Source organism: Cydia amplana, chromosome 20 (assembly GCF_948474715.1).
Source record: "Cydia amplana chromosome 20, ilCydAmpl1.1, whole genome shotgun sequence".
In the NCBI taxonomy this organism is placed as follows: domain Eukaryota; kingdom Metazoa; phylum Arthropoda; class Insecta; order Lepidoptera; family Tortricidae; genus Cydia; species Cydia amplana.
In genome coordinates, this window is record NC_086088.1 from 10,562,730 (window position 1) to 10,678,654 (window position 115,925).

General features: G+C 36.9%; 4 protein-coding genes and 1 long non-coding RNA gene across 5 annotated transcripts; 3 read left to right on the plus strand and 2 right to left on the minus strand.

The window, feature by feature from the left end:
- Positions 1–13,279: 13,279 nt before the first annotated feature.
- On the plus strand, positions 13,280–25,209 carry LOC134657648 (facilitated trehalose transporter Tret1-like). The gene is made up of 6 exons (XM_063513209.1): positions 13,280–13,410; positions 17,320–17,559; positions 21,612–21,809; positions 23,218–23,413; positions 23,871–23,997; positions 24,468–25,209. Exons 1-6 carry the CDS (start codon positions 13,323–13,325, stop codon positions 25,152–25,154), a joined length of 1,536 nt encoding a protein of 511 aa, XP_063369279.1. The 5' UTR covers positions 13,280–13,322; the 3' UTR covers positions 25,155–25,209.
- Positions 25,210–25,857: 648 nt separating this feature from the next.
- Positions 25,858–28,340, minus strand: LOC134657750 (uncharacterized). Its single transcript, XM_063513315.1, has 3 exons — positions 26,951–28,340; positions 26,603–26,899; positions 25,858–25,979 (listed from the first exon to the last, which is right to left on the minus strand). The coding sequence occupies exons 1-3, from the start codon at positions 28,338–28,340 to the stop codon at positions 25,858–25,860; spliced, it is 1,809 nt and encodes a 602-aa protein (XP_063369385.1).
- Positions 28,341–38,749: 10,409 nt separating this feature from the next.
- On the plus strand, positions 38,750–111,518 carry LOC134657558 (facilitated trehalose transporter Tret1). The gene is made up of 10 exons (XM_063513135.1): positions 38,750–38,797; positions 78,207–78,356; positions 98,227–98,388; positions 101,292–101,494; positions 104,110–104,296; positions 105,178–105,299; positions 106,227–106,403; positions 106,937–107,029; positions 108,720–108,946; positions 111,362–111,518. Exons 2-10 carry the CDS (start codon positions 78,248–78,250, stop codon positions 111,516–111,518), a joined length of 1,437 nt encoding a protein of 478 aa, XP_063369205.1. The 5' UTR covers positions 38,750–38,797; positions 78,207–78,247.
- LOC134657418 (uncharacterized) lies at positions 72,946–74,027 on the minus strand. The gene is made up of 4 exons (XM_063512964.1): positions 73,968–74,027; positions 73,727–73,831; positions 73,558–73,635; positions 72,946–73,400 (listed from the first exon to the last, which is right to left on the minus strand). Coding segments are annotated over exons 1-4 (558 nt in total). The 5' UTR covers positions 73,970–74,027; the 3' UTR covers positions 72,946–73,027.
- A 3,227-nt stretch (positions 111,519–114,745) lies between the features above and the next one.
- Positions 114,746–115,342, plus strand: LOC134657592 (uncharacterized). Its single transcript, XR_010097623.1, has 2 exons — positions 114,746–114,961; positions 115,191–115,342. It is a non-coding gene; the product is annotated as an uncharacterized LOC134657592 (long non-coding RNA).
- The last annotated feature ends 583 nt before the right edge of the window (positions 115,343–115,925 follow it).

Consider the following 115,925-nt stretch of genomic DNA (forward strand, 5'->3'; position numbering starts at 1 on the left):
ATTTATGACATATAGGGGTCAAGTTCAATTTAAAAATAAACATTGTCGTTGACACTATTCAGCCTGCCCCACTATTTTTGAAAGGAAGTCCGTCTATAGACGAACTTTTTGCAATTTTTAAAACATTTAAGAGTCTGTGTGGAAAGAGAAGAGTCGTGGAATATATTAGGCCCCATACATTCCACGACTCTTTCCGCACAGACTCTATTTGCGTTATTGCCTAGGTATCTATTGTGGAGCACTGTGTTTTTTTCGATAGATTCGCAAACTTTTAGTTACGTGTGTCCACCCACACATAATATATTTGAAATTGTTGCCAAATTTCGTCGTAAATACCTATACCTACTGAAATTTATTTTTGATTTAATGTGCCTATACATAATTTATGACCCTACCTATAAAACTTTGATTTATTACTTATTACAATTGTAATACGTGTTAATGTTTGTTTCGTTTTAACATGTGTTTTGATCATAATTCGTGTATTTGACGCAATTGAACCATTCTAATTTCCATTAATTCCATTCTGTCATAATTACATTTTGCAAAACTACCCACATACACAAAACACTCATCAAAACAAATCATTATGAGCCCAATATCAAGAGGTGTAGGTACATACTAGCTAGGTTACAGAATAAATAATAGTGCTAGGTAGGTACATATACTCTGATAAGCCAGCTTTGTCAATAGAAAAGTAGGCAAAATAATATTATTGAATTTTGTCAGTAAATAGGAACAAAAAACTATACTCATCCTTTTCTCTTGGGTGCTGCTAGTACTAGTGTAAGAAAAAGATAGTATGATTCTCTCTGTCTATGTTTGAAATGAGACAGTTCTCTGACACACTATATAAAAATACAGGCGCGAATTATCTAGCTGCCATACAAATTATGAAATTTCGCGCCTTTTTATACTGACCAAGTTGGCTTGCCAGAGTATAGTGCACTATATGGCCACAAGATTTCCACTAGGTATTCATCTTGGGCTCCAGCATCAGATCAGTTGTTCCAGTCAAGTGTAAAAATATGGGTGCACAGCACACATCATAGGTACTCAAAAATATGTCCTATAGCTCTTATGTCAACTAATTAAAAACTATTATGGGACATATTTTCGAGTAAATTTTAAGCACCCATATTTTTACACTTGACTGTACCAAATTTATTTTTTATTGTCATCTCGGTCTCTGACTCAGTTCGTATGGTCTATGTTTGACAATTTGACATGAAATCATTTTGAGCACCTACTTAAGCCATTTCTGTCGCTGACTGTACCTAGGACGATGTTGTTTGGAGTCCTTGGAGGAATGTGAAACTATGTTTTGCAAGCAAAAAAAAGTTCCCTGCGTGATTTGCAAACCTAACTTCGGACTTTTTTCAGTTTTTGCACTTTTATTATAAAACTATGGGTTTTTGATCAAAACTTGCTATGTAATGTTGAAAGAACATTAAATTTGGAACAATTTACAGCGCTGTATGTCAAATAGTTCATGAGATATGGAACTATAAAAAAAGGGTATTTTACCTTAGAATGAAATTTTTAGTTTTTCCTATATTTCAGGACAAATATCGGCACAACCGCTCATGCTATGAGATATATTGCGATGAATAAAGTTGTAGCAAATTTAATTACCTTTCATTTAAGTGCAAGAAAGGGTCAGTAAGTTCTACAGTTCTCTAGTTATCGTAAAAAAATTAAATTGCTATAATGAGGAAGGCAACTAATGTATTGTTTAAGGCATTGTCAAAATCCCTACAAAAGGCAGTACCATCGTCGACAGTGCCATCTACGATTAGCTTTTACCGGCCTTCTCCGATAGCAGTAGAGCGATGTTAGAGATCAACCATTTTTAAAATGCACTCCCCTCTTAAGCACTTCATTCATTCAGTAATGAAATCAATCAATTTGTTATGGTTAGGATATTATCGTGATCTTGTATTAACACGACTCACAGTACACTCAAGAGCACCAAGAAGTTTTGATACGACTTCCAGTGATTCCGGTGCGTTTCGCCAACACCACGCCAATCACCGTCAACTATCGTCAAGGTCGTATCAAAAACAAGATCAAAACCAGAACTAATTCTTAAATAAGAATCGGTATTGTGGACTACAATCAATGGCTATGAGCAAAAAGTGGAGCCGAAAAAGAAGCCAAACTACAGTTTGTATCTTGACTTCATCACTGAATGAATGAAGTGCTTAAGAGGGGTGCAGTTTAAAAATGGTTGATCTCTAAGATAGCTCTGCTTTTATTGGAGAAGGCCGCTAAAAGCTAATCGTAGATGGCACTCTCGACGATGGTACTGCCTTTTGTACGGATTTTGACAATGTGTTATATAATATGATCTAAATACCAAATTTTAGTTATTAAGTAGTTACTCGCATGTTTATTTACCTTTCCCAATAGCTTTGTACTTTGAAATCATAATTAGTTCGTTAATTACTTTATTTACACTTCTTGCACTTAAATGAAAGGTTATTTTTGCTACAACTTTATTCATCGCAATATATCTCATAGCATGAGCGGTTGTGCCGATATTTGTCCTGAAATATAGGAAAAACTAAAAATTTCATTCTAAGGAAACAATACCCTTTTTTTAAAGTTATATATCTCATGAACTATTTGACATACGGCGCTGTAAATGGGCTTAAGTTGTTCCAAATTTATTGTTATTTCAACATTACATAGCAAGTTTTGACCAAAAACCCATAGTTTTATAATAAAAGTGCAAAAACTGAAAAAAGTCCGAATTTTTTGCAGTTTTTTGTAAATCACGCAGGGAGCACAACTTTTTTTTGCTTGCAAAACATAGTGTCACATTCCTCCAAGGACTCCAAACAACATCCAAAAAAATATAGAAAGATCTACATCACGCATTGTTTTTTTAGGAGATTTTTTGTAAGCTTTGACTGATGTACAAATAGAAATACTTATATCTTACGTAGATACCATACCTATTTATATTTCTCCCACAAAATACCTGTTACTTTTACCATCGGCGACTTTCATTGTATGATTATGAATTATAATAATTCGATTTTAGGTGTCACGATCGTACTGAAGTATCCACATTAACATTTCTAACAACGATTTATCTACTAATTCAAGATAATATATCGATAATGAAACATAGATAATACTTTAATTAAGTGCTCAGATAATGAATACCTGAAATACTTGATTCAAATGAAGGAAAACTTAACTCAAGGAGCCCACTGATTACCAGTCCGCCGGACGATATCGGCCTGTCAGTTGTTCGGAACTGTCAACTTTTTGTTCTAACTGACAGGCCAATATCGTCCGGCGGACTGTTAATCAGTGGGCCCCTTTAGGTACTAGTAGGTATACTCGTAAGTATTTCTTGCAAGAATCCGGGGAAAAAAATAATATATGAAAACCAAAATTCGGCTTTCCAGATCGACATCTGAAGCTAAAATGTTTATTTTGGATTATTCCCAATAATTACCACCAAGTTGTCACCAGTGAACAACTGGGGAAAACATCCCACTACCTAATTAACATTACCACCAAACCGAGTGAAGTATTTTGCGCCGAAAACACGTGATTAAATCGTAAAATGGCCGCGCGATATTTGGTGCTTAGCACACTAGATACGACTTGCACATCGTATCCAGTGTGCTAAGCGCCTTAATCTTAATTTGACAAACCTATTTACATACTTATATTTTATACTACAAATCATAGAATTCCAAATCTAATATGGTCCATGAATAGGGTTTACACGATGGATCCGAAATGTATGGGTATATCCGCGGATCCGGATCCAGATCCGGATAATTTCATACATTTCGGATCCGGATTGCAAACCCTATCCATGAATGATATCCATTTTGGAATACAAAATAGCGACGTTTTTACCGGAATTTTATTGCTGGTAGTCGATTTTGAGGTTTTCGTTTTCACGCGCTATCACTCTACTGAAACTACTCGATTAGGTACCTATGTGTTTCTTTTTGTAACCCTGCATCTGCAGGCTTAGCAAAGGCTGCAAAGGAGCATTGCGATAGCACAGGTAGACTACCCGTCCCTCTCTAAAGATACTATGCTAAGCTGCGATGCCATCATTATCACTACATGGTACGAAACAAAGTCGCTTCCCGCTGTCTGTCCCTATGTATCTTTAAAACTGCGCAACGGATTTTGATGCTGATTTAGTACATAGAGTGATTCAAGAGGAAGGTTTATGTATAATTTGTTAACCCGTGCGAAGCCGGGGCGGGTCGCTACTGAGTATTAAACGTTGGTCATGAGTCATGATATTCAATGACTGTCGAATTTATGATTGAAATCGACAGCTGCAAGTTTATTGAAACGCGACAGCAAATTGACACAAGACCTTGCCGTGTTCATGAGTTCCGACAATTTCTTTCAGGCATTCTGGCATTGACACAATGAATACCGAAATATTACTTTGCTAATCCGCGAAAAGATGACTTTCTAGCCAAGCAGTGCTATACTTACTTGCGTATTTTTACATGCAATTAATATACTTAGCGCCCCGGCTTCGCACGGGTTAACAAATTATACATAAACCTTCCTCTTGAATCACTCTATACTCTATCTATTAAAAAAACCGCATCAAAATCCGTTGCGTAGTTTTAAAGATTTAAGCAGACAGACAGCTGGAAGCGACTTTGTTTTATATAGGTCCATAGTACAGTACAGTTGGTCCATGATACTATGTAGTCATAGTGATGATGTGACTGGCGATGGCGTTTTCTATCAAAGATTGTCATTTTGGCTAAATAGGCCGGTACGGTAGGCCCCCTGGTGTGTTTCTGCCTTCAGAGGAAAAAGCAACATGGAAACAATATTGCAACCTTAGATACTTAGCCCAACTACTCTATCACGACATTTGCGGAAGAAAGAATAACTAAGTAGAAGTGCAAACAGGATAAGTGGCTACGTTGCCAACATTCTCATTTTAAGAGCCCATCAACGTGCACACTAGCGCCACTGCTAAATAATCGTGATTATTTAAATTTGACGAAATATATTTAAAAAAGGGGGCCGCTACGGACTGTATCTTGTATTAAAGTACCTTTTGAACACATCAAACTAGTTTCTATGTTGCTGGATTCGTGAATCTATGCGTCCAAAGTTAAAACGGCCGTTATTGTTTTGAGTTTATAGATTGACGAATTCAGCAGCACACAACTAGTTTGATGTATTCATAGATAAGATAAGATAAGATAAAAGATAGTTTATTCAAGTAGGCATAATTACAATGCGCTTATGAACGTCAAATAAAGCTAGGTAGACCGGCTCCAACCCTACACCTCTGCCCCGAGAAGATTTAAATCCCCCCTCAATTGGAGGAGGGTATCCCAATATGGGACCGGCAACAAACTCGGCGGGACACATCTTTAAAAAAAAATTACATCTTATAATTAACATGCATTACGAGAAAATAAGGAAAAAGAAATACAATTTAAATTACTATAGAATTCATGCAATTATACACATAAGGTGTAATAGAAATTAGATTTAAAAATATATACATAATTATGTACATAGAATCATACAAATACGTAGCTCTTTCAGAAAACATATCAAATACTTACAAAAGGAAAAGAAAATATAGTTATTAAAATAAATGGGAAAACATAATATATAAATCTGATTGATTCTTATGAATTAAGTACCAACATAAAATATTTGATTGAAATATTAACTGAGCTGTGTCACCTATAGGCTATAACTCTATACATAATACAATGTTTTTAATTGCTACTAGTTTTTATTAGTTTCTGGTTTGGACCATGCATGTTTGTCTGTCAAGTAGTCCTCGAGTAGTCCATAAGGTACTTTAATACAAGTTACAGTCCGTAGCGGCCACCCTTTTTTAGATATCTTCGTTAAATTGAAATAATCACGATTATTTAGCAGTGGCGCTAGTGTGCACGTTGAAGGGCTCTTAACCATATCTGAAGGCTGTACGAGTATATTTCAACACCAGCATGTGTATAACGGATATGCAGAACGGATCTATAAAAGGACATACATAGATAAAGGTTAGGGACAAACACCAAAACTTTGTTCACGGAACACTTATATAAAAGGACATACATAGATAAAGGTTAGGGACAAACACCAAAACTTTGTTCACGGAACACTTATGGGATCAGATATTTTCGGTGCGTTGTATTCATCCACTACTAATAATGCTGACTGTACTATTTTGTTTTGTTTGTTTAAGAGTGCCTAAGAGGATAATTCCACGTCCACGCCATTGCATTATGCACATTTTAACCAGTTCCGAAGGCTGTATGCATTATTTCAACACCAGTTTACATTTACAAAGGTCGCGGGAAGGAAACTCCTGCAAGTGAGGAAAGTTAGGTACTAATGTTGCAGGAAAAAAACAAAAGAATTTAAATATTGTCCATTAATTGATCTGACATTGTATTTATCTATTTATAAGGTGACAAACACACTGACACCGCAATCTGTAACTTATCAATCAATCAATCAATAATTTTTATTTCGTCATCATGTGTAGGTAAATACATTAGTACAGGTGTTAGGGTGTTTTTTCAATGCAGCAGCTATGATGTACCTTTCCGGCTTACGATATTTAAAACATATATAGCTAAGTAATACAATTATTTACTTATATCCACCTAGTATACATTTCATTCGATAGCGTGACGTGACGTACGCGATTTTGTATGGGATTTAGCATTTTAAGTAAGTAAGTATATTAAATTTAGTCAAAATTAAATAGTCTCCTTCATATTTCATTAGAAAAATTGTTCTTTGACCTCATTTAATAAGTTTTGACTGTAATTAACTTTTGAAATAAGATAATTAGTTAATTAAGGTAAGTCAATAAGATTTATTGACTTTAAAGTGACTTGTTGTTGTTGATAGTATTTCATCCTACTGATGGGCCAAAGGTGGGAAAGTTAAGTAGTTCTGTTAAAATTTTGCTCGTCAGATCCCTTAGCTATACCTACCTACATATCAGTAGCTATTTTAAACTAAAACTATGCCTACTGCAATGGTATTATGCTATGCAGGGTAACGTTATACACCTGAAATTAAATGAAAATTCGACATGGGTTCGTGATTTTTTTCTATCGAGACAACTTTAATAATCTTTTAAGGGTTTGGCCTTCCCTTGCTAGTATAGTTTCGGTATACATTTTCATGATCATGACATGTGCTTTTATGATTAAACCGTGTAAAATCTCAATATAAAAACTACTATTTTGCGTTAGCCGGGTCAAAATTATTTTCGTTGTCTTATTTTTTGTCCCCAAAAAATGCGACGGAGTGTAGCTTTTTGTATGTGAAATGAAATTTAGTTTTTAATTTTTCTCATGTAAAATATAATCTACCTACAGCTAAAAAGACATCTGATTAGCACTCGACTTTCTGAAGTGAAAACTTCTTTAGCGGCGCTGCAATGGGCACTTTTTGAGGTGGGGAAAAAATGATAAACTCGAGACAGCGTAAGGCGATCACGTGGCCGTAAGGGGCGTAAGGCGATCACGTGACCGTAAGGGGCGTAAGGTTTAGATGGCTACTCATAATTTAGATGGCATTTAAATCAATAAAGAAAAACTCTATGTTATTTGACATTTATGTTGCGGACTCCTTTTCAAGACTCTTTACCTATGTTCAAATAATTTGACGTTGTCATGGCAGTATGTAAATAAACATGTCAATGAAAAAGTGTGATCTTATTTGAGAATGATAATAATATATAATATAGTAGTTTAGGCAACAGTGATATAATAAGGGTTCTTAAAATTCAAGGGTCGAAGTTACAAAACGAGACGTAGTCGAGTTTTGTAAAAAAAGACCCGAGAATTTTAAGAACCAATTATGAGCTGTTGCATACATTACTTTTTCTATGACAGCTGCAGCAAAAAAAAAAAAAAAAAGTTATTATTAAAAAAAAAGAGTTATTATTAAAAACAAAGAGTTATTATTTAAAAAAATTGAGTTATTATTTAAAAAAAAAAGAGTTATTATTGTAAATGAAAACATACCTCTTTCAATCAAGATGATCGGAACTTGTATCTTTAAAAAAAATAAAGCAGTTGTATTATACTCATAAGATGACTGCTCAGTCATCTTATGAGCCTATAGACAAAGCATTCAAATGACATTGCTTTAGATATCACTGTCAGTCATTTAATTGACACATTTAAGTGCTGGAGTAGAAAAAATAAATAGAATACCTCCGCTAAACGTATGTATCGTGTCACCGGGCGTCGGTAACATAGTGAGGTGAGTTTTCACTTCTATCGGCAATCCCGGAGTGCAACCGTTGTTGCTTGTTTTTATTTATTTGATAGAAGAAGGAAATACGTCAAGCGCTGGTGGCCTAGCGGTAAGAGCGTGCGACTTGCAATCCGGAGGTCGCGGGTTCGAACCCCGGCTCGTACCAATGAGTTTTTCGGAACTTATGTACGAAATATCATTTGATATTTACCAGTCGCTTTTCGGTGAAGGAAAACATCGTGAGGAAACCGGACTAATCCCAATACGGGCCTAGTTTACCCTCTGGGTTGGAAGGTCAGATGGCAGTCGCTTTCGTAAAAACTAGTGCCCACGCCAATTACTGGGATTAGTTGCCAAGCGGACCCCAGGCTCCTATGAGCCGTGGCAAAATGCCGGGACAACGCGAGGAAGATGATGATAGAAGAAGGAAATACAAGCGTGACAGAGTGGTCAGAAACAAGACAACGAAAATAATTTTGACCCAGCCCCCTCCTAAGAGTTCCGCCGTTTGGTCATATTCCGTCATATGCGTGTAGACATGTATTCATGTATCGATGAATAAGATCTCCGTATGAGACGGCCTTCGGATCAATTATCGACGTTTAGTTCTCATTAGTGGCTGTGCTGTGTGAGCCTCAGCATCTGATAATCTGCGAGGATAAAGTGAGAGACTTTACGACATATATAAGTGCTACCAAAAGGATAGAGAGTTTACAAAAGTGCAACAAAAAGAACAAGATAGATCGAGTGGCGTAAGTGTTACCGAAATGGTTAACGAATTGGGCTTGTGATTTAGAAGATGGTGGGGAGTACTTTTCTATTAGGTTAATAAAATAAAATACATAGTACCTAGCTATGCTAAGGCCCTCTTGCACCATCCCACTAACCCGGGGTTAAGCGGTTAAACCGTTAACCTAGTGTCAAATTGTACTGGTAACCATGGTAACTCCAGGTTTAACCGGTTAACCCCGGGTTAGTGGAATGGTGCAGGTGGGCCTAAGAAACGTAAACGCATATTATAGTCTTAATGTATTGACGTGCGGTGACGTGACGGTCTTATACAGTTTATAAAACTTCCTAAAAATATATTATTTAGTTATAAGAATAGAATAGCGAGACTCCACAGTCCAACAAATGTAGTTTTGTGGAGTTTTGTCCTTAACAAAAAGTTGTAACTTTTGCGTACCTAATAAAATAAATAACTAAAATAAAAACTACCTTAAAGTAAAAAATACCTCCAAATATTAATCTAAAATATATAAAAATCTACACTTCCTAAGTACTGACATAACAGCTTTAGAAAAAACTTAAACGAAACAGAACCGAAATTCCTAGCCACAGCAGCCCGCTATCTAGAGTCAATATCTACGCCCACAACTATTCATATTAATTAATTTAAGTGATAAGCATATTATAATTAGTTTTAAGTACATACGTTTGTAACCCATAACTTGCATGTTTGGTTTAACTGTCAATGTAAAGTTGGTTAAATAAAATATATATATATATCTATTACCTATATACTTACTCTAAAAGCTAATATTTGATCCTTTATAATTGCAGTCATATAACTCTTATATCTCAACCACGTATAATGCCATAAACTCGGATTTTACGCAATCATAGATAATGAAATACGGTAGCGGTGAATTGTTATCTAAATCCTTCCTTCTTCAGCAATGACAGGTTGATCTTCATTGTAAAGTTTTTTAGGAAGGTTGGTGTTTAGGCTTAGAATGCCAGATGTCTTGATAAGGAGTCTAGACAAAATGTGTTTATCTTAAGGTTTCTAGGGTTCCATTTAATGTTCACCGAAGTTTCGGCTTCGATATAAAAATAATGTTTCGGCAAAAGATTCCGTTTCCAATGCATGCAACCAAGCCTTCAATTAGTATATACTGCCCCATTGGTTTAGTGGTTAGTATTTTAATTAGTGATCTGATGGGTTTATCTTGTACCCGTTCTGTCTGTCGCTGTGCTTAAAATGTCCCCAAACTTATTTGCCTGAATCTCGTAGGTACTCCGCTAACTTCAGCAATATTGTCGATTTTACAGTACCTTAATAGGTACAGTCGACGTCAAAAATATGTTTACACTTTTGCACCTTATTCCTTTGTTATAAGGCGAAAATCGTAAACATATCTTTAACGATGAAAAAAGTAACCTGCCAAAAACGTAACCTAGTAACAATAGGTAATAGGTCCTTTTTTTTGGGCAATCGTGTAAAAAATAGGTACTTAATAGGTATACCTAAACTACTTATTAAATTTCTATGCCTAAATTCTTTAATGTAGGCCTATTACAATGCACTTATGAGTGTCATAAATTAATAGTTTTAAAGAATAGAGACACAAGGGTCCGATAGACCGGCGCAAGAAACTCGCCGTGGCTTATTTTTCCAAAACAGTACCAAATCTAATCCCCAATATCGAAGGCAATTTTAGCTTCCTGATAACAAACACTCGTCGGTTATCAGTAGGTAGGTTAGGTCAGCTATCACGAGCTTCAAACGTTAGATACGTGATTCAGGCCAATTCGGGTTTTAGTTATTCGATCTGTTTGCAATATGATAAGTACTGATCTGTCAGTGTAAAGAACTTTCGTGCCATTTCTTCAACCTAAAACGAAAATTTTGATATATCAGTAGGCATTATTCTCAGAATAAACTTTAAAGATGTTTTAAGGTCGCTAAACAAATGTTGTTCAGTTTGAGGAGTGCAACCTTCAGTTTAATTTTTTACTGCTACACCCGGTATATACCGGCTACACCATATGGTGTATGCGATTACTATAGTTGGTCAAACCAATATGTCAGTAAATAGGAACAAACAAAACTATACTCATCCTTTTCTTTTGGGTGCTAGTACTAGTGTGACAAAGATAGTATGATACTCTCTGTCTATGTTTGAAATGAGACAGTCCTTTGACATACTATAGCTTACTACATAATACATATTTGTACCCAGTAAAGGTCTGTAATAGTCCATTGTGAACCGTCATGCAATTTATCGCATCCTGGCAAACAATGACTCAGACGCGTCCCGATCAGTGCAGTTCACAATTAGAAATGTTAAATATACAAGTGTCATCCTATTTACCACGTACCTTCGCAAAATTGTAACCATTAATTCGTGATTGTAATTAAATTCTACCTTCTACTGAACTGACCTAAAGTGTCATTCTATAGAACTTGCTAACTATGTACCTAAACAAACCCCCATCGCCTGATGAATTTACTAGTGGCTTTATTGTTTACATAGTTAGCAAGTTGCATAGAATGACACTTTATATACCTATCAAATCAAATCAAAAATCACTTCTTGCCAGGCACTTAAAGACCCACAGACGCTTACTTTACATACTAAAACACATCACACATACAATAATTATAATGTTAATAATTAAATAAGTTGCTGTTAGTTGGCTAGTATATAGGTACTAAAGGCAACTAAACGTACGTACCTATGTATAATATAATGTATTTCACGCTCATGATATAAAATAAAGGATGCTGAACGGATTTGAATCAATTCTGCTGTGTAGTATATTTGCATACTTATTGTTGCATTGTTTTGTATATAGGACGTTTTTTTTTGTTGTCCCCTACACTTTTTTTTCAAATTTGGGATTTTTTATGTTATTTCTACTCAGAATCACGAGCTCTTTCGATCCTAATAGGAGAAAAAAAGTGTCCCAAAATTTCCATACATTTTTCGATCTTTCCATTCCGCGACCGCCATACAAAGTCTATGAAAAATGGTGACGTAATGGAAATAAAAACCTTAGGACACTTTTTTTCTCCTATTAGGATAGAAAGAGCTCGTGATTCTGAGTAGAAATAACATAAAAAATCCCAAATTCGAAAAAAGGTGTAGGGGACAACAAAAAAAAACGCCCATATAATGTACTCGGGTGACTTGGGTGTAATGACACCGTTCGGAGGTCAGTGCTGTGACATAATATTAGTAAACATAGATGATAGCATTGAGTTATTATTACTATAGAGAAGCTATACTAAACAATGAAATTGACGCAATCGCAACCTGTGCTGCGCGACCAAAACTTCGTAAGCGCCGTAAAATTCATGGCACTTACGCGTTTATGTCGCGAGGCTCGCGCTCCGCTTCTATGGTTTGTTGTCAAAACGACAGCAACTCACTGACAGTATTTTGCATACTGATTCTCTGTGCCGGTTCTATACGTTAGTAATAATAGTTCAATGGATGATAGAGACGTGACGTAGGTAGAGTTACACCAAGATAAGTCTGCAATCTACATCGATTTTGATAGCACGCGCAGTGCAACGTGTAAATAACACTTGCACTGCGTATGCTATCAAAATCGATGCAGACTTTTTTTTGGTCTAACTATAAGCGTTTTCGTTAAGTCTCATTAAATTAAATCCGATGTTTAAAATCCCATACAAAATAGACTTTTTTAAAGCAAACGCGTACGTCACGTCACGCTAGCGAATGAAATGTACACTAGGGGTTCTGTAAGATGGTTTGGCAATAAAAGTGCACAAAAAATTACGAGAACATATTTGCAATTTTCTTTGGTACCGTATATTAAAATGGGGTGAGTATGAGTAGGATCCGCGGGGACAGTTGGGTTATGAATGGCGAGAGAAGGGATGAAAGGGGGGTGAGATGGAATTTTAAGGCTACTGCTACAAAAATAATGTATTCTTATTTAAAATGGAGCTATAGTTATACTCATAAAAAAAATCGAGATAACAATCTTCCAAAATCACCTTTGTATAAAATCCCATCTCACCCCATTTACAAGCGACTACGGGGTGAGGTGGGATTTCCTGTTTATTTTATCGTCAAAGTTATGAAATGGAACTACCCAAAATAAAATACAAACGTCCGGAACACTTATTATATACACCATTCAGTTTGAATATGTAAAAATAAAATGTTATCGAGGTTTGAATGTCAGTTTTGCGCCTACTCACCCCATTTTATACATTGCTAGGCAGGCGTTAGGTACAATGTTTGAGGCGTGATACACTAACCTTGTTTCCATTTGTTCCAGAATGCCATCGTGAGTGAGCCATGGACAAGCCGACGTTGCACATGCTGTCCGTCCAAGAGAAGGGCGGACAGACGAAGAAAGCTCCGCAGTACATTGCCGCTGTTGCAGGTGCCTATTGTATATTATGTAGTTTAAAACTTAGCTACACTAAAATAAAAGATGAACTCGTGAAGTAGCTTTTACTAAACTTAAATAACGAAATTATTTATTCTATTTTACTTTAAATAGGTAATTAAACTTTAGTAATAAATAGATTCATTATGATCAATCCGATCATAATGAATTATGACCGATCATCCGATTATGATCCTAAAACCGATTTTGTTATTAAAAATATCTTTTGACTGTTATCCTAACATTTTCTTTAAGTGTAAAGATCCTTTTGTACTTATATAAGATGCATTGGGGTTCTATTTAGATACGTTTTCATTGTTAACGAAATTCAATTTACTGTCTTGGGCGAGACTTGAACTAACGGCCTCTGGATGAGGATGAGGTCTTGGTGGCAGAGCGCTGGAGTATCCAGAGGACGTGTGTTCAAGTCGCACCCAAGACAGTAATTTTTCCACTTTTAAATTCATTTTTGTATTGTACACAAGCACACGCAAGATTATCTTTAGTTATAAGTTCTATCATCTATCTATCTACTTACCTATCCGGTTATCCGGTAGATGCATGGTAGATGGATATATTAACGTAAGACGCGCTAATATTAAACGTAAACAAGTTCTGATATCCACGTTCAATCTCCGATCGGTTTACGAATTCGACGCTAAGATTAGACGCGTAAATGTCACGCGCGTGAGTTGTGGATTCGAAGTGTTAGCTTTAGAATTTGCAGTTAGCTTCCTTAATTTCCTTATTGCATATAAGCCAATTAATTTCATGTAAATAGCTATTGAGCATAAATCGTTAAAAAAAATGGTACGTTTTAGAAAAGCCGCAAGATTTCTTTATATATTTTTTTGCAACCGAGGATGAATCACGTTAGACCGGACCGGAGCTTCCGGCGCTTACTTTTCTATGACAGATGGGGCATTTCATATGAAGCGGACAGGAAAAAAAAAGTGAGGTTCCCGAATTTGTTTATATTTGGTTTAGTTCTTCTTCTAGTAGGTATAAAACCGGACGCCAAATATTTTTTATATATGACGTTTATTTTAAAAATTATGAGCTTTTCAAAAATTACCGTAATTGAAATTCCGATTTTTTTAAACTCGAATATCGAATAATTAAAACATATAACTTATTATTAAACCAAGCGTTTTGTATAGAATTTTTAAAGATCTTTTCAGCGAAGAAATCAATTTTGAAAAATAAATAAAAAATAATGGTTAAAACCGGAAGTAAACTTTTCGTAACCATTTTTCGAAAACTTTGACCAGTTTTTTTTTATTTATTTTTATCTCAAAATATAACCCTAAGTATGTACAAAATACACTAGAAGTTGCAGAATGGGATCTCCATTGGTTAAGACAATAGGTCAATAAATGTACATACATGTCGCCCTGAGTGCGACGTACCGTACTGGTATACAAACATATAGCAGCTGTTTAGCTTATTAGAACATGTATTCAGTAAGACTGCTGGTAAATTCTAATCATAACATAATGAAATAAGAAAGTCAACAATTCTAACCAGTTTTTTTATAATTTTTATTACTTAAGAGCTGAAAGAGACTATCGATGAAGGGAAATCATCGTACAGTGTGATTTTGCAGAAAATTACAGTTTCGTAGTCCAAGATTCTGCCCAATCGTTTCATTGGAATAACGACCAAGCTACACTCCTAACTTCGGTTTATTACTATAGAGATGGCACTGAAATAAAACACGGCAGCATTGTCATGATTTCCGATGACTTAAAACATGACACAGCTACCTATTATGCTTACCAAATATTACTGCACAAGCACCTTTCAGAAAAAGAAATATTTGCATCTAAAATCACATACATAACCGATGGTACCTCACAACATTTTAAAAATAGGTTTAACTTTGTTAATCTTATTCATTACAAGGATGATTTTAATACGAATGCAGAGGCACATATTCACGCAACATCTCGGAGGGAACCTGAAACGTTTGGCGAGGCGTGCAAGTTTGCAGTTACCTCCAAGTAGATCAATAATTTCACCAATGCGATTGTATGACTGGGCAAAATCATCTTTGAAGCAAACGGCAATCTACTATTGCTCTAAAGACGATATTCAACGTCAGAGGATATTTTTGCAGGCCAGGTTTGATTCCGCAGTCACGATTCCAGGAACAAAAAAGTTTTATGCGTTTATTCCAAAAACTGACTGTCTTCTTGTAAAAAGAACGAGCTCTAGCATAGATTCTTATTGTAAAATAATAAAAATTATGAAATAAACTGGTTAGAATTGTTGACTTTCTTATTTCTTATTTCATTATGTTATGATTAGAATTTACCAGCAGTCTTACTGAATACATGTTCTTATAAGCTAAACAGCTGCTATATGTATGTATACCAGTACGGTACGTCGCACTCAGGGCGACATGTATGTACATTTATTGACCTATTGTCTTAACCAATGGAGATCCCATTCTGCAACTTCTAGTGTATTTTGTACATACTTAGGGCTATATTTTGAGATAAAAAAAAATTAAAAAAAACTGGTCAAAGTTTTCGAAAAATGGTTTCGAAAAGTTTACTTCCGGTTTTAACCATTATTTTTTATTTATTTTTCAAAATTGATTTCTTCGCTGAAAAGATCTTTAAAAATTCTATACAAAACGCTTGGTTTAATAATAAGTTATATGTTTTAATTATTCGATATTCGAGTTTAAAAAAATCGGAATTTCAATTACGGTAATTTTTGAAAAGCTCATAATTTTTAAAATAAACGTCATATATAAAAAATATTTGGCGTCCGGTTTTATACCTACCAGAAGAAGAACTAAACCAAATATAAACAAATTCGGGAACCTCACTTTTTTTTTCCTGTCCGCTTCATATGAAATGCCCCAGATGACAGGTGATGACGTGATATGCTTTCCATAGAAAACGAAGCTCCGGAAGCTCCGGCCCGGACACGGCCCGGGCTAACCGGGCTTTATGATCTAAAAAGCGCATTCCGTGATATAACTAATTATTTTGTAATGTAGAAATGGTTTGTAAGAATTTTAGTTCAACTACGCTGCACTGAAATTTCTACAAAATGTACGATGTATTATATTCCTACGATGTGCATGTGATTATTAGTACCCACGTACCTATATTCCTCGATAGATAGTGTAAACAAGCCAATATGAATGATCGCGTAACTATCGTGGGTGAACGTATTCCGATATATTTATAGATTGCCGAACGTCACTGGCGATGTTCGGTCGATTTAACATGTGTGATATATGTTTACGTAAGGTATAGGTACTATCTCGTTACTGTCAATTGCAAAGTAATAATGAATAAGCTCAGTAAATTGTTTGTATCTTTCGTTTTAATCTTTCGCAAAACGTCCCTATTTGTAATAGCCTTAACACATTCACTGCCAGCGCGAGCTACGCGCTACGAGTGTGGTCGGTAGCACGCTTTTTCCCGTTTGTAGCGAAAATCGCCTACAATACAAACAGAAAGTGACCGTGTTAGTCATTATTTTGTAGATCTTACATTAATCTAGGTATGTAGGTAGGTACATAATATAAATCTTTAAAAAACTAGTTTCATCTTCTCCACCTAACAGAGCGGATATTTTGTTACAAAAATGACGTTTTACGAATGGGACTAAAAGAAATCTGGACGATTCTGAGCGGGGCTTGGTTTTACAAGGGGACTCTCCATGATATTTTCTACACCCATTTTTTAATTTTTAACAAGCAAAAACGTCTGCGAACTATGCTATTAAATTAAGCTTAGAATAAACTTAAAAGTGAAAAAATTACTGTCTTGGGTGAGACTTGAACTCACGGCCTCTGGATAATTTTTTCTGGACTAATTTTTCCACTTTTAAATTTATTCTAAGTTTTCTATACCCTTCAACGCCAACTTTCTATTACAGCGGCCATCGGCGCGGTGATCGCCGGCACCATCCTCGCCTGGACCTCCCCAGCGCTACCACAGCTCCAACCCCCCAACCCCAACAGCACCAAGCTCCCCAACACCACCATCATCAATGGCGTCATCTACCCCGTGGTCGTATCAGAGCTGCCGTTCATCTACATCAACAGAACCACCAATCAGACTGTGATGGTCAACTCCTTATTCCAGCCTGCGGATTTGCTGTTGGAAACGGCTCAAAGTAAGTTTACATTTTAGATAAAACTTTTGTTTACGTTTTGTTTCGCCTCACGCTAGTCCGGGCCGGAGGTTCCGGCGCTTCGTTTTCTATGCCATGCACCAAGTGCATCACCGATCAGCCGTCATAGAAAATGACATGACGGACGCATCGGCCTGCGCACGTCCCGGTATAGCGTGAGTCATCCTTTATACTTTCCCGGACATCTCTACCGCTACCCCAACGGTACCAATAAATCTCCACCCAACATGAGTTCATGTGCGTTTGTCATTCTACATAATATTTACGATTAACGATTTTATTTATTATATATTTAATGTTAAATTAATGAAACGAAATGAAATGAAACGATCTTTTACTTTTACTTGAGATGTTTTTGATACTAATGGACTATCCAATCCTAATTTAAGTCCTATCAAAACTTAATACGTCGTTACGGTCGCTTTTCGCAAGCTGCACCAAACAGGCGTGGGGCGCAGGGGACAAGCGAGGCTCCCCTGCGATTCCTTGACTATCTTGCATAGTCTAATAAAACATGGTCTTCTCTTCCCAGAGTGACACAAGCCTACGTCACAATAACATTGCCACTTTATATAGCGCTATTGCATATTATTATATAGCGCTGTCGCATGATGACGTAGTAGGCTTGTGTCAGTCACGTGGTCGGAAGAGAGTACCAGGCGGAGTATATTATTATACCATGGTATCTTGCATGGACTGTAATTGTTGTTCCATAAAATTTACTTGCATGGGAAGTTTTAATAGGACAACAGCTTCCGGCGCTGTTTCTCGATAAGTGAATGTCGCGCGATGGCCTCCTAAGGGCCAGTTGCACCAACCACATTTGACAGACTGATCAACATCACTCGGCCGAGAATTATAAAAAATCCCACACACTAAAATTTAGCGAACGCTTTAAAGGTGATAGGCGTTTAGGTGCAACCGACCCTAAGTATTCAGATGGAAAAGGAAAGCAATTCTGTGTTGCCACTAACACAACAGAATATAGCGTATTCACTGTTGCTTATTCTTACAGTCTCCTGTCACCATCCGAACCAGAATAGAACTAACTACACCAAGACACGCCTCATCTAGTTTCATCCACGCGCCATTCATAACGTCAACTACGCCTATATTTGTTTATACCAACTCTATCTGCAGAACGTGACAAGTCCCTTTGTAGATCGTAGCCACTTGAGTCTATGTTCTTCTAAGATTGTTTTGATTCTTAAGGATAAGAACGTATTAAGTCTGCAAGAAGCTTATACTGACTTCAGTCGTTCCAGGTCTAAGAATGTTTTGGTGTCGTTTGGCGAGCCTCCAGCTTGGTGGGTGTGTCACACCACTCGGTTCATGTTCCTGCTTTTCGACCTCAATAGAATAACGACGCAAATGTGTGATGCTTTTAGAATAACATGTGCTGTTGTGTCATTATAGATTTGGTGATAATGACGCGTTTTACGTCCACTTGTTTTTCTAATGAACTATTTTGTTTTTCGTTTCGTTGACACGATGAACAGGTTCTTGGCAAAACCTTGAATATAGGATTATGTAAAACTGATGTTTAACATTTAGTTAACTGTCACTTACCTATTTGGGGTTGCAGCCATGTTGCAGCAGTGCATAGACACGGTTGACCAATTTGCATCATAGGGATTGTGTGCTCGTTTGCAACCAGCTAAAAAATATTTCCTTTTATGTACGAACCCCTTTATTTTCTGGCGCAGTGTCACACATGCATGTATTAAATGATGCGTACCTATCTCATCAATCAATCATTATCAATGAGTAGATACTCATTGTAAGATTTCGTCGTCCACAATAAGAATTTCTATCTATATCTCTCCAGCTTTTAAGAGATCAACGTCTGTTCAGATACTTGGCATAAACATTCGAAATGTCATTTGGGAACTTGCATACTCGTAGTTGCTCTAATTTAGGGCTTGCAATTCGAATATTCGAATATTCGAATTTGTCGAATATTCGACCTGTTTTGATATTCGAATATTCGGCCGCTCAGGTTTCGAATATTCGAATATTTTTTATTACTATAAAAAAATCTATGTCATCCGCTGTAGTTACAGTTTCTGTGTGTTTTACGGGTATTTACAGTGAATGAGGAAGGGTAGGTACCCAAATACGAAGGAAATAATATTTTTACTGTATTCCTCTCGATAGACTTCGTGAATACAGTGAAACCTAACTCAATTTAAAAGAAAACGAAATCAAAAAGTATGTTATTTTTACGGTGCGTAAGTTTTAAGTTAAAGGGTCATTCTGTTTATTCAGTATAAGCGTACGTTAAGCGAATTTTTGAAGTCTAAACCTTGCCACTTATCGCAATTCTCAAATTTAATCATACCAAACCTGCCGAACTTGGTAATCTAACCATGCATCATCTTGCCTTTAGCTGACGAATAATCCACCCAGTACTCAACTAACTTTTTCCCTTAAATATTCCAATATTATATAATTAGCCGACCATTAGGAATAATAACTTGCCAAAACAAATAAAGTCAATAAAGATTCAAAATACAATGAAATTAAAGGCCTTTTTACAGGCCTCTGAGTGATTACAAGTTAATTTAAATCGGAAAATAATTAGGTACCTACTAAAAAAAAAATATCTTACATTCCAGGTGTGTCCATTCATTCTAAGTGTTTGGATGGTTAAAGTTATATTATTTCACGCAAAGACGCATTTATAATAAGTTTTATCTAGAAATATTAAATATGTACGTCTAATTTTGGCGTTTTACTTGTTTTTAGAAATGTGGGCATCTTATAAATAGTAGGGTGATAAAATCTAGTCAATTAAGTGGATTTCTGCCAAATATCCTTAGTTTTAGCAATATGTAAAAAAAGCTTTTGAATAAAACGATAATAAACCGATTTCTCGTTCCTTTTCTTATTTTTTATAATATTCGAATATTTATTCGAATATTCGAATACGTCGTCAGAAAAAGTCGAATATTCGAATATCTGAAAGTTTCGAATATTTGCAAGCCCTACTCTAATTATAGCAATGGGTGGGTCTGTTTTGAGCGGTGGCGCTTGGCATGTCACGAGGAAGCAGACACGTGCTTTAGTTGCTAATAATCAGCTGATGATTATATTTGATAATGTGGTCATTCACTTGAAGTAGAAGTAGCATGTGGTTTTATTCATACCACACTGATGCTGATCACAAATCAAAATAAATCTGTCACAAGATTTTAAAACAACATTTGAATGACTAATAGCGAATTTTATGACTACACACATCATTTGCTAAAGCCTGACCAAAGTACGTTTAATATTTTCCTGTCGCTTCTCAGAACGATTGTAGAAAGTGTCCGGGCACCGGATGAATCTAAAAACACTTTACAACATTATGCTGTTGTGACCGCGACCCTGACGGTTCCTGTTATCTAATCAGCGCAATGAGAGAGCGTCCGCCCGCATAGGATCGTATGTCAATCACCTGACTTAAAATGTGACCGACAAACTTTAATATAGTCGAATCTAAAAATATATCTAGGTAGGTACCTACTACCGACCGAGTATCTAAGTACCGATATTTCGGGTGCTCCAAAACAATAGAAAAGGTTAATAATCACGGTTCATATCCCGCTCGATATAAGTCTAGTGAAACTAACCGTGAATCATTCATAACTGTTACCTACTACTTTATTTTCTCAATAAAGCAGTTTTTTTAACATCTATGTAATTATGACGTATGAATAACACTTGCACTGCGTGTGCTATCAATTTAAAATCGTTGCAGACTTACCTATAAATCAGTGGGTATAGGTATAAAAACTTGTCAAGTGATAACCCCGTGCCGACACTCACAGCTCGGTCATAAAACTGCGGCGCGCAAAGGAGATTCACGGTTCGTGCGCGGTTATAAGTTTCAATTTTGCTTGCAGGCGGCGATATAGGTGTAATTTTATACCTAAACCTGACTTTTGTGAAGGAGTGAATTTTCTGTACGGTAGTACTATTAGTTATTCTGTGCCATGGTCTAACTCTATCAATGTCTTCACTACATTCTTCAACATTTCTCATTCCAGGTTCCCTAGTATCCTCGATCCTGGCCATCGGCGCAGCCATCTCCGCGTTGCCAGTAGGCGTGCTAGCCGAGAAGGTTGGAAGACGACCCACCATCCTGATACTATCTGTACCGTTCCTGCTCAACTGGCTGCTGACTATCTTCGCTAATGGTGCTGGTATGCTGATCGCTGCTAGGTTCTTCGCTGGTTTGGCCACTGGTAAGAGCTTGTATCTTTTAGGTCTTCCTACCATCCTCGTCCTCTTTGTCCCTAGTACCCCCCATCGTCGCTCTAACGGTGTTAGCCGTTCTTACTGGACTGGCTGTTATTGGCCAATGGCGCTGGTAGGTACGCACTGATCGCTGATCGTGCTGGGTTCTTCGCTGGACTTGAAGAGCAACTGGTTCTTCATATTAGACACTCATCAAGTCATCGTCATAAACATCTTTCAAATCTTATACCAGCCTTTTGCCACGGCTCGGTTTGATATGTCAGGAAAAGTGTGAATATGATTTTCCTAACAGTCTGCAACAATGTATTGTTTAAAGCCTTACACACTTGTCTTCTATAGATATAAGATTACGCTAAAATAACATAGCATACACAAGTTCTGGCTGACGAGTACCGCCATCGAAGCTGTGGTCTGATGGATCATATCCTGCTCCTCATTCTAAAAACAGTAGCAGTAACAGTTTATTAATGACATCAAAGTAATAAACTGCTTCGTTCTGTCTTAAATATGACTAGATAATATAGAATCTGAGATATCCCAGTCTCTTACGCAGATTTATACTTTAGTTAAATCGAGTTAGCTACTTAGCTCAGTTAGCAAGTGGTAGTATATATACAATACTCTTCAAACGTCAGATATAAATTAATATAACTGCGGATTTGCACTTTGTTATTAGAGCCGTTGCTTTGAAGTAGGTACAGCAAGTATTCATAGGTAGTAAAATCATTATTATGAATATGAACTATGCGTTGGCCTCCATTCGTTGGATAAATTTTCATAAATTACTTACTTAGGCATTCTAACGCAAATGTTGATTGTGTTACCTGGTTGGCCGTTTTACTACATTTTCTATCTTATTTTGAGCCTAAAGGTTCCACCTTAAATAAATATGTTACGCCGATTCTTTAGAACTATTAGAATAGTCACCATATAGAGTCATAGTAGTAGAATACCGACATTTTGTTCAATGTTTTGGTAGGAATTAATATTTCTTACCTCAGAAAAATATCCAGAGGTTTGTAATATAATTAATAGTAGTAGGTAGGTGTTTAGAATTCGCGATCAAGTGCTAATCCTATTATACTTTGTTAAGAATGTCATTACCGTCGATGACTCAATTAACTGACCATTCGTGAACCTTCCCCCAAAGAAATACCTAATCCTTCCGATAGTTAGGAGGTATGGTGTTGCCGTTAGTAAATTGCAAATAGGTAGATTAATTTAATCAGTTAGATCGAGTGTAATCGGTTTAAATTTCAATATACGCGGTTCAATATTTAATAGTTTTATTTCATGAGTAACTACCGCGGTAACCGAAGACGATATTAGTTTAATTTAAATTCCCTTCTGCTTTAGCATTTATTAATTTAATAGTAATTATTTCAAACTTTCCAGGTGGCATTTGCGTAGCCGCGCCCATGTACATCGGTGAGATCGCCGAGACGTCCATCAGAGGCGCTCTTGGGGCCTTCTTCCAACTCTTCTTGACCGTTGGAATACTGTTCACCTTCGTCGTCGGCGGCTGGACGCATTGGAGAACTCTCTCCATAATTTCTGCTGTGCTGCCTCCTCTACTCGTGGCTGTGTTTTGGTAAGATTCACTTCTACAACGACCATCGTTCGGTGAGGTTAGACCGCCATCCGAGGCGATCAGGGGCTTTCTTCCAACTGTTATTGACTGTTGGCATCTTGTTTCACCTTCATCTTCGTTGGACGCAATGGAAACCTCTCTCCATTATATCCACTTCGCTGCCTTCTGTATTATTAGTGGTTGTATTTCGGTAAGACTTTTTTTAAGTAGGTATCTTAAGATAGCTGAAGGGATTCTTCTGTTATTCTGAATGATCCTTTGCTGTGTTTTTGTAAGATCTTTTTCTAAAGCTAGCTTTATCCTCATCAACGTCATTACTTTGTGATTAGGTACGTTTTTTCAACTCAAACTGAGTCAGTACGTATTATCCATTCATACAGGAGTAAGGATGATTCACTCATATTCTGATTTGATCTTTGAAAGACACCTAAATCATGAAATCTTTTCCGGTTTCCAGGTGGATGCCAGAAACTCCTCAATACCTGCTGAAGAAGAACAGGCGACGGGATGCAGAGCGCGCGCTGCAGTGGCTGCGAGGACCCAACGCCGATCTGACTGCCGAGCTTGAGGATATGCAGAAAGACGTAAGTTCTATGGCGCGCTATATGGGTTCTTAAAATTTGTGGTAACTTATTTGTCAAACGTCAACTGTTGACTAGAGTCTGTGCGGAAAGAGAAGAGTCGTGGAATGTACGGGAACCCATACATTTCTACGACTCTTCTCTTTCCACACAGACTCTATAAGCCTCATACGAGGCTGTGACCAACAATATCTACTTCAGCTGTCAAATTTGAGACACGATTTTTTCTTTGCCTCTGTATTTCATCTACTATGGATAACTCTTTGGTAGAAATAACATAGAAGCTGCTGGTAGCATAAATAAAAATAACTTTCCTAATAATCAGCGCTATGTTATACTTCGTAGTTCTGAGACGTCACAAAGTTCACCCTGATCAATTTCTCATTCAAATAGCGCAAATCTAACTCGCCATTACCACTCCAGTTTGCTTTTGCTTTGCGTGTTTTCAGAAACTGACCATTTTTTCCTTCCAGGTGGACCAAGCCTCCCGTCAGCGCGCCGGCATGCTCACCATGGTCACCAACCGCACCTCCCGCATGGCGCTCATCTGCTCTCTCGGCCTCATGTTCTTCCAGCAGTTCAGCGGCATCAACGCCGTCATCTTCTACACTAACCAGATCTTCACCGCCGCCGGCTCCAACATCGACCCCGTCATCGCGACCATCATCGTTGGCGTCGTCCAAACTATAGCCACTTACGTCAGCTCATTGCTTATCGAGAAGGCTGGCAGAAGGATCTTGCTCCTCCAAAGCTGCGTTATCATGGGACTTTGCTTGATCATTTTAGGTATCTTCTTCAAGTTACAGCAGGATAAATATGATGTTACTGCTTTTGGATGGATCCCGCTGCTCTGTCTTGTTTTATTCATTGTCTCTTTCTCATTAGGCTTCGGTCCAATTCCTTGGATGATGATGGCCGAATTGTTTGCTGTTGAATTCAGAGGCACCGCTTCTGGTATTGCCGTCATTTTCAACTGGTGTTTGGTGTTTATTGTGACTCTCTGCTTCCCGATTATGATGGAGATCATTGGCATCTACAGTTGTTTCTGGTTCTTCGCAGCTTTCATGGTGATTTGCGTGTTTTTCGTTTTCTTTTTAATTCCGGAGACTAAAGGGAAGACTGTGTCGCAGATTCAAGCTATTTTGGGCGGTAGGAAATAATTTTTAAATATTGCTGGCAGTATTTATAGAGATTTCGTGGTTTAAGAATAAAACGTCGCAATTGAACATTTTATTCTTAAGTCTCGGAGTTTGTTTATAATATAAAAAAGATGTGTTCTTTACAAAACATTTAGAGTATGTAGTGGTCCTGCTGATGAGAATTATAGATTGGTATTAATTTATTTGAATTAGATTTTAGATACCAGACTTGTAGGATGTCGGGCCGCCGATGACGAAAAATACGCGTAAAAGTGTGTATGTACAGTTTATTTTACACAGTATTTACACAGCACATAAAGTTACACAGAATATATACAAACTAGAAGCAATTTACACTTATTAATACAAATAATGTGCAAACACAAAACATAGACGCTATTCCATTCGCAAAGAAAACTCAGAGAAGAAATACTTTTTTAAAAACAAAAGACGCGCGCGCTGGCCGCGGCATCCTTACCGGCCAGCACGCGCGCAGCACGGAGGTTGGTAGGTCCCGTCGCCTACATTCCCCACCCCAGTGCTGGCTCAGCACTCATTTACTGTTGGAATTCGTGCAACGCGTGTTGCCGAACGCCTCAACGTTCCCGACTTAGTTTTCAGCTCAACCATGCGCACCCGACCATCTGTTCCAGGGAATACTTGACTTACCACACCTTTTAACCACACGTTTCGGCGAGCCCCAGGATCCACTATCAGCACCAGGTCACCTACCTGCAGAGGCCTCTGTTCTTGGTTCCATTTTTGACGTGGAATCAAAACCGGCAAGTACTCTCTGACCCATCGCTGCCAAAACATATCTGCTAGAAGCTGTGACTTGCGCCATTGCTTCCGGAGATGTAAGTCGTTATCATTAAAACAACCTAATACAGGTAAGCTGGACGACGTACCGAGGAGGAAATGATTTGGCGTCAAAGCCTCATCACTTCCAGGTTCAACAGATACGTGAGTTAAGGGTCTACAGTTCACTATATTTTCTACCTCGGCTATAAGAGTGCTCAAAGTTTCATCTTTGGGCGCTCTTTCTTTTAAAATTACCTTTAGAGAAGTCTTTACACTGCGCACCAGTCGTTCCCATGCCCCACCCCAATGGGGACTAGCGGGTGGAATAAACGACCACTGGATTCCTTCGTTCGCAGCTTCTCTTATCAAGACTTCATCATCTAGTTCCTGAACGGCTTTCTTCAATTCCGAATGAGCGCCCCGCAGGTTAGTACCGTTATCTGAATACAAATATCGCGGCCAACCTCTTCGTGCCGCCATCCGCCGAAGTGCCATTATCATAGAATCCGTTGTCAGAGTATAAACTATTTCTATATGGACGGCTCTTACCGTCAGACAAGTAAAAAGTACACCATACCTGTTTTCGCGGTGTCTTCCCACTGTCACCTCAATTGGGCCAAACAGATCACATCCGCTATATGTAAACGGCCTCTGATGGTGAGCCATACGCGCTGCTGGTAAGTCTCCCATCCTGGGAACTTCAGGTTTGGCTTTCCTCAGTCTGCATATCATGCAGCGTGAAGCTACAAACTTGACAGTAGACCTTAGTTTCACTATCCAGTATCTCTGCTTGAGATCATTTACTACAGTCTCCTGTTGATCGTGAGCAGCCTTTTCATGGTAATGTTTGGCTAATAGTCGCGCTACTTGATGCTTACCGTCAAGGATGATTGGCCTTTTAACATCATGTGCCACATCTAGTGCGGCGTCAATTCGGCCACCACATCGTAGCACGTCGAACTCGTCTAAAAATGGTGATAAGGTACGTATTCTGCTATTGCAGTCTATACACTTACCTGCTTTTATTGCTGCAATCTCTTGGCCGAAAGACTCTCGCTGGGCTTGTTTCAATATAAGACGCTCCGCTCTTTCCATTGTTTCGCAGTCCTCTTCGCTTGTAAGTTTTTTACATTTGTTTACAAACTTAAGAACCGCTGCAGTAGCTCTCTTAAGCCGCAACCAAGACGAAAAACGATGAGGATCCGGAAGAGGTGAGTTTTGAGCAGTTACTTGGACCAATGTTACGCGTTCTAGATTTGAAACATTGACATCTCGTTCCACTAAGTCTCGCGGCCATGTAGATTCTTCACCGTATAAAAATGTAGGACCGTTGAACCATTCGTTTTGAAAAATGGTTTCGTCGTAGACCTCACGTGTGGCTGTGTCAGCAATATTTAACTTAGTAGGTACGTACCTCCACTCTGATGCACGCGTAAGCTCGTCGATTTCACCCAATCTGTTCGCAACAAAAGTCTTATAATTGCGTGTGTCATTTTTTATCCAGTGCAACACGGTAGTGGCATCACTCCAAAAGTATCTTCGCGTTGCTTTGAGTTTGTGCTCTTTCAACAGTGTATCTGCTAATCTGGCAGCTAAAAGAGCACTTTGTAACTCATATCTGGGCACTGTCAATGCCTTGACTGGACAAACTCTACATTTACTAGCCACTAACGCTACACAGATGTTTCCAAACTTGTCATTCCATCGCCAGTATGACACGGCAGCCATTGCTTTTGTTGACGCATCACAAAACGTATGCAATTGCAGATTATTATACTCACAACTTGTTGCAACAGCACTTGCGCTGACGCCCTTCAGTGGAGATGGTGCAGCGTTTGTAGCGACCGGCTCTCGTAGCATTGCTACGCTTCCTGTTGTCGCTGCCTGGTGATAACATCTGGGTACTCGAATTTTGTTTATTACCTGCAGCAGCTCGAGCCACTTTCGCCACTTATCAAATGTGGCGTCAGGAATGGTGTCATCCCAGCCGACATGCGATTTCCACGTGTCTTGAAGCATTATCTTACCTTGTATAGTAAAAGGAGCCAAAAAGCCAAACACGTCGAATATTGACATAATAACTTTCAACATTAGCCTTTTAGTTGGTCTTTGCTCACCTTTTAATATATCAAGTGGCACACGCTTCAACGACACGTCGAAACCTAGTTCGTCCGTCCCTGGGTACCAAATGAGCCCGAGCGTTCGTTCGCCTTCGTACTGCTGACCTATTTTGAATTTCACAGCGGCGTTGCCTAGAGCATCGGTAGGCACACTTTTCAACACATCCAAATTATTGCTCGTGAAATTCCGAATTTCGAACCCACCCTCTTTGTGAATATTAATTATATCCCTTACCATATCAATCGCGGTAGATTCGTCCGGTAGACTTTGTATGTAGTCATCCATATAGTGCTGCTCACAAATAGCAGCGACGGCTGAAGGATGTGTTGATTCAAACCGTAGCGCATTTTTATTTTTTATAAATTGCGCAATGAAAGGTGCGCAATTGGCGCCAAAAATGAGCGAAGTCATAGAATATGTTTTCACGGGCTCATTAGGCGTACCTCTCCATAGAAAACGCAAAGCATCTTGGTCTTCAGGTCTAATCTTTACCCTTAAAAACATATCCTTTATGTCTCCAGTCACTCCCACTCTGTTCTCACGAAACCGAACCATTATTCCGAACAGAGACGAAAGTAAATCTGGCCCTGTAAGTAGGTGATCATTAAGTGACATACCTTCACATTTAGCGGCCGCGTCAAACACGAGCCTGAGTTTCTTTTTGTTTGGGTTATCCACACCAAAATGAGGAAGGTACCAGGTCTTTGGCGTCGGCTGCGGCTCCTCCATCTCCCTAGCAAAGTCATTATCAAGTAAATGGCTAACGCGCTCGCGATACCTTTGAGCAAACTCTTCGTTTGCAGCCATTTTTCGTTCTACACCTTGTAGCCTTTTGAAAGCCATAGGAAAGCTTTCGGGTAATTTGCAGTTGTCGTCCTTCCAAGGTAATCCTACTTGCCACCTACCGTTAATGAGAGTCGCAGTTTGCTCAAGCTTTGCTTGGGCGGACACGTCGTCGCTGTTCTGCCTTGGCTTACCTGTAACACCCATGGCCTCTATACTAAAAGAGCGCCTCACCACCTCGTGCAACTCGCGGAGGCCGAGTTCAGATTCAACCACAGGTGCGCCGGACAAGAGCAGCGTCGTGTGTGCTTGCATGGCTGAGCTTTCTACGTGCGGAACCCGCACTGGGCCATGCACGGACCAACCCAGGGGTGTTCGGGTAGCTAACGGCTCATAACGTTTACCTACACATACCTCTAAAGGAATAAACAAATGACAGTTATCTTGCCCTATTAACACTTCGGGCTTCATATCAACATTTTGTGACAACTTATTTTTTAGTGCTCTAAGGTGAGAATACTTTTCTAGGTTAATATGGGAAACATTTTGTTCTGGCAAATCCAAATCTATTACACCACGAGCCTTAATACTAAACACTTCATCATTTTCACTAGATATATCGACATTATACACTGTAGTGTCATGCACTGAGTCGTCACCTTTCCACGCACCACGTACGAGCATAGATTGAGGGCGCCCGCGCAACCCAGCGCGGGCGGCGAGCTCGCGGCTAACCATCGTTACCGAAGATCCGTCGTCGATAAATGCGTTAACACTGAAAACGCCATTAGGACCGTGAACTTTAATTGGCACTACCTTCAAAAACACTTTAGTGTCCGTCTCCTTCACGTGGTTTACGGTCTCTGCGATAGGTGTAGTAGCCGGCGCCGACGTCGAAGTTTCGATCGAGTCCGTGCTCGGTGAATCAGCGCTGTTGCGGCCAACAAAATGAAGCAACCGATGATGGTCGCCGCCGCAGTTATCTACATCACACACGGGAGCGGAGCAGGATTCGGCCCCGTGACGAGCTTGCAAACACTTAAAGCAAACATTAGAGCGTTTAACATATCGCCAGCGATCCTTACGCAACGCCTTCTTAAACTTCTTACACTCGGTCAGTTTATGTGCAGACATTTTACAATACTGACAGTTTACGTTAGTAGTACTGCGGTTCATCTGGCTGTCCGCTTGCACTAGTACAGCTTGCGCCCGAGTGACATGTTTGTTGCTATTGTGTTGCGTATTCATAGTGCACATTAAACTTGCGTTCGCTGTGGCCGATATCTTTTCCGCTTCTAGGCTAAGAAATTCAGATAATATCTCCAATCGCGGTTTTATGCCTGCCTTTATCTGTACAAAACTATAATCCGACCACTTAGAAATCAGCACTGGTGGAAGTTTGGACAGTACGATTGATGAAACAGTCACATCATGCATATATACTTCGCGGCCAACTGCGCGTATCGCTTCAGTAAAGTTTTGTATTTTCACAGAAAATGCAACGATTTCACTGTGATACTCGGGCGATACTGGGCGAAGTTTCTTTATATCGTTCATCAATTTGAATAAAATAGTGTCAGCATTACCAAATTGAAGTTCCAATGTCGCGATGACCTTGTCAGGCGAGGAAGCACTAATTAAAAGAGCTGACACAGCATATTTTGCAGCACCACGTAGACACTTCCTTAGCCTCCACATGTTCTCAGCCGGGCTGAAACCGCACACCTCTGTTGACTGCATGTACGCCTGTTTAAACTGTAGCCACTCCATCGGGTCTCCGGAGAACACAGGTAGGTCTCGCGAAGTGCTAATTCTGCTAAGTAGGCTTGCATTCAGTTTATTATTAGCAGAGGCAACGGCTAAGTCTTTGATAGCGCTCGCTAGTATCGCGACACTATCAGCAGTGACTACCGCCGACTGGCGGTCATTTTGTTTCTCTATGTTACTTACAGAGGCGGCGGCTACGTTGTCATGTTCATGTGTGCTCGCGGACGACTTATTACCGGCAGGAGTATGGGCGACAAACGCCGGTTGGCGCAGCTCGACCGAGTTATTACCATTAGTGTGGTCTTGCTGCTCCTCATGTAGTTCCTGCTGCGGTGGTTCGTGTGTGTCGAGCCAGTCTTTGACATCGCTAATAGAGCCCGCATATGACTGTTGCCTACTATTGTTCTCTTCATCTAACTCGGCTAAGTCCGCCTGTAATTGTTTCTCGATGAGCTGCAACTGAATAGCGGCTTTTTGTTTCTCTGCCTCTAGTTCAAGCCGCTTACGTCTGGTCTCAATAGAGGATGACATAGAAAGAGACTTACTTTTGCTACGCAGCGACGGTTGTTTGTTACCTTCCATGTTAAATGTACTGTGTAATATTGGTACTTGCAACTCTTTTCGCGCAGCACTACGTGTTTTCATCATTGCGGCTGGTGGTGTCGTAAACATATTGATCCGGTTCGAAGTTGACCACTTTTGTAGGATGTCGGGCCGCCGATGACGAAAAATACGCGTAAAAGTGTGTATGTACAGTTTATTTTACACAGTATTTACACAGCACATAAAGTTACACAGAATATATACAAACTAGAAGCAATTTACACTTATTAATACAAATAATGTGCAAACACAAAACATAGACGCTATTCCATTCGCAAAGAAAACTCAGAGAAGAAATACTTTTTTAAAAACAAAAGACGCGCGCGCTGGCCGCGGCATCCTTACCGGCCAGCACGCGCGCAGCACGGAGGTTGGTAGGTCCCGTCGCCTACAAGACTGTTTGTGAAGAATTAGTGCAGATCGTAGTTATTGTTTGTATTTATTTACTTGTAAAGCCACTAGCATTTCTACCAGAACCCTATTCACATTCAAGTTTATCATCTGACGCTGGCAATTCAGCATTAATTTCTGAATCGACATGCAACTCTAATTGTCATGTAGATATTACCTAACACTCAGTGGAAACATATTTAATAAAATTTTGCCTACATTAAAAAAAGGGTTGTGTCGAGAGAGATGTGTCCTTTACCTGCTTGTTTAAGCAAGTGAGCTGCCGCTCCGTTGGACGTTTCAAAAATAGTAGCCACTGAAACTCGTACCTATTTCTATTTACACTTTGGTTGTCACTATCTATTTGATGCTGATGATTTGATAAGATAGTCATTATTTTTTCAGATTTGTGGAAAAATACTGAAATTTTCAGTGGCAAATGATAATTACCTGTGAAATAGGGGATAAACCACCTTTTAGTATAATATACGAGTATTTTGACGTGTTGTGATACTCATTGTCAGTTTACGGATGAATGAGGGTAGTTTAGAAGACTGGAAGATTTTATATTGTTGAGCAGTTGCATGTAGTTATAGCCTTAGGTTAGGTTACAGCACAATGAACAACGCCTAAAGGTTATATTCGGATACAGACTGCACCAGCATTACTGCAGGATATGTCAAAATCAATGTGATGCTTGGAATATTAACACTTCCTGTAGCAATGCTGTACACCAAAACGGCAGCAGTGTAAAACCGGCACAGTCGAAATTCGAATAGAACCTTTACATTTTACGTAGAAACAAGATCAATTATATTATATGACCCAATGTGTACTTATTTTAGTTATCTATGATGTGCCAAATGTGTTGAGCTTTAGGTAGTCATTTAAGTAATGTGTTAAATAATAATGTAATTAACTTGATGTTAATTTTGTTGATAATACGTAATAAATTGCAATTTTATATTAAAACATGTTTTATTTTAACACACTTTAACGAATACACAAAAAAACAGGTAATAAGTTATTTAAAAACCGTTTCTCTGACCCTGTCAAATAAATAATAGGTATCCATGTTTAATCCAACAGTAAATAGTTTATATAATTTTTCATCAAAATTCATTTGATGAACAGTCCCCTAGTTACGCCATTTAGGGTCCTAGCTAAAATGGTTGTTCCATACGTACGCTATGGAATGTCCAATTTAGCTAGAACCCTGCGTAACAATCACGGAGCCTGACCTGACGCATAACAAAATAAGACACTGATGCTTAGTGTAAGGCCTGAGTGGACGCTCTTGTTGGGCGTGCAGCGGGGCGGGGCGTGCGGCGTGCATGTTAAACAAATGCAAGCGTATAGGAGCGGCCTTAGTGCACGCTGCTCACATCACGCGTGAGCCCACAGCCACGCTGCACGCGTCGCCGAACGCTCCGCTTCGAGCGTCCACTTAGACTTGCAGCAGAAAAGAAGACACCGGACTTTCCCTACGACTGGCCCTCATCTCAATATCTTCAACCCTCGTCGTCAGCTCCGAGATCTGCTTTTCAATCGTCTTGACGTCAGTTCTGAAACCCGTGACAGTCGCATCTAGATCTGTCAAAAAGGAAATCTTATTACACAGTTCTTCGTATTTCTGCGTTATGTAGCTCCTCGCGTTTTGAGAATCGGTGAGTTCCTTTTGTATTTTCTGTAGCATCTCAGCTTTTAACTCGTCTAGTTTAGTTTCTATGTTCGACCCTAATATTTGAGAGCCTTTGAAAGTGAGGTCGTCTTCTTTGGGTTTTAGCGAGTAGATTTCTACGTTGGAGGACATACTAGTTAGTTTTTGTTGTGGCACACCCGGAATAATTTTAGGCTGTCGAAACTTATATGCATTGTTTGTTAAAAATAATTAAAATTTGGAAAGTTTATCATGACGTATAAAAAAAGTAAAATCATGTCAGTTATGACGTGACGTTGGAAATAGTTTTTTGAAGTGTTAAGAGAACAAAAAGTTTGTATAATAAATACTACTATAGTTTGTTAAATGACTGTCTCATTTCAAACATAGACAGAGAGAATCATACTATATTTGTCTTACACTAGTACTCTAGCACCCAAAAGAAAAGGATGAGTATAGTTTTTTTGTTCTTATTTACTGACAATAAATTGGTCTGACCAACTAAAGCTGTCAAGCAAATCTTGTCAGTAAAAAAAGGCGCGAAATTCAAATTTTCTATGGGACGATATCCCTTCGCGCCTACATTTTTCAAATTTGCCGCCTTTTTCTACTGACAAGATCTGCTTGGCCAAGTATATATTTTAATTTTTTTAGACATCGTCTCTATAAAATTAAAGTTCAGGTAGACCAAGTTTGTCAAGCAAACGGCCAAGCCACATATTTTGACTAAGTTGTAGACATATATATAGCTGATCAAGCAGATCTTGTCAGTAGAAAAAGGCGGCAAATTTGAAAAATGTAGGCGCGAAGGGATATCGTCCCATAGAAAATTTGAAATTCGCGCCTTTTTCTACTGACAAGATCTGCTTGACCAACAATACTGACTTTACTCTTTGGCTTGTAGAGTTAGAAGCTTGGCTTTATAGAGTCAGACCAAGAAAAGTCTGCAGCGGATTTGATAGCCCACGCAGTGCATGTGTTATTTAGGTACACGCAGGGCCGGATTAAGCATGCCGGGGCCCCTAGGCAGTGCAATGCTCGGGGCCCCCTTAGGCCCTTACAGTCAATTCTGCATACATAATGTTCAGTTTTTCAGTACAGGGAAGTAAGTTTGTGGTTTTAAGCTGTCTGTTGAGCCGATCCGAACATGCTGAGCGATGTCTTTTTCGCTCTTATTGCGTGGACATGAAGCTTTTTTCTATCAGTTTTGGCCGATTCCTTTTTGCGTCAAGTGTGGGGAGAGCCCTTTTTTTCTAAATAGGTAGTTAAATATTGTGCGAGGCTGAACAGCGATTGTCCGACCATAAGACCGTACGCCAAGCCACGTGATTAAAATTAACGTAATAAGAAAGATATTCCATAGGTTTAAATGACTATTCATTCACTAGTCAAGATAGCATGTAGGTACAGGGTCAACCAGAAAAGCAACAAAAAGACGCGAGCGCAGCGAGCGCGAAATTTTTTGTGAAAAAATTGTGAAAGCGTGTTAAAAAGGCCGGTCCGGGCCTAAAAATCCGAAGTTCGCCAGTGAGCCGAGCTTTCATGCGAGGTCAAAGTCGTGCTTCAGGATAAGCTCAGCTAGAGCACAGGCGCCAACCAATGTCCATTGTATTAAAAAGCGAGACCGCAGGCAGAGCTTGGCGCAGCGAGGGCAAAGGCTAAGCTGAAGAAGAGGAGATTTGGAGGTAAAAAGTGAGGCTGAAGGACGAGCTCAGCATTCTCCACATTACTTAACAAGCCCGAAGCGTACTTATAACCAGCGAGGTGAGCTTTATATTTGTTAAAAAGCGACGCCGAAGGTCGAACTGTAAGAAAGTAGCGCTCTGACACGAACCAATCGTCAAATATTACTCGACAATAATATGTGTTAAGCAAGAGTTACTCGGAGGGCCGAAGCTCCATTGATGAGGTATTAGGCCCTCGGGAGCCTGCAAATCGAGCTTGATATTACAGACTTTAAATCTATAAAATAACATAATTTATATAATCATCTAATGATTGTGTATCTGAGAAACTGATATTGGACATTAGGTATAAATATTTAGGTACCATAAAAACAATATTTATGAATTTTGGCCATATGAAGCAAATATTGTTTTTGGCGCGCGCGGGGCCGCCGGGGCCCCCTAGCCGAGGCGGGGCCCCCTGTCCGAGGCGGGGCCCATAGGCAGTTGCCTACTCTGACTTAGGGTTAATCCGGCCCTGGGTACACGTCATAATTTCATAGAAGTTTGACATTTAAAATAACACTGGCACTGGGAGGGCTGTCAAATCCGCTGCAGACTTTTCTTGGTCCGGCTCTAGTTCGTGTTTTTTAGCATTAGAAAGAACTTGAAAGAAGGTAAGCGGTTTTGATATGTCCTTTAATTGAAAAACACTTTTTAAAAATCAATAACTATTACTTATGAAAGGAGAAGACTATAAAAGATCGTATTAGATTCATAATTGTTACATATTTACCGTAATTTATTTATTAAAAGACACATCAAGATTGTTTACCTTATTTCTAATGCTAAAAAAACGAACTATACATGAGACCAGATAACTTTTTGACAGTGCGAGCTGTATGGTCTCGTGTTGGCAACATTTTACTTTTTTTTGTGGGATTTTTTACTGAATACATTTTATTGGAGGGGTTGAAGAGCTATATATAATCGAACAAACAATTTTATTAGACAATGTTGGCACAGTACAGTGTCTTTGCTATTAATAAAACACGCGTCAACGAAAACAGTAAATAATGCTGTTTATAGTGCTTATTTGTAGAAAGTTGGTGTATCGCTTTAGTTTAGCAGCAAGTTTACTGGTAAGATTAAAATAATAAGTTCCGAAAAACCAGCTAACTATGGCTCAAAAGCTCCCAACTATGTTCGAAAACTAACTCAAATGTCTTTGGGTGTAATTTATTATTGGGATGTAAAATATTATTGTTTACGTAGTGATTATCTGATTATATACTCTTTGTGTGTCATAAAGTGACATACACAGAAACTACATAGGTACTTAGAGCATGTATGCAGGAGTAGCCTCATATGTGGCATTTTCGTTATTGCGTACAAGAATGTCTGCCGAATTTTGCGGGAGGTGAAGAAATAGCACATCTAAGATGGAATAGATCTGTGTCGCAATATGAATGCATGTGTGTCCCACGCACATTGACATAAAAATTAACACATTCTCATTTTGACGCACACAAACATAATTAATTCACATGGATATGTCTGTATAGTTAGCAAGTTCTATTGAATGACACTTTACTGAACGGGTCCAGTTATTGCATACTCTAAGCATATATATGACACCGTAAGATTGTGAACCCGTTAGTTTATAATCTAACGTAGGTTAGGTTAGGTTAGATTATAATCTCCCTACCGTCAGTTTATAATGTAACTAACGAGATCATAATATGACGAGTGTTTACAATTTTACGGTGACATATACAATACATACATACTTCGGGACCTTCGGGTCGACAAAACACAGTGGCTTGCTAAATTTTATGAATAAGTTGGTAAATATTCACGAATGAGTAATTGGCGCCTCATATTATTAAAGTCGAGTAGGTGTAGGCTAGATAAGGAACCCCAGTAGTGTAAGTCAAGTTTACAATTTTATCTAGACATACACGTACTCTATTAACTTTCTCAAGTATTCTCCAAAAGCGTAAGTAGTGTGTTTACGCACAGTTATAAGGAAATTGACAGATACGTAGGTAGGTAAATCATTATTCATGAATAGGTACCTATTATATAGTTAGTTCTCGTCAAAATGCAGTTATACTACTGAACTACTAAAATGTATAAGACCCAAGTATTAATGGCGGAACGTCCAATAGAACTCTTTTCCACCGTTTTAACAATTTGAAAGAATAGAAAGAAAATAGATTTATTTAGGACGCTTACAGTATTGCTAATACTAGTAGTTCGCCCCGAACTGAGAACTCGCGGTTCGCCAAAAATATCATTTGAATGCAGTCGTCAAAGGATCGAAAACCGCGTATGATTTATTGCAAGGTCTGTGGAGCCCTTAACTGATACTGTATCTGTGGTAAGCCGAAATATTTCCTGTCAAATGTCAAATACCTATATTATGTTTATTTTATTTTATTTTTATCTTGCTAATTATTTCAAAATGGTAAATTTAAAAACGATATTATACAAGTGTAAGCCGAGCACTTTCATATGATACCAAACTCGACCATACTTTCTTGCAAATAAAATGACCAGAATAGCAAGACACCTCACAAACAGCTTTTTGGCCTTCTAAGCTCTTCTAGCTCAATAACCCCTTGATCGAGCCTGCTCATAATTTAATGACTAAAATATAATGCCCTCGACTACACGTTTACCCAATTTTATTTAAATTAGAACAAATTTACTTAAGTTATTGTGTATCAAACTATCTTCTGGCAGTTCAGCTTAAAAACATCGAAATGCCGGGACGTGCCGCTAGCCAGCCGCGTGTTCAAAGTTGAATGTAAGAACTTCGCTTCGCTTCGCTCGCTCGTTTGATAATATCTAATACAGCACTTTTATTAATATAAAAAAATAAACGTCACTGAAAAGGTCTCCCCTCAGCTTGATGTCAAGTTACCTTTCAGGTATCTTGACGCTGGTCTTCCGTGGAGATCTGTCCAAGCGATCGCGTCAGCACGTAAACTTAACTAACATATTCAGTTCGAGCACTTTAATATACCCGTAGGAGACGCTAGTATGGGGTTTCTCTTATTTAATGGCGTATACGCGTAAAGCCTATTCTCAACACACACATGTTGAATTTTATAACTAAATCTAGTTAAATAGATAGAAAATGAGCAATTTATCACAATACATCAAAAAATACAAGACCTTAAAGTAAAAAAAATATATCCTATAGCAACAATATACATAAACGTAATATTTCACCGACAATATCGCAATTTCCTTGTTTTCCATACATCGAAACGGCTTCTAACGTTACATGGTGACGTCACGATGTATTGCCATTTTGTTAGAAGCCTTTCGTCAGTAAAGTGCGGGTGCCAGACTTTGACCATCATTTGTGACTATTGTATTGCTTTAAGACAATGGGTCCCATACAGACATTTGATCCTCAAAACAAACCTGATCGACTGATACCATTCATAAAAAAATTTAAAAATTGTCAAATACCCTATAGTGAAAGAACTGTGGAACAGTGGTGGAATGTGAAATGGAGTATGGCTTGTGAAAGAAAATGATGATGATGATTTTACTTTTATTATAATATCACATTACGAATCAGTTTTAACTGGAAAATGTGTAACCACTCAAACGTTTCCACTCACATAAGTTAACAAGAAACTTCAACTATCTGTACAGGTAGGTACATCCATGCTGCTTTTAGACCTTCAATGGACTTTATTATCATAGCTATAAGGCCTATGACTAGTCGGTGAACAATGGTAGGTATACCACTCAAGGGTGCACAGGGGAGATAAGGAGCTGGTTGAAATAATGTTAATTCTATGTTGAACGGTAGTCGAACTATCGAGCTGTAAGAAGGTACATGGCTGACTAAGGTAGGACACTTTAGTTTCTTAACCTCCTAAGACCCTGCGTACAATTTTTTGTACATATTCCAAAAAAATATTTTGAACGTTCATTGAGTAACTAAGGGTTCCAAATTCAAAAACAACGAATGTGCTTAATTGTGTAAGACTGAAGAGGAGGATTTTTGCGCAATAGGTAGGCGTTTGTTTTTGTTGTCCCAAACACTTTTTTTCAAATTTGGGTTTTTTTATGTTATTTCTACTCAGAATCACGAGCTCTTTCTATCCTAATAGGAGAAAAAAAGTGTCCTAAGGTTTTTATTTCCATGCCGTCACCATTTTTCATAGACTTTGTATGGTGGTCGCGTAATGGAAAGATCGAAAAATGTATGGAAATTTTGGGACACTTTTTTTCTCCTATTAGGATAGAAAGAGCTCGTGATTCTGAGTAGAAATAACATAAAAAATCCCAAATTTGAAAAAAAAAAGTGTTTGGGACAACAACAAAAAAAAACGCCCAGGTAACATAGGCCCGAAATTCTTAAATAAGTGTTTATGACAATTAAGTATTGTATTGTACAATACAGTGTTTTTTACTACTTAACTACAAAAAAAAGTATAAATTAAAAAAATAACCCTCGACACAATAAAAGGATCGAACCGGTTTTTGATAAAATATATCTAAGAACCAGCGCTAGAAAACTTACTTTCAAATAAAAAAACGCATAGGTACAAATCGGTTTACCAGTTTAAAAGCTACGGTGTCACAGACATATACCTACACATAGAGGTCAAACTTATAAAACTCCTCTTTTTACTTCGGGCCTTATAAGGTAATACCTACACAGGAATCCCTGAAAATTAAAAATATACTTTCAAAACATTGTATGCTTAAATAGTTAGGGTGAAGTGAACCGAAAAGTGAAATTCTCGTTTCGATTTCTATCGATGTTTATTTATTTTATTTATTTAAACTTTATTGCATAAAGATACCTATACAATTATGTACAAATAGCGGACTTAATGCCAAAAGATGTTTCAAATTTTTTTAAGCAGTTAGCTAAGTATAAGTTTCTTGCAATACAATACAAAATGTAGGTACCTATTAGTTTTTGAGAGACATTTTTCAGGGTTATTTAATCTTAAAAAAATAGATCACAAATCTGACTAATAGAGCTTTAAATAATATCATCTGGGGGCCGGGGGCCTAGCCAAAATAACAAATTCTAGACTAAGCACTTTAAACAAAAAAAAATCCTGACAACAGTCATTACAAAATCTATTGCAGTAATAAAAATCACATGTATTATATTAAATAACCAATTAATCTATAGGTAACTGCCGATTAGATTCTGAAAGAAGATATAATGCAGTGGAACCTCGCTAACTCGAACCTCGATGAGGCGAAATACACGTTAACACGAAATAAAATGCTATTCCCTTCCCTTCAAACCCCAAAACTTCCATAACTTGAAATATTTAACCTCATTAAGATGAAACGAACGATTTTCTTCATAGCTATTCAGTACAAATTTAACCTCCATAACTCGAAAACCGAAATGTGACCTCTATTACTCAAAAAAATAGACGACAACGACGTATTAAGTATTATATCACCTCTATATCTAGAAATTATTTATCAACAAACTTCTATAACTTGAAGAAAATAATAAGGCCATACATTATGCACACGTATAATTACTTCCCAAATACGAATTTTTCATCCATTTTACCTCTGTAACTTGAAACCTCTTTAAAAACCTATAAGTACCTCTGAGTCCACAGCCTTTTGTAAGACGAAAACTCGTTAAGTCGTTAGCACAAACTTTGTGGAATTGTGACGCTTCCCTTCATGCGGCCTAGCCAAGGTGACGATCGCTTGCGCTTCGCCATCGAATCGCTTTGTGTCTCTCTATCACTCTTCCATATTAGTGCGACAGTGATAGTTGCGTTTCGATCGCTACGGAGCGTAAGCGATTAGCACGTTGGCTACGCGGCCAGGTTCGTGTTATCGCGGTTCCACTGTAGTATATATGTATAGATAAAAACGTAGTGTGCGTTTGTCCACTATTCTGATTACATATCAGACCCGCCACCCACGCGTTTGTGCACGCGTTGTTTATTTCTGTGAGTATTTTACTGTTTTTTTTATTTTATTTTTTATTAGCCTGTAAGTGTCCTATCCTATTATGTTTATTTTATAAAATTACTAGCGACCCGCCCCGGCTTCGCACGGGCTAACAAATTATACATAAACCTTCCCCTTGAATCACTCAATCTATTAAAAAAAAAACCGCTTCAAAATTCGTTGCGTAGTTTTAAAGATCTAAGCATACATAGGGACAGACAGACAGCGGGAAGCGACTTTGTTTTATACTATGTAGTGATGATGTGTTATAATTTTGGTTTCGATTTATTTAATTTTATTTCATAATATTCAATATATGTAGAATAAATTAAGCTTATCTATTTATATGAATTTATATTATGATCTTCACCTTTTTATTATTTACAATGGTAATACAGAGAAACTCATAATCGAAAATCAATTAGAAAAAATTTTTTTACAGAGTCAAATAATAACATAATTACGGAAAAATAACGATATCGCTACTTATATTTGCCTAGGCATCTCGTAGTAGTTTATTAGTTGAATACTTAAACTATCTTTTCACACCACCTATTCGGAAAAGAGCTTTTTCTTCCCTGCTAGGAGGGATCAAAATGGCACTTTTCCTCCCTGCTAGGAGGGATCAAAGTAACACTTTTCTGTTCTAGCACACTATTTTTACATTTTATTGCACATTATTTTATTAGCTTAAATATTCTGTTTAAGCCCGAGGTTTAAGCATCAGATTGTGACAACACTAAGATTTTTTTATTTTCCTCATAGTTGACGTGAAAAGCAGTATGTGTCACAAGGTATCAAAATTATTTCGTCTTGGGCGTTAACACTTAAATCCCTTATTACGCTCAGGATTCTACTTTAGAATCCCTCACCACGTTCGGGATTCTATTGTAGGATCCATCGCTTCATTCAGGGTTCAATGTACGCCCTTGACGGAAATATAATCATTTTGTTGTAACACAAACTACTATTATCTGTAACACAAACTACTAATATCTATCTTTTTATTTATCGTAATTTATAACGTAGCGTAATTTATTTATTATTATATTTATAATAACATGTCTACCCCATATATATTGAATCAAACAACAAATCGGGCAACAATAAGACCCCATATTACAAATACCTTACAGACTAGCATACACAGTGCCGGCTAGATCCGGGCCTGAGCATACATATAATTCTTAGAAACTGATATTATATGAACTTTATTGGTATATTATTTCCTGTAAGTAGGTACTTATTGTTCGTCGATTGCAGCAATATATCGCGTAGGTAGTTCCATGAATAATCACCTAAAAATTTCCTCAAAAAAAGGCATAGTACTTAGTACAGTAATACCTTTGTTTTTAATTTGAAGAACGTTTCATTCACCACATTCCGTCATTTGTATCGTATTTGTTTTCGTACTTAATGCTCTTAATAATGCATCCCATTTTACCTATTTAATTTAGAGGATAAATGACAGGATAAGAAGCATCCTATGGCCTATTCCATGTCCTAACTAAACCATCAATACAATTGTATTTATTTCAAACAATTAAAAACTATAATAAACATGAATTAAATCTAGAAATAAAATAAAAATAAACACAAACTAAAATATAAAATATACTTACCTAAAAAAAACCTAACCAATTATAGAAAGAACACCCCTTGTGTTCTAAACTATCTATGTGCCCTTTTTGAAATTCAACGGGAAACTCCACCTAATATTTGAAATTTAATAGCAAAAAACTGATACCTATGCCGATTCTCAATGCCAAACAAAAACACAAATCTGTTATTCGATTATTCATTTTGATAATCAGATTGAGTTTTAAGACCTTGCTTAATGATAACATTGATAATTACAATCGCTGCGTTTTTTTCGTAATCATAGCAAATTTTTGACACTGTCTTTTATAATCACTGTCTTTTTTACGCGACGCTCTCATTTTAAAACTTCATTCTGAAATAACATAATATTTGTCATGAACATTCAAGTATACTATCTAAGAGGCCCACTGATTACCAGTCCGCCGGACGGTATCGGCCTGTCAGTTGTTCGGAACTGTCAACTTTTTGTTCTAACTGACAGGCCGATATCGTCCGGCGGACTGGTAATAAGTGGGCCCCTTTGTTTTCACTGCTACAAATTGTGATAAATAGAAATTAGAATAAGTAGAAGTTTTAAGTACGAAATTTCTACTCGTCCAATTTTTTTTGTAGGTACTACTTATAACAATTTTTACCAACAAAAAAATAGTAGGTACCAGACATCTACTACTATATATCTTAGGTAAATATTCCTGCTACTTTCATGTACTTAATTAAAGCATGACGTTTTAAAATGAGAGAGTAACTTCTTAAATTGTATGAGAGCGGCTTATTGTCGGCGGGTTCATTGACTTAATCATAGAGTCGGACCAAGATAACTCTGCAGCGATTTATGCACAACTGAATCAATTAAATTAGTAGACGAATTGAAATCCTCAACTAAAAATATGTTTTTACAGTACATATGGGGCTACTTTTCCGCACTAGTGCGTAAAATAGCACTTTTCGTGCGATGTCAAAAGTTTAAAGGACCATATGTACTGTAAAACGTTGTACGATACACGTGCGAATAGGTAATTCGCAACTCGTGTCGATTTAAAACATTCCCTTCGGTCGTGTTTTAATTTATCGCCACTCGTTTCGAATTTCCTCTTTTCCGCACTTGTATCGTAAATAAATATTTTATGTACTTACATCCTACATACATAGTTATAAAAAAAGTCATTAACTAGGCACGTGTTATGCAGACACTATTCTTATGTTAATTATTTCGCAATTATGATTAACTGCTTTTGTATAAAATAAGGTACTGAAAAAACAACAAAAGATCGTAAGTTATTATAGGAAGTGTCTATAACTAATAGCTATAGAAATGCGATATTATGCGTTTTGAATAGCTAATATTATTTAATATGGACGGTTAGGTACTTAGTATTTAACTGGCATATTCTTTGTTTATGTACGCAATGGGAAGTATTAATAAAATTGTCATCAACTAATTTCTTTTGTTAAACAGGGAGAACGATTCAGCTTTAACTATTTATCATGGTTTTGATACGATTTTGACGATCGTCTTGGTGATTGGCGCGCATCTCACGCACGAGTTTGACTTCATTTCGTATGCACCGATCAGCGTGAGCGATCTTCAAGGTCGTATCGAAACCAGTTCAACAAATAACAATTTGTTAAAATTGAATCGGGCTCAGGGTTATATGGATGCCAAATTAATGTAGTTATATTATTTTATTATTTAAAAATATGAAACATGAACATGTCTAATTTTCATTTATGTTCTAGTAATACTAGTATAATTTTTAGTATAAATAGCTAGTTCTGTAGCCGATATTGGAAAGGGCTTTTAATAACTAGGTACACAAAATGCATGTTTTGTTACTTTGGCATAAAACCAGGAGGGGGCTGTACCCAGGCCACTGTAACCATGGCAACCAGTGACAAGAAAAAGTTGAAAAAGTTTGTAAACAAGAGGAGTTTTAGCTAAGTTTTTACCTATCCTCGTAAGGCCCACCATACAAAGTTTCCCAAGTTTTAATTTGAACCTTGTTAAGTAGAACTTAAAATTCAAACTACCTTGTTGTGCGAAGTAGATTAGGGTGACTTTCGTTTTTTTTAAATAACAATGAAACAAAATAAATGCTGCCTTATGTAGTTTTTGAAAGGTTCGAATTAGATTGAAACAGTGTACATTATAATGCACATTGGGCCTTACGAGGCTATAACCAAGCTGATATTGACAGCCAGATGACTCATGCCAGTAACTGTTAGTTTTCCATATCGAGTTCCATGTCGCAATATCCATTATTTATCACAAACAAACAGACGGCAAAGTGCATTCCTATTTGTTAGCAAATGCGTTTTTAATCTGTAATGAGTGTACACACTGACTTTAATAGGGTAGGTATTATACTGTATTTAATAGTTATTTACGATACAAATGCGGAAAAGAGGAAATTCGAAACAAGTGGCGTTAAGTATATTAAAACGACCGAAGGGAGTGTTTTAAATCGACGCGAGTTGCGAATTACCTATTCGCACGTGTATCGTACAACGTTTTACAGTGCATATGGCACTTTAAACTTTCGACATACGCACGGAAAGTGCTCTTTCCCGCACTAGTTCGGGAAAGTAGCACCATATGTACCTACTGTAAAATAATAGTTATTTTCGATACAAGTGCGAAAAAGAGGAAATTAGAAACGAGTGACGATAAATTAAAACACGACCGAAGGGAGTGTTTTAAATCGACACGAGTTGCGAATTACCTATTCGCACGTGTATCGAACAACGTTTTACAGTACATATGGTACTTTAAAGTTTCGACATACGCACGAAAAGTGCTATTTTACGCACTAGTGCGGAAAAGTAGCCCCATATGTACTGTAAATTATTTTACACCATGCATGAAATAAAGCACCAGATAATTATTAGAAAAACACAGATAGGAGTTATTTTTAAAAACTAATTCTATTTAATAAGCCGGATAGAAATATAAAAAGTACATAGATGAGTTGGTTGACCGTGACGTCACGATGTAATGTTTCATATAAATGCCTAGCAAATCGGTTTGACAGTTCTAAAAAAGTAACTGATTTGACTATAGTAGGAAAATACCCTATTGTTGAGTCATTTAGGGTTCACTTTACATTGGATATTTCATACCTTTAGTATTGACAACCAACTTAGCTTGAACCCTAAATGGATTAACTATTAAAGTCTGTGTACGTACGTACTTATATGTTATTATGTAAAGTAACACTTATGCCTTGTGCAAAAAGTTTCATTATTTTCTTGAAGTACTTAATGGTGTTTATTTAATGGTAAAGGCATGTATGTACCTATATCAGGCGTGTCTCACTCCGCGATTTCGTCGCTTTGCTACAGGTAGCTAAAAGTACATCCGTTCCGACCCCAATTTTGGGGAAAGCCATAAGCCGCGAGTGGCGCGGTCGCCACCCAGCGGCCATATCTGTGCTGATCGTAACAGACGCGTTTTGTTAGAGAGTGAGTCATCTGTACTTAGTACTATTATTTATTCTGTGCCTATATACTTGCTATATGTCACGTTATTTGCTTCATACATATTGTTTTGAATGCATAAATATCTATGCGACTGACATATCTAATGACACCTACATTTAAATGTGGTATAAAGAACTACGAGCTGCTTAAAAAACTACAATAAAAACTATTTTAAAGTTGACGATTTTTTAAATGATTCCGATGTTTGTAACTTTGTACCTACCAACCAACAATGTAAATAATTATAATCTTTATTAATATAATATCATATTTAACAGCACTAGTCCTAGTTTTAAGTTTTAACTGCCATACCCGTTCCGGGTCCATGAGATACGTTTTATACCTACCATGTTATTACCATGGTGATACATGGTAATTACAAGATGTTAAAACATAAAACGTATCTCATGGAGATAAAGAAATAAATATCTGGGAGACCGAGCTTTGATAGGAATACATTTAAAAACTCAAAAATGCCGTTTTCCCAGAGATAAGACCTAGCTAGATCGATTTTTGGCCTCCGAAAACCCCCATATAGCAAATTTCATCGAAATCATTAGAGCCGTTTCCGAGATCCCCGAATTATATAAATATACATAGATAAGGTGTTAATTTATTAGTTGCAGATATTTTAACACATGATACTTTACTGTTAATTTTTTTTTGTTTTTATTTACCGAACAAAAATTATAATTTCGTCTAAAAATAATCATCATGTGCATTTTGATTTAACTGACAAGACATTTAACACTATCTATAATATTTCATACTTAAATATAGTACTCCACAAATTATAATAACTACTATATACAAGAAGCTAAGTATAAATATTTAGCTGTAAGATTAGTTTTAGTATTAATATTGTACTCCGCATCGCGGTTGATTGTGATGATTCTACCTTAACATAATTTTAAGATCATTGTAACTCACAATATGACAATAAATATTTCAATTTCAATTTCAAAAAAAAAAGAATTACTTGCTTAAAGGTATAAATAAGATTAAGAGAGTAACATATTAAACAAATAGTTTGTAATAGGTAAACTGCAGGCAAACCGCTGCTAATAATGATATTCATTTTATTTCATAGCTCTATTGATTACACATGCAAATTCCATCATAACAATTAAGCTTTATGTGACAATAATACAACTTGGCTTCCTAACAAAGTATACTCATACTCATACTCGTATTTTATTAATAATATAAATTACAGGGCAGGTCAGGTATAATGGAATAACATAAGAATCACTAGTTATGTATTAATCATGCAACCATCCAGTTCCTTATGTAAACACCACCGTATCTATTTATCATAGGAAGAATCATATTTAACCTTATGGACGCCAATGACCGATGTATCCGCGCCGTAGGTTCAACGCCAAAGACCGATTAATCGGTCACAGACCACAGAGCAACATAGACCTACGTGCATATGCATTAAGTTCAATTTCAGTTTTGACACTTCGGTGACGTGGCGTCAGCGTGACTTATTCAGATATACAAAGTGAAATTCAGATACACTCTCCATTAGAATGGTTATGATAAGTAATATTTTAACAAATGTTGTGTTAATATGGGGTGTTATATACTATACGCCAATGTATATCTGTGTTTGTCTGTGGCATAGTAGCTCTCAAACGGATGGACCGATTTCGATGCGGTTTTTTACGTGAAAGCGAGTTTCCTTGCGGTTCTTAGCTAAGTTTAATAAAAATCGATCCAGCAGTATAAAGAGTATCTATCAGCTCTTTTCCAAAATGATGTAAATTGAAAGGTATTTTTGGTATTCAAATAGTTTTTCTTTGTCAGGTTTATAATTATTATAATATTTTTTATTGTTAATATTTTACAAAGAAAGTAAGTTTTTTACAACTTTACCACAACAAAAACAACGATTAATAATAATATAATTATAGTGTTTTGGATTCATTTATTAAATAAAATGTTTAATTAATAATAAGTATAATAACATTAATAACTAAACCAACTAGGTACCTATATGTGTGTAGTACCTATTAACACCGATACTCCTGATAAAATTAAATAGCAAAAGTTTTTCACTCCATCATCTCATGCCATTGCCTACAGGAAAAGCGAAGGCGATACCATTTATCTATCTATAATATAATTCTATACAATCAATCAATAAAACTATTTCCTGCTTATGTTTTACTAGCTTATCTATTACAAAATTCCAAAAATATATGTCATTATTGTCATTTAATGAGATACAAAATTCATGAAAAATCTTGTAACCTTGACACATTGACGACTAGTAATCTAGTGATAGCTGCCTGTTGATTGGTTTGACCACTCTCCACTTGCGTTATCAGATATATGTCAAATGAAGGTTGTTAATAAGGGTCCCTACAGTATGTTTAATTATTAATGTAAGTATGTAAATCATACACTACAAAGATAATGACTCTTGACCACCATACGGAGTAGGTAAGGTTGTTGCGAGACAAATAAAATACGTATGTAAACACAATCTTATTAACATATAAATGCGTATAAATACTGAAAATTGCCTGAGCATTAATTACCGTGTGCGATTGCCAAGTGCTTCTATTTATTTAATATTTCTTTTAATTTATTTGCGGCCACTACAAATCAGGTAATTAATCAACCAAAAATTATTTGATACCTAACTATTTAAGACAGTTGAATTCTAGATAGAATATATTAACCAACAGTAAAATGTGCGATACGAGACTTGTTTTTTTTTTAATGTGATATGTAAGTATAGTAAGCTGCAGAGATAACTGATCTCCCGGCATAGAAACTGTTTGTAGTGGGGGGCAAAATTTGCGTTATTTCTACTTTCCTATCATTACTAAAAATCATAAAGAAATAAGAATGAACCTAAATTCTTATTTATCGACTTCTGAGTGTTTAACAGTTCTATCATTTTCCTTCCTCATGCAGGAAGAATATGATTAAGTACCTATTTATTTTAAGGAAAACTGCAACGGGTTAACGTCCGTACTAAATTTGCATGCCATAACTGCCAGGGTTGTGAATTGACACCATACTATCCCTACTAATATTTTAGATTGAATATTTTAGTGTAGATTGTAGATTGGACATTTTAAACAGAAAATGCTGCACGCTGGCGCTTGTGGCCTACCGGTAAATGCGTGTGACGTGCAATCCCGAGCTCGCGGGTTCAAACCTCGGCTCGTACCAATGAGTTTTTCGAAATTTATTACGAAATATATCATTTGATATTTACCAGTCGCTTTTCGGTGAAGAAAAACATCGTGAGGAAACCGGACTAATCCCAATAAGGCCTAGTTTAATACCCTCTGAGTTGGAAGGTCAGATGGCAGTCGCTTTCGTAAAAGCTAGTGCGCACGCCATTTCATGGGATTAGTTGCCAAGCGGACCCCAGGCTCCCATGAGCCGTGGCAAAATGTCGGGGTAGAAGTATATTTTCAGAGTAATTGAGATAAAAGGTAAAACCCTCACGATAGTCACGATGACCATTTCTTCCGTCACAATTTAAGTTTCGCGCGGCTCGCCGTATCTTTTGTCCTCTTCTAATTTTCTGGCTTTAAGCCTCCTCCTAAGAGGTGTGAATAGAGGAAAACTGGGTAAGTAGGTAGGTACCTATAGGAAAACAGGAAAACGTCCGCACTAATTTCGCATGTCAAGTCCGTAAATCAACACAATAGTTCTGGCGGAGCGCCATAGCGCCTTCCTTGCCGGAAGTATAGTTATGTTAATCCGGGCAAGAGTGTTAATTAATATTACTTTACAGTACATAATGGTGCTACTTTCCCGAACTAGTGCGGGAAATAGCACTTTCAGTTCCGGAAAGTAGCACTTTCCGTGCGTATATCAAAAGTTGTGCCATATGTACTGTAAAACGTTGTACGATACTCGTGCGAATAGGTAATTCGCAACTCGTGTCGATTTAAAACACTCCCTTAGGTCGTGTTTTACTTAATTTATCGCCATTCGTTTCGAATATCCTCTTTTCCGCACTTGTATCGAAAATAACTATTATTTTACCCTGTTAACTTTAACGGTTTAATATTACAGCAATGTCACTGGAAAAATACCTAACTGCGGCTAAAAACTCTCTATATTTATCCCTAAGATTGCTAGATACCTAGGTAATGGGGCAGATTAGAATCAGATAATTTTCGTATGCTAATGGAGGCTTCCGTGAAGGAAAACATTAGGAACGTGAGTACAATGCGAAGATGCTCGTTCTCAGTTTAGAATTTTAGATACATTTATATGCTCAGCGATTTTGACAGCACAGACTGTGCAAGTGTTATTAGTAGTAGTAATCACTTTATTGTACACAACACAGGTTTACATAATACGCATACGCATATTATTTACACACATTGACATATATCTCAGGACTGGCCTTACGGGCACCAAAAATGGTACTAGTTTAGCGGTATCACTCACGAATTTGAGCCAATCGTGCAGTCTAACGCAACTAGTTGCGCGTGCGACCAATCACGCGGCGACCAATGATGCGAACTCATGAGCCAATCGTGTCGTAGCGGTGTCACACCGCTGTACTGGCCCCATTCATGCCCCATGCTTATTGCCCGTAAGGCCAGTCCTAGATATATGTACGTCAATGTTTATACGTCAATGTTTATACGTCATAATTTTAAAGAAGTTTGACGTTTAAAATAACACTGCATAGGCTGCACTATCAAAACCGCTGCAGACTTATCTTGGTCTAACTCTACACATTTTCTTGCTTTTCGAGTTGGTTAGTTTTATCGAGCTCTCTACGAATCGGTTGTTTCTGAAAAGGATATTATGGTATTCTTGTGAAAAATCAACCTTAAGAGGATACACTACGGCCGCGCGAAATCGCCTTTTCAAGTTTTCATACAAACATAGTCCTCATTTTCCTCCCTGGATAATGGATATTAACATTATTAAAAATATTTTTACACAGTTTGTTGTCATTTACTTTATTAAAATAGTTATTTGTACAACAAGAGATCAAAGTTTGATATTTCTTCGAGTGCTTATTTTGAGTCCCGTGCAAGCGAAAGATTCTATAATAGATTCACGAGCGTAGCGAGTGAATCTAATTTAGAATCTTGAGCGTAGTAAGGGACTCAAAAGCGCACGAGATGTAAATAACTTTGATCTCGTGTAGTACACAACATTTTTCACCTCAGCAGTGAGAACATATTAGAGAACTCGAAAAATGTATTCCTTCTTCATCACTTACCTCTATTCACTCATGTTTTCTTAAGATATACCAACAATTAAATTTTCACCTCAGCAGCTCGAACAAGGGTACTTTGCTACTTAAAAACAGTGAGCAAAATCGCATTTTGCTCACTGAGTGAGCAAAATCGCATTTTGCTCATTTTGCCTCACTCAGTGAGCAAAATGCGATTTTGCTCACTGTTTTTAAGTAGCAAAGTACCCTTGTTCGAACTGCTGAGGTGAAAACATTATTAACATTCTTAAAAATATTTTGACACACTTTGTTGTCATTTACTTATATCAACCAGAATTATGCTCCTATGTTTGATATTTTTCGAATCTTTAATGATTATAAGAGTTAGGAGCATTTAAAAATTAGTATGAAATCTGTTTTTCGTTCCTAATTTTTACATAAATAAAAAATCTAAATAAGTCAAACATAGGAGCATAGGGGAGCAGGGGGCTTGTTGTAACAGTTTTAGGAAAAAGGCCTGTATTGTCTAAAATATGTATAATTTTATGATTCTGAGTATGAGGGTTTGTAATTTAAGCACTAGTTCCGATTACAAAATAATTTTAAATGTTTAAGCATTTTTTACACCAGACACTTTTTGAAAAACTGGGAGTTGTTACAACTTACCCCGTAATTTTTTTTCAATACCTGGTCGAAACAGAGCTCGTATGCACATCCACTCGCTTCGATGTCTGGCGGAGCAATGGCGGTGTTTACGTTATTCCTCGAGTTATAAGAAAGAATAAAGTCATTCAGCAAAAAAATCATTTAAATGTTTTTAATTCCCCGTCACAATTGAGCGTTACTACTTACCCCTGTTACATTAAGCCCCCGACTCTCCTAGCTATGGTTAATACACATCAAAACATGTTAAAACATTTTCCATAATGTCAATATCCAGAGAGGAAAATGGGGACTATGGAGAAACGGCCGAAGTGTATCCTCTTAAGTGCGCAAAAGAATCATGTGATTTGTATCTCCTCTTAAATGCGCAACAGAATCATTTGCGTCTTGTTTCGCATGACTGATGTTCAAGTAATGTCATTTATATATCAAACAATGGGCCCCAGTTACAATCATATAATTATGCAATGTATTAACATGATAATAAAGAATGTCTGTATAGTTTTAACGTAAATAGATATTTACTTCGACTCGTTTTAGCTTCGGTCCGGTTTAGTTAGTTAAGAGTGTTAATCAGATCAGGTAGCTACTTCGGTCCGGTTTAGTTAGTTAAGAGTGTTAATTAGATAAGATAGCTATAGAATAGACAAATAGAATTGTATCTTGCAATGAACAAGAAACACAAACTTAAAAACTATGTTGTGCTACAAGAGGCTTAATATTTTAAGGTGCGTAAAATTTTAATTAATTTACTTTTTAATAACATTTCGAATAAATGTATAAGTAATATTATTTCCAGGCTAAGCTAATAAAAAATTAAACGTCATGAAAATCAAAATTACGCATAGTGGATATAGCTACACTTTTTGATAGATTTGTGTTTTATTTACTTATTTAAACTTTGACTGGCACGTATGTCTTAATGTTTTACCTGATTGCAACGTATGTCTTAGTAAATAAAAAATTATATTGCAATGACGTTTTTATTATCTTTTGTTTTTTTTTTGAGCGTAAATAAGTTAATGCAAACATAGCAAATGTAAGCACAAAAATATTTAACTTCTATTATCTGTTTATTACCTTAATGGGTTTTAAACTTGATTTTCTCTTCTGTATGTTTGTATAGAGGAACTACTTGTATCTATTCGCCAAATTTTATCGAAAACTGACGAAAAAAATGACAACAAAATAAAAATCGAACCCAGTTTAAATTTTTCTATCTGGATAGTTACATTATAGAAAATATTGTGTAAGTATTTAAACACAGCTATGCATAGCCATAGCACGCGGCATAGCCACGATTAATACCTATACAATAAATTATATAAAAAAAATTCCATAATGTCAATATCCAGGGAGGAAAATGGGAACTTAGTTTGTATGGAGAAGCGAGATATCGCACCGAAAGGAGAGGCGTAGGCGCGTACGTCAACACGTTTTTACTGTGTTTTTATCATACAAGATATATTAAATTAAGAATTCTTACATTTATATTTATTAAAGGTACAGTTTTAAGGGGCCCACTGATTAACAGTCCGCCGGACGATATCAGCCTGTCAGAACAAAAAGTTGACAGTTCCGAACAACTGACAGGCCGATACCGTCCGGCGGACTGGTAATCAGTGGGCCCCTTTAGATGTGTGTGAAATTCTCTTCATTCATCATTCGTTCCATTCGGCTCTCCTTAAAATGCGAGACCTTTTAACCTCTAGTAAAATAACAATGAACTGAATGAACCTAAATAGGCGATAATGAGTGTTGTGGAGGAGCAGAGACCATTAAAACTTCTGTAGAAGATGGGACATTGTATTGTAATTTTTATGACATCAAGTGTTTTTAATTATGACATGTGACTGTGGAATTCCATGTCAGTATGTTTCGTAGTATTTTTAGGGTTCCGTACCTGAAAAAACGAGACCCTTATAGGATCACTCGTGCGTCTCTCTGTCTATCTGTATCTCCGAAACTACTAAGTCTAAAGTTTTGAAAAAAATATACAAATTAGTTCTTTAAGTACCTATAGATGACAGGAAAACCTATCAGAAATGTGCAGTCAAGCGTGAGTCGCACTTAATGTACCTACGGAACCCTTGGAATGCTAGTCCGACTCGCACTTGGCCGGTTTTTAGGGTTACGTACCCAAAGGGTAAAAAACGGGACCCTATTACTAAGACTTCGCTGTCCGTCTGTCACCAGGCAGTATCTCATGAACCGCGATAGCTAGACAGTTGAAATTTTCACAAATGATATCTCTGTTGCCGCTATAACAACAAATACTAAAAATAAAATAAAATAAATATTTAAGGGGGGCTCCCATACAACAAACACGATTTTTTTGCTCTATTTTTTGTTGATGGTGCGGAACCCTCCGTGCGCGAGTCCGACTTGCACTTGGCCGGATTTTTAGTATGTTTCCCGGTTTCTCAAAGTCTGTTGGATCGATTTTTTCCTGAAGGGAATGAAGGTTGTATTTTGTATCCATGTTGTTCTTTCCAACAGCGCTAATCACGACACGTTGTCATTTTGCCTCTACGAAGCATTTCCGCTACATGCCAGGAAACCCGTGTTATCGGCTACGACCGTAGCTCAGCGGTGAATGATAATACTCGTATTTATTTATTTATTTCGTATTGTAACTCAGGCATTTCCTTTCGTCATGCATCATTTATTTTGGTAAAGTCGAAATAATGATAAAAAGTCCGTAAAATATTGGCACACTGTTTTATGAAGTTGATTATTCTTTCGTTAAAAGCTTAAACATATACTTACTTTACTTACAAGTCACACGAGCCTTATTGGGCTTAGGTACGCTCGAAAGTATTAATTTCCGACCCATCTTATACCTCGTCACAGTGACAATCAATATGAAAGTGGCCAGAGACCTCATACTATTGTCACTGTGACAAGGTAATTTTGTAAAACCCATTTTGTAATGGGTTATAAATTAAAACTTTCGACTGTACCGTGGGACTAGGTTCATTTGTGTAAAATTTCCGAAATATTTTACAATTTTGGTATCGTTTTTTTCCTGAATTAAGTAGTTAATCCCCTGCTTATCATAATGTTTATTATTTACACAAAGGAACGTCTTATCACGGACAAATATTCCATAAGATTATAAGATATCAGATACTTATATCTGATTATAAATATTATCTGTTTTGAGAAATTCGTATCTGCATAACAAGAGACGATTATAACACGATATTAGTATCTTTGGTAAATGTGATCGATTGTGATAAAAATAAGATTATGCATATAAATGCACTAGCTGTTGCCCGCGACTTCGTACGCGTGGATTTGTATATTGGTGGTTATAAATTCTACATTAGCTTAGAACATTATGCAGCAAAAGATAGCAGTAGGGACGGTTAATCATTTGTTAATTATTATACAACGCATGAGATTTGTCTTTCACAACCTGGCTAATACGAAGTTTCAAGCCCCTAACTGAATAAAATTGTTCTCGATATAATCTCTCTCAACCCCCAGAAGATTTTCAAGTCCACTATTTAATAAAACCTACTACCTAACTACCTATTTACGAAGTTTTAAGTTCCTGGCTTTAAATAAAATTTGAACCCTCTACCAACTGTCAACCCGTTTAAACCTTAAGGGGATGCATTTTTAAAAACGCTAAAATTACTTTTCTTGTATTTTAATATTATGCCTTTATACAACGATTCAAGTCCCGCACTCAAACAAATATTTGGGTTCCATACAAATTGTCAACCCCCTTTTCACCACCTTGGGGGATGAATTATCAAAGACTCTGAAATTAGTTTTCTTTTCTCTTAATAAAATACCTTTTTACGAAGCTTCAAGTTCCTAGCTTTAAATAAAATTAAAACCTATACAAACTTTCAACCCCTTTTTAACCCTTTTAAGGGATGAATTTTTAAAAACGCTGAAATTACTTTTCTTGTGCTCTAATAATATGGATTTATACAAAGATTTAAGTCCCGCACTCTCAAAAATATTTGATCTCCATACAAACTTTCAACCCCTTTTTCACCTCCTCGGGGGATGAATTTTTAAAAACGCTGAATAGGTTTTCTTGTTTTATAATAAAATACCTTTTCACGAAGTTTCAAGTTCCTACCTTTAAATAAAATTTGAACCCTATACAAACTTTCAACTCGTTATGGAACCTTATAGGGGATGAATTTTTAAAAACGCTAAAATTACTTTTCTTGTGTTCTAATAATGTGGCTTTATACAAAGATTTAAGTCCCGCACTCTCAAAAATATTTGATCTCCATACAAATTTTCAACCCATTTTTCACCTCCTCCAGGGATTAATTTTTAAAAACGCTGAAATTAGTTTTCTTGTTTTTTAATTTAATACCTTTTTGCGAAGTTTCAAGGTCCTAGCTTAAAATAAAATTTGCACCCCAAGACAAAGTTTCATCCCCTTTTTAACCCCCTTACGGGTTGAATTTCCTAAAACGTCGCAATTACTTTTTTTTGTAATCGGCTATTATGCCTTTCTAAGAAGTTTCAAAGCATTTGTAATGGATTCAAACTTTCAACCCCTTTTTAACCCTGTTAGGGGATGAATTTTCAAAAACGCTGAAATTACTTTTCCTGTCTTATAATAATATCCTCAATTACAAAGTTTCAAGTCCCACACTCACAAAAATATTTGATCTCCATACAAACTTTCAACCCCTTTTTCACCACCTTGGGGGATGAATTTTCGAAAACGCTGAAATTAGTTTCCTTGTTTTTTAATATAATACATTTTTACAAAGTTTCAAATTCCTAGCTTAAAATAAAACTTGTACCCCATACAACCTTCCATCCCCTTTTTAACCCCGTTAGGGATTGAATTTTTAAAAACGCTGAAATTACTTTTCTTGATTTCTAATAATATGGCTTTATACAAAGATTCAAATCTCACTCTCAAAAATATTTGATCTCCGTACAAACTTTCAACCCCTTTTTCACCACCTCGGGGGATGAATTTTTAAAAACGCTGAAATTAGTTTTCTTATTTTTTAATTTAATACCTTTTTGCGAAGTTTCAAGGTCCTAGCTTAAAATAAAATTTGCACCCCAAGACTAAGTTTCATCCCCTTTTTAACCCCCTTACGGGTTGAATTTCCGAAAACGTCGCAATTACTTTTTTTGTAATCGGCTATTATGCCTTTCTAAGAAGTTTCAAAGCATTTGTAATGGATTCAAACTTTCAACCCCTTTTTAACCCTGTTAGGGGATGAATTTTCAAAAACGATGAAATTACTTTTCCTGTCTTATAATAATATCCTCAATTACAAAGTTTCAAGTCCCACACTCACAAAAATATTTGATCTCCATACAAATTTTCAACCCCTTTTTCACCACCTTGGGGGATGAATTTTCGAAAACGCTGAAATTAGTTTCCTTGTTTTTTAATATAATACATTTTTACAAAGTTTCAAATTCCTAGCTTAAAATAAAACTTGTACCCCATACAACCTTTCATCCCCTTTTTAACCCCCTTAGGGGTTGAATTTTTCAAAATCGCTTCTTATCTCGTGTACACTTTATAAATGCAACCTAGTGTGCAAATTTCAACTTTCTAGCTTTTGTAGTTTCGGCTCTGCGTTGATGAATCAGTCAGTCAGTCAGTCAGTCAGTCAGTCAGTCAGGACACTTGCATTTATATATATAGATAAATGATAATAATAATGATTGATGATGATGACAATAATGCAGATAACTGATTTTTACACATTTTTTTGTCTATTTTACTAATCGATACATCAGTCATCAGTCAACAGAAGGCGCTAGTGTGCCGTTGTGTTTCTACTCATTTGAATAAAATGATTAAAGCAAAATGTTTTCCACACCACCTATTCGAAAAAGAGATTTTTCTTCCCTGCTAGGAGGGATCAAAGTGGCACTTTACCTCCCTGCTGGGAGGGATCAAAGTAACACTTTTCTGTTCTAGCGCACTATTTTTAAATTTTTTGCACATAATTTTTTTAGCTTAAATAATCTGTTTAAGCATCAGATTGTGTCAACACTAAGATTTTTTTATTTTCCTCATAGTTGATGTGAAAAGCAGTAAGTACCTATGTGTCAAAATTATTTCGTCTTGGGCGTTAACACTTGAATCCCACATTACGCTCAGGTACTCAGTACGCCCTTGACGAAAATATATCATTTTGATCCCTTGTAACACAAACTACTATTAATTATTCATACAGAAAAACCAAAAATGTATGTATATTTTTAGCCTTTCCTAGTAGCTTAATTTCTCGTTGTAACTATTGTTGCCCAAAAACTGGCAGCAAAAGTTGCTAATCGGGCGAGGTGTTCAAAATGACCTTGACGCGACTTTATTGTTAAGAGAATAAGAGCGTGTCAAGGTAATTTTGAACACCTCGCCCGCTTAGCAACTTCTGCTGCTGACTGTACGGACTTTGTTACGGATATATCAAATGTAGGTGCAGCCCTACCTAACCCGTCTACCTTCACCTGTAACTTTTCATGTAGGTACACTGTACACACCATTCACACTTTACATTCACACTACACAAACACTATATCCCGGATCACACAGTAACACACCCGAAAACAACGTGTATACCGATAGCGCCGCGTTTTCGGAAACATAACACTGGACAGGGTGGAGGGTTTTAGTCCGTAGGCAGCTGGAGCAATCCCAGCTGAGTCGGACATGTTGCCAAAACCGGGCTAGCAGTATCCAATGAGGATTACCTCTACCTTTGACAAAAAAAAACCTCCACCCTGCACTAGCGCCACACGTTTTTGTTGTTGCTCATTCTGTTTTTTTATAATTTTACATTTTTGATAAATAAATACATTAACTATGGGCATTTTTTACCGAACGATCAGTTATAAAAAAAACCGGACAAGTGCGAGTCGGACTCGCCCACCGGGGGTTCCGTACTTATTTTTATTTTTAGTATTTTTTGTTATAGCGGCAACAGAAATCTGTGAACATTTCAACGTCTAGCTATCACGGTTCATGAGATACAGCCTGGGTCCCGTTTTTACCCTTTGGGTACGGAACCCTAAAAACAAAAACAAACTAGTATGGACATTTGCATCTGGGGTGTCACCTGCCCGTTGCTGATTCTTAAAATTGATATTATATTATCAGATATTTGTGATTAATTAACACGCCTATAATCACGCTATTAGTTTCTTTGTGTCTTACAGAATCAGATAATATGTGATCGATTATCGTAATTGTGATAAAAATTACATTATTTTATCTTTGTATTTTATCTGATTTTGGCACTATCACTTCACTGTCTATTTCCTAAGTCAACATGCCACTCGTCAGATGGCGCTAGTGTACCGGTTCTTTTCTAACAGCTGCATATTGTATGAAGTTTTGTTATAGTTCGTTTTTTTACATTAGAAAAAAGGTAAACAATCTCGATGTGTCTTGAAAAACATGTTTTAAAAATAAATCACGGCAAATATGTAACAATTATGAATCTAATACGATCATTTATATTCTTCTGCTTTCATAAGTATAAGTTACTGATTTTTAAAAAGCGTTTTTCAATTAAAAGACGTGTCAAGATCGCTTACCTTCTTTCTAATGCTAAAAAAAACGAACTATAGTTGATATTTGATGATGGCTTTTAGGTTGTTTTGACATTTATTTGTATAAAATAAATAATTGACGATCATAATACAAATTCATATAGAAAAACCATAAAAATAATAATAATAACGGGCGGTTATTTTGGACACGGCGCGTATAGTACGTCGGTTCCTCACTCTGCGGCCCTGACCACCGGCAGCTTGGGCCCTGCCCCGCTGCCGGCGGCACCCTAGGTTAGGTTTTTTATAATGTGTTTATATATTTTTTTTTTTGTAATGTTTTGTAAGTGTTTTTATATTTTACTTTTATACTCACATTGTAAAACCCTAACCTAAGACCCTAATTAAATAAAAGAATAATAATAATAATATAATAATATGATTCATAAAATAATAATATATATTGTAATTTATATTATTTATTTATGAAATAAATAAATCTTAATCGATACCCATGTGGGTCAAACGCAAAGTCTCAAAGTAGTTTTCAAGCATATCAAAATTGTGGTGATCGGATACCATAACCTACGGAGTGTTATAGTTAGTATTATACTCTCATTGTTATGGTGAAAAAAATCTTGTTTCACTCAGAAGCAAAGTTTGTTTAAGGCCTTGGCACAAGGCCTTGAAAACCTCGCAACGCTCAAGATTCCATTTATCAAACCATTCGCTACGCTCGTGGTTTAATTTTGGGATCGTTCGCTTGCTCGCGTATCAACAGGGATTAAACAACAACTTTGCCCCTTATAAAACAAATCACTACTTATAAAACAAAGTCCCCTACCGCGTCTGTCTGTTTGTGTGTATGTAAGTTCGCGGTAAACTCGAAAACTACTGAACGGATTTTCATACGGTTTTCAGGGATTCTTCAGGAAGGTTTAGGTGTATAATTTCTTAAGGTTTTGTGTAACCGTGCGAAGCCGGGGCGGGTCGCTAGTAACTGTTGAAACGAACTTCCAGGGCGCGTAGCCAACATGCCAATCGCTTACGCTCCGTAGCGATCGATACGCAACTATCACTGTCGCACTAATATGAAAGAGTGATAGTGAGACACAAATCGTTTCGTTGTCGTAGCGATAGCGATTGTCACCTTAGAGAGTAGATACCTATTTTTTTTTTTTTATATAGCGTATATTGTGTCCCACTGCTGGGCAAAGGCCTCCCCTGTCTTTCGCCACTCGTCACGGCTTTGTGCATGTAGATTAGCTTAAAATTATATTATTATTTATTTATTTTATTCATATAACAATACAAGATTGTATTCGAATATTAACATTAATGTACAATAAAATAACTAGAATTAAATAGCAATAAAAATACATATCTATGATTTATATAATTTTACAAACACCTTAGACGGAAATGAAGAAAGCGATTGATTAATTATAATTGCGATAGGAGATATGTACAATTTACATTATTTCTTAGTAGTATAATATTGGGCATTTTAAACCAGTTTTACTCGCTTCGCTCGTTCACTGGTTTAAAACGCCCAATAGGGGTTTGGTAAACCAATCCTATGGCCTAAAATGTCTAATTCTCACTTTGCTCTAGACTTCACAATCGGGTTTGTTGAACCATCACTCACTCACTGGTTTAAACTTCCCAATAGGGGTTTGGTAAACCAATCCTACGACCTAGAATGTCTCATAACATGTATGGATCGGAGCGGTTAATTCACATTTTGGTCTAGACTTCCCAATCGGGTTTGTTGAACCATCATGATTAACAGACCATCGAACGGGGCGCATTTTATTACTTAATTTTCGAACGAGACTCCGTTCCAAGTTCCTTTGGTGGATTGGGACTGCGTTTAGACTGTTCCAGTCTTCCATTTAGATATTATTGTAGTTCAAAACGTAATACCCCATTATAAAAAAAACATTCATAAACAAAGGACGCGTTTGTCTTTAATCCAAATATGAAATTCATTAAGCAACCCCAAACCTTACAGCTCGATAAAGTAGCTTCGAACAGTCAGAAACAAAATTCCTACCATGGAAAACTTTTACCAAACACAATCAGAGCCATAATTTGTGGACCTTCTAATTGTGGTAAAACTAATTTAATGATTGGTCTTCTTTTACATGAAGAAGGTTTGCGTTTTCAAAACGTTTATGTATATTCGAAAACTCTGTTTCAGTCCATGTACGTTTATTTAGACCAAGTGTTGTCATTAGTTCCTACAGTAAACTATTTCAAGTATCGTGAAAGTGATGAAGTGCTTAGCCCTCAGGACGCTGCTAATAACTCTATTATCATATTTGACGATGTTGCTTGTGAAAAACAAAACAATATTAGGGATTATTTTTCAATGGGGCGACACAATAATATTAATAGTTTTTATCTGAATCAAACTTATAGCAAAATACCTAAGCAGTTAATAAGAGATAATGCAAATCTTATTATTTTGTTTAAACAAGACGAAATTAATTTAAAACATGTTTATGATGAACACGTTGGAACCGATATGCAATGGAATCAGTTTCGTGAGATGTGCGCCACTGTATGGGACAAACCTTACAATTACTTAGTAATAAATAAGGACTGTACGAAAGATTCAGGTTGTTATAGGATGGGATTTGATACGTTTATTACTCTAGATTAGTGTATTTAGTGTGTATGATTTTTCATTAACAGTCATTGTTTAATACAATTCCAACGAGGTTGCATTGAAATGAATCAAGAGAAAAAATTAAAGGAAAAGTTACTTCAGTCAGCTGAAGTTGTGAAGAAAAAGGTAAAGTTAATTCGTGATATGAAGACTACTAACGATATGGCATTGGAATCAGTTCTAAAACCAATAACAGAACCTCTCAATGAAATGGCTAAAAATAATAAAACATCTACCAAGAATCATTTTGATAAAGATTATAATGGTTATTTTAAGAATGATTACAAAATGGATGACCGTGGATGGAAAAATTCTGCAAAGCGGTTAAAATTTAGTCCTGATAGCAAAATAAGTGACAGTGATAGTAACAACCAAACCGTTATGGATAATTCTGAGGACTTAAAACGTGAAGATATATATGACGAAAGTGATAGCACTTCGAATTGTAGTATTAATAGTGATGAGTCAGATAAATCAAATGAGACCTCTTTTAAGACTTCTGATTCTTTTTCTTCTCCTGCGGACAATGTCGAGGGACATAACTTTTCCGATAATTTTGAAAACATTCCTTTTGGCGTGCGAAAAGAACGTGGTAAAATTATGCTTGGATCTCATGTGGTAAATATGAATAACAAAAGACTAGAAATTAACGGACGTAGTTATAATTTAACCCCTGGCTTGAGTGAATTGTTATTTAAAAAATTACCTGATTTAGAAAATATAACTGATGAAGATAAACGTAATTACAAGTTTCTTCTCTTAGAAACAAACGCTCATAGACGTGATTTTAATCCTAATAAACCCATAAAGAGTAACAAAGGTAGAAAATATCTGCAAATCATAAGGCCCATGTTTAAATTTTCAAAAGAGCGCTTAACTAGTAATGAGAGCTATACTCAGGGGCAAGGACTCCCGATTATGAAAAAAGTAAGCAATGATGTTTCGTATGTTTATTGGGATGATCCAAATGAACTAGTTGATAGGTTAAAATTACTGATCGCATCCCGTGATGCTGGTAATACCGGCTTGGATAACGAAATAATTTCGATAATTGAAGAATTACATGAATCAGGTATACTGAATAATATATAACACGAATTTTATTACATTGTTCAACAGTAGATTTGTAGCTCTCCATAAGGAATTAACAAAATGAATATTGATAAATTCGGTCACCATGTTCACAAACGCTTACGTGTGTCTGAATTTAATGATAAGGCTTTACTTCGCACTGAGAATGGTGATTTTGATTTACAATCCTCACGACTTAAAGGTGTGGCGTCTCCTATATCATCGAGCGATGCAGTAAATAAACAATATGTTGATTTGCTCCTTGATAACCTTTATGACAAGAAAAAACTAGATTCTTTATTAGAAATTATAAATTCACAAATCATACAACTTTCGCGTCAGTTGAAACTAAACTTTTATACAAAAAAGGAGATAGATGATATTGTAACCAGGGTCAGTAATGTCGAAAAAACAAATAGTAAATGAAATTCATAGGTCAGCACGCAAAAATTTCCCTCGTCGTTCTGTCGTTTTGAAGGGTATTGATGATTTATGGCAAGCCGATTTACTTGATTTACAGAACTTTCAAAATGTCAACAAGGGGTATAAATACATTTTGGTTGTTATCGATGCATTTTCAAAGTATGCTTGGTGTGTTCCAGTAAAGTCAAAGACGAAATTAGAAATAAGAAGTGCCTTCGAGCAAATAATTAAAACCACCAAACGAAAGCCTCATCATTTACAGACAGATATGGGGAAAGAGTTTTATAACAACGAATTTAAGCATTATGTAAATTCATTACATATAAACCACTATTCTTCCTTTTCGATTAAAAAAGCGTCCATTGTTGAAAGGCTTATAAAAACGCTGAAGAATAAACTTTATAAATATTTCAGCTTTGTAGGAAATTATAAATGGGTTGGAAAACCTCTAAATGATATAGTAAATACTTATAACCATACATTGCATAGTACAATTAGGTTTAGACCCGTTGATGTTAATTTTGACAACGAATTAGAAGTAAAAGAAATATTTAAAAAATCGCGACCTAGCCTACAATTTAAACCGAAAAAATTCAATGTAACTGTTCGTATAAGTAAGTACAAAGGAGATTTTCATAAGGGTTATACACCTAATTGGTCAACGGAATTATTCACTATAAAACAAGTTAATAAGACTCTACCAGTTACGTATCACCTCGAAGACCAACGGAAAAATGCTATTTTAGGTACATTTTATGAACAGGAACTTCAAAAAACTAAATATCCTGATGTTTATCTTATAGAGAAAATCATTAAAAAAAAGGGCAACAAATTATATGTCAAGTGGTTAGGTCTCAGTCATAATGAAAATAGTTGGATTGGGAGGAATGATATTGTCTAGTTGTATTTAAATTATTTTTGGGTTATCGTGTTATCACTATTATATTGGCTATGAAAGGAAGAGGTCTTCTAAATAGCCTCATCAACAACCTACCGTTTGAACTACACTTGCCTGGATACAATTATTGTGGTCCTGGCACTAAATTGCAAGAACGCTTGAGAAGAGGTGACAAAGGAATCAACGGTTTGGATTCTGCATGTATGCAGCACGATATCGCATACGACAAATATTCTAATTTAGCAGATCGTCATATAGCTGACTTGGAACTTTATAAAATGGCCAAACAAAGAATGAAGGACAAAAGTGCAGGGAAAGGAGAAAAACTAGCATCGTGGTTAGTTAGCAAGGTTATGAAATCAAAAATTAAGTCTGGAGCAGGAATAAAATCATTTAAACAATTAGTGTCAAAAATAAGGATCGAAATGAAAAAGTCTAAAAAAGGGAATATTATCAACCGCGCGTATGTCGCTGCCAAAAAAATATTTCCTAATACCGGCCGCATGCGAGTCCCTCGTTTGATACCAATTCCGAAAACTGGTGGCATATTACCGCTGATACCCATATTTGCGGGGTTATCAGCATTGGGTTCATTAGCAGGAGGGGCAGCCGGAATAGCTAAAGCGGTTGGAGACTACAAGGCAGCAAGAAAAGGATTGGCAGAATCAGAACGTCATAACAAAATGATGGAATCCATAGCGCTCGGCAAGGGATTACATATAAAGCCATATAAAAACGGCAAAGGATTATGTTTGAAATCTTCAAAAAACTAAATAATAGGTTACCCAGACGAGCTCTTACTAATATAGATATTATGAACCATTCGTCGCACATACCATTCTTTAGAGGTGTTTTTATGAGAGATTCTTTGCCAAAATATCCTAAAGTTAAAGAATGTGCTATAGTTAATTTAGACGAGTCTAAAAATCAAGGAACTCACTGGGTAGCCTATGCAAAAGATGGAAATTATTGTGAATATTTTAATAGCTTTGGCGATATCAAACCCCCATTAGAATTGATAACATATTTGAAAAGGTTTGATATTTCATATAATTATAGGCAGTTCCAACAATTTAATACTGAAAACTGTGGTCATTTATGCATAAAATATTTAAGAAATTTTTGGCAGAGACGTTTAAATTGATGATCTTAATAAAAAAAATATCATTTACACGATGTCTTTCACTTTATCCATAACGGGAACCTCTTCTAGCCTAACAACAAATCACTCACCTGCTCTTCAATTGGAAAGTGAATACGAGTGTGGCCTATTATATTTATCTACATTTAATTCGATACCTAACATAGACAGTAGAAATTGCAAATTTTACTATGGTGACGGCGAAGTAATTGAGATACCCGAAGGCTCCTATGAACTCCAGGATTTAAATGACTATATAAAAAATCATGTTCAAGGATGTACTTTTAAACTGATGTGTAACAATAACACACTGAAAACATCTATATTATGTTCTAAGGACATACAATTTGGTGGCGTTAACTCTGTAGGTAAAGTATTAGGTTTCGGCAATGAAACTGTTCCAGCAAATATATTAAAAGAGTCACCATTTCCTGTATCCATTCTATCTACGACTATAGTTCGAGTCGAATGTGACATCATAAGTGGGTCATTTATCAATGGAAAACCTAGCCATATAATTCATGAGTTTGTACCTAATGTGCCTCCTGGGTATAGAATAATAGAAACACCTAAAAACGTTATTTATTTCCCTGTCACACAAAATAGTTTAAGCTCCCTTAAAATCAGATTACTCGATACAAACAATCATTTGGTTAATTTACGCGGAGAGGAGATCCAAATATATTTACATCTTAAGAAAAAATGATTGTCTTCAATAAAACAGCAGTGAACTGTGATAAGTCTATCAGTACTCTTGGTGCTATCAAGAAAAGAAGACCTAAAAGCAGACTCACTAGTGAAAATATATTGTTTCTCAAATCAATCGGCTTACTAAAATGAACATTTTGGATTTAGCAAACTCATTTAGTTATGATAACTCAATCGAAAGTTATGAATATCACTCATACAAACCTTATGTCACGAGTTTTAATTTGAACGATGAAATTCGCATACCAATCAACCAGCAAGACATGTACGTGTTGCCCTCAGCTAGCACACTATACATAGAGGGTACCATTAGCGTGATGAACCGAGAAACAAAAACTGCTGTGTCGAGCGTTTTGTTTACAAATAACCCTATTCTTCATTTCTTTCAAGACATTCGATACGAACTGAATGGAATTGAAATAGATAAAATAAAAAATGCAGGAATCACTACAACAATTAAATCTCTTTTATCTATGAATGAACATGAAGCGAGAATGGCTAAGTCATGGGGGTGGGACATAAAAGGTACTAAAGTTACGCAAGGATCATTTTCTGCCTCTATACCATTAAACAAAATTATGGGCTTTGCTGAGGACTACAACAAAATTATTATTAATTGCAAACACGAACTTATACTTTTACGCTCTAATACTAACCTAAATAGTGTTCAATTGAACCCAAATGAATATATAGATAATGTTACTTTAACGAAAATAGTATGGCGTATGCCTCATATTAAGGTTTCCGATCGGGAAAGATTAAATCTGCTGAAATATGTGGAAAAGGATCGCGCAATACAGATTGCGTTCAGAAACTGGGACCTCTATGAGTACCCGCTACTGCCCAAAACTTCCAAACATTCTTGGGCTATCAAAACATCCTCTCAAATCGAAAAACCGCGCTACGTAATTGTCGGTTTGAAAACTAACAGAAAAAATTCATCAGAGAATGATATAACACGTTTCGATCATTGTAACTTGAGAGAGGTTAAAGTTTTCTTGAACTCAACATACTTTCCTTATGAAAATTTAAATGTTAGTTTTTCTGATGAGAAATATGCCATATTATACGAGCAATATTCTAAATTCCAACAGTCATATTATAACCGTAGTCAAGCGCCTTTGTTAAGTCCACACGATTTTAAAGAAATAGCCCCATTGTTTTTCTTGGATTGTTCAAGGCAAAGTGACACTTTAAAATCGGGTGTTGTTGACGTTAGAGTTGAATTAGAGTCTAGTGTGGATATACCTGATCTCACCTCCGTATATTGCCTTATTTTGAATGATTCGGTCATAGAGTATAAACCGCTCAGTAATATAACGAAAAAAATATCATGAGCACCGAATGTCTTATCGTAGATATACAAGGCTTCAAAACACTAAGTAATGAATTTATAATTAAGGAATTTGCTCTCAGCACAAATGAATATACGCAGGTATTTTTAATAAAACCTCCTTATTCGTTTTCTTACTTAACAAGTAGTGAAAAAAGAGAAGTAATTTGGCTAGAGAAAAACTATGGTATTTTATGGAGCCAAGGCTATATCGACTACAGAGAGTTCCGAAGAATTATTGTAAATTATCTAAATGAGAAGAAAATTTTCGTTAAAGGCTTAGAAAAAATTAAGTGGGTAAATGAGTTGTGTTCCAATTGTACGGTTGTTGATCTAAACGAGCAAGGAAGTCCAAATTTAAATGTTTTATCAGCAAAATATTGTAATGATATTCAAACTTATAATTGTGTTTACCATAATAAACATTGTGCATTAAGAAATGTTATATGTTTAAAAAAGTTTTGTTTAGAAAATGATATATTAAAATGATAACTACCTATGTTGTAATTAACTCAAATAAATGTATAAATAATAATACAGGCATTTTTATCAATAAACCTTTATTTATAAATCCCTAGTAGAAAATACAATTAAAAATTATCCTTTAACAACGACTTTGATATTTGATTTATTAAACTTAATGCAGAATCCATAATGTTGTCCACTTGGTCACGCACTATGTACTGAGCACTATATATCATATTCTGATCTTCTCCGTCGCTGTCGGGTGAGATTTCATATTCGCTGTTTAAATCCACAACTCTAATTTGAATAAGACGATTAGAATTTGAATTAGATGGTCTACTCTTAACAAACGAAGACGAAGGTTTTAATTTCCGTTTAGATATTGTACGTTGTTTCCGTTTGATTTTCTTTGGATCAGCATCAGCAGATGATGTTGATGCTAATGGTGGAGGACTATGCTGTGGTTTGTTAGCCAATTCAGGATACGCTTGCTCGAACGTTTGAGTTGTCTCCCAGGGGTTCTGAGCATGGTCAAATGGGTCCTCGGGATCGCAATGCTCACACATGATGTTATCTAATTTAAATACAAAAATTATCAATTAGAAATTTTACTAACAAAACTTCTAATAAATGAAAAATAAAATATTTACTTACTTAAATATTGTAGCTATACTTACCAGTAAATATGTGTTTTCGGTCGAGTTAAAATTTTTTGAATGAATAAACGTAAAGCAAACTACAATAACATTTTGCCAGCTTCGCATTTTGCAATTAGGTTAGCATTGCTCACGTTTTATAAAACATGTCTTATGTTGTTTACCTAACATCAAGCTAAGTATTACGTTGCAAATTGCGCTTAGAACGTTGACCTATTTGTGTTACTGAACACAATAATGTAAAATCAACCTTATTATACTTACATATAAGCTGTATCTAGTCTGGTAAAATGATTACTTGATGTATATCTTTACATGTTTATTTTAATCGTTTATACTATATTGTAATTAATTAGTAAAATAAAATAAAGGATTAGTCGCTCTAGGAAGTAAGGTAAAAGTAGAAAAACTCAGATTTTTTGTTGTTTACAATTTATTGGATTAAAATAGCAAAGAATATTTCATATTGGAAACGTCTTAACTAAAATATACAAAGTCGTCATAATCGTAACATTACAATATATAAAGTTCAAATAAGGTAATGATTTCATTAGCTCTAGATAAATCTGTAATACTCGTCACAAAAAACAACTGTTTCCCCAAGCCATGGTTGAAACTTTGTCCGGTAATATGATCCTTTTGTCATCTGAATTCGATAAAGCAACTTTGTTAACCACCTGAGTAAAAACCTCATGTTTAATAGACTTAAACAGGACATTTTTTTTCCTAATTATCTTATTGTGTAAGAGCAGTACATTTTGGTAGTCGTCAAGGGTCAACTCTTTAATAGCAGCCGATTTTGTACCTTTTGCTTTTTTAATGAAATTTTTTTTTTCGTGTGTACTGGTCAGGCAGTACAGCTTAGAACGTAATCCTACATATTCAGTTATAAGTTCTCCTTCTAATTCATCTTTAAATAGACCAGGAATCTTTTTGTTAAGCAACGGAATCTGGAAACCATTCGAACCATAATTACTAGTGTCAAAAAAATCTAAGAAATTATTTTTTAAATCGCTGTAAAAGTCTTGAACTTTAATTTCATAAAGAAAACTGTCAGTGTCAGTGTAGCAAAGACGAACACGTTCGCCATAGTAAGGTTTTATTACAGAGTAGTGGAAATCATACATATGTTTTTTGGAAAGTTCTAATACTGTAAATCCTACGTAAATAGGTTTATCTAAAACGACTCTTTCTGGTTTCATTTGCACGGCAACTAAGTTCTCGCTAAATACTGTGGCGCTGTGAAAATTCGGTCTAGCTATCAATTTATCTGCTGTAACAAACTTTTTCGTGGTGTTTCGCTCATCACACCACTGATTTACTAATTTAACGTCTATCCGTCGTTCACTGTCCTCGAGAGTTTTCCCGAACACCGAGTTGTTCATTAATTTAAAAAGGTCCTGTTGAAATTGTGTATGTGCATTTTTTCTTAACTCAGTATTTAAGTCGATATATTCTTTTAAAAAGGGGCTTTGCCTGAAGGTGAGCACACGGTGTATTTTTGAAATAACTAAACCATGCTGCACGCACGTTTTTAAGTGTACGTAATGAATAACGTACTCATATTTATCATACAAATTAGGAATTAATTTAGTAGTTTTTCCTCCTGGAGGAACAAACTTTTCTGCGCAAAAAGGATAATCGTTGTGGGCATGATGCAAATATTGAGGATATAATAAATCAACCTCAAGTATATAGCCAAATTCTGAATTGTCTGAAACTGACATAATATCTAATTGTGAAATTTCAGAGTTATCTAGAAAGCGAAAATTTGACACGGGCAGTGGTTGAGACATTGCATATCCATACAAATTATTACAATCAATGTATATGATAAACGAATCCGGCGTTTTTGGATCATAATTTTTTAGGTATCTATTATTTGCAACAGCATGCCTATGTGAGCACATACAAATTCCTCCACGAATGCCTTTTTGAATGAAACGAATAATTTCTAATTCCGATATTAACTCTAATTTGATACCTGTCTTTAACAACATTGCGTCAAACGAAAGACTGGGAGAGGTTAAATAGAATGCAGGATCTAAGCGATAATTAATCTTGCAAGTTTTGCGAAAATTTTCAAAGATGTCTGATAGGAGCAATACGTCCGTTTTAAGATAGAGGTCGGTGTATTCACCAAGATTTTGAATATCAAATGTATTCCACACTGTTTGTGCATGATTATAATCTTCATCGCTAATTTTCTCTGCGGTTACCGAGTTAAAAAATAAATTTTGTGAAGGTAGCTTAGTCTCCGTAAACGTATCCCAGCATGTCATATAATCATAAGGATAGACCCCTTTCCGAGTTAGTAAGTTAAATTTGACTATATCATCCGGAAAAAAAGTGTTTAAGTGAAAGAAATCTGGTTTAGTTAGTCCCTTGGCTAATTTTTCTAAACCAGTGTGCAGAAATTTAAATGAATCTACAAAACGTATTCGCACATACTGGTCATCAGACATCTTTAAAAACTTAGTAAAGGATATATAGTTTTCTTTATTTTTCGGTATTATTTTCACAGGGCCTGAACATTTGCCTAACTCTTTTATAAATAAATGAGAATCATAACCTGATAAGTTATGAAAGAATACAGGAATAAATTTTGGGACGCTGTAACGTAAGTTACAATATTGATGGGCGGCCCCGCGATATAAACCCGTCAAATGACAGTGATCTCTTACTTTGTCAGCAAATAAAAGTTTGTGGCAAATGTGACAAAACTTAGCGTTCCTGTGTGCCAAAGCATTGGCTTCGGTAAAAATCAATGGTATTTCGTTATTTAAGATTTCATATATTTCCTCAACATGTCTAAACAAATACTTTAAGAATTTAGAAGTACAGTCAGATCCTCTATACTGGACAAAACGGTTTAGGCTTTTGTCATAAGAACAAACTATATGGTAAGCAAACGCTGCTGGTATATGCTTTTGCTTATTTAAAGTAAAACTCTCCGCTGATTTCTGTTCAAGCTCACATGGTGGGAAAGGTTTTAAAATTGATTCAAAATCGCTGTAAATTACGAAAGGCACATCTTGATGGCGTTCAAAATTTTTAAATTGAAGATATGTACCATTTTCGGGTAGCACTGTTGCAATTCCACTACAGGTATGACTCTCAATCGTGCCTTCAGATGGAAAAAACAAGAGACATTCTTCACAAAAATAAAGCTTACCATGATGCTTAGTTACTTGTGCACGAACAAGTCGTGACAAATTGCTTATTAAAACGTAGTGTGATTTATCACCCTTTTCAATTAAGAGTAAGTTAATTCTCTTATTTCTATTATACTCAGATCTATAAAGAGGTCCAACAACTGTGCGATTATTTTTTAAGGAATATACATTGATGCTTATATCAACATTATTACGCTCAAAAGTACGAATACCTGAGAAAGTAATTGGAAAATTTATTTTATCAATATTCAACACATCCTTGAAGTGAGGGTATGAGGTTGTACGCTCTTTGTGATTTTTAGAAGGATAGAGAGCAGCCACAACACACCACAGAAAACAAAAATCATCCTTATTCTGTATGTTAATGCAAGATCTTTTGTTCTTAATACACTTGGGTAAATCTATGTACGAAGATCCTTTTAATGGCTGATATTTATTAATATTTATTTCCAAATATTCATTGCTTAGGAAAGTCCATCCGCTGTCACGTTGTTGGAACTCTTCAATTTTTTTATTTAAGTCACATATTACTATTTGATACATATCATCAAAATCATAATTTTGATGGATTGCGAAATTTTTCGTAGTAAAAGATTTAACTTCCTCTTTATTATCTTTGAATAATAAAAAGTTGCAGAAGTACTCAAAGTTAATTTTCAGGCAAATGTGTCTTAGCAGACGTGATTTTATAATACTCTCTAATTTTGATTTTAGTGATTCTAAAAATACTTCAGGTTTAGCAAATCTCAATTCCTCGGACCCATGTACTCTATAAGACGATATACGCCCCCTAAATGCCGACGCAATTTCAACCACGCCATCAGTTAGTGATGTTTGAGAATTATTCTTATGATTAGTACTTCTCAAGTGTCCAACCCATTTATTTTTTGCGACTTTAAGTGAACAATTGTAGCAGAAAGGCATACCTAATTTAATTTATCTAGAGCTGATTAGTTAATGAATAGATCAAAAACCATATGAATTAAGTAAATGTAAGATAAATATCCCGTCAAGTAACATACTTCATATTATTGAGTTTGTGGAATTTTAAATTTAATTGACGTAATTGTCCGGTTCCTGCCACTTGAAGGGATATTTAAATACAAAACAAAATACTACATTTAAAGTAAACCCAACCCAACTCAGAAAGAAACCACGATTTAATCTTTATTGAGATAAAATTTTGCTTCGGTGTCTTTAAAAAGTGATTTTATATGTTTAGTGAACTTAATCAAACTTTCCCATGGAGGAGTATCTGAGTCAAGTTGAGTTTTAATTGACAAAAGAGCTTTTTTCCATCTATTCTCGGGTAACTCACGGCGCACGTCGTCAGTTTTGTATACGCGTAACTCCACGAAAAACGCACCGTCAAGCTCGAGGGTCCGTTTCGTCAGGCCGTTGGCCACCCGCTGAACGATAGAGGAGTCTAGCAGCGATGCCGAGGACGCTTCTAAACCTTCATCTTCCGGAAATAGCTCGAACGGGTTATCGTTCTTCGAAGCCTTTTTCTTTGGTACGGCGGTGGAGGGCGTTCTGCAACCAATAGTTAGTTGTTATGAATATGATCATACTAAATAACGAATAATTATTATCACATATTGGACATCACAATAGTTTAAGTTTCATTATTATATTCTTATTATTAGTATTGAGTTGAAAAAAGTCAAGAATAAAGTTGTGACATTAGTACCTGGTTGATTTTGGTTTTGAGGTCTTTTTCCCTTTTTTCTGTTTCGTCGTTTCCTCGAACTCCCCATCCGACTCGATCCTGAAAAGTATTTATACAGTGTTATTTTATTTTACGGAGTATAATTACATTAAAAATACCTAATTAACAAGTGAACAATTTCAATATTTACCATGAAGCATCAGGTTTCCTTTTTTGGCTTTTTTCTTTATTCGATTTTGAGCCCGTTGCTGTGTTGCTAATGGAGGCAATGCTTTCGAATTCTGAATCGGAGGACCTAGAACAAATTAAAATGTTAATATTTTAATAGAAACAATTTAGAAATCACTTACTAACAAACCTACGTATATTTTAGTAACACAATTTAAATACACCGAAAAAATTATATGAAATATTAGATAATACTTACGTACATTGTATAAAAAATGTTACAACACTGTAAAAACAACTTCGGATTGGCCCAGTGCACTGCTGTGTTCGAATCGCAAAGAAAGAAACAATTAAGTAAGCGAGTAAATTAATAGACATTTTTTGATGATTTAGCTAAAACAACTAGGGCTGTCAAGTTCCATATTTTTGCCTACTTGCAGTAAATGCTTGAGTAAAGTATTATTTTGTCTACAATTATAATTTGAAAGGTATAAAGCAGGGATCGGAACCGGTTTTTTTTTTGCAAAAACTTAGAAGTAACCATATTTTTCGAATTATTTTATACTCGAAATGTAGGACTCTGTTGTTTTTTTAGGTTACGACTTCGTATTACTAGATTGCCCAATTAGAAATGAAGTAATTAGCAAAGAACGAAAAAATACCGTTTCCGTTCCCATACAAAAAATACCGGTATCCGATCCCTGGTATAAAGTTCTTCCTGTCTTAAGTTATATAAATCGCCAACCCTACATTTATGTTGATGTTAGGTTAGTGCACGTATCATATAACTAATTATATCCGTTTTAACATTGTGAAATCAGTAAACATGTTTTTAACGATTTGCGCAACCGGTAGCAAATAAGTATTACAAAGCATATTTAAATTATAGCACTAACCCTTGCCCGTGGCTTCGGTTGAGTATTCTGAGGATAAAACTTTATTGGTAAAATCTTATATTACATTAGTGACTGTCTACTTGCTTACCAGTAATTTTACAGCTGATAGTACTCAATTGCTGAAGTATATTTAAGTATGATAGATTATAGGTTTAACATTATAATGTTCACTTCTAACTGAAAGATGCGAGTCACAGATCTGAACAAATATACAGGCTTAGTTCGTGATAGACTTAAAATAAAATAATGACTACCCTATTATATAAAATATAAAAATTACAAGTTTCACTAAACAATAAAATACTATCACAAAACATAACGCACCTATTTAGACAGTCGGGTAATAAATATTCCTTAACTTGTATCGTGGTACCTACATATCGCATTGGTAAACAAATTGAATAAAGACGCTGACTTAACAATGCTCGAATACTTCGAATTGAAATGTGATCCGATAGCGTATGATTAACTACTCAGAAGCGTCATCTCTACCAATAGTTCTTGTATCGATGAAAAATATTTTTAAACTATTGTTCATATATGGAAAATAATGAACTAATTCAATACGAGTTTTATTCACAAATGTTTATCGAGGTAATTTCCTAGTTAGGTAAATTAGTATTATATTTTGCTAAAGGTTTTCAGACATTAAAATTATAGCATAATCAAATGCCAATGTAATTAGAGTTAATTGGAAATCATACTTTAAAAGTGTAGAAACGTTCTGAGGTTTACCTTACAAAGGTTGAAACAGTAACCAGTCTGTTTATTTTGTTCTTTGATCTGTTTAATTAAATATCAACACACTCTTGACTCTATCGTATCCCATGCTTTGTCTCTTGTTTATTGCTTGCCAAGCTTGAAGTAAAAGAAGGACGGAAGCTTCGACTATTTACGATTGACGAACACGGTTTCGAGTGTTAATTCACCCGTACTGTATTTCACCGTGTGTTTACATCTACCTATGAAACTTTATACTAAAATAAAATTGATCTTTATTTTTCAATGAGTAAGACTGATTTTGCAATAACATGACTTACAGATGTACCTGTTTTACACCATACTACCGATTTTGCATTAGTCTCATCGTAATAATATATTTTAAACTTTAATACGATTAAACTAAGATTCAAACAGATTCGCACATAAACAAAATTCAATTCAATCGTCATACCCACGTCACAAGTATCAACCAATGACAAGCTCAGGTCTACATCGCGCTTATGAAGTTTTTTGTTATGTTTCATATAAATAAAAATAGTGATGCCTAGGTTGCTGGATGTTGACGACCGGACATCTCAACACGTAAATCATGCTTTGGCCTGGCCAACCGAAGAATGTAGTGTTGACCACGAATCTAGAGGGGACTCTGTACCTACGCGGTCGATAGGTATGGATAACCACACCCGGAGGGGTTTCACTCATGCACGTAAAACGCGACCTTACGCCGGGGTTCAGCACCTTGGAGGTTCGTTCATGTTCTGTGACGCTGACGAGCTGATCAGTCATGTTGTGTCAAACGCCATAGTCAACCGAGCAGCAGCTTGGGGCGCTATGAGGGCTTAGGCCTGGGTTGAGCACCTGGGAGTCCTTGCATACATCTAAGACTGGCCACCTTGGGATGTGTGTTGCGTTAAGCTTTTACTATTTTTGAACAACTAAATAAAATTAGTTTGTTTCTAATCCTAAGGAAACAATCCTGTCGTAAAATGCATTTCAAACCACTTGAATATTTATAACAGAATCAAAACAGGATGAGTGTTTAAAATCAAACCAAGCACGATACAAAAACATATCGCTGAGAAAACGCTAATTCTGAACAATCGGAACGCAATCCCAATCGAGCATTCGTTAAACGCGATTGGGAACGGAACGGAGTCTCGTTCGAAAATTAAGTTATAAAACGCACCCCGTTTGATGATCTGTTAATCATGATGGTTCAACAAACCCGATTGGGAAGTCTAGACCAAAATGTGAATTAACCGCTCCGATCCATACATGTTATGAGACATTCTAGGTCGTAGGATTGGTTTACCAAACCCTATTGGGAAGTTTAAACCAGTGAGTGAGTGATGGTTCAACAAACCCGATTGGGAAGTCTAGAGCAAAGTGAGAATTAGACATTTTAGGCCATAGGATTGGTTTACCAAACCCCTATTGGGCGTTTTAAACCAGTGAACGAGCGAAGCGAGTAAAACTGGGTTAAAATGCCCAATATTATACTACTTTTCTTGTAATGAATAATTTAATCCGGCAATAAATATTTATATCTACAAATGCATGTTTATTATAGTAAGCATTCGCCATAAATCGTAATGCTATTCAAGACCTGTTTAATGCTTTACGGAGTAAACTTTGGCTATTTCCAATGTTTTGACACAAATCCGTAAATTCAGAGGACTTTTATTGAGGAGATTTATTGATTTCATAATTGCATTACCTACATTATAAATTGTTATGTCAATTAAATGAATACATAAATGATGATCGTCCAAAAGTAATAAATAATACACGACAAATAACAAACATAAAAAGATTGCATAAAAAAACGTCAAAAATATACATGAAAAATAAGTAAATATAGTGTGTAAAAAGTCTGTTTAATTTCAAACATAGACAGAGAGAATCATACTATCTTTGTCTAACACTAGTACTAGAACCCAAAAGAAAAGGATGAGTATAGTTTTTTTGTTCCTATTTACTGACAAGATTTGGTTAACCCAGTATACATATTAACTCACAATATCTGGGAGACCGAGCTTTGCTCGGAAAACATATAAAAACTCGAAAATGCGCGTTTTCCCAGAGATAAAACCTAGCTAGATCGATTTTTCTCCCCCAAAAACCCCCATATAGCAAATTTCATCGAAATCGTTAGAGCCGTTCCAGAGATCCCCGAAATATATATACATATAAATAAATAAATATACAAGAATTGCTCGTTTAAAGGTATTCGATTTATAGACGGGTCTATCGCGAAATTTATTTTAGTATAAAATAAATTTCGCGTTATACAGGGTTATATTTGGACCGTTAGCCATATTGTGCGAGGCGATTAGGTAGGTCATACTGAACAATTTTTTCTATGGGACCAACCCCCAAATCCCAAAAAAAAAATTTGGCCTACCCATAGAAAACGTCGATATTCACTCGACCAAAATGTATGATACGGCCAAAAAACTTTTGTGATTTCGGAGTTGGTCTCATAGAAAAAGTTGTTCAGTATGGCCTACCTAATCACCTCGCACAATATGACTAACGGTCCAAATATAACCCTGTATATTCAAAACACAAAAGTTTTAAATATTATATAACAAAGTAAATTACTGATGGGTCTGTGTTTAGTACAGTCAGCAAAGTTATTGCTGCCTGCTTGGCACCCCTGCATACAAATTTCATCTAAATCGGTTCAGTGGTTTAAGTATGAAGGACAGACTTTCCCATTTATAATATTAGCAAGATAACGTCTTAGAAGATTAATTGCCTAAAACTCTTATTTGTGACAGGAAGTTTCAGTGCCAAGTTCCCGACTAGTATCTTAGCTACAAATACAGCTAGTATTTTACATTATTTAATTTGCATTTTATAATATAAACATTGTTACAGCTACAAACGGGGTCTGCACGTATCGTGACGTGCCGTGACGTATGGACGAACGAACTTACTCATACGACCCGGTGCCCGGCGCGCCAGTGTGCAACCGACCAACCATGGAGAAAGGACAACTGTGGCGGCAATACGTCATCGCCGGCGTCGGTACGTAGAACAAACTATTCGAAATTTGAATGTGAAGTGTTTTTTTTTTTTGAGGTTTTGACCAGTGAAGTGTTGTGCTGGCTGGATGGAAAAGTGAATGGCTTTCGTAAACAAATAAGGTTTTTTAAAAATGTTTGGGATCTTTTAGTAAGTATAGAGTTAGTGACAGGAAATCCTTATTTTTTATAATGTAGATAGTTCATAAAACAAGTATAAATTAATAAGAAAAATTTAAAGGGAAGTTTACGAAATAATGCGGGTTTTTTATAAGTGGAATACTGGCCGGTAGTTTTTGAGATTTAAAAGTAAACAAGTTATTTTATTTTTTTAGTGGGATTAGTGCATACTTTTTAAAAGTCAGTGTTAGTTTTATGAAAAAATAAACGTTGCAAAGTAGGAAGGTAATTAAAATTAATAACAACACATAGTAATAAGTGACTGCTGCATACTCGTATAACGTTTGAAACTGAAATTAATTAAATATGTGTAGAAGGAAATGGTGATAGATAAAAAAGTGATTTTTAAGAGCCAAGTAAAGATTCAAAAAGTAAACATGGTAGGTTCATCAACTGAAGAAATTTACATTTCGCGCCTTTTTCTAGTGACAATAATAATTAATCCGTCTGTAATTTCTAAAACTGCATTTACCATGAAAATAATACTCTTTATTTAATACCACGTCAGTAGCAAACAAGCATACCAACAGCCCGCCTGGTGGTAAGCGGTTACCGTAACCTATAGACGCTTGCAACTCCAGGGGGCCTAGCCAAGGTGCCACTCGTTTGCGCTACCACAACGAAACACTTTCGGTCTCTCTATCACTCTTAAATAATAAATTTAGTGTGATAGACCGCCAGATAGCGTAGTAGTAGCACCCAGGGGTGTCACATGCGCGTTGCTGACCCTACTCATACCACATACAGTAAAGACTCAAATATTATGTTTTCCAAATACATATCTTCTTTAAAATTATTATAGGTAATGAAAACGTGATTTTGCGTGAATAATTACAGAGTTCAAATACTTATCAGTGCAAGTTATCAGTACGTTACAGCGGTATCAAGGGTTATATAATGCGATTAAATTCGCACTTATTTAATGCTCTAAATCGGCGGTTCAATGAAAATGTTAATTGAGTTTTCTTTTAAACTGGATTGATTAACTTATTTGAACTTTGTTATTATTATTTATATAATGTACCATGAATCATATACAAAGGAATATACGGGGTGGGGCCTGTAACAGGAGCAATAAATAAAATTATAGGCTGTACTCAAACTGACCAACATTTGTTCAGTGACTTTTAACTTTTAAAATAACTTGTTTTTTGATTTTTATTACCTACCCTTTAAAGTTTATTCTAAGACGCAATGTATCAAACACAACAAACACAAAAGCTGTCACTCAGACGCCACATCATCAAAACTGAAGTTGAACTTTATGTATATGCACGTAGGTCGATGTTGGTCTGTGGTCTGTGACCGATTAATCGGTCTTTGGCGTTGAACCTACGGTGCGGATATATCGGTCGTTGGCGTCCAAAAGGTTAAAGCGCGACATGCAAATTGGACAAGCAACGTCAATTACAATGATAATAGCGTACATTGAAGATAATAAATAATTTGTATGAAAAATTATCAAATCTATACTTCGTTTTTTTTAGGATTAGAAATTTGTTAAACAATCTTGATGTGTCTTTTAATTGAAAAACACATTTTAAAAATAAGTTACGGTAAATATGTAATAATTATGAATCTAATACGATCTTTTATAGTCTTCTGCTTTCATAAGTAATAGTTATTGATTTTTAAAAAGTGTTTTTCAATTAAAAGACACATCAAGATTGTTTACCAAATTTCTAATCCTAAAAAAAACGAAGTATAAGGACTTCATAATTTTTAAAAGTTGTTAAACTAAAGTTTTATCGTTTGAGGAATACAATATTATACATTTAGATAATTTTCTCACGTTTGCTATACCTAAGTATATATGTATTGATTTTATGCGAGATAGATGCGCTGCAATCAAGAGTATGTAATAAAATAAAAAATAGATAACAGATTTTCAAAGTTCGAATGCCACTTCAGTTGTCAAGCAACGTTTTTTTACAACATTTTTTTTACTTAGTGCGACTCTAATCGCCTGAAAGTTTATTGGTATAGATAGTTTTACAGTTGGTTACAGTAAACAATGAGTAATTTATTTTTTGTAGCCTAATGAGCATGCGGGGTCAGTGATGTGAACTGTCAATGTACTTATAGTGCACTGTGTTAACTAATTAATTACGAGTACCTAAACTACCTAATGAGGATAAAAAAAATCACATATTACAGATGATTTAACTGTCAGGAATCCAAATTTTTTTTTAAAGAGCGGTTTCCATCAAATGTATGATTTCGCAAAAGTCAAAACCTGCCTAAAACACAGCCCTATTACATATACTTTGGGACCAGAGGGCCTAGCTGACCAGGGGGATTAGCAAAGATGACAATCGTACATCGACAAACGCAAAGTAAAAATGTATTGGGATGACAAGTCACGTGACTATTTCCATACGTTTTTTATTTTGGCGTTTTCTATCAATGATTGTCATCTCGGCCGCCCCAAGCCGGCCTAGCCAAGGTGACAATCGCTATCGCTTCGCCATCGAATCGCTTTGTGTCCCTCTATCACTCTTCCATATTAGTGCGACAATGACAGTTGCGTTTCGATCGCTACGGAGCGTAAGCGCTTGGCACGTTGGCTACGCGGCCAGGTAATTTAAGCCTTTTGTGTAATGTAAGATTGTGCTGATAATTTATGCAATCTGCTCAATAACAATGATTTATAACTCAAAATAGGTTATAGGTGTTCCAAAATTGAAGCGCTTACCTTGTGACAAATTGGACAAGTTGCGTTTAGTCGTGGCTGGACAAGCGAGAAATGTGCACGTGCTAATGAGCTCTCGAACATCGAAAGAGACGACCTTATGTTAAACAACGAGTGTGACAAAGATGAGAAAATTAATCAAAAATAACAGATTTCTTCGTAGGCACAGAAATAAATATGGAAGTATTTTTTGTGCTTCTCAAGTACGAGTATAACCTATCTATGTTTATATAATGTAATTTGCTCAATAAACGATATATTTATTATTTATGCGTTTATTGAGTTTCAATGCTTCATAAAAAGTGCAGAAAACTCTGCATTCCAGAATTGCAGAACTCAACAATTATTTGTTTTTTAACACGTTATTTTGCATTAAAAAATATCACGCGATCAGAACGTTTTATAATAGTAGTTTATGCAACAGTGATATAATAAGGGTTCTTAAAATTCAAGGGTCGAAGTTACAAAACGAGACGTAGTCGAGTTTTGTAAAAAAAGACCCGAGAATTTTAAAAACCAATTATGAGCTGTTGCATACATTAGTTTTTCTATGACAGCTGCAAAAAAAGAAAAAAAAAAAAAAAAAAAAAAAAAAGTTATTATTTAAAAAAAATTGAGTTATTATTTAAAAAAAAGAGTTATTATTGTAAATGAAAACATACCTGTATCTTTAAAAAAAATAAAGCAGTTGTATTATACTCATAAGATGACTGCTAGCAGTCATCTTATGAGCCTATAGACAAAGCATTCAAATGACATTGCTTTAGATATCACTGTCAGTCATTTAATTGACACATTTAAGTGCTGGAGTAGAAAAAGATATATATTTTCCTTTTACATGTTATTGCGTAGGTTTTTTTTTTAATCGAATAAAGAATATTCAATTGATAAACTGAAGGGCAAAAGTAATCAACATTTTTAATTGACTTTGGAACAACATTGTAATTGAATTATTTGATAAGACGATTTTTTTCAACGATCTAAGGGAATCTTTGTATGCGATAAATCGATAATATACCTAATCAGTGATGTCCGAATGAAACCGGATTTTTTGCCTAAAACAGTTTAAAATGCCATTAATTTTTTGTACGATCATAATTTAATGAGTTTAATGAAAATTAGAGGCTACATAATGTTGGCTTCAGAAAGAGGCCTAGGCAAGGTGACAATCATACACGCGAAACGAAAAGCAAAAATGTACAGGACTATAACGGCGAAAATCGAAGTGCGCAAATTGGGCATCTGTCTCTGTCACTTAACTTAAAAACTATTTATTCAATTCAAAATTCTCAAAACATTTGCAGAGGTGCCTTGGAGGATACAACTAAACGGAGTAGCCATTAACAGGCTTTCCCCTCTGTCGAAAATAGGCGGCCAACGGTCATACACAATGTATGGACTGACGTTTATCTGACATGGCTATTTTTACGTTACGCATACATTTGACGTTCCCCTCCCCCGCAAAAATCGGCAGACTGTTTTGTACAGAAAATTACAGACATGGCGTCTCCGTTTGATTATATCCTCCAAGAGAGGTGCACTTGAAATAAAAATATTTTCGAGCATTTTCGTACAATGTTTTTTTATAACTAGAGTACGATTTTACATATTTTTAAATGGAAGCAAAAATGTGTTGTTTCGCAGTAAATCAGTCGGAAACGTAACACTCGTATTATCTGTGGCGTGACGTCATTAGATGATTACTCGATGATGATACTTGATTGTGATTTCAGTAAAAAAACACTAATTACACAGTCAGATTACGAGTAGTAATTGTCGTAAATATGTATACATTAGTTTACTTTAATCCACAGAAATAATAGTGAAAACGTGCACTTTTTTAAACTGTACGGTTACCATCAGTTTGTCACTGACATAAACGCCGTCGAGAACGTAATTTACTTTCTATACATCCCGTTTGCACTAATATGCGAGTGCAAGCGAGATGTATAGAAAGTAAATTACGTTCTCGACGGCGTTTATGTCAGTGACAAACTGATGGTAACCGTACTGTACGAAATACCAATATAGAATCTGGAGGCCAGTTCAAATGTAAAGCCTGACCAGTAATACGAGGGGCGTTCAAAATATTCTCGGTATTGATATCTTACGACCTCTTCTAAAATTTCTTTCGTTACTGGCCGCTAAGGTTTATTCATTGACATTAAAAAAAAGTATAATTCGAACCGAGATGGTCTTTTGTTTTTCTGCAATTGCTGAACAAACATGAAGATCATGTGCGAATTGACAATGTTAACTAAATTAGAACATCGATGCGTGATAAAATTCTTGACAAAACAGGGTAAAAATCAAAAAACCATAAAAGAGGAAATGGATTGTGTTTACCGTGAGTCTGCTCCTTCTTTATCTACCATTCAAAAGTGGTCAAGCGAGTTTAAACGCGGAAGGGAGAGTATTGAAGATGACCCTAGACCTGGCCGGCCTGTAGTAGCTACTTCACAAGAAAATATTGATAAAGTGGAAAAACTTATATTGGAAGATGGTCGAGTGAAGGTAAAATCTATATCACAAGTAACCAATCTCTCTATTGGTACCGTACATGATATTATACATGACCATCTTAATATGTCAAAAGTAAGTGCAAGATGGGTTCCGCGAATGCTGACTCGGCTTCAAAAAGACATGCGTGTAGCTTGTTGTTCCGATTTTATTGACCTGTGCGGTGAAAATCCTGATGAGGTGCTGCAAAGAATAGTTACTGGAGATGAAACCTGGGTTCATCATTATGACCCAGAGAGTAAACAAGAGTCCATGCAGTGGCACATTAAGGGTTCAGCTCATCCCAAGAAGTTCAAGGTCATCCCTTCAGCTGGCAAGGTCATGGCCACGATATTTTGGGATTGTGAAGGAGTATTACTAATCGATTATAAAGAAAAAGGTGTAAATATCACAGGACAGTACTACGCTAACATTCTACGTCAATTAAAGGATGTAATTAAAGAAAAGAGGCGAGGAAAGTTAACCAAAGGTATTCTGCTTCTGCATGACAACGCCCCCGTCCATACTGCTCATATTGCCAAGGCAGCTATTGTTGAATGTGGGTTTAAAACTGTTACTCACCCACCGTATAGTCCGGACTTAGCCCTCAGCGACTTCTTTTTGCTCCCCAATCTTAAAAAGGATCTGCGTGGAAATAAATTTTCTGACGATGAAGCATTGAAGGCGGCAGTGGAGGAGCATTTTTACACGAAAGATAAAAAATATTTTTACGAGGGATTAAAAAAAATAATTGATCGATCTTTTAAGTGTATGAACATAGGGGGGGAGTATATTGAAAAATAAAAATATCAAACTTTTCGTACTTGTTTGTTTTCATTCTCATACCGAGAATATTTTGAATACCCCTCGTATATGATCATCGTCAAGAGGGCGCTGTTATTCTCATGTATAGGGTGACAGTTCAGTATAGTATGAAAAAATTAGTTCCAGTGAAATTCCACAACATGGCGCGTGATCATAATTATATTCCTGGTCAGGAATTACATTGTGATGGGGATAAAACTTGTGATGTGAATATAGTACCTTTCTTCAACAAAAACGTCATTTTTGACACTCACAGGTCCGATCCATATCGTATCGAGATCTACTTTTTGACTGCTTTTTGACGTTTATAAAAATTAGAATCAAGCCGTGTCTCTTTACTTACCTACTTGCTTTGCGGTCACATTTCCTATACATCAATAGGCCAGGCGCTTTTCCTCCCCTGTAATGTAAACATATATTATATCTGATAATAACAAAGTAGCACCTAATAAATTATGCAAATGGTCAGTATAATTACATTACGAGCCTAATCATAATATAGCAGGAAACAAGACATTTCCGAATTGGTTTTCCTGTACGGATAGTTTCCTTATAGGTAACTGACGCCGCACCGTCTGTGAGATGTTATGTGGGTTCGTTGCACTCTTCATATGACGTTACATAATGCTAAATAAAACATATAGTTGGTCAAACCAATTTGTCAGTAAAAAGGCACAAAAAAAACTATACTCATCCTTTTCTTTTGGCTGCTAGTACTAGTGTAAGATAAAGATAGTATAATTCTCTCTGTTTGAAATGAGACAGTCCTTTGACATACTATATTTTTGAATTACGAATCAGAATCCCTATGTGGCTACCGCCAGTTTGGCACTGACATAAACGCTATCGAGAACGTAACTTACTTTCTATGAATCTCGCTTGTACTCGCAATTAGTACTAAATGAAAATTAGACATGTTTTCGTGATTTTTTTCTATAGAGCAAACTTTAACTTTGAAAGGTGTTGGTTAAATTCAGCCCTTACAAATATAGTCTAGTTTCCGTATAATTTTTTTCATGGTATTTGCTGTTGATTTAACGTGTAAGAATTAAATATAAAAATTACAATTTTGCGTTAGAATAATGCGTTAAGATATCCAATTAAAGTTAAGAATCTCTTCCAGCATATTTGTAATCAAAGCTTGCTCTTCCTATTAAAGCGGAATTAAAAGGACAGACTTAGACCTTTAGACACAACAAGACTAAAGGAAACCAAACTACTAATCACTTATACCAAGTAACTACGTGTTTCGACTACGCATCATCTGATTTGGAATGCCATATATGCCTAGTAATGTCATAGTATGTTCTAGAGCAGGAAGGGTATGTTTTCCTGATGGTACTTTTCCTGGCTGGTAATAATCCTAGACTACTGTTTAGTGATTATTGTGCGTACTTACATTTGTTTAGCATATAAATTATGTGTCTACTGTCGTTAAAAATAACGGGTTGCAGTTAAGTAGGTGTTATGATGAAATAAATTGTATATAAATGTTACTCGCTTTGAGGAATATTTTTAAGGAAGTGAGTAAATATTCTGTTACAGTACATATGGTACTATTTTACCGCACTAGTGCGATAATTAGCACATTACGTAACTATGTCGATAATTTAAAGGGCCATATGTAGGTATTATAAAACGTACGATACGTGTGCGAATAAGCAATTTCATTTCTTCAATGAACAATCGGCCATTCGCGCGTGATTTAAAAAAAATTGGTTACTAAATTATTTTGCCGCTAAAAGTATGTGATTTAATAACATTTTAAATGTTAGGTAGTTACCTAATTATTTATTTTAATAAGCAAGAAAGCTTATGTACCTTATATATGATTTCTATAATGTTGTGTAGCCGCCGTCAATAACACTTTTAATTGTTATCTCAACTGACTTAAAAATTACGAATTTATATACCGTCAGTTCTAAAGTAAACCATATTTAATAAAAAATACGATTGAAAGTAGAAGCAAATATAAATGATGTCTGTTCTTGCAAACTTCTAGAAACAATTGTCAATAGTACAGTCGCCATCACATATATCGGAGCCGCCAAGGTGTTCACAATATCTGAACAAGCACTCTAACGCCTTGACAATAGAGGCGTGCTCAGATATTTGTGAGCACCGTGGCCGCCCCGATATATCTGATGGCGACTACATATGTTTACTCAAGTGTAAAGTATATGAGTAACCTCGACGTACCTACTATGCATTTAGTGAATCATAGTATTTTTAATTTACATGAAAACAACATAATTATCTCAATACTTAGTACCTACTTAAATACGTAAATCAAATACGTATCATTTTGGCTTCCGATGTTTAGGTCTGTCTAGGGCTAGGACAAAATCTGTGTTCTAAATATTTTTACACAAACGTAATATTAAAATCACGTCTATAGATATGTTAAATTATGTAAAGTTTTGCCTACCCCACACTACGCAAGTTACAACATTCAAAACAATCCATTAACATATCGACTAAGCCGATTACCTATCACTCATATGACGTATTTAATAATCGCAATAAAAATATCACGTAATAAATATTTGACCCGCAATAAAATATGTACAACTAAGTACGTGTACTTACAGTATAAATACTGATAACCTAATGTATTATTTTTTGTTGTTATCAATAGAAAATCGTAGGTATGTGGTCTGTCTATAATCACCATCGGAAAATATTTAACAAATTCTTTAAAAAAAAATGTGAGACTGTGACAAGGACAAACAATAATAGCGCTTTCACTGCTACTCCTACTAAAAGATACATAAGACTATCCCGTGCGGTCATTTCCCCCCACCCATCATGCCTGATCTAGTTAAAATACTAGATTCATGCCCTAATATAGTAGTTAAAGTTTGTGTTGATATAAAGTCACGCAAATTGCTAATTTAAGTAAACAAACATTACTTTGAATATCTTATCAGTGTAAACATCGGTATTTATGTTGTTTTTCGGCATTAGCTAATATCACATTTGTTATATCTAATCGATTTCCCGTATCGTGTTTATGGTCGCGATATTGACGGTAAAGCCGAATGTTGTACAGATAATGTACCCCCTATAGGGATAGACAAATCTAGCTGAGGGTATTCACCTTTCCATCGTAATCCGCAATGTAGGATTAAGTAATAAAGTTGTTTCTTATACAGGTGCCCTGTACGGATATGATGGTCGTTCTTGTCTACGTGACAGCGTGATAAAACGGTGTCCGTCACTTTCTTTCCCACGGTGTTAAACAGTGACAGTTATTTTATCACGTGGATAAAGATGGATAAAGCTATCCATAATAGGCTGGCTGCTTATCAAAAGCTTGTTGTAATACAAGTGGAAGTCCCTTTCTAACAAAAGCTGTCAAAAAGGGACTTCCACTTGTATTACAAGTCACAAGCTTTTGATAAACAGGGCAGGGGTGTGGCCTGTAACACGAGAATAAAATTAAACCGTAGGGGGCTGTCCATAAATTACGCCTAAAAATATTCCAAGTCATGCTTCGAATGACCCCGTTTCCTCCTACGTCTTGCTACCATCATCCGATGCCCCCTAATTTGAAATGACGTAATTTATGAATACCCCCAGGCTGTACTCCTGAAAACGACCAACATTTGTTCAGTAACTTTAAAAAATTATGAATGCTTAGATTTGCTATTTTTCATACAAATTAAATACCTATTACCTTCAATGTACGCTGTCATCAGTGTAATTGACATTGCTTGTCAGTTGTCACGCTAAAATTAACAAAATTCGTAATACATTGCGTCTTAGGGCTGATTTAGACGGCGCGCGGACATTGCGGACTGTTGGTTGCGTCCAAATCAACCGACCGATCAAAACCCGCAATATAATTAAACTCGCATGCGAGTTCTCGCATCGTCTAAATGTGCCCTTAGAATAAACTTTAAAGTGTGCTAAAAATCTAAATAAGTACAACGTCTTTCTCAATCATGAAATCATAAAAATACTTGGTCCTGTAAAAAGAAAAATGACCATTAGGCACTAAAAATAGATAATTAGTTGAAGCAGAATCTAAAACGAATAAACTATATCTATTTTCCTAAAAAACTAAGTACGTACGTCATCACATTATAATATTTTAGATAAAACGTACGTTTGTTTAATTTTGTTACGTCGGTAAACAAAAAGTGATAAGGTAAATATTTGAATTAAAACTGTATTAAGCAGTGCCAACAGTATAATATTTGAGTAAATTTGGCAGCCATGACTATGTCGCATGTATTTGATGACCGTCTAGTTTTACTAGTATACGTCTTGTATTATCGTCACGTGTATGTAAATAATTGAATTTAGAAACACGTGTTTATAATCAAAGAAAAGTTACAGAATTTCCCATTACGTACTTAGCTAAAAGTCAAGTATAGGTTCAAGTATGTTAAAATTGTTTAGAAATGAATGCATGGTATGTGCAGTCACCTGCAATAATATGTTACTCTTCGAAGGCCGCAAATATATGTGACACGCTTTATGGCTCTTGTAGAGCCATAAAGCGTAAGATCTGCCATAAGATCGCGTCAGATATTTTTGCGGCCTTCGTTGTGTAACATATTATTGCAGGTGACTGTACTCTCACAACGTAATATATACTCTGTCAAACAAAATTGTCAGTAGAAAAAGGTGCGAAATTCAAATGTTCTTAGGGATGATAACCCTGCGCGCCTACAAACCATTTGCCGCTTTTTTCTACTGAAATGGCTGGAATGGAAATGGCTTAACTGACTATTACTACTAAGAACAAACTTCTAAATAATATAAAAGTAGGTACTTATATGAGACTTCGTTTTTAATGTGTCGGAAAAATGAGAATATTAAAAACTCAAGAAATGCTTTAGGGCTGATTTAGACGGCGCGCGAACTCGTATACGATTTTAGTTACATATCGGACCATTTGAGGTTTTCATCAATTCAGCAGACGGATCAAATGACACAATGTTATGAAACTCGCATGCGAGTTCTCGCACCGTCTAAATGAGCCCTTACAATAGTATCAATTTCTTAAAATAAATTGTAGACGCTCTACGAAATCCGATGAAAGTGCTACACCGTAGACCGTAGCAAGCACAGGCCCAAACCATCACATAAACCAGCGGTTGACCCTAGACTCACTCTAGGCAAAGAGGCTAATTCAAGGATGACTCACGCTAGAACGGTCCGGGCATGGGCCGGGGCGTCCGATGATTTTAAGACGTGCTTCAGTATGGAACTATCGTTTGGGGTAATGCTCTTACTTGGATTGACGCCAGTAAACTTTCGTTCGTATTTCACTAATTAATTTAATTGTAGGTAAAGTGTAATTCAATGGAACTTGCTAACTATGTAAACAAAATTCACTAGTAAATTGACTTTCGGAGACAATTTTAATATGGCGATTTGTTTACATAGTTAGCAAGTTCCATAGAATGACACTTTATTGAAGTGGATTATTTATATTTACATATATCGAATTCTATTGAATGAAGCTCATATTTTCCACTGATTCTTTATTAAATATTAATTATCGTGCTTTTAGTACAAGATTCAATAAAAATATAATTAATATTCAATCAATTATTTATTGATTGATCAAACAAATGTGTATGAATTTAATTCTTAGTCAATAATTGCCGCTGCAAATTATAATTCATGCAGTCAGTAGGTACGCATACTGAATGGATACAATATTTACTCTTTATTCTATGAGTGCTCACTATCGCATATTCTGTTTTACAACAGCAGATTAACATAATATGTTATTATCTCCGCGGGTGGTTGTTATCTGGCTCTAGATTAGGTCTGTTAAGCGTGTTATCGTCTTTATGTAGCTGTCAGCGAATTTGAGCTACTGACATACTGTACCTACAATAAGTAAATCTTGCATTAATTCGGTGCCTTGGTACAAATGTCATTTGTTTAGACTAAACAAAAGTTTGTAGTCTTTCTTTGTACCAAAGTTTGTAGTCTTTCTTTGTACCTATGCCATATTATGGTAAAAATATCTGGGAGACCGAGCTTTGCTTGGAAAACATATAAAAACTCAAAAATGCGCGTTTTCCCAGAGATAAAACCTAATAGCTAGATAGATTTTTCGCCCCCGAAAACCCCCATATAGCAAATTTCATCCCCCGAAAAATATATACATATAAATAAATAAATATACAAGAATTGCTCGTTTAAGGGTATAAGAATATCATAAGAAAAGCATGAATCTAGTATAACTGGACCAGGCATGAGGGGTGGGAGGAAATGACTTAACCCTTAACACGGCAAGACATGAAATAATGTATCCACCTATCTCATGGAATGTTTTTAGGGATAGTAATGAGTTAAAAAGTACTATAATTTACGAAAAAAAATTAGAAAAATCTGTAAGTAGGGTTTTTAGGATGTCCGTTAAAACGGACATTGCCATGAACCTTATAGATTGATTGCTCCCGAGGTTGTCCTAAAAAACGGACAACGCTGTCATACAGTTTCAGAAAATTAAAATGAATAAAGTATTACAGGGCAAGAAAATTGAAAATTCTTTAAATAACACACTAGTAAATGTTTTGAAAAAACGTTTTTTACAATATCAAATAGAAAAAACTTATGTTAAACATAATAATTCTATATTTACTTCCAGTGTTAATGTATAAAATGACCCACATACCGAAATATTAAACCAAAACTATAAATTTTTAAGGCTACTTATACATGCAAAATAGGCTCATAAAGCTAGTTACACATTACAATTATTTTAAGTAACATTGCTATACTAAAATGACTACACCATTTAACACTATGATCTCACAGTTCTACGTCTTGCTTGTTTCTTTATCACACGGACTATCTGGAACCTAAGCTGGTGGTAGAAAAAAGCTGTCATTCCTGTTAAAGTTTAGATTTTTTTCAGTCTCAATGGCAGCTCGAAACATTCTGGGATTATATCGCTCCTCCTTGGCAAGAATCAGAGGCCTATGCATATCATTCTCCCAGACTGTAGACTTTGGTTGGCGGTCCTTGACAACAACTATATATATGTTCCTGTACCCGAGTAGAAATGCTTTCGTCTCCTTCCCATCCTTTACTACGTCTGCTCCACATACAACTCTATTCAAATTTAGGTATTTACTCTCCTGAATTTTGTAGGGATTACATTTTACAGGCCTCAGGAAATGTAACATCTTCTTCATCGACTTGAAATAGGTTTTAACCGTAGCACATTTCAAGACGTGCCAATCATTTGGATACTGAACCGAATTATGCGTTTGCTGACGTGGAATTAAGTTTTGTAGATGGAGTACTAGGGGACAGGTTGTGTTTAGGTCGAGTTATTATATTATTAACAACGTTTTTCACACAAGGACGTTTCACTTCGAAATCATCTATAAGTACAGATTCACGACGTGGTGCACTAAACTTTAATAGCATGGTAATAAGAATAATAGTACGCGTCTTCGTAAATGAACCGATCTATATTTGTCCATCATATCTGACATCTCCGGAGAAAGTGACTTGGCTGAAAGAGAGTCGGATTGGGGCAAGGTACGTACAAGCTGTCTCTAGTAGTAAAATTTCGTCATCGTCGTTTTTTTATTATCTCACTCCTCTGAGTCAGATGGTGGAACCACCTGAAACTAAAATACAATAAAATGTATACATATACTTATGTATCACACAATCCCAACGCAAAGCCAGCCTATAAAATGACAATAAATAAATAAAAGTATATAACCTAAGTATGGCAATGTCCGTTTTCTGTCACAAACCTTTCTACGCACAAGGTGGCACGGTCCGTTTTTTAGGACGTGCATGCATGGTACTTGGTTACCAGTACTATCGACAATGTCACAAAAATGGGACAAGATTTATTTCACAATTTTTGACTTATAATTAATCTATGATTTAATGAACATTATATATAATAACAATGTTTAACTCACCTAGTAATAATATCAACACAAAGAAAGCACTTTAGCTTGTTACTTTATATTCTATGACGTCAGGAACACACTCCGTCGCAAATTCAGCAAATTTCATATTTCAATTGCCGCTTGCGCATAAACCGAATGTTGCCTGATATTGCCATAAGCTAGAAAAAAAGTACAATTCTTGCACTTTATTCAACGTACTTCCTTTTCTAGCCTGCACATAGTGTTTAAACTTGGCGCCGGATTTAGTACCTGTACTAAAAAAGGGACCTAAACGTTTTAAGGGTTAACGGGATAGTCTTATGTATCTTTCAGTAGGAGTAGCAGCGAAAGCGCTATTATTGTTTGTCCTTGTCACAGTCTCACATTTTTTATCCCCCACCGTAAATCTATATGGATTATGATGGGCTACAAATAAACTCGACCAATCATAGTCTCGCATTGCGTGTGTTTTGGCCCTCGCGGAGGCACGCGTATAGCACATCTATAAGATCCTACCATCTATGAAGCAAAGAGAATTTTAAACACTATTCTCTTTGATATAAGTAAATCTTGCTTCAATTCGTTGCCTTGGTACATCTGTCATTTGTTTTAGACTAAACAAAAGTTTGTAGTATTTCTTATGTAGATTATTAGAGGTTAATTAAAAGCCTGTAATAATAAAAATATTGAACACTTAACATACATGCTTAATGAAAAATGTTTTAAAATCGTCACACATACCTATGTATTGTATTGTGTTATATTATATGCGATAGTTTCCGCGCTGTCACGTTGCGTGCCCACAAACAGATCGCGAGTGTAATCGCTAACTTCCGGCGCACGCGCCGATCGCCATTGGACTTCACCTACACTGAATCAACATCACTACATAGTATAAAACAAAGTCGCTTCCCGTTGTCTGTCCCTATGTATGCTTAGATCTTTAAAACTACGGCTACGGATATTGATGCGGTTTTTTAATAGATAGATAGATTTTAATAGATTTGCAAACTTCGGTCACCTTCGGTGTTCGCAGTATAGGCTCTCAGAGCGCGAGTGTAATCGTTGGCATCCGGCGCACGCGCCGCGTGACATTGAACTTCACCTGCGCTGGCGGTTCAAAGTCAGAGTACTTTCGTACTGCAAGCTGCAGTAGTAGCTTAAGCGAATCGCGCTACGGAATCCTTCGTGCGCGAGTCCGACTCGCACTTGGCCGGTTTTTGCACATAACTTTACTTTACTTAAATCACCTTTTCTCACCACATAGTACCCTTGCAGTGATGTAAAAGAAACACGTGTAGGAACGTGATCTATCTAATAGTAATTACTAATTTCGTAGACAAAACGTAACTTTATCTAAAACTAATATAAGTATTTTAAATAAAGAAAACAGTTATAATGCTTTATTTGCTCAATGTCTGCTAATAAAACTAAATTTAATTACATTATGAGTATAATACTTAATAAGGTTATAAATGTTATAATCCTTGTAAAAATATTCGTGAAGTCTGCAAATATTTAACTGTATAGGTATGTACATATTGCGGGCAATGAGATTTAACTTTTACTTTATTTGAGTACTTAAATGATAATTTTACTTATCAATGACATAGAAGCACGTGGCCTAGCGGTAATAAGAGCGTGCGACTTTCAATCCGGAGGTCGCGGGTTCAAAACCCGGCTCGTACCAATGAGTTTTTCGGAACTTATGTACGAAATATCATTTGATAGTTGCTTTTCGGTGAAGGAAAACATCGTGAGGAAACCGGACTAATCCCAATAAGGCTTAGTTTTCGCTCTGGGTTGGAAGGTCAGATGGCAGTCGCTTTCGCACTAGGTCAAATCATGGGATTAGTTGTCAAGCGGACCTCGGGCTCCCATGGGCCGTGGCAAAAATGCCGGGATAACACGAGGAATAAGAATGACATAGTTTCAACTACCTGTTTTAGCCGACTGTGACTGCTCTAAAAAGTAGTATAGGTACCTATTTGTTTCGCATTTGGTCGGCTGGTAGGTACCTATGAGTACTTACTTATGTTTGTTAATTGTTTTAGTTGCCCTGCATAACTTATGATTTATAAGTTACTCGTACTATGTTATGTGGTGGGGATTGACTGATTTTATTTTTAAAGCGAAGCATCCTTGGGTATATAGGTTTGTAAATTGTAGCATTTCGGCACAATCGGACTAACAAATACCTATGTTTACGTCCAACGTTCACGGGTTCTCGTTTAAATTATCCGCTTCCAAACATAATTGATAAACGGTCGTACGTTCTGAATCGCAGTCGCGTTTACAACAACCGCAATCGCCATTGTGGTTATTTTTAGACGTACCATTTTGCTTGGTATGACATGACGAGACGAAACTGCGAGATACCTATGGCTTTTAAAATAAAATAGTAAATTACAAAGAATTCTTAAATGCCTGTTATCCTAAATCACTACACCTTATAATTAAAACCCCCGCCGCGTCTGTCTGTCTGTTTGTGTGTTTGTATGTTCGCGATAAACTCAAAAAATACTGAACGGGGTTTCATGCGGTTTTCACCTATCGATAGAATAATTTTTGAGGAAGGTTTGTGTATAATTTGCTAACCCGTGCGAAGCCGGGGCGGGTCGCTAGTAAATATTACAACTTAAAACTTAAAATACGTAGGTACCTAGTACAGTCAGCATCGTAACGTATGAAACAAATCGCCAAAAGTATCTGCTACTCTTGAAAACTTTTCTAAATACTGATATTTTGACAGTTCATGTTCAAAAGTATTTGCAACAGTTTTTTTTAGTTATAATATTAGACTTTTTTTTTGGTGTAGGTATTTATAAGCAAATGGTACATACTTTTGACGCTGACTATAGGTACCTATTTTTAAACACAGTTACTTATGGACAAAAATGAACTTAACGACACCAAATAATCTTTAAATATAACTGGTCAAGCAAATCTTGTCAGTAAAAAAAGGCGCGAAATTCAAATTTTCTATGGCACGATATCCCTTCGCGCCTACATTTTTTAAATTTGCCGCCTTTTTCTACAGACAAGATCTGCTTGACCAAGTATATTAACGTTCTTTTACGGGGTAGGAAAACATCGCGAGGAATCTGTACCTACGCGAGTCCCCAATTCGTAAACAGATGCTACTAAATTTGCGAAATTGCGTTCTTTCCTCTTAAGTTATGCAAGTTAGTATTCGATTTAGACTGTTTATACCTATCTATTGACAGTGTCAATTGGGAAAGGTCAAATAAAAAAACAAATAACTACATGGATAAAAAGTCGTTTTTTAACACGTTATGATTATGATACTGACTAAAATACGTTGGTTTTGGTATAGTCGACGAAATATATTATTTATTTTAATCCTTATTGCACAATACATGAAGGTACAAATGGCGGACTGAATGCCTTAGGGCATTCTCTACCAGTCAACCTAAATAGTTTACACTGATTCGCTTTAAAAATATATGAGACGTTAGAGAGATCAGTACAAATTAAATGAGAACTACTTTGTTAACTGTTATTGCTCTCAAGTTTTTGCAAGCTATGAAGCAGTACCGTCTTTACCATAAGGGCGCACGGGGCCCGTGCCCAGGGCCCCCATCCTCAGGGGGCCCCCAAGGACAGACAGTAACAGTATATTTGATTACCCATAATAAATAGAAGATCATAGTATTTAGTAAATTAGCTTTCTTTACTTTCCAAAAGGGCCCCTATTTCTCATGTGCCCAGGGGCCCCAGCATAGTTTAAGACGGCCCTGCTATTAAGTAGTAGGTAGTTAAGGTAGTACCTACGCATTTGTTGGAATTGCTAACTGTATCGAACACTTACGACAGACAGGACGATCCAACTAAACTAGAATAGCGACAGGGCAATCATGCAACCACGCGTCGTCTCGACCAATGGTACCTATATTCGAAGTTTAAAAATAACAACTTGATGATCATATGTACCTCGGGGTTATGGGTTCAGAGGGGCTACCGCGAAAACCGATATTCGCAAATTGCGGGCATTTTTCTCTGTCACTCTAATTACGCCTTCATTGGAGTAAAAGAGAAAGATACTCGCAATTGGCGAAATACGCTACGCTACGTTGTTTTGTACGTGTTATTTACCGTAGTTTTCGTAAACACGAGGGCTGGGTCTCGTTAGAAATGGCAAATCAAACGGCGACTGGAAATGTCAACACATTTACTGTAGCTGTGGGCCTGTAGAATGACTATTCATTTATCATCACTTTTTTAGTTTTGAGTTAAACAGGTATAGTGGGTTGTAAGCGATCTTGACGTGTCTTTTTAGTTAAAAACAATTTTATAAAATAAATTACAGTGAGCTAATATGTAACAATTATAATTAATAATTAAGCCTTTATTTTCATCCTTAATCTACCTTAACTATTACATAATGAATGAATATTAATTGTAAATTATATTAGTGGTAATTAAGGCCCCTGACGGGTAAAACCCTCCTCCAATTATATAGCATATAATATGATCAATTGATCATTTACCTAAGTACCTTCTTTTACTTTCATAAGTTATACGTACTATACATATATACTGGCAAATACTTACTGATAATTTCACTACTTGATGCTAGATGTCGACTACGAAAATAACCCGCGTTTTGGTAAGAAAACTGATGTATGGAGCTAGCACTCTATCCTTACTTATTTCTCTATGGTAAAGCTACTACCTAAAATATATAAATGTTTATTTTATTAATACTACACTCATTATGAAGAGCCGTAATTGAATTATTCAATCTTCTTCTTCCTCGCCTTATCCCGGCATTTTGCCACGGCTCATGGGAGCCTTTTTTTTTTGGTAATGCTGTTATGAGCCTGGGGTCCGCTTGACAACTAATCCCAAGATTTGACGTAGGCTCAAGTTTTTACGAAAGCGCCTGCCATCTGACCTTCCAACGCAGAGGGGAAACTAGGCCTTATTGGGATTAGTCCGGTTTCCTCACGATGTTTTCCTTCACCGAAAAGCAACTGGTAAATATCAAATGATATTTCGTAAGTACATAAGTTCCGAAAAACTCATTGGTACGAGCCGGGGTTTGAATAAGATAAAGAAAGATGTTTTTGTACTTCACATCACACCCGTTTTTATTCTTAAACTTGACCCTATAGTTCACATTGATAACGATAAACTCTTCCTAAAATATTTATTTCATGTTCATTCTTATTTAAAAACAATGTGAGGTAGCTTTATAGAGCAATCTACGCGATTATAAACGCGGAATGTTCTTAATTTAAATAATATCTTCCTTGTATTCAATTATTTTGGTTAATACAGTGTGACACCGAATGACATTTAAATATCGATTAAAAATACCGGTATTTTAAATCGATGCATTTAAAGCATTGTCTGTGTATAATCACAAAAACCTAAGGTGCCCTTGAAAATGTTTTTTTTTGTCATGGACAGAATATTTAGCATTTTACTTGGGTACTATGTAGCACGATGTACAGTAATGCAGAGATAACTGACCCCCTGCAAACAAATTTCAATGCGGGGGATCAGTCTCTCTGCAGCTTACTGTATACTACTACACTACAGCATCCAGGAAATGATACCTAAGAAATAGAAATAGAAATTTCGTTTATTTGCCAGAAATGTGGTACATAACTTAGATGGTAACATTAATTTTAAATCGAACATCACCGAATCGATCATCTATGTTATGATGTTACGCAGTTATTCGAACAGCAAACTTAATTAATTATCTTTAGCAAACTTTCAGCAAGCATTCAGCTAACTTAATTATTTATCTGTTACAGCAAACATAGCGATCGCCTCAACGGGTTACTCCATGGGATGGACGTCTCCCGTCAACATCAAGCTAAAAGATGCCAATCTGACGGACTCCCCGCTGCCCGCCCCCATCACCTCTAACGAAGAAGCATGGATCGGTTCCATCCTCACACTTGGAGCTATATTAGGTGAGTAACTCAGAATCTGACCAACATCCTGTGACGAATCTGACGGAATCCTGTATATCACGTCTAACGAAGAAACAAGGATCGGTTCCATCCTCACACTTGGGGCTATATTAGGTGAGTAACTCAGAATCTGACCGACATCCTGTGAATCTGACGGACTCCCCGCTGCCCGCCCCCATCACATCTAACGAAGAAGCATGGATCGGTTCCATCCTCACACTTGGGGCTATATTAGGTGAGTAACTCAGAATCTGACCGACATCCTGTGACGAATCTGACGGAATCCTGTCTATCACCTCTAAAGAAGAAGCATGGATTGGTTCCATCCTCACACTTGGGGCTATATTAGGTGAGTAGCTCAGAATCTGACCGATATCCTGTGAATCTGACGGACTCTCCCCTGCCCGCCCCCATCACCTCTAACAAAGAAGCATAGATCGGTACCATCCTCACCCTTGGTGCTATAATTATTAAGTGATAACTCAGAATCTGACCGACATCTTGTGAATCTGACGAACTCTCCCCTGCCTTTCCCTATCACCTCTCCTGAGGAAGCATGGATCGATTCCATCCTCACCCTTGGGGCTATACTGGGTGAGTAACTCAGAATCTGACCGATATCCTGTGAATCTGACGGACTCTCCCCTGTCCCTATCACTGCTGCGGAAGCATGGATCGTTTCCATCCTCACCCTTAGTCATATACTTGGTACGTAATAATTCAGAATCTGACCGACATCCAGTGATTCTTTTTGTTACTTGTCAAAAAGTGAAGTCCCGATTGCCATCTACACCACCTGTGCCTACACTTCCATCGCTATTAAGATAATTTTTTAACATTATCATACGAGGGGCGTTCAAAATATTCTCGGTATTGATATCTTACAACCTCTTCTAAAATTTCTTTCGTTACTGGCCGCTAAGGTTTATTCATTGACATTAAAAAAAAGTATAATTCGAACCGAGATGTTCTTTTGTTTTTCTGCAATTGCTGAACAAACATGAACATCATGTGGGAATTGACAATGTTAACTAAATTAGAACATCGATGCGTGATAAAATTCTTGACAAAACAGGGTAAAAATCAAAAAACCATAAAAGAGGAAATGGATTGTGTTTACCGTGAGTCTGCTCCTTCTTTATCTACCATTCAAAAGTGGTCAAGCGAGTTTAAACGTGGAAGGGAGAGTGTTGAAGACGACCCTAGACCTGGTCGGCCTGTAGTAGCTACTTCACAAGAAAATATTGATAAAGTGGAAAAACTTATATTGGAAGATGGTCGAGTGAAGGTAAAATCTATAGCACAAGTAACCAATCTCTGTATTGGTACCGTACATGATATTATCCATGACCATCTTAATATGTCAAAAGTAAGTGCAAGATGGGTTCCGCGAATGCTGACTCGGCTTCAAAAAGACATGCGTGTAGCTTGTTGTTCCGATTTTATTGACCTGTGCGGTGAAAATCCTGATGAGGTGCTGCAAAGAATAGTTACTGGAGATGAAACCTGGGTTCATCATTATGACCCAGAGAGTAAACAAGAGTCCATGCAGTGGCACATTAAGGGTTCAGCTCATCCCAAGAGGTTCAAGGTCATCCCTTCAGCTGGCAAGGTCATGGCCACGATATTTTGGGATTGTGAAGGAGTATTACTGATCGATTATAAAGAAAAAGGTGTAAATATCACAGGACAGTACTACGCTAACATTCTACGTCAATTAAAGGATGCAATCAAAGAAAAGAGGCGAGGAAAGTTAACCAAAGGTGTTATGCTTCTGCATGACAACGCCCCCGTCCATACTGCTCATATTGCCAAGGCAGCTATTGTTGAATGTGGGTTTGAAACTGTTACTCACCCACCGTATAGTCCGGACTTAGCCCCCAGCGACTTCTTTTTGTTCCCCAATCTTAAAAAGGATCTGCGTGGAAATAAATTTTCCGATGATGAAGCATTGAAGGCGGCAGTGGAGGTGCATTTTTACACCAAAGATAAAAAATATTTTTATGCAGGATTAAAAAAAATAATTGATCGATCTTTTAAGTGTATGAACATAGGGGGGGAGTATATTGAAAAATAAAAATATCAAACTTTTCGTACTTGTTTGTTTTCATTCTCATACCGAGAATATTTTGAATACCCCTCGTATCTCGATCCATCAAAGTAATCATTGATTTCAGAAAATTTTGATTACCTATCCGGCTTTAAAAGTATCAAGTAGGTGATTTAAATGAGCACGTGTTGTGTGTATGCACCGAAATGTAAATCACATACGAGTAGGTAGGTACCTAATAACAGGTGTTTCTCAAGGCTGTCCAGTTTTGATATCTGCTACTATTTTTTTTATTGTTATCTAATTGCTGTTTATATTGTTTGAGAGGTGCTTAACTATTTAGATTTAACTAACTATGTGCGATATGTGCAGTTATTATTTTAATAAACGTCAAAGTCCACAATTTACGCATAATAATTACAAAAGCGCTAATAAATGCCAAAACAGAAAAGCTACTGCAGTCATCAATTCATTTTTTGCCAGTTTTTTTAAATGTCATGTCAATAGCAACCCCAGGGGTGTTACATGCGCATTGCCGAACGTTTAAAAACCTGATGTACACTCATTTTTTGAAAAACTCTCAGTAACGTTGCGATTAAGGAAAACATCATTCGAGCCAATCTTGCAGTCTAACGCAACTAGTTTCGACCAATCGCGCGCGTGATGCGAAATCATCAACCAATCGCGTTGTAGCGGTGCACGGTGTCACACCACTGTACTGGCCCCATTCGTGCCCCATTCTTATTGCCCGTAAGGCCAGTCCTGAGATATATGTCAATGGCGAAGGCCTATGCCCAGCCATGGGAAATATTTATACAGGCACTTAATATTGAGATTATTGTATTTATTCCAGGCCCATTCATCGGAGGTCCCTTAGCAGCTCGCGTCGGTCGCAAATGGAGTCTGATTGCCTCGTCCATCCCTCTATTCGCTGGTTGGATCCTGATAGCGGCTGCCAGTTCTGTGGCTTTCCTCTACGCTGGCCGTTTCATGTGGGGCGTCGGTGTCGGCATGCTGTTCACCGTGTCGCCCATGTACTGCGCTGAAATTGCCACGGTAATGTCATCCGTCTTTCTCTTGATCGCTCCATCTCTCTCTTCGCTGGCTGGATACGTATAGTAGCAGCAGTAACTTCTGTGGCTTTCCTCTACGCGGGCCGTTTCATGTGGGGCGTCGGTGTCGGCATGCTGTTCACCGTGTCGCCGATGTACTGCGCTGAGATCGCTACGGTAAGTCTGATCATGTCTCTCTCTCGATCGCTCCATGTCCCTCTTCGCTGGCTGGATACGTATAGTAGCAGCAGTAACTTCTGTGGCTTTCCTCTACGCTGGCCGTTTCATGTGGGGCGTCGGTGTCGGCATGCTGTTCACCGTGTCGCCGATGTACTGCGCTGAGATCGCTACGGTAAGTCTGATCATGTCTCTCTCTCGATCGCTCCATGTCCCTCTTCGCTGGCTGGATACGTATAGTAGCAGCAGTAACTTCTGTGGCTTTCCTCTACGCTGGCCGTTTCATGTGGGGCGTCGGTGTCGGCATGCTGTTCACCGTGTCGCCCATGTACTGCGCTGAAATTGCCACGGTAATGTCATCCGTCTTTCTCTTGATCGCTCCATCTCTCTCTTCGCTGGCTGGATACGTATAGTAGCAGCAGTAACTTCTGTGGCTTTCCTCTACGCTGGCCGTTTCATGTGGGGCGTCGGTGTCGGCATGCTGTTCACCGTGTCGCCCATGTACTGCGCTGAAATTGCCACGGTAATGTCATCCGTCTTTCTCTTGATCGCTCCATCTCTCTCTTCGCTGGCTGGATACGTATAGTAGCAGCAGTAACTTCTGTGGCTTTCCTCTACGCTGGCCGTTTCATGTGGGGCGTCGGTGTCGGCATGCTGTTCACCGTGTCGCCCATGTACTGCGCTGAAATTGCCACGGTAATGTCATCCGTCTCTCTTTTGATCGCTTCATCTCTCTCTTCGCTGGCTGGATCCTGATAGCGGCCGCCACTTCCGCGGCTTTCCTCTACGCCGGGCGTTTCACGTGGGGCGTCGGTGTCGGCATGCTGTTCACTGTATCGCCCATGTACTGCGCTGAGATCGCTACGGTAAGAACTACAATATGTGTAACTGTACATTTATAACTAATTGCTCTTCCACCTGTACTCTACTCGTTTATAAACTAGTTCTAAACCCCCTGCAAGTGCCTGGCAAATTGAAACATGATCGCTCTTATACTTGGCGCCGTTCCGTGGAGCAAGAGTTTAGTGTAGGTATTGGGGATAGGGGGAAGTAGGAGGTTACCCATAGGTACCCAAACTGCCCAGGAAAGGAGGTACCGCGAAAACCGAAATTCGCAAACTGCGAATATCTTTCTCTTTCCCAATGAAGACGTACTTAGATTGACAGAGAAAGATGCCCGCAATTTGCGAACTTCGATTTTCGCGGTTACAGCCCAGGACCGGAGTTAATCGAAGATTCTACAGAGGGGAAGATGAAAAGAAAGAACAGACCACCACTAGTTTTTTCTGAGAACCTATTCTACTTAGATCTCTAAGCTAAGCGCACTATAGGTAAGATGACCGCTTCCCATCAGGCGGCTCGTCTGCTCGTTTGCTGACTATCACATTAAAAAAAAAGTACTTGAAATTATATGTTGAATAACTTGAATAAATAAATGAACATATTATTTCGCGTAGTAAACTTAATTCTGGCCGGATAAAGATTATCAGGTCAATTTCAAACAATAACACTGTATCGAGCGACCCAAATAGATTACGCGTATTTATATCGCTAATATCCCCCGGAACCAAGTGGTGAAAACGAATTCATGTAATATGTGTAATAAAAATAAAATTTAATAATGAAATTGAAACGAACGCTTCCTAATTAATAAATAAAAGAAATATTATTTCTTCTGATTCTGACAGCACATAATATAGAAATAAGTAGGCACATTACCTACAAAATAATAGTTATTTACGATACCTACAAGTGCGAATTACCTATTCGCACGTGTATCGTACAACGTTTTACAGTAAAGTGTTATTCAATAGAACTTGCTAACTAGTATGTAAACAAAAGTTACTAGTCTAGTAAATTGCCATTCAGTGTCAATTTTAGTATGGCGGTTTGTTTACATAGTTAGCAAGTTCTATTGAATGACACTTTAGGTACATATAGTTAGCCCTTAAAATTTTCGACTTACTTACGTAATGTGCTTATTATAGCACTGCAGGGTGTCGTAATGGAGCACCAAATGTACTGTAACAGGATGGTGTTAGAGCTGCCGCGCACTCTGTCCAGCAGAGACGCTAGTATTTTCCTTGGCGTGAAACCATAAGTGCGTGCCTCTGCGATCATACCTCTTTGGCCTTTGCGTCTATTGTAGACGATTTATACTACTAAGTCCACAAACGAAGCAAAAAGCTGTTGCGTCACAGGGAAGATGGACCTCTTAGCATTAGCTTGCAATCCATCTAGGAGAAGGATACTCCAAAATTAAATCCCGGAATGGAGTGTTCGTAAGGCGCGAGTATGGTACAACCTGAAATAAGCGGCAGATTCCTGCAGCCGACATGTCTCCACACGTATTGGCTCACCTTTCCTGTGGGTTAAGACAGTGATCTTACCTACTATAATAATAAATAAATAAATAATAATAGTGTAATGTTGTTATTTCAGAATGACAGCAGAGGCGCCCTCGGCTCGTTCCTTCAAGCGTTCATCACACTCGGGTTCCTGCTGGTCTATGGAATAGGCCCCTTCATCTCCTACAGAGCCGTGGCGTACGTCGGTGTTGCCTTCGTGGCCGCCTTCGATTTACTATTCTTCTTCATGCCAGAGACGCCCATCTACTATCTTACAAAGAGTGAGTAACTGCAATACTATTGGGAACCTTATGTTATTGTAATAGGGTTTCATCTCGTACAGCGCCGTGGCAATCGTGGCATACGTCGGTATTGGCTGTCTTCGATATACTCTTCTTCATGCCAGAGACGCCCATCTACTATCTTACGAAGAGTGAGTAACTGCAATACTATTAGGAACCTTATGTTATTGTAATAGGGTTTCATCTCGTACAGCGCCGTGGCAATCGTGGCATACGTCGGTATTGGCTCAGTCTTCGATATACTCTTCTTCATGCCAGAGACGCCCATCTACTTTCTTACGAAGAGTGAGTAACTGCAATACTATTGGGAACCTTATGTTATTGTAATAGGGTTTCATCTCGTACAGCACCGTGGCACAAGTCGGTATTGGCTCCGTCTTCGATATACTCTACTTCGTGTCCGAGACGCCCATCTACTATTGTATCTTACGAAGCACGATAGCCTAGAGCCCGATTCAACAAACTTAATTGTGACGGTTGTGAACTAGTTTTGATACGACCGTGACACACAAATCAATTTGATGCACAAATCAGCGTGAGCGATCTTCAAGGTCGTAAAAATAATATCAAAACCGTAACAAGTTGTTAAATCAGAATCGGCCTTATAAAACAAAGTCCCCCGCCGCGCCGCGACTGTCTGTTTGTGTGTTTGTATGTTCGCGATAAACTCAAAAACTACTGAACGGATTTTCATGCGGTCTTCACCTATCGATAGAATGATTCTTGAGGAAGGTTTGTATATAATTTGTTAACCCGTGCGAAGCCGGGGCGGGTCGATAGTACTCTATATGTGCTGAAAAACGTTTGGTTTCTAGTCACTTAACTTTATCCGTTCAAATAATGATTTGGATGATTTGCAGACGACCGGGAAGCTGCCGCCAACTGCCTGATGACGATCCGGGGCCAGTCCCGCTCAGGAGTGGAGGCTGAACTCGACCTCATGGCCAGCGACGTGGCCGCTTCTATGGCCAAGACGGCTACGGTATGTCCTGACACCATAGAGAAAAAAATACATAGAGTGCTCACTCCATACATCAGTTTTAGTACCAAAAAGACTATTAGCATCTAGCATCGAGTAGCGGAACTATCATTACTTGACAATAGATGTAGCACCGACCGGAAAGTCTTATGCTGTTGAGATAAGACTTTCCGAACGGTGCTACATCTATTGTCAAGTAGCAGTACTGATAGTTCCGCTACTCGATGCTAGATGTAGACACTGAAATTAATAGTCTGAACTGATGTATGGAGTGAGCACTCTATGTATTTTTTCTCTATGCTGACACAAAGTACATTTTGGCTACGGATAATTTCCCTTCGTCACGCCTCCCCCCCCCCCCTCTCCCTCTTCGTCGCCTTTATAAATTACGAAACTTTCCACAAGCATGGAGAAAAAAATATATACATAGATTGCTCACTCGATACATCAGTTTTGGCACCAAAAAGACTATTATTTTTAGCGTCGACATCTAACATCGAGTAGCGGAATTATCAGTACTGGCGGCCTAGGCAAGGTGACAATCGCTTGCGCTTCGCCATCGAATCGCTTTGTGTCTCTATCAGTTAATATTAGTGCGACAGTGACAGTTGCGTTTCGATCGCTACGGAGCGTTAGCGATTGGCATGTTGTCTACGGGGCCTGCTACTTGACAATAGATGTAGCACCGACCGGAAAGTTTTATGCTCAACAACGTAAGACTTTCCGCACTCTTGTCTTACTATATTTCTCTATGCCACAAGGAAGTTCTTGAGAATATCTGAAAATTTAATTCTTATAAAATCACTTTTTCAAAACTTTCGCTTCGGTTGTTTCATAAAGTGGGAAATCATTTTCTTCAATGTCCACATGCTCAAAGAAACAGTTTTTCACAGAAGCTTTGTCGTTATATCCGTTGTCTGTTACCTTCAGATCGCCGACGTGTTCCGAGGCAGCAACTTCAAGGCGTTCTACATCTCGTGCGCGCTGGTGTTCTTCCAGCAGTTCTGCGGCATCAACGCAGTTCTCTTCTACATGACCAACATCTTCGAGGCCGCTGGCTCTGGCCTGGACTCTTCTATTGCCACCATCATTATTGGAGCGGTGCAGGTATGCTACCAAGCATGGACCTTCATAAAATATGGTTAAAACTAAAAACTCTATAAAAGGAACTTTGGAATGAAACTTCGCAGCTTTATTTTCCATTTCCAAGATGATAGATTTCTTCATTTCTTGCCTAATTTCCCAGAATTTTTCAAGATTTTTACATGATTGCACATCTGTATGTGTACCTATGTCTGTGTGTAGGGTATTTATTGTTTCCCAAATAGTTTTAAGCCATAATATATTGTTTGCCCGCATTTTCGTCAGTCATAATTCATTTGGTTCAGAAACGCGTCACTTTTCAGGATTGCCATAAAACAAACGTAACCTAACTTAACCTACCTATAGGATAACTTAACGAAAATCCTAAAATGATAACAGTTTCAGTTTTATGACTAATGATAATATGACAAACAAAACATTATGGCTTAAAACTTTATGGGAAACAGTTAATACACAGTTAAAAAACAGATTATACACACAGGGGGTCCCTGTGTGTATTATCTGTATGTGGACTTGAATGTTGGTTGTTTGTGCAGGTGGGCGCGTCGTGCGTGACGCCGTTTGTAGTGGACCGGCTGGGGCGACGCATGCTGCTCCTATTCTCAGCCTGCGGGACCACCATTGGCCTGGTAAGTTCCAACCATAGAGAAAAAAATACATAGAGTGCTCACTCCATACATCAGTTTTAGTACCAAAAAGACTTAGCATCTAGCATCGAGTAGCGGAACTATCAGTACTGCTACTTGACAATAGATGTAGCACCGACCGGAAAGTCTTATGCTGTTGAGATAAGACTTTCCGGTCGGTGCTACATCTATTGTCAAGTAGCAGTACTGATAGTTCCGCTACTCGATGCTAGATGTAGACACTGAAATTAATAGTCTGAACTGATGTATGGAGTGAGCACTCTATGTATTTTTTTCCCTATGGTTCCAACTGAGGCCGTTCCAATGCAGTTAAGAAACCTTACAGAACACACCATTCCATTCCAGACCAGAACATTCCATTTCTGACCGCAGCTGCACTACTGATACTGAACGCGTTGCTGTTACTGTCAATTTCCATAGTAAAATGAACAGTGCAGCTGCGGTTGGAAATGGACTGTCACCTTAAACCACAAACTATATACTGTACAAGCCAACGTTCCAAAATATGCATATACATACATATAATCACCCCTATTTCCCGGAGGGGTAGGCAGAGACCACGGATTTCCACTTGCTACGATCCTGACATACCTCTTTCGCTTCCGTTACCTTCATAACATTCCTCATACACGCTCGCCGGTTTAGGGTGCTCTTGACCTGGCTTTTCTTCAGGATTTCCCCGATCTGATCAGAGTAAGTCCGCCGAGATCTGCCCCTTCCAATTCCCTCCAAACAAGTTAACCAAGCAAGTTAAGTAGTCCAATTTTTAGGGTTCCGTACCCAAAGGGTAAAAAACGGGACCCTATTACTAAGACTTCGCTGTCCGTCCGTCCGTCCGTCTGTCACCAGGCTGTATTTCATGAACCGCGATAGCTAGACAGTTGAAATTTTCACAAATGATGTATCTCTGTTGCCTCTATAACAACAAATACTAAAAATAAAATAAATATTTAAGGGGGGCTCCCATACAACAAACACGATTTTTTTGCTCTATTTTTTGTTGATGGTGCGGAACCCTCCAACTTCAACTTCAAAAATAATTTATTCAAGTAGGCTTAATAATGAATTAATAAGCACTTTTGACAAGTCATACAAAGTATACTAATACGTAAATATTACAATGATTAATTAAAACAGAAAATAATAATATTAAAAAACAATACAATTGGTAACAATTAACAATAAATAAAAAGACCATGTCAAACGTGCGCGAGTCCGACTCGCACTTGGCCCGTTTTTAGGGTTCCGTACCCAAAGGGTAAAAACGGGACCCTATTACTAAGACTCCGCTGTCCGTCCGTCCGTCCATCCGTCCGTCCGTCCGTCCGTCTGTCACCAGGCTGTATCTCACGAACCGTCCGTGATAGCTAGACAGTTGAAATTTTCACAGATGATGTATTTCTGTTGCCGCTATAACAACAAATACTAAAAACAGAATAAAATAAAGATTTATGTGGGGCTCCCATACAACAAACGTGATTTTTGACCGATGTTAAGCAACGTCGGGCGGGGTCAGTACTTGGATGGGTGACCGTTTTTTCGCTTGTTTTGCTCTATTTTTTGTTGATGGTGCGGAACCCTCCGTGCGCGAGTCCGACTCGCACTTGGCCCGTTTTTATATGAACAAGTTTCGGTTTCACCCGGGACTATAACCCAACGTTTGAACTCGCAGGTCCTCCTCGGCATGTTCTTCCTCCTGGACACGCTGGGGAGCCCCGTGGTCGCCAGCATCGGGTTCCTGCCCATCCTGTCGCTGGTGGTGTTCATCGTGACGTACTGCGTGGGCCTGGGCCCGCTGCCGTGGGCGGTGATGGGCGAGCTGTTCCCCATCGAAGTGAAGGCGCAGGCCGCGCCCATCGCCACCGCTTTCTGCTGGACTCTGTCCTTCTTGGTCACCAGGTGGGTTACTTGGGGGAAGCCATCTTAGCGCCACTTGCACATCCCCATCGAAGTGAAGGCGCAGGCCGCGCCCATCGCCACCGCTTTCTGCTGGACGCTGTCCTTCTTGGTCACCAGGTGGGTTACTTGGGGGAAGCCATCTTAGCGCCACTTGCACCATCCCACTAACCCGGGGTTACACTGTTACGTGGGCGGTGATGAGCGAGCTGTTCCCCGTCGAAGTGAAGGCGCAGGCCGCGCCCATCGCCACCGCTTTCTGCTGGACGCTGTCCTTCTTAGTCACCAGGTAGGTTACTTGGAGGAAGCCATCTTAGCGCCACTTGCACCATCCCACTAACCCGGGGTTACACTGTTACGTGGGCGGTGATGGGCGAACTGTTCCCCGTCGAAGTGAAGGCGCAGGCCGCGCCCATCGCCACCGCTTTCTGCTGGACGCTGTCCTTCTTGGTCACCAGGTAGGTTACTTGGGGCATAGAGAAAAAAATACATAGAGTGCTCACTCCATACATCAGTTCAGACTATTGCACCATATTTAACTGCACGAGTTAAGCTATCCGAGCCGGTTAGTAACGTATTTCTACCCACTTTGTAACCAAACTAATATTTTGTACTTAATGATTACTTATTTATTTGACTTTGTCTGCACGTTAGTCCTAAGATATATTATAAAAATTGTATTCTCAAGTAAGCGAATTTTGTAAATTCTTTTTGAGAATAAAGTTCTTAAACCATAAACCATAATTTCAGTGTCTACATCTAGCATCGAGTAGCGGAACTATCAGTACTGCTACTTGACAATAGATGTAGCACCGACCGGAAAGTCTTATCTCAACAGCATAAGACTTTCCGGTCGGTGGCTACATCTATTGTCAAGTAGCAGTACTGATAGTTCCGCTACTCGATGCTAGATGCTAATAGTCTTTTTGGTACTAAAACTGATGTATGGAGTGAGCACTCTATGTATTTTTTTCTCTATGCTTGGGGGAAGCCATCTTAGCGGCACTTGCACCATCCCGAGGTTACACTGTTAACCCAATGTCAAATTGTATTGGTAACCATGGTAACCAGGTGAGCCAACAGGAGCTAAGATTTAAATATTTTAGGTAAATATACCCGTCTCGCTAACGGAAGCGGCTCCTAAAACTAGTGCGATAAGGACAAGGCGAAAAATCCTGCGTAAAAATCTCAAAAATCGAGGTTTCGTACTCGACTGTTTCCTCCTCCAAAACTTAACCAATCGTAACCAAATTTGGAAATATAAATGATTATGACATTATCTGTGTCGGACCGTTTTGCTTTTTTGACAAATTGATATCAGTTTTGAATAGCACGCCTCTCATTGCGGCATAGTCAATTAGGCCATTTTGGCCATTTTTGAAGGGCTCTAGCGCCTTAAAAAACAAAAATATCAAAAAAAGCAAAACGGTCCGACACAGATATTGACAATATTAATCTGTGTTGAAAAAATCATTGCTCTAGCTTCAAAACCCACGGAGGAAACAGTCGAGTACGTTTGTATGGAGAAATGACCACTCCTGTTGGCTCTTAACCCCGCGTAAGTGAATGGTGTAAGATGGCTCTTAGGGGCATTCCAGAATAGTGTTGGGTTCGCGATGCTTTTTTTTAACACTTCTATCACATTCTATTATGACTACTTATAAAACAAAGTCCCCGCCGCGTCTCTCTGTTTGTGTGTATGTATGTCCGCGATAAACTTAAAAAATACTGAACGGATTTTCACGCGGTTTTTACCAATCAATAGAGTGATTCTTGGGGAGAATTTAGGTGTGTTGTTAAGGTTTTGTGTAACTCGTGCGAAGCCGGGGCGGGTCGCTAGTATCACGATAAATTGCTCATCACTATACATAGTATAAAACAAAGTCGCTTCCCGCTGTCTGTCTGTATGTATGCTTAGATCTTTAAAACTACGCAACGGATTTTGATGCCGTTTTTTAGGGTTCCGTACCCAAAGGGTAAAAACGGGACCCTATTACTAAGACTCCGCTGTCCGTCCGTCCGTCCGTCCGTCCGTCTGTCACCAGGCTGTATCTCACGAACCGTGATAGCTAGACAGTTGAAATTTTCACAGATGATGTATTTCTGTTGCCGCTATAACAACAAATACTAAAAACAGAATAAAATCAAGATTTAAGTGGGGCTCCCATACAACAAACGTGATTTTTGACCGAAGTTAAGCAACGTCGGGCGGGGTCAGTACTTGGATGGGTGACCGTTTTTTTGCTTGTTTTGCTCTATTTTTTGTTGATGGTGCGGAACCCTCCGTGCGCGAGTCCGACTCGCACTTGGCCGGTTTTTAGTAGATAGAGTGATTCAAGAGGAAGGTTTATATATTTGTTAACCAGTTATACATATTTTTATATAGTATTCAACATGCCATCATCCCTATGATTGCAGGTACTTCGGCCCGATCTCGGATGTGCTGGGGATGTACGTGGCCTTCTGGATCTTCGGCGTGTGCTGCATCGTAGCCTTCTTCTTCACGCTGTTCCTGGTGCCGGAGACCAAGGGGAAGAGCTTCGCCGAGATACAGGAGATGCTCTCGGGAAAGTAAGTGATCAGGCGAAATCGATCGATCATTGATCAGATCAGGCCTAGCCATTATGACAATTAACTCACATTTATAGACGGGTCTAACGCGAAATTTATTCAATTACCTTTATTTACCGACGTTTCGACACAGGTTTCACTGGTCATGGTCGCGGCTAACTGATGTCCCAGCAAAATGTCAAAACAGAGATTTGTGCAACTACCCATCACATTTTCAAACCACCCACTACACATAATAAATAAATGTGATACCTACAGTTCGTTTTTTTAGCATTAGCAAGAACTTGAAAGAAGGTAAGCGATTTTCACATGTCTTTTAATTGAAAAAGACTTTTTAAAAATCAATAACTATTACTAATGAAAGCAGAAGACTATAAAAGATCGTATTAGATTCATAATTGTTACATATTTACCGTAACTTATTTTTAAAATGTGTTTTTCAATTAAAAGACACATCAAGATTGTTTACCTTATTTCTAATGCTAAAAAAACGAACTATAGTAAGTACCTACTTTTTAGGGTTCCGTACCCAAAGGGTAAAAACGGAACCCTATTACTAAGACTCCGCTGTCCGTCCGTCCGTCCGTCCGTCCGTCTGTCACCAGGCTGTATCTCACGAACCGTGATAGCTAGACAGTTGAAATTTTCACAGATGATGTATTTCTGTTGCCGCTATAACAACAAATACTAAAAACAGAATAAAATAAAGATTTAAGTGGGGCTCCCATACAACAAACGTGATTTTTGACCGAAGTAAAGCAACGTCGGGCGGGGTCTGTACTTGGATGGGTGACCGTTTTTTTTCTTGTTTTGCTCTATTTTTTGTTGATGGTGCGGAACCCTCTGTGCGCGAGTCCGACTCGCACTTGGCCGGTTTATGTTAAGTAACATTTTATTTTCGTGTATGAAAATAGTCTCGTGACTTTTCATAGCATGTCATACCAATTTTTTAACCGACTCCCAAATCTCAAAAGGAGGAGGTTATCAATTTGGTTGTATGTTTTTATTTTTTCATTTGGCGTTTGTCGATGTACGATTATCATCTTGGCTAGGCCACCTAGCCAGGCTATTTCCATCAAAATTGGGTCATTCAAAAAGCAAATGAAATTTCGGCAGTTATAAATTTATTATACGCAGACGTAAACGTTGATGGGCCTGTTCTTATATGTATATAGGTACCTAGTTGTAAAAAAGTATCCTAATTTATTCGATTTTCTATTACTTGGGGCACTTTGTTTCTTCTAGTAGAATCAATATTAGTACCTACTCATTAGACCGATACTAATCGTCTGCGATGAAAATTTTGTGTGTAATTAATATATTCCTTTCAGTATTTTATGTTATTCGTTAAAACAAGCGATTTGCTCTCTGATAGACCAACAATTTACGCAAATATTAAATTGGTAACTTGATTTCTTGGTAACTCCAGAGACATTTTGGTAACGCCATAGACATTTTTGGTAACGCCAGAGACGAGACGTGAAGTGTCGGTCTAAAAGGTGATTAATTTAAGAATTTGTACCAGTCGGCTGGCTTGACAAAAGCTGCACGTTGGCATCTCCAGCATCTAGCGGATACCTCGTAGAGAAGCGAAAAACGTATCAAGATTTATGTTATTGGTGGTGGTTCGTTATATTTTATTTGCTTATTTCATTGCGCGCATGGCAACATTATAATAACGTGCTTTGGGATCATCCATTAATTACGTCACACGAATTTCTAGGTTTTTTACCCCTCCCCCCCCCCCTCCTTGTCACACTTGGTCAGATTTTGCAAACCCCTCCCCCCCCCCCTAGTGTGACGTCACATTTTAGTCAATTTTGTTTTCAACGAAATCGGCAATATTAACTCGGTATTATTTTTGTAATAAAAAAATATTTAGTAATATTAGTAATTTCATAACACAACGAAAGTTACATCCAAAATCTCATTATTTAACTGTACAGCGAATAAAAAATATAAATTAATTTTCGGTTACTGATGAAGTTAAAGTGACATCACAATGTTTGTGACTCCCCCCTCCCCCATGTCACAACATGTCACATTTTCTTGACCCCCTCCCAACCCCTAAACGTGTGACGAAATTAATGGATGACCCCTTTCGGTAGTTGTAATTTAGCGGAATCGTAAATAAATAATTATATTTAATTTCCTTTAAAAGTGTCACATGTTATCAAAATTATTTCCACCTGGGGCATCTCTCACTACACTCAGGCTTAAATGTACACCCTCGCCGTAAACATTCAATGTGACTCAATCTACCTATTATAATGGGTATATTGTGTTATCGTAGTATAGGAAACTAACTAGAATAGTGTCATGACTCTCATTATCATATACCTAGGTACCATTTTATGGGGAAGCTTTTAATCTATAAAGGGTGTAAAGATGTTAGACACGAACAAACTGCTTTGAGGCTAATCGAAATCTGTATTTTTTATTTCTAGAGCCTTAGAACAATAAATAAAATAAATAAATCATAATTGGGTGGATCAACTACCTACCTATATTTCGAGTTTAAATTTAAATTGGCATATAATCAGGATTTTATGGGTGGCCCAAGGGAACGTAACCATGACAACGAGTGAGAGGAAAAAGTTGTTTCACCTAATTATTACAGTCAATAATATAATTTTAACATTTTAATATTTTTTCAGACCATCAAAAGGAAAGGCGTAACGACCAACAACAACAACTCAAGCCACGACTACCCACCGATTAGTGGCAACACCACAAAAAGCGCCAACTTATATTTGCGGTTCATAAACTGACAAAACAACGCAAATCCGCTTCTAACCCTGTGACAAAACAACTAGTTCCTATTTCTACAGCAGCAAAGTTAAGCTGGCAGCTCTCCTAGTGACTTACTATAGTATATTTGCGAAGTATTCGGCTTCGTCTTTAGTAAAAGCTACATTGTTGTGTTTTACATAAAGTTTATATTTCAATGTTGTTATGAGAGTACGTATTCTATTTTTAGCATGTAATAGTCTTGATGACCTGGCATATTTTCACTTACATAAAGGGCTCATTTAGACGGTGCGAGAACTCACATGCGAGTTTCATTACATTGCGTCATTTGATCGGTCGGCTGAATTGATGTCACCTCAATGGTCCGCAATGTAACTAAAATCGTATACGAGTTCGCGCGCCGTCTAAATCAGCCCTTACTCAATAACTAGTAACTTGCTGCAATTTGATTATTTTTAAAACTGAAAGAATTACTACGAATTTATATTTTTTTACTAAAATACATAAATTATTTAATTTCTAATAAAATTATTGTGAATAGGTATAGCGTATATAATATTATACTATTTTAAAGAATTTACTTTTAAGTGCCTGTACATGTGAGTACAAAAAATAGGTCAGACTAAGAACATGAAATGTGATATAAATACAAAATAATGGGTAAAAATCCTGTCAAAATAGTTATTTTCGATACAAGTGCGAAAAAGAGGAAATTCGAAACGAGTGGCGATAAATTAAAACACGACCGAAGGGAGTGCTTTAAATCGACACGAGTTGCGAATTACCTATTCGCACGTGTATCGAACAACGTTTTACAGTACATATGGCACTTTAAAGTTTCGACATACGCACAAAAAGTGCTATTATACGCACTAGTGTGGAAAAGTAGCCCCATATGTACTGTAAACTTATTTCTTATTCAAAGAGCCAGTGCCATTACCCAGTGATTTATTGCAGGTACCAATATTTTGAAGGGATTTTTACTCATACGAGTATAGTAAGTTATAATTAATAAATTATAATAATGTTAAAATTAAGTTTTTATTTGACAGCTTGATGGAGTCAACTTTTATTTAATAATAATATAGAATTTGACATTGTTTATAATATTGGATGTATTTAATATAATTATTTATATTGACTTCAATTTCAAGCTGTTACTAATGTTATATCGTTGACGAATAAAAATTTTATAATTTCATTAAGTATTTTTAATTCTTCAATCCCCTTCGAAGTAAACAAATGCTTTATATGTAGTGTCATATACATACGAGTACAATACATATACAGGGTGCTTCCTGTAACAGGAGCAATAAATTAAACTGTAGGCTGTATTCCCCAAACTGACCAACATTTGTTCAGCAACTTTTGAAAATAACACTAATGTTTTGATTATTACACTTTCAAGTTTATTCTAAGACGCAATAAGCAACGTCAAATACACTGATGTCAGTACGAAAAAGAGGAAGTCTAAAAAATTCATAATATATCTATGCATGTAATTAGTTTATACAGCTCCAGTTTATAAAACAAACGAGATAGGGAAAAAACAAGTTTTGTATGAAAAACTTAATTCGCTGTATTATTTTAACTATGGTATCTGAACCTACATAAACTAATTACAGGCATAGATATACCATATCCTATTGTAAGTACAAAG

What these genes read in the sequence shown, in the direction of transcription:
- LOC134657648 (XM_063513209.1), top strand. Translation starts at nt 13,323, where the DNA reads ATGGACAAGCCGACGTTGCACATGCTGTCCGTCCAAGAGAAGGGCGGA. An exon ending in GTACATTGCCGCTGTTGCAG is followed by an intron (nt 13,411 to 17,319) that starts GTGCCTATTGTA and finishes TTTCTATTACAG; the next exon opens with CGGCCATCGGCGCGGTGATC. An exon ending in CTTCGCTGGTTTGGCCACTG is followed by an intron (nt 21,810 to 23,217) that starts GTAAGAGCTTGT and finishes CAAACTTTCCAG; the next exon opens with GTGGCATTTGCGTAGCCGCG.
- LOC134657750 (XM_063513315.1), bottom strand. Translation starts at nt 28,340, where the DNA reads ATGGATGACTACATACAAAGTCTACCGGACGAATCTACCGCGATTGAT. An exon ending in GATTGCAGCAATAAAAGCAG is followed by an intron (nt 26,900 to 26,950) that starts GTAAGTGTATAG and finishes CACCATTTTTAG; the next exon opens with ACGAGTTCGACGTGCTACGA. An exon ending in GGGAGACTTACCAGCAGCGC is followed by an intron (nt 25,980 to 26,602) that starts GTATGGCTCACC and finishes CATCTCCGGAAG; the next exon opens with CAATGGCGCAAGTCACAGCT.
- LOC134657418 (XM_063512964.1), bottom strand. An exon ending in AGGAAACCTGATGCTTCATG is followed by an intron (nt 73,636 to 73,726) that starts GTAAATATTGAA and finishes AATACTTTTCAG; the next exon opens with GATCGAGTCGGATGGGGAGT. An exon ending in TCAAAACCAAAATCAACCAG is followed by an intron (nt 73,401 to 73,557) that starts GTACTAATGTCA and finishes TATTGGTTGCAG; the next exon opens with AACGCCCTCCACCGCCGTAC.
- LOC134657558 (XM_063513135.1), top strand. Translation starts at nt 78,248, where the DNA reads ATGGACGAACGAACTTACTCATACGACCCGGTGCCCGGCGCGCCAGTG. An exon ending in ACTGCGCTGAAATTGCCACG is followed by an intron (nt 101,495 to 104,109) that starts GTAATGTCATCC and finishes TTGTTATTTCAG; the next exon opens with AATGACAGCAGAGGCGCCCT. An exon ending in TCATTATTGGAGCGGTGCAG is followed by an intron (nt 106,404 to 106,936) that starts GTATGCTACCAA and finishes TTGTTTGTGCAG; the next exon opens with GTGGGCGCGTCGTGCGTGAC.